The sequence below is a fragment of the Paramisgurnus dabryanus genome, chromosome 22 (assembly GCF_030506205.2).
Source record: "Paramisgurnus dabryanus chromosome 22, PD_genome_1.1, whole genome shotgun sequence".
Taxonomy (NCBI): domain Eukaryota; kingdom Metazoa; phylum Chordata; class Actinopteri; order Cypriniformes; family Cobitidae; genus Paramisgurnus; species Paramisgurnus dabryanus.
In genome coordinates, this window is record NC_133358.1 from 23316760 (window position 1) to 23460938 (window position 144179).

A 144179-nucleotide genomic window follows, 5' to 3' on the forward strand; every position below is an offset into this window, starting at 1 on the left:
TGGTACACTTGCAGAATGAGAGATCAGAATTTCCGCATGCTTTACACTGTAGTAAAACCAGGCACAATGAGTCACGTGGGCATCTTTGAGATAGTTGCATGAACTCGTATGAATGAGGAACTACTGCAAGCTTAAGTCAATGCAGTATTACGCCACTACACGGGAGCTGACCACCAAGAAACCACAGTTTAACACCTACACCATTTCAGATCGAAACCCAGTCGATGATGCCAGTAAGTTGACAAAGATGTCTGAAGAAATTGCTTGTTTGAATCTTTCATGGTGTCATTGTGACAACATATATGTCTGTGCATGCTATCTCTAACTTCATCATTTGTATCTGTAATGATCATGTTTCAAAAGTTAACAAAGAGGTCGTATATAAAACTTGCCTTTTAATTGTAATGTGGGTAAATAAACCTTAAAAAAAAAAAATATATATATATATATATATATATATATATATATATATATATATATATATATATTTTTTTTTTTTTTTTCATTTAAAACACACCCCAGATACACTGCAAAAAATGATTTTCAAGAAAAAAAATTCTTAGTATTTTTGTCTTGTTTTCAGTAAAAAATATCTAAAAATTCTTAAATTAAGATGCTTTTTCTTGATGAGCAAAACGAAAATAATTGGCTGATATTTTTGCTTGTTTTATGCACAAAATCACTTAAATTTGATATTTTTTGGTCTAAAAACTAGACTTATTTTCTTGGGTTGTTTTGCTCATCAAGAAAAAGCATCTTAATTTAAGAATTTTTAGATATTTTTACTGTAAACAAGACAAAAATACTAAGAAATTTTATTCTTGAAAATCATTTTTTGCAGTGTAGCACAGGTTCATCTGTAAGATGTCTGTTTTACATACATACTAAATCATAAACATGTTACAGACATATTCTAAATGACGTATAGCAGATAAGCACACACTAAAAACAATACATCATGCAGATTTAAATGCAGACATCAAATACACATCTCAGAGATTTATATGTGGTATTGTCAATAAGCATGATACTATGATATTGTTTTAATATTACCACACATATGATAATATCCTAAAATGTATTTAATATTTAAAAATATTTATTTAATAATCTAACGCCATCTCACTCCAGCAGTACCTTGTGTCAGTGCCTTTTTAACATTTTACCTTTAAAGCAACTTGTTACAGTCTTCAGAGTAAAAAAGGATATCAAATCAACATATATTTGTATGTTACTTTAACTTTTTTTACTTAAAAAAAGTTAAATTACTTTTACTTAAAAAAAATTCAAACTTTTTTATTTAAACAATTTTAAAGTTGTCAACTTATCACAGGTCAAAACTTTAAAAAGTAAGGTGAATTGACTTGCATAATTAAGTTGTTTAATTGTCATGCTGCAGTTGTTTACAATGTAGAGATTTTAAAGATGTTAAAAGCTTTTCACAATACTTGTGTATATCTATAATAATGGTTCATAATAATGATTGGATTCAGAAAATGTTTGCATAAAAATGTCTTATTTTCGACTTAAATCCAATCATGTCCCAGAGCCACTTAAATTTTTTTTCAATAATCTAAATATCTATTTGTGGTCTTTAAACAGGGGTGGGCATTCCTGGTCCTAAAGGGCCACTGTCCTGCATAGTTTTAGCTTCAACCCTAATTACACTTCCAAAAAAATGACTTTCTTACTTAATCTTTTTGTCTCGTTTTCAGTAAAATATCAAAAAATTCTTAAATCAAGATGCATTTGATGAGCAAAATTACCTAAGAAAATAAGTCTAGTTTTTAGACAAAAGATATAAAATTTAAGTAAATTTGTGCTTAAAACAGGCAAATAAATAAGTTAACTTTTTCTTAAACACTTAATTCATATATATAAATATATATATATATATATATTTTTTTTAAGCACAAACTGAATATTTTTGGTCTAAAGACTTGATTTATTTTCTTATGTCATTTTTCTCATCAAGAAAATACATCTTGATTTAAGAATTTTTAGATATTTATACAGAAAGCAAAACAAAAATACTAAGTAATAAAGTCATTTTTACCATGTCATTAAATGTCATTACCAAGTATTTGATTAGGTTTTTCAGGTGTGTTTGATTAGGGTTAAAGCTAAGCTTTGCAGGACAGTGGCCCTCCAGGACCAAAAAAATGCCCACCCCTGGCTAATATGTTAATTTTTCCCTTAGTTTAAACTTAAATTTTCCATTTCCCATATGTGACATCATTCAGCTCTTTTTAACAGTGTGATGCAGATGAAGGAAAGTGTTATGTCATATTTATTAATATTTAATAGGTGTAGTTTTTTCATTGAGGGTGTGGTGAATGAAATGTTCATGATTTGTGTATATTGTTACTTAAATCATGTTAGTGTCCAGGGCCCGGTTGCATAAAGCACCTTAAGTTTTTCCCTTAAGTATGAGACTTAAGGGGTAAATTCCCCTTAACTACTGTAAGCAGGGCCGCCTTAACCTAATGTGAGGCCCCGGGGCTAAGAGGTTTTGTAGGCCCCCCTTCCCCTAGATTTATAGTTACAATTTTTTTTTTAAAGTGTAATATCTAGGTAATCTACATCACAAAATGCATTAGTTTCTTTCGAGACATACAACTGTGAGTTTTCCCCCTTTGACCCAGAAAACACCATAATATCATTATTAACATATCATTGAGCCCACTTGAGCATAAACACAAGACACTTTATTTAACAACCACACACAGCAACATGTGGTGATAATAAAACCAAAATGTGTGAAAGTATATATGTTTATAAGCTTTATATTTATATAGTTTTTGGAATATACAAATTTGCAGAAAATTGCCACTCATTACTAAATGCTCACCACAGTTTTAAAAATATAAGAAGTTAAAGTTAGTTTTAAAGTGAAAATGCATTAATGTTAACAAAAGATAAGTCTTTATATACAGAATTTTGTTAAATGCATTAATGATAACAAAAGATAAGTCTTTATAGACAGAATCTTGTTTTTTAATCAGTTATTTATTTTGTAGGCTATTGAAGATATAGTATGCATTGTATTTAGTATTTATGCATACTACGCATGTAAAACGACCAAGTATGAATATGCACAAGACAGACTAGGGAACATACCTGTATATAAGATCTTTAGATAAGGAGATTATAATGGTGCTATCAGGGGATGATCATTTGAGATGGTATTGTCGCTCTTTACTTCCTTAGACTTGCACCTTTACCGTTGCGTCTCTTTATCGTCTTTCTAAACCAACAGATGTGTGTACTGTGAGCTAACGTCGCGTCAAACTACATCGCTCCAACTGATACGCGTCACTGATATAAACGCGAGTAGACTTAAATTTTATAACAACTAACAGCATTATGTGCGGGAACTCCTTTCTTAATTTAGCGGCACAGTTTCTTGTGCACGTTTGGAGAGCCTACTGCATGCCAGAGACTCAGACAGCTGCACGAGCACAGAGAGAGCGAACGAGCGAGCGCGCGCACGAAAGAGAGAGAGACCTGCACCTCACTAGTGCTTATTATGAAATTTCAGAAATTACTCTTTCATTTGTTGGTGGATTATTTCCTGTTTCTCTGTCATACTCAGTCTAACGTGCAGGAATGTCAAGTTGACAACGCGCACTTAATTACATTACGCGGGATAAAAAATATGTTGCGTCTAACATTTTATTTAACATTAAGTTACAACGGACCAATCAGCAGCCATGTAACGTGCAATTAGAGTGATTGACAGAAAACCTGACTAGTTACAAAACAATATGACCTTTTCAGCTCAACATGAACGCAAACTTGGGAGGCCCTTGAACTTGGGAGGCCCCTGGGCTTCAGCCCAGGTAAGCCCGTGCATTAAGGCGGCCTTGACTGTAAGAGAATAATTAAAGTGTTTTGCATATAATCCCTTAAATGGTTCTCTTAGGTAAAGGTAATCGTAAAGTGTTTCATGACAGCGACCCGGGTTTGTTGTTATAAAATACTATTGTTGCCATGGAGACGCAACAGAAAAAACTTAAGGGTTTTTCTGCAACACCCTTAATTTTAAGGGAAACATAAGGGTGAACTTAAGGGAAAATTACACTTAAGGTGCTTTATGCAACCGGGCCCAGGCATCATGTCAGATATGGCACCCGGGCCATAGCAAAAACAAAAGACAAAGGCAATTTAGATGGTAACTAAGAAAGAAAAAAGGGCACATGCTGGAAAAATGATGTGATTGATCAGTCAAACATACATTACTTTAACCCAGTGTTTCTCAACTTTTTTCTGCCATTCCCCACTTTGGAAGTAGGGAAGGGTTCAGAGCCCCACGTGTCCCCAATCGCCCTAACAAAATGGTAATCAAGTAGGCTTTAAGTTCAACTGTTGAAATTTATTTTATAACATCATATTTGAAAACATAACAGCATTAAACACTATAGAGAAAATAAATGTGCATGTATTATCACTTTTTTGCATAAAATAAGACTTTGTTCAAAAATAAATAATAATAATGTAACCGTGTTTGCATTTTTTCTCTGACAAAAGTCATCATTCTTTCTTTTCGGCTGGCTTTTTGGTTGATTGCACTGTCTGTCTTGTTTTTTTCTGCTATAGCCGAATCTCTAGTTTTCTTTCATTGTTAACTTTTATACCCACTACTGCCTATACCACCTCTCCACATGAAAGTTTTTGTCCTGCTTCAATTAACATTCCAACATCAATTTATTCTAGTACGCTATGGTTCCTGATGTTGTTTTAAGTTAGACTTATATTTAAATATGTTTTGAGTGTATGGTCAATAAATAAAGGAATTAATAGAGATAGGCACAAAAATAACCAAATTTTAACTTAAAGGGGACATTTCACAAGATTTTTTTAAGATGTCAAATAAACCTTTGGTGTCCCCAGAGTATGTATGTAAAGTTCTAGCAAAAAAATATCATATAAATAATGTATTACAACATGTTAAAATTGGCACTTTGTAGGTAGAGTAAAAATTTTCCTTTTTTGGGCGTGTCCTGTTAAATGCAAATGAGCTGATCTCTGAATCAAATGACAGTGCCGTGGTTGGATAGTGCAGATTAGGGGCCGGTATTATCCTCTTCTGACATCACAAGGGGAGCCAAATTTCAATGACCTATTTTTACACATACTTGCAGAGAATGTTTTACCAAAACTAAGTTACTGGGTTGATCTTTTTCACATTTTCTAGGTTGACCCAATTATAGCACATGGAACAAGTATTTTTTTTTTATAAGTTATAGCAACTTGATGACTTTCATAGCTAATTTGATTTCTTACAATTTGTTTGAACTCACTACAAACATCTGGTTTGTGAAAAACCCAGTAAAGTAAAATAAAATGCATTCTTACATTTTAAAATATTTTTTTTACATTTTGGTGTATTAAGACAAATTTATCTAAGTACACTTATCAGCTGCACTCACACCTGGATGAGGTACATCAGAGGCATCCATCTTGTAATTTGACCCGGATTATGGCATTGCACGCGAATATGACCCAAAAATCTCTGCACACGTGTATGTGTGGTACATTGTTTAACTTAGTTATCTTCCAAGGAAGTTAAAATTAAATGTTTTTTGCAGTAAAATGTTTGACGAGCCTGTCCTCCATGTAACTGTGTTTGCCAGGCGCCCATTCGCATCACGTTTATATTTAGACATTTACCTCAGATGATTTAATAGCGTCTGCCCAGTGCCCATGAAGCGACATGACGCAGAAAGCTGAAGAAAAGGCAGAACTCCCCTCAATTTGCACAATTTCTGAAACACACCGACACTTCTGTATACCCACGGTACAACGGAAGGACACGCGTTTGAGGAAATGATCGGATTGTGTAGTTTTCTGAGAGGGGAGAAGGAGGGGAATAACTTCCTCAAATAGGATTTTACGCGTTGCCTTGGCGAGAGGTCTCGCAGCGCTTCTTCAACGTAAAGTTTGTTGTTTGACTTTGTTTTCAGGGGGATTACGTGTCGTAAAATTGCATAACTGCATTCGCAAACGAGATAAAACTGGACTGGGACTCGTCGATTGGCATTGCTCTATTATAATATGCAGTGATGTGCGCTGCTTTAATGCATTGGAAGACGCTGGACGTCAGAGGCGCGCGTCTCTCCTCGCCACAGGTGCGCGCTAAACTTTGGTTATTCATTATTGATTAACTTCAGAAAGAAAAGAGGGGACGCGCACAGGGGAGGACAGTTACTCGCGCTATGGAGATCATGCACAACCAACCTACTGGAGAGGCCGGTGGAGATCACACTACCGCAGTTTCTATGTCTGCGGGAGTGGACAGAGCCGATGTGGCCAGCCCGAGTCCGGTGACCAAACAGAGGTCCCTGCGCGCAGTCTATGTGTTGAATGATGGACTGAAGGCGGTTGCTGCGAACAGCCCGGAGTCCGGCGCGCTGCAGTGTCTCCAGCGCGCCTGCGACGCGGAGAGCGCAATATTAACCACTGTTACTTTTGGACGATTAGACTTTGGAGAGACATCAGTTCTTGATACTTTTTATGACGCAGGTGAGTTAACACTGTGAGAGACGGATGCGCAAGTCTCTTTAATCCAAATTTTACCATGCTTGAGCCAAATATCTGCAGGATGCATCCATCCAGGGGTTTGGCGAAATGTATTAGACATGTTACGCTAAAATGCATGGTTGTTTCCACCCATATGGACAAGCATGTTGGATTAAATTAATTTTAAAAAGTAAATATTTGACCCATCCATTATATTCATGCATTTGGCCAACACTTATATATCCAAAGCGAATTATAGTGCATTACAAAATAATCTTTTTTTTAGTATGTGTGTTTCATGAGATTGAACCCACAACCATTTACACTGCTAACACATTTTTTTTATCATTGAGCTACACCATTCAAAGTGTAGATTTAAGGATGGATCATGGTCAATTTTACGTGATGATGGTTTAGAGATAGTGTTATACATTATTGTCCTTTTCAGATAATATTTCTTAAGTTAAGGGTGTGAAGTGTTACCAATACATTCCCATAGGATAGGATGGGTATGACTATCCTTTAAAGACGTTCAGTGCAGTTGGGATATTTGCCTCAAGCACATTCCCTTCTTGGAAATTGTAGGTTAGGTTTAGTATGAAGTGTATGGCCTGCAGGCGTGCCTGCACACCTACACATGTGAGTTACTTTGATTGGGGAGGGGTTCTGTACTTGTCCTGTACTTGTTTTTGTGTGTAGCCTATGCAGAATCTGAATTTGCATATTTGTGGAGTAAGTGTTAAAATATCTTTAAATTTAGCTTTAAATTTCCATGTTAAGCGATATTAAACGATACTATCTATCTGAAGAAAAGAGTTGACTTATAGACGTTTATTGTATATACGCCCACATGCATTTGCAGTAAGCCTCTGTGATCAGATTCTAGTCACATCACAAGTCTGGTCTTGTATTCTGCACTATTGCATGTTTGCACTTTAACTGTTTCAGCAGCTTGTGCAAACAGCTGTATAATACTGAATGTGAAAATTGTGTTTGAATAGATAAAAGCAAATATACCTATGCTAATAAATAGTATTCGAAACTGATAAAGGTTATATATGTAAAAAATATAGCGTGATGTCATGGCAAGTAATGCTAAACAAACAAAGCATGCTTTTCAATGAGCAGGCCCTGTGTTAGTTTTTCCTAAAATGCTTGGAATGCAAAACTAAGCCATCTGTCAACTGGTCTGTGTAGGGAATGGCGTTCGTGTAGCTCACTTGGTAGATCATTTTGATAGTAGTGCAAAAGGTTGTTCGATGACAGAGAACATGCATACTGCTAAAATGTACAGCTCGAATGCATTTTGATAGAGGTGTCTGGGTATAAAGACGTGATGACTTTTGTAAATGCAGCACTTTGCACGGCATTTGTGAGATATTGCAGTTTATTTTTTTTGAGCGTGCTCACTTTGTCCCTGACCGATTGCAGATATTGCAGTAGTGGACATGAGCGATGTGTTCAGACAGCCCTCCTTGTTTTATCACCTTGGTGTGCGTGAGAGCTTCGACATGGCCAACAATGTCATCCTCTACCATGACACAGACCCTGACACAGCACAGTCCCTTAAGGTAAGACTCCCAGTCTTAAAATCACACACAGAAACATAAGTGACCCTATCTGTTAGATCTCATGATTGAATTATGAATTAACGAATGTTCGAATGAATTATGAATGTTCTTTACATTATGTCAAATTATTTCATGTTTGAAAAAGTGACTTTAGCTAGGTTTTCATAGGCTGGATCACATAGATTTTCACAATCAATGCCCATATAGGCAACATACGTTAGACTTCTGTTGCTTTTAAAAGCTCAACCAATGGTTTGAGTTTCAGGGCAGGGACTATCTATTTGAAAGCAGTGATTTATTTTTCTTTAATTTTGTTAACTTGGAGAGAACACAAACAGATACTTCCGAATTGCATAGGTTCCTAACAGAGCTCCCGATTGGCTAATTTGCCTCATTCTAAGCTCCGCCCATGAACGCTAGTAGCAAAGGTTAGGTAAGGTTAGACTTTGTTGCCCGTAGGCTCTTTGATTTACATTTAGCCTCTTTGTCGTCTGAACAAGGGGTCGCCCACTATCAGGGTCGGCCTGCTATTCTTAGCCTAGGAAGCAGTTATCTTTTCTGGGTACTGAACGGTGGCTGCCAAGACAACATGCACTGTATTACAGCTCAGGCATGTGATCAGGACAGCTGTACATAGCTGTGTTGGCAAGGAGACATTGGAAGTCATGTATGCTTTGGTGCACTGAGATCATAGCTGTGTCCAAGTTTGAAAGCTGACTCCTTCGAAGGTCGCGTCCCGATTTATAGTCGTGCGTAAGTTCCCGTAGCCTGTGCGTAGCTCTGCGTAGCCTGACGTGCACCTCGCAAAATTTTGCGGACCGCAAGCGGTGTACCAGAACCCCGCCCGTCAGGTTAAAAAAAAACGCGTCATAGGTATTTCCGTTTGCGACGGTGAAAACAAAGATGAGCCAAGTTGAGGAGTGATTTAACTCAAACTGCAACAGAAGTCTTATTTACAGACAGTTATTTACATCAATCATTGCTGGTCTTCTCAAATCATACACAACAAGTTGCTGTTTCTTCTTCGTTTGTGGGTTAACTTGCCAAGCTTCTTCTTCTTTGACGGTCGCGCTGCTACTGTGGTTACACGCGTGGATACTGCCTACCAGCGGTCTGCGCATGTGCTTGCACGTCGACGCGGACGACGACGCAAAAGTATAAATGAAAAACGGCGCGGAACCTACACCGTCGCTGCTACGCCATAGCTACGCCGTTGACACTGTAAAAAGTGAAAAGTTGGAACAACTTTAAAAATTACTTAAATTGGTAACAACTTAAAAACATTTTTTCAACTTAAAGTTTCACTTTAGGTTAAAAATTTAAGTTGAATAAACTTACATTTTGTAGGTGTTACCAATTGAAGTATCTTTAAAGGCGCAAAAGAGGATGTTTTTCGCCGACTGAGAATCCAAAAACTGTTACTGAGTTTTTTAAATGAGCGCATGCGTAAGAACAGCCTCCCTCCTTCACAGCTCATTTCTAGGGAACGCCTTCCAAACCTCGTGCACGAATATTTGAACACGAGTGTTTGTTTACCGCCGGCATATGCTGTGTCGCGTGACTCGCGTCAGTGGATTCATTATGTTAAAAAGATGATAATAAACAAATAAGACGTTAAAACGTTAGATCAGTCGACGCTACTCCCATTTCAACTAGAATGTAGCAGACTGGTCACTGCCTTACAACTACAGTACAAGAACAACGTCAATATACCTGAATAACAGTACAACAATAATTATTCCCCAAAGAAAGAATAATCACTGTTACCTGTCGGGAAGAATTTTTGCGAATTTTGTTCCTTCATTGCTCTTCAGCGTTAAAATGTTTCTCCAATAACGACACTGTTTACATTACGTTCTTCTAAAAATTTTCTCCTATTCCCAGCGGCTTAAAAAAGTCTTTCTTTTGCGTCCTCCTTCGAGTTTCTTCTCTACCGTGGTACAAATTCGAGGAGGAAAGCAGGATCTACAATGAAAACAAAACGAAACTTAAGACGGAGTTTCATGCGCTATGCGCATGCATCGCCTTTGTTTAGTTACTGGAGCGCACACGTCTCTCACAAGAATCGTAATGGCAGTGATTTACAAGCCAGAGGGCCAATCGCTTATGCGATGACCGCATGAGCAATTGGCTGATGTTTTTAAAGCCCTATATTGTGCACAGATGACGTATATTAACTCTTTCCCCGCCATTAACGAGATATCTCGTCAATTAAGAGAAAACGCTTCCCTGCCAATGACGAGATTTTCCGTCTTTCCGCAATACCGCTATTATCCACCAGGTGGCGCCCTTCCGCAACTTTTTAAAACCGGAAGTATTGCCCTATGGCAAGCTGCTACATGTCCGTGTCTGTTTTAAAGATCGCTCTGAATGGGATCTCTATGAAAAGTCTGTCATAAAAATGGAATTATCATTGATTTTTGCTCAAAATATGGTGTTAGACATTTTGGGGACTAGAAAAGATTTTGATTTATGCCAATACACATCCACCTATCAACTACCCAGTGCTAACTATCTCTAAGGAAATCTTAAAAATAACACCATTTTAAAGGGACAATTTTCCAGCTCTCCTAGAGTTAAACATTTGATTCTTACTGTTTTGGAATCCATTTAGTTGATCTCCTGGTCTGGCGGTGCCACTTTTAGGATAGCTTAGCATAATCCATTGAATCTGATTAGACCATTAGCATCGCGCTAAAAAATATACTATACTCTCATTCTGGCGTAATAATCAAGGACTTTACTGCCGTAACATGGCTGCAGAAGGCGCAATGATATCACGTAGTGCCTGGGTATGGAAAGATATTAAGGGGACTATTTTCGGCTGCTGCTTAATATCATTGCGCCTCCTGCAGCCATGTTACGGCAGCAAAGTCCTGGTTATTACGCCAGAATGAGAGTATAGTTCCTAACCATATCGGCCTAATAAAATCACATCTTTTAATTTTCAGTCTGTCTTAGTACACGATGTAACTACAGAAGAGTCAAGTTTTAAATAGGAAAAATATCGAAACTCTTTGGTTATTTTTTAGAACAATGCTAATGGTCTAATCAGATTCAATGAATTATGGTAAGCTATGATAAAAGTTGTACCGCCAGACCCAGAGATCGGCTGAATGGATTCCAAAACGGTAAAAATCTAACGTTTAACTCTAGGGGAGCTGGAAAATGAGCATCTTTTTCAAAAAACGTGGAGTGTCCCTTTAAAGATTTTTAAGCACTTCAACTCAGCATCAAATTGTAAAATAATCCTTTCTTCTCTTTTTATCCAGGACATGGTGTCACAGAAAAACACAGTAAGTATTAAATCAATGTCTCTCTTTGAAAGATTGGTAATGTGATGAGGTTTTAGGACATTGCCTGCAGTGCAAGTAGGCTATGTGTCTTCTCTTGTGTGCCAGGAGCTTTGTGTATGAGACTATTTTTGCCGTTCTTATGACACATCGTGCTTTGGTTTACATGCTAACCCATGCCAGGGCCTTAAAATACATCTATCACATATTACATGGAGGGCAGATTGCTTCCTGAACTCTCCTTTATGCACATACCGTACACCAGTCTGTTATGTGTGGACACAAGGTTCTGAGATGTCAGCTGAAAGACCATTGATGATTCTGTTCAACCCATTTTGAGAGTCAGTAAGTGGTTTGTAATAAAAGAGTTGGCCGTTGGTATCTGCGTCCTGGACACTTGGTCTTTAAATAGATGCCTACGGAGGAGCTACATGATACATTGAAATAATTCTGAATCAGTTTTATCACAAATTTGTTATCAGTTTTGTTGAATTGTAATGGAGACAGTACTATGATATACTTTAGGATGTGAGTCTTGGATCATAAAGCCCGGAGTATAGTCTGTTTTTTAACATGTACGTACACAGTCGAATGCACAGCCTTGCACAGTATAGTTTATTTGACTTGTACATATATACAGACGTTCGACGCATGCGCATTTCGAATGCGATGCATCTCCTGGGCTACATACTACAGTCTCATGTTCACGCATGGGCGACCTATAATTAAAATGTTAAAAATCTGACGGTGTGCGTACAGAACGTGCACACTCTTCTGACGACGAAAATTTAGTCACACAGACCCTAGCATAAAAGTGGACCATACTTCGACCTTAATCCTCCATTGAACCATCTTCTGATAACTAAACTGAACTCTTCTTTGTGGTTTCTTAGCTTTACATCCATGAAATCAAAATCAACCCTATTTATTGCGTTTATTTGGGTGATTCTCCCGAAATCCAGATTTAGAAGGTGTCCAGCATCAGAATTTTTTAAAAGCTCTTGAAGACAATTTTTTTGCACAGACAAGATTAAGGTCTGAACTTACTATAACCATTATTTTTAGAGGATTTAAAAAATATTTCTTATAGAATTATTTAAATTTTTTAGATTATCATTATCAAAAATGATCATTACGCAACAAGATATTACATTAAATATATGCATTTACAAACTCATGAAAACTAAAAAGTTGTCTAGGTACTATGACAAACAAAATTTCAACTTTTATCTGGAGAGAAAAAATAAGAACTGCTTACCTGGTAGCCATCTCGAGTGTCACAGTCAATTATGTCCCTTCCAACAATTTTTTTTTTTGAAAATGTTAGTTCCTTGAGGGCTTAAACAATGATTGAAAATTGTTGCGGAGGATGAGAAAATTGGTCTTGGACACATTGATATTCCTTATTATTGTCTCTACATTTACCAATGATCACCAAATACCACGTTTCTTTACTGTAAATGTTTATAGTATAACATGCACTGAAGCTTTTTATTTTTTAATTTTTTAATTATAAATATTTCCATGTCAAAGAACCCAAATCCAGTCATGGACACTTTGCGGTAATGAAAAATTTCCCCTTGAATGTAGAAAAAACAACAAAATTGGTTTGTATGATGTCATTTGAAATCATTTGCAAAATAGTACATGAAGAGATGTTTGTAACAGTATGCTTCTTATTTTGATAGCATTTACTTTTGATCAAAATGTTTTATGAGACCTCATAAATATAATTTCGCGAATCACCCATATATGATACTACCCAGTCAGCATTTCAACGTTGAGTCACCGTTGAATCAACGTCAAGGAAAAGGTTGAATCCAAGTTGAATTTCCTTTTGATTTTGCAAATTGAATCAATGTTGAGCAATTATTTCAGCCTTATTTCAACATTGATTTTTAAGTATTTTATTAACCTTTTGCAATCATTAACTTCTATATCAACATTGTTTTAACATTGAAACAAGAACTGACGTTATTTCAACCATATTTCAACGTTGAAGGTCAGTCATATCCCTGCTGAGTAGTTTAAATGTTTGTGATTCATCAATGTGCAAGATTCACACAAAAAAATGTCTTAATATCTGAATAACTTTTGGTTGTAGTAACAGTAAGTATTGGTTAATGTTAAACAAGTGCCAAATAGCTTTATGGCTTTCATTTTGAGGCTATTGTTGTATGTAATCCAGCCCTTCCAGTGGTTAATGCATCAAACATTAATGTATGAAAGATTTCAGCAATAACAACGAATAAATCGTCTGCTTAGTGCCTAAAGGTAAATGTAAAATGTCATAAATACCAGCAGTGTTTCAGGAGAGGAGCAGTTCTCACCAATCTACAGTATTGGATTCTCGCATAATGTCTCTATTATGAAACACCCATGTAACTAATGACACCCATGATACAACGAAGTTTGGTATACCTATTATATTGTAGCAGTTAAATAGGTTTCTGTTTCATTTTGACATGCTGTAGTCCTGTTTCCTCGTAACTTTCTTCTCTCTTTCCATTTATAGTGGATACTTCTATATCTGTCACTTTCTTTTCTCTTCTTGTTTTTCTTTTCATTCTTTTGCTTTCATTTCTATCTCTTTCTCTGTTGTGTGTTATCTGGAGTAGGCTGCAAGGCCGGTTAAAATCGGCTTCCCATGGGTCCAGTTGCCTCCCCAATACAGAGGCTCCGGCCTAAGGAACAAAGTAGGTGCTGCGTGCTGGTGCATGCTGGGAAAATCCACTTGCATGTTTTTGGCAATCAGAGTGACTACTGACTCAGATCCTGTCATACTGACAGACATGTTGGTACGGTTACAGTCATTAGAATTTAATTAATTTTTCTCCCGTGATGGGTTTCCATACATATCAGACTTTGGTTGGAGACATAGGGCCCTATTTTAACGATCTGAAACGCAAGTGCGAAGCGCAACGCGCAAGTGAGTTTGAGGGCGGATCTTGGGCGCTGTTGCTATTTTCCCGGCGTGAGAAATAACTCTTGCGCCGGGCGCAAATCAATAAGGGGTTGGTCTGAAGTAGGTTCATTATTCATAGGTGTGGTTTGGGCGTAACGTCAAATAAACCAATCAGAACGCTAGCCAACATTCCCTTTAAACGCAAGGGCGCAAGTTCCATGGCGGGTTGCTATTATTATGACGGATTTACCAGGCGCACGCCAGGAGCGGTTCACAGCCGAGGAGACCGACGTCCTTGTACGGGGGAATCCCACGCTTGCCAGCATAAATCGGGCACGCCGTGTAACGGGAGGTGGATCTGCCTCAGGACTTGACGCCAGCAGAGGACATCGCTGCGTCCACCCTCACCGCTGAAAGGGTTTGGGGGCTTTGAAATCGGACCCAAGAAACGCAAGCAAGGTCCAACCCCAAAGTACTACAAATCAAGTTCATATACATTAAGGTTTCTTATGAAAACATTTTAATTATTATTTACATAAAATAAACGTAATACAGCCACACAACAAAGTTATGAAAATATTTTAATCGTTATTTGCATGAGAATAAATAAAAACTATTACCACAATGCTCACCACTATGATTCCCCTTATCTCGTGTATTAATATTTTTAAGTGTAACAATTTATGATTTGCAAAAATAACTGTTGCATCTGTGTAGATTAGATAAGCAAAGTGTATGCGCGTTGTGCACCCTATACATTAAAGCATGCGCCCTTAAAATAGCATAATGAACAACGCGCAACGCGCCACTGACTTTAAACTTTTTTTTTCTGGTCAGTGGCGCAATTGTTTTTTGAAACTGCAAAATAGCATCAGGGATGGTTTGCGCCGGAACACGGCTCTTTTTTTGCGCTGAACCACCCAGGGAGCGCAAGTTCATTCCCTAGTTTGCCGACGTGCTTCTGTGACGGGAAAAACCCGCTGTGCGCCGGGGCAAAATACGAATGATACATGCGTCACGGACAAAGTCAATTGCGCTGGGTGCAAGATAGAGCCCATAGAGTGCCACAACTAAAATTGCGCTTTGCATCTATGATTAGACCACAATAATTTTAATAGTCTAGCGGTGACTTGAGTTAAGGTGCAGGTGACCTTTTACATTTGAAGTGTTGATGTGGCGTTCCTGCCACTCTGGAATTCTGGGACAGCATATGTTCAAAGGTGTTAACACAATTTGTTTGGCTCGCAGAGTGTCAGCAAGTACAGTAATATTGTTGAAGTAATACACACAGTTTGTACAGTATATGCTTTTGTGTCAAAAAGTAGGCCAAATGAAGAATACACTTATTTAGATCTAATAAGCTTCTCCCTCTTCCTCAGGCCTCCAGCGGCAACTATTATTTCATCCCGTATCTGATGACTCCCAACAATGAGTACTTGTGCTGTGAAAACGTGGCCCAGCGTAGAGCGTCAGAGTACATGCAGCCCAACTGGGACAACCTTCTGGGTCCACTCTGTGTCCCGCTGGTGGATCGCTTCGTCAACCTGCTCAAAGACATCCATGTCACGTCATGGTACTATGATCATTCTTAACAGGATACAGAGTTATCATGGTTTTATAAACACACATTCAAGTCATTCGAAGAAGTGAACTGTAGCTTGTGTTTGTCATAGCATCAGATATCTGTACTAGGTGTCAAATGAAGGTTAAGAGTTGAGCGGTGAATCTCTTTTCTGTAAGGGTGTAATTGGATTTAGGATGGGCAGCATTGAAGATCAGAGGTCAGATTATGTCATCAAGACAGACACATACAAGTGCATGTGGGATTTATTGGGAACTTCTTTATCTGTAGTGTCAGAGTTTCACATAAAGCTCAGATTTCATGCTAGAAAAGTCACGAACCTATGCAGATTGTAGCGCAACGATTCACACACCCAGTAACCTAAACACAAGTCTCTAGAGATCTGAAATTCTTGCCGCCTTTCTCCAAGAATTGCACAGAAAACAGGCAGAAAATATGTAGAAACTTTAAGGACAATATATTAGGGTATCAAGCCACTGCCTTGTAAACACAACTTGGTTACCAGGTGGTGCACCAGGAGAAGCCTGCTAAACAAGCCACGAACATAAGTTTTCATAAACCCAATTCTTCCTCTTTTTCTTGTCCTGATAGTGCTTCATACAAGGACACACTTCTGAACGACATCCGAAAAGCTCGAGATAAATACCAGGGTGAGGAACTGGCCAAGGAGCTTTCCCGTATCAAACTTCGGATCGACAACACAGAGGTTTTGACTCAGGACATTGTGATGAATTTGCTTTTCTCCTACAGAGATATACAGGTAAAGTGGATCACACAAAGCATAGGAGATTCCCTAATCTTTTTTTTTTATTTACTAAGCTGTATTTTGGTCTAATGTATTAATGGTATGTTTTGCAGGACTACGATGCCATGGTTAAACTGGTACAGACGATTGAGATGTTGCCCACCTGTGACTTGGCCAACCAGCCCATGATTCAGTTCCACTACGCATTTGCACTTAATAGGTGACCACAAATCTGCATTGTGTGGTATATTCTCCTATTCACAAGCTTGGCAAACAAACATTAGGCTTGTTGCTATTTGTAGTGCAGCCTTTTGATCTGAAGAAAAAATGTATTTGTGTGTGTACAGGCGAAACAGTCCCGGGGACAGAGAGCAGGCTTTACGTGTGATGTTGCAGGTTCTTCAGTCTTGTGAACATCCCGCACCTGACATGTTCTGCCTGTGCGGCCGCATCTACAAAGACATCTTCCTCGACTCAGACTGCAAGGACACTAAGAACAGAGACAACGCCATCCAGTGGTAAGCGTGGTGATCTCATGGCTTTAAGATCATCTAAGGGCATGTTTACACGACAAAGATGCAAAGTTGCGGACAGACAACGTTGTCTCTGTTGACACAGATCTGTGAAAAGAAATAAGTAGGTGGCCAGTAGTTGGCAATGTCACATGATGACTGAACACGCAATATGCATACATAACATCACCTTTGTACAAATCCATGTTTTTTTAGTTTAAATGTAGAGGATAATGCTGTCATTTTCAAAAACTTGTACTTTGAAAGCTGTTTTAAAAAGTTGGCCTTTTCACGTCCCAAAAACGCCGTTGACAGGTAAATGAACGGCCAAAAATTTGTACATTTTTGTAGCTTATGATAACTGTATCGCAAACCTGTTTTCAAAAGCACAAAAAATTGATTTCAAGCAGTGATTTTGCACTTTTAGGCCACCAAAACGCTGCTATCTAAATTAACAGGCAAAACAAAAAAAAGTTATTTTCTAAATGTTGAGGGGTGTGTTCGAGTTCATACGGCACTGCGCTATTCGAAACTTGTGTAAGCTATCCCTAAATGTGCCGAGACATTAGTTGTGTTTCCATTAAAGATTTGCGCAAAACGTTAGCATCATTTTCTAAATGTTGAGGGGTGTGTTGGACTTGATACAGCACTGCGCTATTAAAAAATTGTGTTGTGTAAGCGCCCCCAAATGTGCAGAGACAGTAGCTGTGTTTCCATTAAAGATTTGCGCAAAACGTTAGCGCCATTTTCTAAATGTCGAGGGGTGTGTCTGACTTTATACAACACTGTGCTATCCAAAAACTGTGTTATGTAAGCGCCCCCAAATGTGCAGAGACAGTAGCTGTGTTTCCATTAAAGATTTGCGCAAAACGTTAGCGTCATTTTCTAAATGTTGAGGGGTGTGTTCGACTTGATATAGCACTGCGCTATTAGAAAACTGTTTTGTGTAAGCGCCCCCCAAATGTGTAGAGACATTGGCGATGGATGTGTTCGACTTCATACGGCGCCGCACAGAACGACATGTGGATGACATACAGAGCAGTCGCCTTATCCCCAATTTTAACATTTTTAAAGAATGATCATGTAACTTTTACGATGTCGGCTGACCTGTACATGGGAAAAAACTTTTTCACAGACAGTTTTTAATTCACTATTTTAATTTGCGCAATTTCAAGGATAATGGAAACACAGCTACTGTCATTTTAAAGTCATTTAAACGTTACAATTTTTACCTGGCATAAAAATCTATAATATTTGTGAGCAACCACATTACATACTGTACATAGTAGCAACACCCTGGCATCATCCATCTTGTGGAAACTTTTTCACTGTATATTTTTTATTAAATGTGTGTTGCAGGTACAGAAAGGGCTTCGAGCTCCAGGCCACTCTCTATTCAGGTATTAACTTGGCAGTTCTGCTTATAGTTTCCGGACAGCAGTTTGAGACCTCCATGGAACTCAGGAAGATCGGTGAGGGGAAACACCTTTCCTTTCTCCTGTTACTTTTTGTCCATTCACTTCATTAAAGAACCTCTTTCAATTTCTCATAGGTGTTAGGTTAAATAGTCTTCTGGGCCGTAAAGGCAGTTTGGAGAAGATGAATAACTATTGGGATGTGGGGCAGTTCTTTACCGTCAGCATGCTGGCAAATGACATTCCTAAAGCAGTACAGGCAGCAGAAAAACTCTTCAAACTCAAGCCACCTATATGGTAAATGTACAAAGAATGGCTATATAGAATTGCCTATATTCTTACTCACATGCATTGATTTTAACATTCAGGTACCTGCGATCGGTGGTCCAGAACCTTCAATTAATTCAGCATTTTAAGAAGCAAAACACTGAGCATTCACCCCAGAGAGAGAGACTCAACTTCTGGATGGACATCATTGTGGAGGCCACCCAGGGAACAACCAATGGCCTCCGGTTTCCGGTAATACTGTAAACCACCTTACATTTAGTGTATTATCCAAGCACCATTCATTCTAGAAATCTCATCACATAATTTTTCTTTGTTAGGTGTTGATCCTGGAGCCCACTAAAGTGTACCAGCCCTCATATGTTTCAATTAACAGCGAAGCTGATGAGAAAAATGTTTCTATATGGCACGTATCTCCTGCTGAAACGGTCAGTGATCTCAGTACCATAAAGTAATGATATATATTGTACTGGTAGTTACTGTAGTGTGTTTTTAATGAGCTTTTCCTAATCGGTTTGTGCACAGAAGGGTATACACGAGTGGAACTTCACCGCATCATCCATCAAAGGCATCAGGTGCGTCTCTCTCTCTTCTCTCTCTCTTTCTTACTTTCTCTTTCACTGCCTACTGAGATAAAAGGCTGTCCATTCTCAGATGGTTCAAAACACATTGATCTCTTACTGAATGTCAGCATTCATCTAACAGTGGGAAATCTAATGCTAACCCTGCAAGAAAAAAACTCCCAGCAAGTCAAGCTGGTGTTTAATTTCCCAAAACACCTTTAAAATCTTCAAATCAGACAAGCATGGGGAGAGCGGGAGAACATTTAAACCAGATTAACACATCAAAGACCAGAAACCCACCTTTAGTTGCTTAAAGGGACACTACACTTTTTTTTAATATGCTAATTTTCCAGCTCCCCTAGAGTTAAACATTTGATTTTTACCGTTTTGGAATCCATTCAGCTGATCTCCGGGGCCTGCGGTACCCCTTTTAGCATAGCTTAGCACAATCCTATTTAAAACTTGACTCTTCTGTAGTTACATCGTGTACTACGACCGACGGAAAATTTTAAGTTGCGATTTTCCTTTACTTCTATTACTTTGCTTCTGTAACATGGCTGCAGCAGGCGTAGTGATATTACGCATTGCCAGAAAATAGTCCCCTTGGTTACTTTTAATACCAGGGGACTATTTACAGGCAAGCGTAATATCACTACGCCTGCTGCAGTCATGTTACAGCAGCAAAGTCCTTGATTATTACGCCAGAATGAGAGTATAGTACCTAGCCATATCTGCCTAGAAAATCGCAACTTTTAATTTTCCATGGGTCTTTGTACACGATGTAACTACAGAAGAGTCAAGTTTTAAATAGGAAAAATATCGAAACTCTTTGGTTATTTTTTAGCGCAATGCTAATGGTGTAATCAGATTCAATGGATTATGCTAAGCTATGCCAAAAGTGGTAGCGCCAGACCTTGAAATCAGCTGAATGGATTCCAAAACTGTAAAAATCAAATGTTTAACTCTAGGGGAGCTGGAAAATGAGCATCTTTTAAAAAAAGTGGAGTGTCCCTTTAAAGTCGTATGTGTAGAGAAATCTGCTTTTACCTTTTGTCTTACCAAGTTCACAACTAAACATTTTATTTAAATGTAATTTGTTCATAAACAAATCCTCAAAATGTCCTTTCACACTACAGCATCTCAAAATTCGATGAACGCTGCTGCTTTCTGTATGTGCATGATAACTCGGACGATTTCCAGATCTACTTCTCCACGGAGGACCAATGTGGCAGGTTGGTGTTCCTAAAGTTTGCATCCTGCACTCTGTTTACTGATTTGTTCATGGTTAACCTAGATGATCTTCAAAGGTTTTGCTCGATGGTGAAGGAGTTAATCACAGACGGGTCTGGAAATGTAGTCGAGCTCGAGGGTGAGGGAGACGGAGACACCCTGGAGGTGAGAACTTCACAGTCCGTCCATGTTCAGTTCGTATATGGATTGTTGAAATTTAATCCTGGATTGTTCTGCAGTACGAATACGACTACAATGAGAATGGTGACAGGGTGGTTCTCGGAAGGGGTACTTATGGAGTTGTGTATGCAGGGCGAGACCTGAGCAACCAAGTACGCATTGCCATCAAAGAAATCCCAGAGAGGGACAGCAGGTAAGAACACTTAAAAAAATAAACCTCAGTCACTTTGGAAAGCCTTTGCATAACTGTAAATGATGCTTACAGATATTCTCAGCCTTTACACGAGGAGATCGCTCTCCACAAGTATCTGAAACACAGGAACATCGTTCAGTACCTGGGTTCGGTGTCAGAGGATGGATATATCAAAATCTTCATGGAACAGGTGCCTGGAGGTATGTGTATATTGCAGTGATTGTATTTACAGTGCTCAATATAACATGTGTTCATGTTTCACGTGTAAAAAAACGCAGTATATTTTACACAATTTACTTATCTGTATAGCGCCATTTTCAATGTCCTCAAAACGTCTGATGTCTTCCTTGTTCTATGAAGTCCCTTCTTTAGAAATACGTATCGAGTTCTGATTGTTTAGCTTGTTTAGTGCGTTTTGATTTGATAGCAGCCTAGCTTGCCGTTAGCTTAGCTGGCGACTGAAATATTCCTGAGGGCGGAGTTTAGTCAAAAACTGTCATTCAATCGGGAAGTAGAGGGCTGTAGTCCAAACCGGCCGTTCGCTGTAGGCTTTGAAAGACGAATTTTGTTAAAGAAAATATATCGCCTGGCAGTGAACTTTGAGCTTTATCATTTTACAGGTATTATTTATGCTATTATAGCAACATTACACACTAACTAGGGTTTAAAAAATGGCATCAGGAAGAACGTGACCTTTATAATCTTTTACTCTTTTAAAGGAAGTCTGTCAGCGTTGCTCCGTTCAAAGTGGGGTCCGCTCAAAGAAGCCACCATCATCTTCTACACGCGACAAATCTTGGAAGGACTCCGCTATTTGCATGAGAACCAAATCGTTCATCGGGACATCAAGGTAAGAATAACTGTTAAACCTTGACAAATCTTCTTGATGTTTATTTGGTGGCTGATCACTGACCACATGTCTGTCCACAGGGGGACAATGTGTTGGTCAACACCTACAGTGGTGTGTTGAAAATCTCCGATTTCGGAACATCTAAGAGGCTAGCCGGAGTCAATCCCTGCACAGAGACATTTACCGGTATTTCTTTTTTTTCTGTTGTCTTTCATCAGCTTTCCATTTGACCTGTGTCATGTGTCATACATCATGCATCCTGGTGGTCTTAACAGGTCACAGTTTTAGTTTGTTAATGTTCAGTCGCTCACCAAACAGGATCTGAGGGAGTTCTGTTTATCCTGTGTGTATGTCCGAGCACCCCCACCATCAAAACAATGTCTAGATACTTTAAAGCCGGCGCAAGGAATGATGTGCGTTTGGGGTGGGAAGATATCTGTATCTTTTTGTTTGACCAATGGAAGACGTGGAAAGTGTGTGGGACGTCAGTATTCATTAACTTGATTAACACAATTTAGTGATGCAAGTGGCACAGAAACATGTCAGGGCCTTTTGGATGTTTTTTCAACATTGATTTAATATTAAATGTGCAATACTATGTTTTGGACATGCTGGTGTTCCCACCGTATGCAACTTAGCAGCTATGTCTCAACTGCTGAATGAAGAATCTGTGTGTATATATCTATGGTGGTCTAAGGTGGTGCGAAAGAGTGGAGGAAGGGACTGATTCACATATTCATATTTTTGGTCCAAGCTGTGGGCAGGGACTAATTGACCTATTCATAGACTCATGTATACTAGATGAGGAGGACAGGGATGTAGAGTTATATTCAAGTTATTTTAAAGCATGAAGAAATCACTGTCACAGGAAAAAAAAACCTTTTACATATGCTATTATGATGTTAAAGGGATAGTTCACCTTAAAATGAAAATTCTGTCATCATTTAGTCATCCTCATGTTGTACTTAACCTGTATACATTACTTTTTTTGATGAATACAAAAGAAGATTTTTTGAGAAATGATGGTGAACACACAGCAGATAGTGTCCATAGTAGGAAAAATTATTTTTGAAGTATTGTGATAAATAATAAAGAAAATATTTTGATAAATGACTGTAAGCACACAGTTGATGGTACCCATTAAATTCCATATTTTTTTATTCCTACTATGGAAGTCAATGGTCACTTTCTGCTGTGTGTTTACCATCATTTCTCAAAATATCTTCTTTTGTTTTCATCACAAAAAAAAAGAAATTCATACAGGTTTAGAACAACATGAGGATGAGTAAATGATGACATAAGTTTCATTGTAAGGTGAACTATCCCTTTAAGTGATAAAATAGGGGCAGCACAGGGGCTAGGTGGGTAGCACTGTTCCCTCACAGCAAAAAGATTTGAGGTCAGGTGGCCTTTCTGTGTGGAGTTTGCATTTTTTTCCTGTCAGCGTGGGTACTCCGGTTTCCTCCCACAGACCAAAAACATGTAGATTAGGTGAATAGGAGATGCCAAATTCCCCCTTCCCCAACTTGTGTATGGATTAACACGTATGGATCAACTTGTAATGTGTATGGATTAACTAGTTCTCGCCATGAATATATCCATAGATGCTGGAAAGACGTTAATTATAAGTTTCTAAGTGATAAAATGATCAACTAAATCTTAAGGTAATATTGTTTAGATCCATGCCCTCTCAGCAAGAACATCACTATCTGTTTTGATCTGTAAACTGTAACATAGTCACAATCCTAAACAAATATACGGTCATGAGTTTTTATATTTACATTAATGGATAAAAGCGCCTGCCAAATGCACAAATGTGCGTTCCCTGGAAATCGAACATTTTACCTTTTGCACTGCGCTGCCAACTTTGCAAAAAACGAAAAAAACTGTTTTCGCCAACCAAACCAATGTTGTTTACCAGGTCACATTTCCAGGGCATTGACAACTTGTTTTACCCGTCTCAAAACAGCATACCTTGCACCGCGGTAAGTGAAAGTAATGAGTCCCGTCACTGGTAACGTGAGAATGTCTTCCTTGGAAGAGTAATTAGATTAGCATAGTGTCTGAGACGGGAGTTTGTTTGTGTTTCATTAGTGCCTGCTGAAGCATCAGAACAGGTGCAGTCATCCATTCACCGTCTCATCCTCCACCACCTTCATCATCATCACTTCATGGTTCTGTATGTCTCCTTTGTGTAACATCTTGCGACAGCACATTCTTATCTTATTAAGTTCTTCCCTGGTAAACCTCTGTTTAGGCACATTGCAGTACATGGCCCCCGAGATCATCGATAAAGGCCCCAGAGGTTACGGGGCTCCAGCTGATATCTGGTCTCTGGGATGCACCATCATAGAGATGGCCACTGGCAAACCTCCGTTCCATGAGCTGGGAGAGCCACAGGCTGCCATGTTTAAGGTAATATAATGATATAAAATTTAGTTTACACCACGTTTAATGTGATCTTTTAAAGGGACACTCCACTTTTTTTGAAAATATGCTAATTTTTCCAGCTCCCCTAGAGTTAAACATTTGATTTTTACAGTTTTGTAATCCATTCAGCTGATCTCTGGGTCTGGCACTTCCACTTTTAGCATAGCTTAGCATAATCCATTGAATCTGATTAGACCATTAGCATTGCGCAAAAAATAGTTTCAATATTTTTCCTATTTAACACTTGACTCTTCTGTAGTTACATCGTGTACTAAGACTGACGGACAATTAAAAGTTGCAATTTCCTAGGCTGATATGGTTAGGAACTATACTCTTATTCTGGCATAATAATCAAGGATTTTGCTGCCTTAACATGGCTGCAGGAGGCGCATTGATATTACGCAGTGCTCGAAAATAGTCCCCATTGAAAGTTACCAAGGGGACTATTTTCAGGTGCTGCGTAAAATCACTACGCCTGCTGCAGCCATGTTAAGGCAGCAAAGTCCTTGATTATTACACCAGAATGAGAGTATAGTTCATAGCCATATCAGCCTAGAAAATCGCAACTTTTTATTTTCAGTCGGTCTTAGTACACGATGTAACTACAGAAGAGTCAACTTTAAAACAGGAAAAATATCGAAACTCTTTGGTTATTTTGTAGCGCAATGCTAATGGTCTATTCAGATTCAATGGATTATGCTAAGCTATGCTAACTCTCCACTCATTTGTCCTCTCTTTGTACCAGGTGGGCATGTTTAAAATTCACCCCGAGATCCCGGAGTCTCTTTCGGGTGAGGCAAAATCTTTCATCCTCTCCTGCTTCGAGCCGGACCCCAATAAACGCGCGATGGCCGGAGACCTGCTCAAGGACCAGTTTTTGCGTCAAAACATCAAAGGCAAAAAGAACAAGATCGCATTCAAACCCTCAGGTAACATTTGTGACCGAGTCTAACGTGCTTTCCACAGCTGTGATAATATTGACCTGACGTGACCCTTCTGCTCATATCCATGGTGCGCATGGCAGTTTGGGTCTTGTGAATGCACACAGAGCGTTTTCACTCTGGCAAACACACAAGAGCTGCCAAAACCCCCCATAGCACAACATTCCTGCATCTCGCCGCTGTCTGGATTACTCGCAACAGGTCCAAACTGCTCTCAGCCGGTCGCCAAGATAGGACTTATACAACCAATGTTAGGAACATCAGGTGGTGAAGCAGAGGAGGGGCATGAGAAGAGTCAACAGCTAGCATGAGAAAAATCGGAAAAGGACAGCTTCACCTAACCACAGTTTAAATGTTGACTAAGTTGACTAAGTTTCTTGTTTAGTGTTCTCGAATCATTTTCTCCCGTCTGATCGCAAGAATGTTGTATTGCGACATAGCTGTGTGTCAAAAATATTGTTTTAACTTTGTACTTGTCAAAATTCCTTAATTTTTGCCCCGTTTTTTTTGCATGCTCAGATACTAACAATTCCACGTTTCCTTTTCCCTTCACGTCATCCCATTGGCTCATTTTGGATTGGATTCTCTGTTACAGTGTGGCAAGGTTTGTGTCACAAAGTTCGTCTCCTCGTGTATTTGGTGATTGTGATTTGGTCCATTTGTGTCTTTCATCTTTCCTCATACTCTGCATTTTCGATTTTTCATTTCCCAGTGAAAGCAGCAAGCAATTTTGCGTTTAAAAGACATCCAGTAGCCGTCCAAACATAGTCGAGATGTCTATCTTAAAACAAGGCAATGTTGGGGCTGTCAGTGAAAATTGAATAGACATCTAGCGGTGGGATTATCTAAAGCCAGGACTAGGCCTCAGTTTAATTAGGAAATATAACTAGATTTAATAAACATGCCTTACTAAAAACATTACTTGTGTGCATTTTGAGGCCAAACAAAGGGCACTGGTTTATTTTAAGATATGTCAATGCAAGTTGTTTTCAGTTTGGACAGCTCTTACATTTATTTTATTGTACTAGTCTAATCCCCTTCCGGTAAACCACCCCAATACCATAGACCTTTAACCATAAATAAAAGAAATAAATGAAACACCTTGTAATCACTGTTAACTTTACCTACACCACCGGTCAAGCGTTTTAAAATAGAGAAATGTTAACAATGTCAACAAAATGTTAAAATTTCATAGACAACACTATTTCTGTGCCAAACAGATTTATTTTAAAGTTAATAGAAAACTAAAATTTTATTCAAAAAATATTTTTAAAATAAATTACTTATTTTAAATAAATTACATAAAAAAGGAAATGTAACCAAAATATTCAGTCTACACTGCAAAAAATAATTTTCAAGAAAAAAAAATTCTTAGTATTTTTGTCTTGTTTTCAGTAAAAATATCAAAAAAAATTTTTATAACAAATTTAATCGATTTTGTGCATAAAACAAGCAAAAACATCTGCCAATGAGGTAAGCAAAAAAATCTTAAACATTTTCCTTAAACACTAAATTCATAAAAATTCTAGAAAAATTATCTTACTCCTTTGGCAGATTTTTTTGCTTGTTTTATGCACAAAATCACTTAAATTTGATATTTTTGGTTTCAAAACTTGACTTATTTTTTTGGGTCGTTTTGCTCATCAAGAAAAAGCATCTTAATTTAAGACTTTTTAGATATTTTTACTGAAAACAAGACAAAAATACTAAGATTTTTTTTCTTGAAAATCATTTTTTACAGTGCAAAAAAATATTTTTTTTTAATTCTTTTTTTAATATTTAATTTAATATTTTTCAATAACAGAAATTAATCTGTTTGGCACAGGTATATTTTTGTCTATAATTGCAATTTATAATTATATAAATACAGTTATATATAGTTTATTTAGATTTTATAATTTATTTATAAATTAAAAAAGTATTTAACCATACACCTTTAGATTAAACGATTTTTAAGATAATTGTTAACATTTCAGTCAAGTGTTTCAAAACTTTTGACAGGAGTGTACATGCTAAAATATCATACAGTACACCTCACAAGTTTATTTTGGAAAAAGCGACCAGATTCAGGTTTATTTTGGCTAGAAGTGGGTTACACATAGCCGGGTCTAAAATGACAGCTATTGCTTGTTTGGATGTGACCATGCGTGTTTGTGTTTTACTCTGTTCAGACTACATCCGCAGTGTTTCACTGCCAGTGCAGCTGCAAACCGAGGCCACGGGGAGCAGCAGCAGTGAACCCGGCTCCGTGTCTCCAGACTGCGACTCCAAGCAAGACATTTTCTTCGATAAGAAGAAACGGTCAAGCTCTGAAAACCTCATCAAACCAACCAGCTCAACCTTTCTGAGGTAAGCTTAACAAACGATGCAACTTCAGTTTCAATATGATAGAGTTCTCATAAATCCGATCTTTCGGTAGCTATAAAGTTTCCACATGATTGCTCTCAAACCAGTCTAGACAAGCTTGAGTCCCACATTGGTCCCATCTGCATTGATGGTCGTAGTCCCTGGCACGTGCGCTACTAAGTGTGTAATTGTGCGATTGTTGAATCGGAGTCTGGAATGTTAATGACGTGACCGTGTTTACGAAGACGAGCGTCCGCCGTCTGTACGGCACTCAGCCCACCTGTAAATCAACTCTCCGGGTATGAAGCTCTCCAGGGTCCGTCCTGCCGGCTGCTCGACTCCTTGGAAACGCTGTTTAATTAATACAGAGGAATGAAAGGACAGGTGCGCTGTGCAGGTGTATGTACGTGTGCGTAATGAGATAATGTCTTTTACAGCAGGTACTCTCTGACTGCTAATAAAATAATCCCACGAACACTTCACCGACCACTTCTTTCCTTCGTTTTAACACACACACACACACACACACACACCTGTCAAGGCTGAGAGAGCCTGTACATTCATAAACATCCACCTGTGTTTCTGTATAAATTATCTGGGCCTGTGATGTAAGATAAATGCATTAGGTTTGTTTCTCATTACTTAACGCATTAACATCAAATATTTAACAATATATAACTTTCATTTATTTAACAATTAACACAATTAAAATCATTAACCATAGCTGGGGGATTACAATTTGTCATTTAAATTTACATTTATGCATTTGGCAGACACTTGTATGAGCCACTTAAAGTACATTACAAGGTATACGTATAGGTATATTTTTATCAGTTCAGTATGTGTGTTTGCTTGGGTTCAAACACATGACCTTTTCGCTGCTAATGCAATGCTTTACCACTGAGCTATACAGGAGCACAAGTAAAATACTTTGTTTTAACTCTTTCCCTGCCATTGATGGAGATTTCTGCCTCTTTATGCTTTCACTGTTGTACAGAATAAATATAGCATCTCCACATCCAAAAGCAAGTAAATACAAATATTTTTGTCATTGTGAATCATATGTGCACAAAACCAGTCATAGGGGTCAATTTTCTATGTATAGGACAAAAGATGCTCAAATGTTTGTGAAAATTATCCACAATGATAGCACTGGCTGGCAACTTAACAAAGAGTTAATTCAATAAATTCAATGGCAAAACTGCATTTAGATTCATAGCTTTATGTTGAATCTGTCTGTGATGTTTATGTTGTCTCAGTGTTCCAGATGAGAGTCCTACAACAGAAGATCGCAGTTCTCCGGCCTCTTCTGAAAACAGCGACTCTGGACTCTTTCTCCTCAAGAAAGACAGTGAAAGACGAGCCATTCTTTATAAAGTCCTCAATGAGGACCAAGATAAAGTCACATCCAACCTAATGGAAAACCACATCCAGGTGTGTGTGACAAACTTGGTGTTAATGTTAACACAATATAGTGTAAAGTGAATTTAACATGGAGGCTTTTGTTTGTATTTTAGGGCCAGGAAGAGCTGAAGTTGTCAGTAGATCACATCAAACAGATTATCTGCATCCTGCGGGACTTCATACGATGCCCGGAGCGACGCGTCATGGCGACCACAATCTCAAAACTCAAACTGGACCTGGACTTCGACAGCACCTCCATCAATCAGATCCAGCTGGTTTTGTTTGGCTTTCAAGATTCTGTGAGTCAACAGTTTAACTTCTCTGTGTTTATTTTTCATACTATTGCTAGAAAACCGCAGTTCCTCTTACGGTGTGGTGCTAAGGATCTAATAATTATATTGCAGCTCTCTGTCTCCCCCTTGTGTTTAGTTTTTAGATGACAACATTAAAATTCTCATCTGTCATCACTGTTTGTATCTTAGGTAAATAAAGTGTTGAGAAATCATCACATTAAACCACACTGGATGTTTGCCATGGACAACATCATCAGACGGGCTGTGCAGGCTGCTGTCACGATCTTAATTCCAGGTCTGTGCCAACAAGGAAACAGAAACAAAGGGATCTAGACTTTGTTAAACAACAACAATTTTTGTGTGCTCTAATATAAAATATAAATATATTTAATGCAATGTTTAATTAATACAAACACTTTAATTAGCTATTAATTTATGTCAGTTGGCTACATCGCAAGATGGCACTTGTAGCGTCTGGGAGTTTAAGTGCAGACAAGTTTTGCTACAAGGAGATGGTAAAGCCCGGGTTTCAATGCACGTAACAATAAAAGAGAAAAACATGGGAAAATACATAGACTGTGACATTACATTCATCATTATACAAATAAACGTAACTAATAAACTGTGTCACGATTGTCGTCACGTCACAAATTCATATCGCTTCATCTCGCCTTGCATTCGTTTTAACATCAGGTTATTTCCTAACTTTGCTGGAATGATGTTTACCTTTTTTGTTTGTGCTTGTCAATTTCTATTGATATCTTTTATCCATCTCTGTATTTGACATACTTACAATTAAACAGGAAGTATTTATGCATACACCCGCTACACTGGAAATTCAAAATGGCACCCATGTGCAACTAGCCAATTTGTTTCTCCTTGCCTATGCTTTAGAGCTACAGACGCATTTTGGTCCAGCGTCCGAAAGCGAGGGTGCAGATAAAGACGCAGATGAAGTCGACGTAGAAGACGACAGTGATTTTGCTAACGTGGCACGTGCGACGCAGGAAGATCAAGCACTCACCTCTGGGGTCAGCACCCTCAGCTCGGTCGTATCCCAAGAGGTTCAGCGGCCACAGCACCCAATGGGAGCCCAGCTCGGACGCCTCAAACAAGAAACGAGCAGGTACATATGATTCTTATGATCTTATACACTCTACATTTTAAGCAATTAAAGGAAGTATTCACCAAAAAATGGAAATTGACATTTTAATGCCATATTAAAGGTCAGCGGATCCTCTTATGACATGGAACTGGTGTGCCGCCATTTTTTATCTAGATGTGTCAACAATGACACGCAATCTAAAAAGCACTAAATATAAAAGAGTAAAGTCATATACACATAGGATGACATTAAAGGGATAGTTTACCCAAAAATGAAAATTATGTCATTCCCTCAGACTGTAAACAATGCCCGGGAGCACAAAAAGCAACAACAACAAAAAAAAAACAGCTGGGGCCACCAGATAACACGTCAGCCGCGTTGTACATCATCAGTGTTCCCATGGGTCTTTGAAATCCTTGAAAGTTTGTGAATCTGGGTGGAAAAATTCAAGGCCCTGGGAAGTTTTTGAAAATATACATACATAGATACAGGTCATTGAAAGTTTTCTGGAAAAAAAATACCTGTGTAGTATAGGATAATATCATAAAAATTCTAGACTTTTTAAGCACACGTGCTGAACTGTTCTCTTTAAATGCTTATATCTTCGGTATGCGAATGTTTATTCATACCAAAATGTTTTTTTTGTATAGTTGTGTTTGACACATGAAAACGTCTCGGGTTACGTATGTAACTGTTGTTCCCTGAGAAGGGAACGAGACGCTGCGTCTCGCTTGCCATACTTCCTGCGTCCCTGTAACACCGTCTTTGGCAATATTTCAGATAGCGATATAGTTCCAGGCTCCCGCGTCACCCTGTCTTGTCGTTAAGCCTCACCATTGGTTAAATTTGATATACACATTGACGCACTTACCCTTGGAGGCGTCCCCAAAGTGTCACCGCAGTGACACAGCGCGAGTTCCCTCAAAAAAGAAACTGTAACAATGTATCTTTAAAGGTAACACGATGTAACCTTGTTGTCACCTGAAATGTGTCCCCACATTTAGTCCTTGAATTTGAGGGTATTGGACCTGGAAAGTCCTTGAAAGGTCCTTAAATTTGAAGTTAACTAAGGTGTGGGAACCCTGATCATCTGCGTCACTGCATTTGGGTATACTTTTGAGGTACCCATATCCACTTTTAAGGTACAAAGTACTGGGTGCCGCCCCAGTGACAACTTTTGTACCATTTTTTTCTGATAGTGTATATTTACTTTATTTTACCAGTCCGTCTGGCACCAACAAATCAAAACAAGTAAAAACCACAGAGTTCACAACAGTTCCTGTCCCTGATGTTTTTATTTCTGTGAAGTGCTTTGCTGCCACATGTTTGGCTGCATGAATATTTAGATAAGTGCACAAAGAGGTAGCTCTTTGAGTCTACAATGATGTTTCAACAAGATGTAAGGATAAAACAAAAGATGTAACCACACGTTTATTTTTGTTTTGATGGTGTGATATGTGGAAAAATGTACGTGATGCTGCTGTTAGAGCATTGCGTTCGCAACGCAAAAATTCATAGGATCGAACCCAGGAACCCACATACTGATAAAATCAGTGTATACCCTTTAATGCACTGCAAGTCACTTTGAATAAGTGCTTTTGCTCTGCAAAATAAATAACTGTGAGTGTAAATGTACCAGATTCAATTGTATGTATTTAATGGTACATTTTCCACCAAGAAATTTTTTTTAGGCAGGTTGTATTTATTTTGAACTTGAATAGATTTCTTTGTGCATGTCCTTATTTAGTAGGGGTTATTATTGATGATGCTTTAAATCATTTTAAAGGTGCATTGTGTAACTTTCAGAAGGATCTTTTGACAGAAATGCAATATAATATACATAACTATATTGTCAGTGGTGTATAAAGACCTTACATAATCAATTGTATTGAGCTGTTTTTATCTAAATACACCGCAGGTCGCATTACATGGAAGTCACGTCATGTTTCTACAGTAACCCTAAATGGACAAACTGTTTTATTGAGTGCTTTTTGTCACTACATTGTCTCAGACGATGACGTGTTTGTCCTGTGGCAGCTATGGTAGCTTCCCTATGCGTTTAGAAAGGGAAGGGTGAGCTGTGGACTGAGCCGTTCATTGCAATTCCCAATCACACCACTAGACGCCGCTAAAAATCTACACACAAAACCTTTAAGGGAGACGTGCATGTCAGCACAGCACCATTCTAAAAAAATCTTGTTTTTATGCCTATACGCACACCGGCGCGGAGAGGTGCTACCCAGCTACGACTCAGGAAGTTTCTAAAATCACAAAGTTTAGTATAAAATAACATCATATTTGTCCCAAATCATTAACGATAAATAGACGCTATCTGACAAAGCTCACGCTGTTTAATGTGCACTTTCGGTGTACGATTCCTCCGAATTGTCCTAGACTCGACGCTGAGCTGCGCGTCCAGTGTGCGACCCCCTTTACAGTGTTATGTTGCCCCCTGCAGGCTGCTTGAAGAACTGATCCAGAAAGAGAGAGAGTATCAGCAGGTTCTGAGACAAACTCTCCAACAGCGGGCGCATGACATCGAGCTTACCAGGATCAGACATCAGCCCACAGGTCAGTTGTATTAAATGAAAAAAGAACACTCAAATACATGCTATATTTAAAAAACTAAGTGAGCTGACTTGTATTAAGTGAGGAGTTCAAATGCAAAACCCAGTGAGCATTTTGTTTTTAATCAAACTCTTATGTTTAGATTCAGTAATTTCACTTTAATGGCAATTAAAAGGTTATTAGTCAGTAACTGAAATGTCTTATTTTCTTGTCATTTTCATTTTAGTCATTTCATTGGTGCTTAAAGGAATAGTCTACTCATTTTCAATATTAAAATATGTTATTACCTTAACTAAGAAGAGTTGATACATCCCTCTATCATCTTAGTGCGTGCACGTAAGCGCTGGGGCGCACTGCGAGACGAGTAGTTATACGAGCAAGTTTGGTGGTACAAAATAAAACGTAGCGCTTTTCTAAGCGGATTTAAAAGAGGAACTATATTGTATGGCGGAACAGCACTTTTGGGAGTACTTCAACTCGCCTGAAAAATCCACTCATCTTCTCCCTCTCATAATGGGAGAGGGAGGGTGTTACTGCGCCGAGTCGAAGTACTCCCAAAAGTGCTGTTCCGCCATACAATATAGTTCCTCTTTTAAATCCGCTTAGAAAAGCGCTACGTTTTATTTTGTACCACCAAACTTGCTCGTATAACTACTCGTCTTAAATAGGAAAAACGTTGATGTGTTTGGTCACTTCTAACTTTATCTCTGAGTGGTACCATTGAATGAATGGGGCTAAGCTAAATGCTATCGAAGTGTCGCAGTGCGCCCCAGCGCTTACGTGCACGCACTAAGATGATAGAGGGATGTATCAACTCTTCTTAGTTAAGGTAATAACATATTTTAATATTGAAAATGAGTAGACTATTCCTTTAACAAATTTTGCTGCAAAACCCTCTAAGTGCATGCAAGCTTTTTTGTTTAAAATCTCCACTTCTTTGGACAAGACATAGCAAAATCACCAAATATGCGACCAGAAACATTGAAAATAATGTAAAAATGAAGGAGCTGAAGCACACATGCGCTGTGATACATGTGGTTGTATTCAGGTAAAAGTACTCTCATAGGACCCAAGTTGAATGTGATCAAAGTGGTTTAATGGGTTCTGCCAAAAAAAGCAATATTTCTAAGTATTCTAGGGGCCGGGATTAAGCAGAGTTGAAGCGAAGGTATTTGATGAACGTATAATATGTGCCAAGTGCATTTGCGCAATATCATTATACATATTTTAATGGAGGTGGTGTTATGCAGCTTTTGCATCTGAGTTCTTCCAGTTTCAATTAGATATATTTAATTATACAATTTTGCTACACCGTGTTTACTCTATGACGGAAACATGTGATGCTGCTTCAGAATTTTGTTAAAACAAGCTGGACCTTGGGAACAGCCTTTGCGTCGCCACATGCTTTTATAATGCTGCTGTGTAGGTAGACAGCTCCAACGGTTGTGAAAAATGAGTTTTAACCCAATGTTTATCTTGTCATTTGAACATCCAGTTCTCGTGCCAGAGACGACCGCTCCTTCCATATTTCAGATTGTCACACAACCTGAGCCTGACAAGCAGCTCACCGATTGGCTAAAGGAACAGGGTGCTGACTCAGAGACTGTAGACAAGGTGAAACACATCATCTTTTCACAACATGTCATTCTCACATCATGCAAATTAACTAATTTCTTTGTATAATAAAAACTGGAGATTCATGCCAAGTTTTCGTGGTTTTTATCCCTGTTAGTTTGTTTTGGAAGACTACACACTTAACGACGTTCTTTGTGATATTACCAAGGAAGACCTTCGCTGCCTCAGGCTCAGGTGAGGGTTTAATGAGATCTTTAACAGTATCCTCTTTTTTCGCGTTTAGTAAACCTTTGCAAAACTTCCTTATCACACTGTATGAAAATCTTACAAATATCAGAAAATATTTTTTAGGAATGGAAAATATATATAAAAAAGGGGGGTTTTACACGATTGCATAATTTAAAACCATGCAGCTTTTTTAAAGAGCCATGCATGCCTTTAAGCAGTTTTCATGCAGAAGCCAAAAGATATTAATAATTTTGACCGAAAGTATTTTGACACTTTGACGGTCACATGACGGATTCATAGTCACATGATACCAATTGGCATTCCTTTCAGTTTTTTTTTACACATTTGTAACCTCTGTAAAGCAGGAGGACAAGTTTTGCCATTAACTGTGAAAGAATCAAGTTTGTGAATTGTGTATATTGAAAAGACTTAATAGTAATAATAGAGGATCAATTATGATAAATTATTACAATAAATCTACTATTTATTTCTTATCTGGGTATTGCGTATTTAAATCATATTCAGTCGTTAATATTTGTTGCGGTGTATAAAGTCATTTCCCATACTTAAAGGGACACTCCACTTTTGTAACTACAGTGTAACTACAGAGGAGTCAAGTTTTAAATAGGAAAAATATAGAAACTTTTTGGTTATTTTTTAGTGCGATGCTAATGGTCTAATCAGATTCAATGGATTGTGCTAAGCTATGCTAAAAGTGGTACCGCCAGTCCAGGAGATCGGCTAAATGGATTCAAAAACGGTAAAAATCAAAAGTTTAGCTCTAGGGGAGCTGAGAAATGAGCATATTTTCAAAAAAAAACTGGAGTGTCCCTTCAAAGCGATAATTCACTTAAAAATAAAAATTCTGTAATCAAAAATTCTCATCCTCATGTTGTTTTAAACCTGTATGAATTAATTTTTTCTGATTAACACAAAAGTAGATATTTTGATAAATGATGCACATAGCTGACTGACTTCCATAGTAGGAAAAACTATTTCTGTGGAATTCAATGGGTACCTTCAACTGTGTGCTTACCGCCATTAACTAAAATATCCTCTTTATCATTTATCACAACAATACTTTCATAATATTTGTTTTCCTACTAAGGAAGCCAATGGCAGCTGTATGCGTACCATTTATCAAAATATCTTCTTTCATCAAAATAAAAACACTCATACAGGTTATAAATAATTAAATCATTTGAATTTTGGGGTGAACTTTGCCTTTAAGCCACATCGTGAGCTCATATTTGAAAACCATAACTAAGTTTATGTTATCTATAGGGGACACTTCACACATCCACTAATATTGACCTATGGCTTTATTAGAAAAAAATGTTTTGTTAGCCGAATCCCCTTGACCTAAATTATTATTTACTTGAAGTACCCCCTGAAATATTTTATAAAAAAAAACATTTATGTTTTATCCATTTTTATCAGTAGTAATTTAGATCTGTTCATGTTGCATGAGTTATCAGTTTTCTGATATAGGCTAATGTAGTGTTGTGTTATGGTCACATGACATGCAGATTAAAAAATATATATCATATATTTTTTAGGAAGCGTTTTCAATTTTTCTGTTTCGATTTAATTATTTTAAGATTATTTATTAACACTTTATGATGTAATTATAAGTGATCTTTTTTTATCAACTTTTTTTCCTTTAGCTCAGCTGGTAGAGCATTGTGAACAGCAAGGGTTTATATTTTTTAACATGGGGGGGGGGTTTAAGTGTTGACTAAATATGTTTTTATTTTCAAAGACTTTTCAAAGATGTAAAAAAAAAATTTGGTGTCTCCACAATACATATGTGGAGTTTTAACTCAAAATATCATATAGATAGTGGTAGCACTTTATTTTACAGTACGTGTATTTACATTGTACATATATGGTAAATAAGTTGTACTTACCCGCAAATGTGTGGAACTTACTTTTAGGTATCTACATGGTAATTCATTGGTATCATTACTGTAATTACTCGTGGTACATACTTGGTAGTTATTATGTAACTTTAGATAAGTACTGGGTAATAACAGATACATACATAGTGTATGTATACTGTAACTAACCAGAAACACTACTGTACTTACAAATTGTATATACATGATAAGTGTGTGGTACCTGTAGGCCAGTGTAAGCTAATGACCGGCACATATGGTGTATGTATACTGTAACTAACAAGAAACACTACTGTACTTACAAATAAGTGTGTGGTAAGTTATACTTATACCATACTTATACCATACGTATATTATAACTAAGAACAAACATTACTGATATGCCATTTTGGTACTCAATATATTTGTCCTTTTAACCAACCATTAAATAACTGTATGCATTAACTACTGGTTACATTCAGTAGTATGTCCATGGTTACTTCATGGAAACAGGACTGTAAAATAAAGTGTTGCTTTTTACACAGTTATTACATAGGACCTACCACCTAAGATATAGCATCATATACATGTCACTGTGAGGCAAACCCAACTATTGACTATAATACGCATTAACTACTGGGTACATTCACTAGTACATCCATGGTACCTGCATGGATACAGGACTGTAAAATAAAGTGTTTCTTTTTAAACAGTTATTACATAGGACCTACCACCTAAGATATAGCATCATATACATGTCACTGTGAGGCAAACCCAACCATTGACTATAATACGCATTAACTACTGGGTACATTCACTAGTACATCCATGGTACCTGCATGGAAACAGGACTGTAAAATAAAGTGTTGCTTTTTAAACAGTTATTACATAGGGCCTACCACCTTAGATATAGCATCATATACATGTCACTGTGAGGCAAACCCAACTATTGACTATAATACGCATTAACTACTGGGTACATTCACTAGTACATCCATGGTACCTGCATGGATACAGGACTGTAAAATAAAGTGTTGCTTTTTACACAGTTATTACATAGGACCTACCACCTTAGATATAGCATCATATACATGTCACTGTGAGGCAAACCCAACTATTGACTATAATACACATTAACTACTGGGTACATTCACTAGTACATCCATGGTACCTGCATGGATACAGGACTGTAAAATAAAGTGTTGCTTTTTACACAGTTATTACATAGGACCTACCACCTTAGATATAGCATCATATACATGTCACTGTGAGGCAAACCCAACTATTGACTATAATACGCATTAACTACTGGGTACATTCACTAGTACATCCATGGTACCTGCATGGATACAGGACTGTAAAATAAAGTGTTGCTTTTTACACAGTTATTACATAGGACCTACCACCTAAGATATAGCATCATATACATGTCACTGTGAGGCAAACCCAACCATTGACTATAATACGCATTAACTACTGGGTACATTCACTAGTACATCCATGGTACCTGCATGGATACAGGACTGTAAAATAAAGTGTTGCTTTTTACACAGTTATTACATAGGACCTACCACCTAAGATATAGCATCATATACATGTCACTGTGAGGCAAACCCAACCATTGACTATAATACGCATTAACTACTGGGTACATTCACTAGTACATCCATGGTACCTGCATGGATACAGGACTGTAAAATAAAGTGTTGCTTTTTACACAGTTATTACATAGGACCTACCACCTTAGATATAGCATCATATACATGTCACTGTGAGGCAAACCCAACTATTGACTATCATATGCATTAACTACTGGGTACATTCACTACTACACACTTATTGTGTATATACAATTTTTAAGTACAGAAGTGTTTGATATTAGTTATCATATATGTACACTATAAATATCTGTCATTTACCCTAACTTGCCTGTAAATACTAAATACTTATATTGTACATTTATTTGTAAGTACAGTAATGTTCCCGTTAGTTACAGTATACCTACACTATAAGTATGTATCTGTTTTTACCCAGTACTTATCTAGATTTACATAATAACTACCAAGTATGCACCACTGGTAAGTACAGTAATGATACCAATTAATTACCATGTAGATACCTAAAAGTAAGTACCACACATTTGTCGGTAAGTACAACTTATTTACCATAAATGTACAAGGTAAGTACACGTACTGTAAAATAAAGTGCTACCGATAAGGTATAGTATGTTAAAATTGCCACTTTGTAGGTGTGAGCAAATATTTGCCATTTTTGGGTGTGTCCTTTAAAATGCAAATAAGTATTTTCCCCTTCTGACATTACAAGGGGAGCAAAATTTCAATGACCTATTTTTTCACATGCTTGCAGAGGACGCTTTACCAAAACTAAGTTACTGGGTTGATCTTTTTCACATTTTCTACTAGGTTGATAGACGCACTGGGGACCCAATTATAGCATTTAAACATGGAAAAAGTCAGATTTACAGGATATGTCCCCTTTAAGTCAATGTATACAGTTAATATTGGGCAGATTGTAATTGCAAGTTTTGATTACCTCCCCCATCCACCCCAAAACTTCCCCTGTTTAGCAGCTCAAAGGTTTGATCCCCAGGAAACATGCATACTATAAAAACTTAGGATAAAAGACACAAAAGCATATTTACATAAGTTTCCGATACCACTTTCAAAGGAAAACACCATTTTATGTTTTTACCTCAACTAAACAAATTAATTCATACCTATCTTTTTTCAATGCGTGCACTTTTAATCTTTGTACAGTGCCTCGTGAATATGTTTGCATTTAGCCTAGCCCCATTCATTCCTATGGCTCCAAACAGGGATGTATTTAGAAGCCACCAAACACTTCCATGTTTTCCCTATTTAAAGACTGTTACATGAGTAGTAGATATGTATTCATATTAAAATATTGAAAAATTGTGGTGTTTTCCTTTAATATTTTATGTGATGCTGTGAAATTAGTTTTGTGGCTTCGATGCCTAAAACGACTAGTGTACCCTGACACTGCATACTTATTCACAATCAGTGTCTAACATGTTATAATTTTGTGTCTATATCTGCACAACAGGGGTGGTGTGCTGTGCCGCATCTGGAGAGCCATTCAAAGACATCGCAACAGAGGACTGAAAAAACTTAAGAATGATGAGGGACATTCGGAAGGATGAAAGTATCCGAGATACTTACGGATACCCGAGCCAACATAAAACACACGGCCCTGTGACGAGAGGCTTAATATAAACGCCTGTAATGGTTTAAACCTTTACAATTCTGACGCACTCTGCCTAATTCTCTCATCTGTTGCTTTTGTGTCATTTTCAGTATGCCGTTTCAGATTTCCATCTCATTTCCATTTAACCACGTTTGAAAAACCTACAAGGATGTCAACAGCTCGATCCAGGAAAAGGCTTTACCGTACTTTCCCTCATAACTGACATAGAGCGATTTGGGAATAGGCCGCGCAGAACCGACCTGACTTATTGTCAGGACAAACTGTTTTAAATGATGGAGAATATGGAAATATGTTTTAAATGATTTATGTGACACTTCTGAAGAAGTCAGCACAGACCTCTTGGACCAGAGCCGTGGAGATTGTTTTAGATACGCCTTTTGAGGGGTTTGCTTTCGAGTACCACAATATCCGTGAATCTGCAAATTTGCTACTTACAGAAGTGGCTGCTTAACAGTAGTTTAACCGTCGCATACCAGTCACAGATCTTTGCAAGACCAGTCTTGAAGAAGACAAATAGCTGTGGTTTATACACCATAACTTATGTTCCTCAAACGTGTGTCATCCTCTTAAAAATGAAAGGGTTTATATTGTTTTTTGAAATTGGTATAATCGATACCGGCCCCAGGGGTATGAACTGAAGATCGATAATAGACCAAAGACTCGTGCCTAACCCACTTCTGCAGATTTACTTAATTCTTGTGTGTGATTTTTTTTGTGATGTTGTTTTTAAATGTCAAGAAATGTTTTTTTTTTTTTTTTTAAGAAAGATTGTACTCAGAGCACCAATGTTTCGTCAAAGCTATTTAAGTTATTTCTATAATTTGTATTGATGTCAGTGTGAAAGTGATGTTGACGATGATAGATATTTCTTATCTCTGATTTACTTGGAAAAAAACGATTTCATGAACAGGATATTCAGGCTGTGTCTAAAAAATGAAATGCCAACTCGATTCAATCAACTGCAAAACTTTTAGGGTGAATAAAGTTCAGACTTGCAACATCATGTTCACCTGATCTGATCTTAATAGATGAGAACCTGCCAATTTGCTTATCCATGAACTGTCTCACATGACAGACAAGTATTTTGACGCCATTCAGGTGTTTAAAATAGTTTGAGCTGTGAAACATTTCGCTGTCAAAACGGAAATATACATTTTTTAGGATCAGACTACAACAAATATGTCATTAAGTCAAGATCTACAGTAAAAATGCGGTAACATTTCATCTTAATGCACCTAGTTATGCAAGCATTTGGAAAGTTTTTTTCCTTTAAAGGTTTAGGATAGTTTGCGTGTTTAGGATGCATTGATTGATTAAGAGTCACACAAAACACGTTTTTCATAGAGTTTCTCAATATTTTGCAACTTCTTAATGGAAACTATCATGTTTTGGAAAACTGAATACATCTGAACAGTACATAACTGGTCTTTATTTAGGGCACGCTTACATTATCCTAACCAAACTGGTTTGTTTGACTAGTGTAATCGCTCTACGCTGTCCTACAAAGCCAAACCGTGGTAACTACGCATTTGGTCAAAATTGAGTTAAAGGAGTAGTCCACTTTATAGATGTGGCCGATTGACTTACCATAGTATTTTTTTTCCTACTATGAAAAGTCAATGGACCCCATCTTTAAAGTGGAATACTCATTTAAGAGTTTAAATGGGCTTTGTGAGATCTGTTGTGTCTTGTGACAAAGTCTCCTGGTTCAATTTTGTCCCATTTCAGAGAAAAACGTGTGTGCCAAAATTGCAGTAACACGTTTGACTGGCTGGTGTAAAAAACTTTAAGGGCATTTTTCTCAGTTTCGGTGTTTGCGTACTTACTTCACTTAGTTTTTGTAGGGCAGTATACTGTGCCCGGGTGCAGTTTGGGCAATCGCGCCCAGACCGGCTTGCAGAGGTGGGCTTGAGCGCGGCGCACTATCAGTGTGATCCTGTGTGTGATTCTAAAAGAGAGACCCCAGCAAACACAGAACGTTAGTTTTTGGTTCTCATAACGTTATTTTTTAAGGTTTGTCTTTGGTTAGCCAGGAAAGTTTTTACAGAAATAAAACGTTATTTTCAGGTTAGTTTAACGTTTTTCTAGCGTTATTCTAACGTTAGAATAATGTTAGGGGAATGTTTTTTAGGTTTGCCGTTCCCTTAAAGGAATAGTCTACTCATTTTCAATATTAAACTATGTTATTACCTTAACTAAGAATTGTTGATACATCCCTCTATCATCTTAGTGCCTGCACGTAAGCGCTGGAGTGCGCTGCGACACTTCAATAGCATTTAGCTTAGCCCCATTCATTCAATGGTATCAAACAGAGATAAAGTTAGAAGTGACCAAACACATCAACGTTTTTCCTATTTAAGACGAGTAGTTATACGAGCAAGTTTAGTGGTACAAAATAAAACGTAGCGCTTTTCTAAGTGGATTTAAAAGAGGAACTATATTTTATGGTGAAACAGCACTTTTGGGAGTACTTCGACTCTCCTGAAAAGTCCACTCCCCTTCTCCCTCTCATAATGGGAGAGGGAGAGTGTTACTGCGCCGAGTCGAAGTACTCCCATAAGTGCTATTACGCCATACAATATAGTTCCTCTTTTTAATCCGCTTTGAAACGCGCTACGTTTTATTTTGTGCCACCAAACTTGCTCGTATAACTACTTGTAAAAACGTTGATGTGTTTGGTCACTTCTAACTTTATCTCTGTTTGATACCATTGAATGAATGGGGCTAAGCTAAATGCTATCGAAGTGTCGCAGCGCGCTCCAGCCCTTACGTGCACGCACACAGATGATAGAGGGATGTATCAACTCTTCTTAGTTAAGGTAATAACATATTTTAATATTGAAAATGAGTAGACTATTCCTTTAACGTTAAACTAACCTAAAAATAACTTCCCCTAACGTTATTCTAACGTAAATGTAACTTTAGAAAACGTTAAACTAACCTAAAAATAGAATAACGTTAGAAAAACGTTAAACTAACCTAAAAGTAGAATAACGTGAGAAAAACGTTAAAATAGCCTAAAAATAACATTCTCATAACGTTAGAATAACGTTAGGGGAACGTTAAACTAACCTTAAAAACTTTCCTAGCTAACCAAAACCAAACCTTATTTAAAAATAACGTTATGGGAACCAAAAAAATGTTTGGGGAATGTTTTTAGAACCAAAAACTAACGTTAGGAATACGTTTTGGGAACCAAAAATTGTTAGCTGGGACGTCATCTGCGTGACAGATACTAAGCAAAATGATAGGCATGTGAGAAGGCACTGCGCACCATCTCATTAGTGACTTGGAATAAAAAAACACAAACTTAACATTAAAGGTGCAGTGTATAGATTTTAGCGTCATCTAGTGGTGAGTATGCAAAATTGCAACCAATGGCTTGGTCCACTGCTCACCCCTCGCTTTTGAAACACATAGAGAAGCTACAGAAGCCGCCACCAGACAAACATGTCATCTTCTGAGACAACTTGGTAAAAAAATTGTCCGTTAAAGGCTTCTGTAGAAAAATGCACAAAATGGCGACTTCCATGTAAGGGGACCCTCAGTGTATGTAGATAAAAAGGTCTCATTCTAAGGTAATAAACACATACTGGTTCATTATAAGGTCTTTATGCACCAATGATAATATAGTTTTGTATATTATTTTGCATTTCTGTCAAGAGATCCTTCTAAAAATTACACACTGCACCTTTACGATGCGTTCCAGTGCTAAAAAGTGCTTTACTTCCTGTTTTCTTCAAAACAATCGATCCTAACGACGAAACCGTGACCAGGCTCAGATCGGTCAATTGTGTGTGCATGCGTGCTTCTATAGAAGTAGGGAGGGGGATCATTCGCGCTCCAGCAAGGTTTAGTTGGTTATGATATGAGTGCAAGTGATGAGGTCTTAAGATAAAGAGATAAGATAAAGAGTCATTAACTCACGGATGCCAGGGATAATACGTGTTAGCCAATACACATCATAAAGCCTTATTCAGGAACTACAATGAGGATACGATTGTCATTAATATGTACAGTGGAAATGACGTGTTTACAGACACATGACGATCAGATACACGCCAATAATGGTTTTATTATTGTCATCGAGTCAAAAATGCAGAAAGCATGAATTTATGCCGTCTCACCCAGGGCAAAACTTTTAAAATACACATAACAGAAGGCGGCCTATAAACGCAACACTTTTGTTTTTGCCCCTATTTTTCAAGACTTTTTCCTTGTACACAAAAGGCCTATTTCTATCTGTATGTATCAGAAGTGTGGCATATCAAGATGCTGATTAGACGGCGTGATTATTGCATGATGTGTGCGCCTTAGATTAGCCACAATAAAACTCGTGCAGTTTTATCACATCAGGACAATGCCACAGATGCCGCAGTTTTAAGGGAGCGTGTTTTCACTGTACAGGGCAGATGACGACAGCATGGATGATGACGTCGTGTGGGTAAGCGGTATCCTGATGTCAACGTTGTGGATCGAATGGGCCATGGTGGTGGTGCGGGTTATGGTATGGGCAGGTGTATATGGACAACGAACACAGGTGCATTTTATTGAGTGCATTTTGAATTCACAGAGATACCATGAAGAAAATCTGAGACCTAATGTTGTGCCATTCATCCACGACCATCACCATCAACAAAGTTACAAATAAAGTATAACGGTAGTATTAAGACACAGAAAAAGAATCAAATGAATAATAACATTTCGTCTTCTTTCTATAAATTTAATATAATCAATATTTAAAAGGTACAGAAGTGATTTTCCAAATAAGCACAGATCCATATAAAAACAAACGCTCGAACTGATTTTGCCAGGTGAGAGATGTCCTCAGGGAATATTGTGTTGACCCAAGGACAACATTTTTCTAAATAAAACCTAAACCCCAACCATAACCAAACCCTAAAATCAGAGGGACATGATAAGTGAAAAACAATGGTCTAGAAACAGCTAATCTTAAGCTTAAACTTAAATTGTAAACTTATATTTCTGAAATCTGATTGGTTGATTGAAATGTTGTCCCAGGGTCAACATAATGTTAAATAGCACTAAAAGTGATTTACTGGCTTGAAATCATATGAACCATTTTTAGTGCCATATGTAGCACCTGTATAGAACCATAAGTTGTGCTATAGTGGTGTTATATCACAATATATGATTCTTCATAGGTGCTTTATAGCACTGAAAATATTTTTTCTATGATTATGAGCTTTTAGTGCCATTAAGCACCACTTTTTATAGTGTACATACTGGCACACACATCTGATTTCTTTCTGAACTGTTGGCGATCACTTTAAGACATAACTGACTGTTTTTATGAGAATACTTGCCAAGACTGATATTTAGAGATTTTTGTGTATGTGTCATGTCAATAGAGATTCTGTGCTTGCGTGCTTTTTGATAGCACGTCTCTGTGCGTGCGCTTATGTGTTTATTTTGTGTGTGTGTGTGTGTAAACTGTTTAAACTGGCTTGAATGTTAACATTTGCAAGGTTTAGAAACACATGCAAATGATAAACTTTCTATATTAATAGTTATTTATTTCTGAGTAATGTGGATTTGAGCGATTTTTATTAAAGAGATTATTAATTAAGGTGTGATGTCTTCTGTTTTTCCACAAACATATTTTGAAGAGTTCTGACTGGGTGGGCCAACATTAAGTCTGACTTGGCAAGTGCCATCCTGGCCCTATCTTGCCACTGATGCACATAGAAGAGCCTATGAAAGTATTAAAAAAATGCAAACATACCAGAGTTAACCAAAAATCATCTACAGTACAGATTGTACTATCAGTAAACAAGTATCTAAGGGATGTAAAAGTATCTCTGGTATTTTTGCAGTTGTTATGGATGTGATTCTGTGGAATTCAAGGTATTTCTACCTGGCCTGCAGATCTCAAAAAGTGTCTTTAGTTCCTGCTCTCTTAACCTAAAGTTTACTTTGTCAGATTCTTTCCGAATCGTTTGAGGTGTTATATTTCATTATAGGTTTAAAGTTACTTAAAAACACCCAGTCAGATATTGAATTCCCCCAACTTTGTATAAAACCTGATCTCATTTAATGCCAGGCTATACAAATGACTTTGGAATAGCTGTCTTAATCAAAAGTGGGCAAATTTTATAATTTTTTGTTCTCCTCTGAACTTTAATAGGCTACATAAAAAATGTCTCTGGTTATAATTGTAATAATTGTGTGGGTGGTCCTTAAACAAGATAAATTCACTTCCTACATTCTGAAAAATGCTGGGTTATTTCATTGGGTCAAAAAGGGACGAGCCCAGCAACTAAGTTGAAGTTAACCCAGAAAATGTTTACATTTGAACCAAAAATGGGTTAAAACAACGGTTAAATGACAACCCACCGGGCTGCTCTTCCCTTTTTGAGCCAAAGCTGGGATAAAAATAACCAAAACTGTATGTCAAAACTGCTCAAAATATTTTTTTTCTTTAATAATTTTTTGATGTCATTTTACATTTATTTAAAAATATAATAATTGTAAAATGATCTGAGAGCAGTTGTTTTTAAATTGTGCTATCATTCCCTTTGCAGATTTTTTTACTTGTTTTATGCACAAATTTCACAAAAAAATATTCTTTTTATTTTATTTATGGTTTTCAAACGTCACATGTAACAATAATTGCATGCTAACCCCAAACCCTATTAATGATTATTACTTAGCATATAAAAAAATTATACTTGCACTAACAGTGACACTATAAAAAATGTAAACCTATTTATTTATTTACTTCAGTTATGTTTTGTTTTTCTCATTTTTTTGAAAGCTGCTTAGAGTGTGGAATGCCGGGTAAAGGTCATTCAGGAAACATTCCCAGTGTTATATACTTTGTGCTATATTTAGTTCCTGACGGACTACACTAGTTTTAGCACACTGCTATTTTTAGAAAGAAATTCAAATTGCACTTTCTATTTTAAGCCTTGCATGGTCCAAAATTAGAGACCATGTGACATCATTTTTTTTCCAGAGCTTATAAAAACTATTTTAAACTATGCAGATTATTTTAAAGGTCAGATCTAAACACTGTAAAAAAATGCACATGACGTTAAACAACTTAATTATGCAAGTCAATTCAATGTTTTGACTTGTGATAAGTAGATATAACTTAGAAAAAACATTTTAAAAATTTTAACTTAATTTGTTAAGTTAAAGTAACAAAAACGTACAGTATGTTGGTATCTCATTTATTAGGTCAATTTTTATCATGCCATTCTCATTTTGTCATGACAATACTTTGCATTTACTATAAAAATTCATCCATAGTATTTAATTCATATGCCTTTTTCCAAAATTTTATTGTTAGTGCGTTAGGGTGCAAAATTAAGCATTAAGTGAAATCTAGCCACATAATGCTTTGAAATAATGAAAATATGCTGTGAAATTAGTTGATCAATATAAAAACTATTTGGAAAGTTTAGCAAGTGCAGCCAAGTACAATAGATGATTTATAAGGTTACAATGTACCTTGAGGGAGTGACTGACTCAGTACTATACAGCCAAATTGATGAGTATAAATGAGTCATATGGGGTCACTAGTTACCTTTAAGTAATAGAAACCGATTTTTATCAAAAGTTTTGAATTGCTATAGCAACTTTTAGAAACATTGTAATAAGTGTGGCCAGTTGTAAATACCAAAGTTATATTTTAAATATTGAATTTATTTTTACCTTTTCTATCGAAAATTTGTGTTGATATAATCATACAGATTGATTCACATATATCACATCCTTTATGTTGCCTGAAAATCTAATGTTCCTGTACATTCTCAGAAAAAAAGTTGTTATTCGGACGGTACCTTTTAAAAAGGTCCTATTATGTACCATTTGGGTACCTTTATGTACTGTTTAGGTACAAAAGTGTACTTTTTTATAAGTTACTTCCCCAGTGACAACTTTTGTACCTTCATGTAACTTTATTCTGAGAGTGTAGCTCAAAAGGTAATGGGTTGACCCCAGCTAAATGTATAAAATGTATAGCTGGAATGCATTGTAAGCCACTTTAGATAAAAGTGTCAGCCAAATGCATAAATATAAATGTGACTTTGAAATGCAGAACTAAGTTATAACATTTCTAAACTAAATAAAGACTTAGATAAATTGTGTATTATTTTGTACTACTGTAAAAAACTGTGCAAGGATGGATATAATGAACACAGTATACAATATATGTATTTTTCTTAGCTTTTTATTCAATTCCTTTTGCAGACCTGTTTAAAATTGTGTAGTTGAAATTGCTTTTTTAGGAAATAAAAGGGATTTGAGATTTTTTTTAAGAAATAAAATGTAAAAGTCATTAAACTTTTGTTTATATTAATGAAATCTCATACAGTATAAAAATATATAGAATTTACATATAAGAGTGCAGGTGTTCAGCATAACCTCAATTCAGACCAATGACCAGAGGAATGTGATGATGAAAGCAGGAAATAATTTACTGTTCACTACTTTCTCACACAAACACCTGTACTGTGTGTGACAGTGTCGCAGTCACCAACCTGCAGCTAAACTGAGGAATTTAAAGGGAGGGTGAAAATAACTTCTAACATGAGGGGGGGGGGCACCATGTGAAGAGTATAAATGAGAACACGCTTGTAAACTACTGCATTCAGGATTTTGAATCTGCTCTGATTGGATTTATTCACTTTTAACAGAACACTTCTCTCAAGCTCTTTTAAAGCCAACGATGATGACTGTCAAAATCTGCACATTGGGCTTCATCTTGTGTGGAGTCTTCATCATGGAAACAGAGGCAGGTGAGTGAAATACTAATGTGTTTAATTACATTTTTCTACTGAATGCATGAATTGTATGATATTATTAACACATGTTGAGAAAAAATGGCAGATTAATAGAGTGCATTCACTTTTTAAGTTTTTTTAAAAGACTAACTACATTACTCACCCAAGTGTTATGTTAACATATGCTTTGCTTGAGGGCAAAGTAGTAAAACAAAAGATGGCTGTCATTACCTCTTTGTTCGTGGGCCATTCCTATCTGAATATGAATCAGCAGCACCCTTCCTTGGAAGTCTAAACTATAGTAGTACCACCCTTATAATTCAAAATAAAAAATTAACACTAATGTCACTTCAATGGTTTGTTGCAAATCTGCACAAGTGTGCATCAGCACTCATGCAGACTGAAACTGATGTTATTGCTAAAACCTCATTCATCTGCATATTAAAGCTTTTGTAAATGATGCTAGTATTTATAAATCTTAACAATCCTTTCTCTACTTATAGCAAAGTGTTGTCTCACCTATAGCCAGCGAGAAATACCCTGTCGAAGACTGAAAGGCTACGATATCCAGGGTATCACTGGGAGATGTGACATGCCTGCAATTATGTATGTATTATTTTTATGCATACCATGCTTTTGCAATAATACCTTATGTGTCTTCGACACCTTTATATATACAGACGAGCCATGACATTATGACCACCTGCCTAATATTGAGTAGGCCCCCTTTTGCCTTTAAAGCAGCCCTGACCATTGTACATTTTTCCAGGAAAAATGGGCAAGTGTTAGAATCTGAATGACTTTGACAAAGGCTAAATTGTGATGGCTTGACGAGTTGGAGCATCTCCAAACCTACAGCTCTTGTGGGGTGTTCCCAATACGCAGTGGTCAGTACCAACTGTATCAAAAGTGGTCCAATGAAGAAAAAGCGGTAAACAAGCGACAGGGTCATAGGCGGCCAAGGCTTATTGATGCTCCTGGCGAAGTCTGGCTCGTGTGGTCCAATCCAACAGACAAGCTACTACAGCTGAAATTGCTAAAAAAGTGAATGTTGGTTCTGATAGAAAGGTCTAGTGGAGTCCATACCGCGACACGTCAGGGCTGTTTTGGTGGTATAAGGGGAACCTACACAATATAAGGCAGGGGGTCATAATGTTATGGCTGATCGATATATAATATAATATAATAATAATATTGGGGCTTGCAAGTTAGATTGTAAAAAGTGAAAGTTGGATCTACTAAAACAATTGCTTCAATTGGTCACACTTTAAAAAATTAAGTTTTTCCAACTTAGATTTTCTTACTTTAAATAAAAAATAAAATACAAAATACTTTAAATGGTAACACCTAAAATATTTAAGCTTTTCCAACTTTCCAGCTGTAAAGTGAGAAAATATAAGGCAGGGGGTCATAATGTTATGGCTGATCGATATATAATATCATATAATAATAATATTGGGGCTTGCAAGTTAGATTGTAAAAAGTGAAAGTTGGATCTACTAAAACAATTGCTTCAATTGGTCACACTTAAAAAATTAAGTTTTTCCAACTTAGATTTTCTTACTTTAAATAAAAAATAAAATACAAAATACTTTAAATGGTAACACCTAAAATATTTAAGCTTTTCCAACTTTCCAGCTGTAAAGTGAGAAAATGTAAGTAAAAAAAAAAATTTTTTGTAAAGTGAGAAAATGTAAGTTGAAAAAAATTCCTTTTTTAGGTGTTACCAATTGAAATTTATCCAACTTTCACTTTTTACAGTATAGGTGGATCCTGAGTGAAACATAGACAGAAAATGCTCGTTTTTTTTCAACCCAGTGTTGGGTCAAATGGGATTGATTATTGCTGGGTTGTTTTAACCAAAAAGGCTGGGTCATTTTAGCCCATTGTTTGGTCAAATATAAACATTTTCTGGGTTAATTTTACCCAACAGCTAAGTTTTTCCTTTTTAATCCAACACTTAAATTAAAACAAACTGGCATTTTTAGAGCAGCATTTCCCAACCGTGTTCCTGAAGTTCCATCAGTGCTCATTTTGGATGTTTCCCAAATCTGACTTCATAAGTTCCCATCTTCTAGTCTGGATTTAGGTGTGTTTGAATAGGGAGAGTCGTGTGTTGGAAATGTGCATGAAAAGTGTTGGGAAACACTGTTTTTAAGTGTACAGTATTTTATACAGTAAATTTTATTTCATTCAATCATGGGTTAGTGTTGGTCTAGACAGTAAAGAAAAAGCATGAGCATACAAAGAATAAGTGTGTTAAGGAAACTTGATATGCTAACTGTTTAGTTAAAATGTGACTACTGTGATTCAGCTTTACAATAGGATATGTTATAAGTTTTGTTATGACACATTACAGTGCTATTTGTGATTTAGTTCCCTGGTATTATAAAGATAAGGTTACTGATCATATTTTTTCTAGCTGAGAGGTTTAATAATTTTATGTCATTACAGCTTTCACAGACTGGGAGGAAAATTAATATGCGCAGACCCGGCAGAACATTGGACTCAAGAAAGAGTCAAATGCCTGAAGTAAGTGAAAGTAACTTATTAACCACTAACATGAAGAAATGTTGAAATACCACATTTTCTTTTTAACGTTATTGACTAAACAACTCCTCTTTCTTTTAGGTTGCGGGCAGCAGGAATGAAGACTGGCAAAACCTATTTGGTGTGAAAGTGCAAAAAGAGGCCAGAAGATGTTTTATGATATTATAAAGTCTTATATTTTTGTACTTTAGCCTAAAGAAAAATAATATTATATACCAGTTTTATTCGTACTTTCTTGTGCATTTCTGGGGGGGATATCGGAATATGTTACTTAACTTAAAAGATTAATTATCTCAAGCTTACCTCAATAATGATAAATATTGATAATAAATAAATGTGTTCTATGTTTTACAATGAATTGATTTTATAATCTAGATGTTTAGTATTCTGTAAGATGATTTTACAGGCCACGGTTTCTGTAAATTGAAGGTTGAGCTTATGTTCTTATGTAAAGTATGTTCTCTTTTGTGGAACGGCTTAGAGCTGCCCTCTACTGTTCATGCCAGCGGGACAAGCCAATTGTTTTTCCCCTTAGGATATAATTAAATATTTAATAAATTGCATAAATAATTTATAAAATAACCTTTTGCTGTTAAGCTTTGCTGTTGTATTTTCAAATAAACATCATTCATTCCAATTTCTGATTGTAATGAACACTGTACAGTGTTTTCTTATTTTCTGAAATTTGATCAAGATGTATTCACTTCAATGAACAAAAGACTATAATGCAAGAAACACAATCTTTAAGAGGCCTTGAAAACCATTAGAGCAACAAAGCCTTTGAAGAGACTACTAACAAAAATATGTAGTAAAAACACTGCTTTCATTTGATAACAAAGGTCAAAGTTACCCATACCCATTTAAAACATTTTAAAGTAGGCAATGCACATTTGAAAATCTAAAAAAAAAAAAAAACGTAATGATTGGAATATCATAAGATCCGAAACGTGTGAATATAAACTTTTATTGTTCCCATGAATTGTCATGTTCCCACATGTACCGAAGACATCTGCACTAGTTGCATAGCGTGACTAGAGGGGATTTTATTTTTCACTTCCTTCACATTGGTTTTGTCAGTTTTTTCTCTCTCACTTCGGATTTTACCTTCAACTCAAACAACAAGGTAAGTTCATGGTTAAGTATTTTGGCTACATAATAATTAGACATAGCTGTGCAAAAGTGAGTTATTTGTAAGACCACAGAATGTGTAAATGTGTGCATATTACAACCAGCCACTTTGTGATCTACGAAAGTATCTTCCACAACTAGCACATGGTGGCTTATAATAAGCAGATATGGCAACACTATCTGCATGCAAGAAATAGTCACTTTTAACATGTGTGTATATCAGAATAAACATGCAAAAATGTTGATAAAATGGCAGTTGACTTTGAGAAAAAATAAGGAAGTAAAAAAATACTCCCTAGTCCATGTGCTGGTACCCTTTCAAAAATACACTTTTGAGTACCTTATTTGGTACCAATTGTTTACATATATCTATAAATTATTGTACAAATTAGTGTCAGTGACATTTGGGGCTAATTGTTTCTGACAGTGTAGCCTGTTAAATAAGTTAGGTTAAATTAAGTTAAATAATTTAGATAAACTCATACAAATGGAAATACATGAAACGGTAAGCAATTATATTATAAAGTTATATACACAAAAAACCCTGTCAAAATATCATCAATTTAAATGAAATGTATTTAAATTTAAACCAATGGTTTACCCAACTATTGAAACTTCCCATTTTAGTGTATTGTATCTAGTAGGTTTACTATTTATTAAAACAGTAAATACTAAAATATTTTTTCATGTGGGAATAAAGGTGTTAGAAGAAATAAGGATTTGGATATGAGTTAAATAGAGGCTTAAAGAAATATACAGGATTCATATACAATACATATAAGGCTACGTGCAAGGATTTAGATATAATTTCAAAGAAATTACTGCATAACAGCCCACGTGTATATACTGTAGTATACTGTAATATTTACTATAGTATACAGTAAATACCTTAATTTTTTACGATCGTGAGGTTTAAAAACTATAGTATCTATGAATTGGATTGCATTTTGTAGTAAATACTGTAATACAGTATTGTTCATGTGGGAGCACAGTAGGGGGCGATGTGCCCACAGAATGCAACGGGCAAAAAAATGAAGAAGAAGAAGAGGTGTGTGCGTGCAGAACATTACCGCTGGTGTGGCTGATCGCGACCGCGTGTGGTTTAAGCAATTGCTAACTTCACTTTAATACTTGCTGAGAAATAAGAAATATTTATTGAAAGGATTTGTTTTCTTGTTTGAATGGTAAGTAAACGATTCCTCCCCAAAGTGTATTTGAATTTTTATAAATTAGTATTTGTAAATTGTAGGACGATGTTTAATCTGACAGATCTATGAATGAGGATGTCGAGCAGTGTAAACCGATGCCATGAAGCGAGCATTTAATACGGGTTGTTTAGTATTTGAATTTAGAAATAAGGCGAGATAACTGTTAAACATGCAAGTTTATAGTTTAAGATATGTCACCTTGTTGGTGGTTAATGGACGCGTCCATTGCATTTTTCTTCATACTGTTCAGTTGCTTTGATATCACAGCAGTCATGTTTAGGTCTTCTTTAAGTATTAGAAATGAATAGTATTTGTGACTTTTTGTTGCTGGTTTATGCTTTCCTTATCACAAAAAGTATAGATTGAACGTATTCTTGCAGCATCGTGCTTGCACGTGCACGCAAACAGGAAGTACTGATAATCTTTGACCTTTATGTGATGTCATCCGATAAACTGCATTATTGTATTTTTATATAATTGATTTTTTTTGTTAATAAATTAAATTCTGGACTATTATAACAATTCTTAACTTTTATAACTTTTAAAATAGTTTGTCATCGTAAGTGACAGCTGCATGTTTTGTAATGTCACTTCCGTTTGACCTTGTAAAATGTATTACATTTAAAATAAAATCTGCCATGTGTAACAGTGGATTTAGTACTATGCAAGTATTTATAATCAGATTTACAATAGAAATCATTATGCAGCAACATTCCTGAATGCTGAATTGAATGTCTCATTGTGAATCACATGTCTTAAGTATATACTCCTGTCATCACACCACACTGTTATCTTCAGTGTGATACTTTGGCTATGCTTTGTGGGCTAAGATGTCCATGCAGTCAAGTCTAATTGGGAAAATCTGGAACGTGTCACGGTCCAGTGTATAAAATCATAATTATAATTCATTCGTATTTAATTTCCTACAGCACATTCTTGATCGTTTTTTAATAATGCTGCTTTTGGTGTTATTTCACTTAATACTATGGCAGATAAAATTAGGCTAACATAAAGCTTGGGTGTACAATTATGCATTTAGTAAATGCTTTTAGCTAAAGTCTTATCAGTAAGGGTTGGGCTCTGTTCCGCAGTAATGTCTTTATTTATAATTGTGCCTAACTCGTATAAATGTAGAAATGTCTTGACTCGTTCATGTTTTGTATTCTCCAGCAAGTCTTAACTTATTTTCTTTATCCCCTCTGTCCTTAAATTGGATGCTGTTTAGGATTGAAAAACTGGTTGTAAAAAGGGCGCCAATTGTGGTTTCCGGAAAGCTTACTCTAACCAAATGCAGCCACTTCCTTTTAAGCATGTGGTATCTATGCATTTGGGGCGGTTTCCCGGACAGGAATTAGAATAGTCCTAGACAAAAATAATGTAAGAGCGGTCCAAACTAAAAACAGCTTGCACTGACATATCTTAAAAGACATCAGTGCCCTTTGTGTTGCACACAAGTAATGTTTTCAGTAAGGCATGTATGTTAAAACTAGTTATATTTCTTTAGGCCTTGTCCTGACTTAAGCTAATCTCTGTCTGGGAAACAGTTTTTTGCACTAAGCCATGATTCAAACTCGCATAATTAAAAGTTGCTGTGGTATTTTATTTTACAATTTTCTCCGAGAGGATAAAATATAAATTTCTGCTCAAAGCCTTCCTGAAAGTATTAACTCTTTTAGTACATTCGCTGCTTTTTTAACGTTCAATTGTATTGACATTTTCAATAAACCTCTGAAAACACGCACATGCGTTTCCCAAAAAATCTTTTTGGGTTCATTTACATGCAGTCTTACTTCAATTCTGCTTAAAAAACTGATAATGTGTAAGGTCATGTAAACGTGTGAAACAGTTTTCTTTAACTGGGGAAAATCAGATTGACAAGGATACATTTCTGCCCATTCCCCGATTTTGTATTACATGTAAGCGCTTTAACATGCTTTCTTGTGAGTTTTTTATGTGTGCATGTCTCCACATATAAAACACGAACATTAAAAACGGAAGTGAGGGTGAAGTAACACATAAAAGTTTGCTCTCGACAAAACTTGTTACATTTACAGGTTCTGCAGACATGTGAGGACACATAACAATATAGCTTTTCTAGGGCTGGAAAGCTCAGAAAATATTTCAAATTGGAAACTTAAGGAATTAAATAAAATAATTTGTACATTTTTGGGTAATTTAAACAAACTGTATCACATACAAACATATTAGCTACCCTGACACCTGACTTACCTTTATCCGCGAACCACAGTTGGAATATATTCATGTCTAAATTCCATGGAAATTTCCGGAATTTTGCAACACAACTTCTGAAAGATTTCTCACCGACTTTTTTTTTAATGACTAGGACTATAGGTAGTGACGTTCCTGCCTGTGAGAAACCTCCAAAATTATCTGTGATCCATAATTCCAGTATATTCCCATGTAGATTCCATGGAAGGTTTCTAAAATTCCCCAAATTTTGCAATACTACTTCTAAAAGATTTCCCACTGACCTTTTGAATAGGGCTGTCACTTTTGTGAAAAAATCATTTTCGATTTTTAATATATAAGTGTTCATTGAATCGATTGTAAAATCGATTTTCCATGTCTAAAAGACGTTTCCATTTTCAAAGCCAAATAACAGACAAATGTAAAGAGATCGCCTGAAATGCACAAGTCAGCAATATTTCTTATTCATTGTCATTAAGTTTCGTGCAGAATAAAAAACAGCAACAGTAGTGCAACATTCTCTAAAAAAATATGCAGAGTGGACTGCTGCCATAAATGAAAAACATTACTGCAGGCTTCAACCGGCTGCTTTTATGATTTAGGCAATTCAAAAATTATTTTAAATAATGATTCGATCCATTTCAAACAACTGTTCAAAAATGAAACTTTAAATAGACTTACTTGAAGTTGAGAACATGATGTGTATTTTTTTATTAAACGTAACCGACACTTAGGCGGCACTAGGCAGGCTTAATGAAATGCGCAAAAAGACTAGGGCCATTACAAATTATTGGTCAGGAAAACCAGTCGATCAACATTTTAGGGGTCAAGAGCAGAGCGCTTTTCATTCACTATATGTCCATCTGTTGAGAAGACGCACTCCGACCGCACTGATGCCCCAGGGAAACTCGGGTACTTCATTGCCAGCTGCGCAAGGTGGGGGTATTTCGTACTGCCAATCTTCCATCACAAAAGCGGGTCACTATCAGCTCGCAAGGGTGGCTCCTTGTCATAACTCATCATCTCCCGTATGGTCACAATTTCGACGCTCTCTCGTGTTGCACAGGTTTATTGACGTTGTCCTCCATTTTCTTTGCAAAACACTAGATGCAGCGATTGAAAGCGTGAAACTATAGGTGCGTAAAATTGCTGGGTATTTTCTGTCTAGCTTTCGCACACCTACTGCACTTTCGGAATTCTTTATTTTCTTTTTCTGCTTGTTTGTGAGTTTTGTTACATCTATATTTTTAACTGTTTAATTCTTGTAAAATTAATAGTGTACATATTTGGTTAAAATCGATTGCCTATTTTCGTTTTCCAAACTTTTTTTGGTTGGTCCGATCGATTGTGCAATCGATTTTCGAACGAAAAGTGACAGCCCTACTTTTGAATGACAAAAATGACTATAGGTGGTGATATTACTGTCAGTGAGAAACCTCCAAAATCATCTGTGAACGTAATTCCAATATATTCCCATGTAGATTCCATGGAAGGTTTCTAAAATTCCCAGAATTTTGCAGTGCTGCTTCGGATAGATTTCCCACAGACTTTTTGAATGACTATAGGTGGTGACGTCACTGCCTGCAAGAAACCACCAAAATCTCCAAATCTGATGTAAATGCACTTTTCTGCAATGCCAGTTTATTGTCATCTCATTTTTGACAGATATCCAATTATTTTGTGTATGTAAAGACCCTTATTTACGGTTTTACCACTGTGACGTTTACCCATCATTGCTTGTGAGAATTTGGCACATCATGATAACCTGATAGAGATTGCATGCATTTTGGTGACTGTTTGTCATCTATACAAACACTTGGAACCGTCCTCCAGTCTGACTCATGTCAAACTCTCAACATTATGTAATCTCTGTATTGATTATTATCATTTTTGATCAGCCTTTAACTAGCCGTGGAGCCACAGTAGGGGGTGGCTCTGGTTTTTGGATGTAGTTCAACGAATCAAAGACTGGCCTTTTTATATTGAATCAAAACACACTTAGACTTTGAACATTATGGGCCGTGTCTATGATTTCACAGAGACTTCAAAAAGGGCTCTTTGTCTGGGGGAGTCTAATGAAAACCTCAGGTGCTAAAGACCAATCTCTTGCATTTCAGATTCAATGGCTGGGGCAGTCGATCAAGCAAAAATGAAGTTTTCTAAAATCGTAAGTTCTTAAGTGTATATGTTCATCTGAAATCTAAATCCTGCTAGTTACAGTAATAAAGGTATGTAATGGTATTTGTTTTGTTTTTACAGGTAAACAGTCGCTCATACACCCGCTTTAATCAAAATCCTGATGGAGAGAGCAGCCGTGTGGAGGTGAACCTGTCTGTGGACACTGAAGAAGAGGAGATGGATGGTGCTGAGCAGGGTCACGTACAGCCCGAGACGTACATGAGACCTACCATTCATCCGGGGTCATGGAACAAATGGAGAATTTTTGTTTTAGTCGCTGTTTTACTGGTCATCTTCTGTTTGGGTGATTTGCTTTCCCCAATATACCTTATTTAGGGAATAGGGAATGGATTTTATTGTAAGATAAACACAGAATGATTTCTGTGGGGTCTTGTATGGCCCTTAAAATGTTTGTTACATTTTTATTACAGAATGTATTTCAGTATGTAAATTATATGTGAATAAACATTGGTTAAAATGTTGATTTAAAATAATTGTATGACAAAGACAAATCATCTAATCTAATTTGAAATCAAAATCAACAGCTGTGTAATAATTTATTTATTGCCCAATACACTTGATAGAAACAGTACTTATAATATTTCTTGTACTCTTATCAGGTTCACTCATTGGCTACTCTGTCCAACGTAAGCCTAAGATGGCCCCCTGCACCCCAATTGTAACTAAGGAACAGACTTCAGCTCCACGGGTTTATGAGGCTCCTGAGTCTACTATGGATTGGAGTGATGTTGTTAAACTTCTGAATGATCAGCTGAGCCCTAAAAAACTTGAGGACATAATAAGGTACTATATCTCTAAATGATATATGATTCTTTTTAGTTATATCCTGAATGTATTTGAACCCTTTCCCCGCCAGTGTTTTTAGAAAAGTTGCCTGCTAGCATATTTTAGTGATATTTACAAAATGCCTTCCAGAAAACTTTCTTCTATAAATATATTAACATACGATATATCAAATGATAGGACAGACCCTCTGCTTTTAACTCTTTCACTGCCAGCGTTTTAAAAAAAAGTTGCCAGCCAGCGCCAGCGTTTTTCATGATTTTCACCAAAGTTTAATGCCCTCCAGAAAATGTTCTTCTTTAAATATATAAACATACAATATACCAAATGAAAGAACAGACCCTCTGCTTTCAAAAAAAAAAAAAAAAAAAACGTTTCATCCTACCTTTAGTGGTTCTTTTGCAATCAGCTTTTGAATATGGGTAGGTTTTTGCAAAAACACCATATTTTGAGCAAAAAGCAGAGATAATTCCATTTTTTGTGACGGACTTTTCATAGAGATCCCATTCAGAGCGATCTTTAATGCAGCAGCTTGCCATAGGGCAATACTTCCGGGTTTAAAAAGTTGCGGAAGGGGACCACCTGGTGGATAATAGCGGTATTGCGGAAAGACGGAAAATCTCGTCATTGGCGGGGAAGCGTTTTCTCTTAATTGACGAGATCTCGTCAATGGCGGGGAAAGAGTTAAACAAATAAACAAAAATAATGGACGAAAATGACTCTTCAAAAAGATTCAGAACGATGAACAAAACATACACCGAGTTTTCTATGTTTTTTATTTTTTATTTCGTTTTAATAAGTTGGGTAAGAGCCCCACCTAGTGAATAATAGCGAAATTACAGATTCGTAAAAACGTCAGAGAAGCATCATTGGCAGGGAAACAGTTTCTTTTAATTGACAAAATAACTCTCCAATTGTGGGGAAAGAGTTAATATATTTAAAGGGATAGTTCACAAAAAAGTTTTATTTTTTTACTCACCCTCAAATAGTTTCAAAGCTTTATAAAGTAACCAGGCTTGGTTACAAACATTTTTCAAAATATTTTTATTGTTGAGCAGAACAAAGACATTTAAACCAGTTGGAAACAGCTTGAGGGTAATAATAAATAATATCTTTTGGGGGTGTACTATCCCTTTAAGACATTAGTTTCTAATCTTTGATTGATACAAATAAAGAACCTTAAATGTGTGATTGTGTTAAAATCTGTGATCTCAATTCTGGGCAAAATAATTGTGGTGATTTTTTTTCCCCATAATCAAGCAGCAATAGTACTATCTTACTGTAATTCTTCTAATGTTGAATGTTGTTTCATTAAGTGAGTATTCAGGTGCGGGTATGGCAGGATCATCTGAAGATAACAATTTAGGTGACAAAATCCATGACTTTTTCGAGAAGTTGAATATGAGCCCATGGACTGATGAACACTTTGTAAAGCTACAGTATCCTGTCAAGTGAGTGATCTTTCCTGAAACGCCACACAACATATGTGACCCTGTCTGTAAAAACCCAGCTAAAGTCATTTTTTGTGATTTTCTGTTTTCTACAGAAAAATGAGAAAGTCTTCCTACATAAAGAATATTCTGTAAAAATACAAACTTGAAATATCCTTGAATATTGATTGACTGAGTAAGGCCGTGTCAAAAAGTGAAATGTATGTGTAGTCAATAAGTAAAATCATATTCCTAATCTCATAATAAAATTGAGACTTGGATTTCAAAGAAAGGGTCACATGTTATATGTCTTAAAGCCCACTGGCTTATAAGTAATGACCGGAGCCATGACCAGAAATGTCACATAAGCTGTGTCCCAATTTGAAGGCTAGATCCATCAACGATCGCGTCCTTACACTGTGACGAACAATGAATCTCGGGATAGCCTAGGCTGTGAAGGATCCATTCGTTTTATTTTTTGGGTTTATTTTAAGCAAATTGTGACGGCCTTACTACCCTTAATGTCAATGCAGTCACATTTGAAATGTAGTCTACGGAGGTCGGAGCCTTCGAATTAGGACTCCGCTATAGACTTGGAAGCTCTAAATTTGCATGCACTATTTAAAATTCATCTTTTCATTCATACAGCAAAACAAACAAAGTATCCTATGATTCAGAGGAGATTGGGAGTCCAAAAGGGTTCTTGGCCTACAGTAAAACAGGAAGTCAACAGGTAAGCTGTATGCCTTCCTGCATGCTTGACATAAGTTGCATGAATCCTGCTGTTTTATTGTTAATACTGTTTATTATTATTATTATTATTATTATTATTATTATTATTATTATTATTATTAAAATATATATTTTTTAATCATTTGATGCAGTTTAATTTACATTTATCAATGCATCATCAACCAAAATCTGCATATTTATGCGGGGGCCGCATTTTAATGCTGCACTTTCGCCGCATAAATTGCAGATTTCTGCTTGCAAAATCTGCGGGGCTTTCATGCTTTCATAATCTCTGCTTTTTCGTAGCAATAAGGCATATACAGCTTAGCAGAAAGTTGAAAAATGTTGCATTTACTTCACACATGCATAGTCACATCTCCTATTGTCATGGGAATGTTAGGAAGTGACGTTATTACGCGACGTGAACATCAATGAAAAGCTGCAAACAGTTTTTGGAAGTTCACACAGTTACTTGCAAGTTCACGCAATTTTGACAAGTTCCCACAATTTTTATTGCAGAAAATTGCATAAATGTCCCACATATTCCATATTACATTTTTAAGAAAACATGCTGCAAGATCAAGGTTTTTTGCCCACAACAATCACAAAATAACTGCGTTTAATGCTTTAAGATGTTTAAGGGTTTTTGTTTATAACAGAGTCAATTGGTTATTAAATGCTGATTTTAAATGGGTTTTTGATTTTCCCTTTACATTTTTTTGAAGCTTGATTTTACTGTACTCTAAATTTATATGAAGCCAGAACAGCCAATAAAACAAACAAACATATGCCTTCCTCTTACAGGGCAGAGTCGTGTATGCTAACTATGGTGAGCTGCAGGACCTGGTGATTGTGAACGAGAATAAAGTCAATCTAAATGGCTCTGTTGTACTGATGCGAGCTGGGAAAATCAGTATGGCACAGAAGGTAATTCATGTAGAGAAAACAAAATGCACGTTTTGCAATGTTTTATGTTTACCACTGATTTATATTTTATAGTTTTTAAAAGAGAACGTCTATAAAAAATGTTTGCAAATTTGTCCTCAATATAGTTAGGAAGGAAAGCACTGCACGCACCGATTGGCGTCTATGACGACTTAGTACCATCACTCTCGCTATACTGTTGAATCGCTCTTGTGACATATCATAACTGATCTATCTGTGCAGCGTCACATGCAAAGTAGTATGGTAGCATCTAGCATATTATTTTAAAACAAAGGTAAAATTATTTCATTACATTATCCTTAAACATGATTCAATTGAGTCTTTACTTGATTTAAAGACTGCAACTACCATGCTTCTTCATAGCTTCAAAGATTTTATTTTGTATGCGACCTCTAGCAGCGAAAATGACACATTGTGCCTTGGAGTACTTAATAAAGAGGTAAAACTTGAATTAAAAGTACAATTTGTAAGATATTTGCAGTAAAATACCCCAAAACCACTAGTCCAGTGTTATTTATTTTGTCCAGCTGATGACTATGAATATCTCTAATGTTTTCAACTACTTGTAAATTATGAAAAATTGCCATTCTAAACAGTGACACGGGGTCAATGACGTTAATATTCACGTTACCCTTTCTTCACGCCTTTACTGACGTAAAAACCACATGACAACAGTGTTGTGGACAAATGCGGAAGTATGCGATATACATTGTATCTTTTACGTTTTTTTTTTCTTTCTTTGAAGAATTAAATTAATTTTTAAGAATTTTGCATCTCAAGAAAATGTATTTGGATTTAAAAATGTTTACAAGACACAAGTACTAACAAGTTAGTTTTTTCGCAATGTTACATACAGTATTATTTGCACACTACCAAGCTCAGTAATTAGAATAAAAACATTATTCTAGCCTTTAATGTATTTGTCATCTCTGTAGGTTGCAAATGTTGCAAGTAAAGGTGCTGTAGCAGCTCTGATCTACCCAGACCCAGCTGACTATGACATAACTCCAGATACTGAACTTTATGGTCACGTAAGTTATGGCATTCATGTGTTTAAGTGGCTTTATATTTTGGTCATGCTTGCTTTTGAATTTCTTTCACTGCTTTTTGTTTGTTTACTTTTCTTTTATTTGGTTGTTTATTGTAGGTCCACTTGGGATCTGGTGATCCTTATACCCCAGGATTCCCATCCTTTTCTCACGGCCAGTTTTCTCCTGTGAAGTCCTCCGGTCTTCCTGACATTCTTGCACAGACGATCACTGCTAACATGGCAAAAAAAATCTTTGAGTATGTTCTAAGTTTATATTTAACATTAAGTTTGAATTGTGTTATTTGTCTTTTAGTAGGGTACTGTATCCTGTCCCAGGTTAATATGCAGTTTAGTTTGAAACTGTGGCACTATCGTAACATTGCTTTATTTGTTTGAGCAACTCAAACAAACCCAGCACCACAAAGAAACCAGTTAAATATAACATTTTTGCGACATTTATTAGTGCGATAAATCATACACTAAACCTTAAATATATAATTCCCTCTTTTGAAACATCATGTTTAATCATTAGCCTGACATTTCTTGCAGTAAAATGGGTGGGAGAACTCCCCCCACTTCTTTTCTGGGTCGCTTCTCCAATTACAAGTTTGGAAGTGAGACTGACCGTCCAATCACCGTAGAAGTCAACAATGTACTTGTTGATACCAGGATCATTAACGTATTTGGAGTCATCAAAGGGTTCGTGGACGCTGGTAAGTTACAGCCTTACGTTGTGCTTTGCTTGAATGAACATTTGTATCTAAACATCTGATGGCCTTAAACGCATTCTTAATCCCGCAGATCGATATGTTGTGATTGGAGCACAGAGAGATTCGATGAGCTCCGGATTTGCCAAGTCTTCAGTTGGCACTGGTCTTTTGCTGGAGCTTGCGCGAGTTTTTTCGGAGATGAAGAAAGGTAAACTCCCACCAACTTGTTCTTTACTGTTGTGGCAGTGCATGTTGGGGTGCGCACTCACTTTTTGACCTTTTCGCTATAGGTGGTTTCAGACCCAAGAGAAGCATAGTGTTTGCCAGCTGGACCGCAGGGGACTACGGCAACGTCGGACTTACTGAGTGGCTTGAGGTTTGTATGTTGATTGTGATTATTTGGGGGGGGGGTTAATTACTTTTTCACACAGGGCCAAGTTGGTTTGGATGGCTTTTTTTCTTTTATTAAGAAAAAAACTGCAATTTGTATTTACTTGGGATATTTCTGTGTAATATATATTAAAATCTGTTTGATGTTCTAACTCATTTAATTGCCAAATGTGTAAAAACAAATCAGGAAGGGGTCAAATACTTTTTCCCTTATCCACCCTATTTTTGACGTAAATGCGGGCGCTGCCATCTTATAGCTCATATGGGTAAAACTTCTGGTGAGCCACTACAGCTAATGGTCTGCACCGGAAGTTGCGCCCATAATTTGCGCAAAGCGTCATGGGGCGTAGGAATGGTGTGGATATAATCACAGACCCTTTGGGGTGAAGAAATGATGACATTGTTTGGAATGCATTTAAAACTTTCAATGCTATGTTCTGTGTTACGCAGGGCTACGTGACATCACTGGACAAAAAAGCCTTCACCTACATCAGCTTGGATGGAGTTGTTACTGGTGAGTTAACTGTAACTTAGTGAAATGTGGATGTGACCAAAGTTTACATTAGTAAATGTATGTTTAACAGCATTTATAGACCGTACTATAAAATCTCAATTTGTTTACATTGCAGGTGGGAGCTCTTTCAAAGCATCTGCTAGTCCTTTGTTGCACACTCTTCTGCAGAAAACCTTGGAGAAGGTAGAGCACCAAGGAATTTTTGCGCGATTCACTTTATTTATTAGTTTAGGAGATATTCAAAGGGAGTTACAAATAAGCGTTTAATATTATTTTGATTCTGTTTTAAGTAGTCTTTACACGGAAAATGGAGATAGAGATGGAATTTGAGTTTTTCTGGGGTGTTTTTGTGTATCTTGTACAAGCAGGCACACATCAATGTGAAGCCTTGCTTTCTGGTTTATCAATAAGTAATCCCTTTTCTCCCTTTGAAAGGTAAACGATCCAGTTTATTCGTATCAAGGTAATTCTCGGAGTCTTTTCCAGAAACTTGGCAGCGAATTTGCATCTGTGTGAGTGAATCTGCATAGATTCTTTTGATATGTCGTTGGTGTGTGCAAGCTCTTTAATCTCATCTGTTGTCATTTTGTGCTCAGTCTGAAGCCCATGGAGATGGAAAATGGTGCATATCCTTTTCTGGCTTTCTCTGGAATCCCCTCTGTATCGTTTAGTTTTACATCAACTGGGGTAAGTGTTGAAGAACGTTACATCACTTTATAACATCTAAGCCTTTCTTAAGGCATTGTGGGACGGTTTCCACAGACTATAATGCATGTTTGAACTGCTTAAATTTCAAAACACCTTGCACTGACATATTTAAGCAATATCGCTTGAGTAGGAGTGTGATATTTGTTTATATCGTCACGGCCGTGATTAGGGCGGAGGCAATCACAGCCGTGACGATATAAACAAATATCACATGACTCTGAGAGCGATATTGCTTTTATACAACAGTTCGACGGCACACGTTTAAAAAAACTAAAACTAGAAAACAAAAACAGAGTTATTGTAAAAGCCTCTTTGTTTGGGAACTACTTTCTTCCGCCACAGATTTGAAGGCCAGAATGACAGGTAACACTTTCGGCTGTTTTGAATCTCCTAATAAGTCAATGGACGGAATAGCCGTTTCTTAATATTACAGTTTCTTGGTCACAAGGTGTAGTTTTAAGATTAGTTCAGTCAAGAATATATATGAATAATATTCAAATCTACAGTCGATTAGTAAAGATAGCGCCTGTTTGAACGTTTGCTTAGTAACCCCTCGTTCAGACAGCCAGCGACGTTATCGCTGTGTGTCGCCCGTCTCTTTCAATGAGGCGTTTCTAAATCTGCTTGTCATAAACAAATGAGTACCATCCACGCCAGTAACTGACGAGAGAAGGATGACGTGAACTCCACTGCTTTGTTCTCATTGGTAGTCTCTCCCGAAAGTCGTTCGGCATTTGCATAAAGTTAAACTTTTCTTAACTTTCTCGCGTCGCTGGACGTGCCCATATGGTCGCCAACGGTCACTTTCGCTCGTGTCGCCGGAAGTCGCCAGGTTTCCATTGAAATGAATGAGATCGCGTCGCTCTGCTACTGCTTGTCGTTGGCTGTCTAAGATTCGGTGCGTGATAAAACCAGAGCATGAGCTGACGTCAGTGTTCATTCGCCCCGCTGACCACCGCCCTCTCTGGGCTACATCTCTGACAGGGATTCCCTGGCTCTGATGTTGGCCCTGTCTGTGTTTGATGGTCAAAAATAAGATCAAATCAGCAGTATTTGGTGTCATGATGAAACTATTACTTGTTTTCTTATTCATATTTAGTGTCTTTTGTGTTGTTATTGTTTTGGCGCGAGGTAAAAGTTAATAAAACTATACTTGTATATAATGTTACTATTGCTTTCCCATTTAATCTTAACGTGATACGATCACTCGCTTATTTATAGACTTTGTTCTTGTCAGTACTATATAAAACAGTTTTTTTATAAGTGTCAGAGAGATGTTTTTCTTTTCTCATAACATGTTTTAATAGTCATGTCATGATAAAATAAATGATCCATATCCACATTTAAAAGCTGCAGTGCCATACCTGCGGTTCCACTGTGTTTTCGCGTTCTGAGGAGAGAGATCGCTCCAGAGAAAATTATTGTTTCCATTCCTCATTCCAAGTTTTAATTGTCCACACGATGTGACATTACTCCACTAGTTTAACGTTACATCTTAGAGCGCTGATCTTTGACGGGATAATCACTTCTGATTAGGATTCACAAGCTAGTGAACTAATGAGACGCACTGAGAGGGTTTTAAAACAGCGTATCTGTGTGTGTGTGTGCGTGCAGTTTTTCCATTCAGAGATGAGCCTGTTTAAAGAACCTCTATTCACTAATACTAAAATAACCAGTAGGTGGCGGAATAATACAAACGGTGAAGAGGTTACTGTTATCAGGACAATATCGCACGCCTCTTGGTCAATCAGATTTGAGAACCAGAAAGAATAGTTTTTTGTAAAAACTACTTAAATGTCCTTAAATAACTAAGACCTAGTCCTGGATTCATCTTAACCCTGTCTGGGAAACCGCCCCTGTATGTTTGTCATGGGTTGATGTTATTTGACACATTTTTATGCGCTTTTTAGCATTCAGGAACTGCAACGTTTTTGTTTTTTGGGCATCTCATTTTAGCCGTATGCTTAACTCTTTCTCCGCCAGCGTTTTTAAAAAAAGTTGCCAGCCAGCGCCAGCGTTTTTCATGATTTTCACCAAAGTTTAATGCCTTCCAGAAAATGTTCTTCTTTAAATAAATAAACATACAATATACCAAATGAAAGAACAGACCCTCTGCTTTCAAACAAAAAAAACCGTTTTTTCCTACCTTTAGTGGTTCTTTTGTAATCAGCTTTTGAATATGGGTAGGTTTTTGCAAAAACACCATATTTTGAGCAAAAAGCAAAAATAATTCAATTTTTGTGACGGACTTTTCATAGAGATCCATTCAGATCGATTTTTAAAACAAACACGGACATGCAGCAGCTTGCCATAGGGCAATACTTCCGGTTTTAAAAAGTTGCGGAAGTTCCACCTGGTGGATAATAGCGGTATTGCGGAAAGACGGAAAATCTCGTCATTGGCGGGGAAGCGTTTTCTCTTAATTGACGAGATATCTCGTCAATGGCGGGGAAAGAGTTAAAGGACATTTATAATTTAAACGTTTTTATTTTTTAAGCTATAGCGTGTACAAAGTTTAGAGATGACAGCCTACCATTCTGCATTCTGATTTTTTTCTGACTTTTTCATTCATCAGGCAAGCCCAGTTGACTACAAGTATTTTGGAACTGCTCTGGATGATGAGGATCATCTAAAAACTACGACTGGTCAGAAATTGGGTGAGGTGTCTATGGCTGCTGCCCAGGTGGCTGGGCAGATAGCACTTCGCCTTGTTCACGACCACATTCTTAAACTGGATGTAACCAAGTATGGCGAGGAGATTGGAAAACGTGTCAACGCCATTGTTGATTGCACTAATGACCTGAAGCGTAAAAAGGTGATGCCTTTCATTTTTAAGTCAAAGTCCTTTATTATAAGTACTGTGTGCAAGTCACTTGCCTATAGACACAATACAATAGACATTTAGTGCTGTGTGCACAAAAAATATACATACGTACAGAAATAACAAGATATATACTAGAATATAAAAATATATCTTTACTACTATATGTATCTTTACAAGTGTCTGCAAAATAACTTTTTTGTTTCTTAATTGTCTTTAAAACTATTACAGCTTGGTAAAAGTGAGACTTTGTCAACGCAGTGGCTGATATCCGCAAAGGGCTCTTATAGTCGTGCCGCATTCTCCCTACAAAACTACATCAGAAACAGTGACCGGGAAGACCTGGAGATGTCTCGTATCATTAATAACCGTATAATGAAGGTAACGTCATTTATGTTGTAATACATTTGTTTGGCTTACATCTTTCTTGTGTTTCATATCTTAATAGAGCAGGTGGCACTGATATATTAAAGTCGTGTTTTCATATTCCCGTCTATCTCTTTACAGGTGGAGCATAATTTGATCTCTCCTTACGTCTCTCCAAGAGATGTCCCATTCCGCCATGTCTTCTTCGGTAACGGTTGGCAAACGGCCTCAGACCTGGAAACCTACTTGAAAGATGTAAGCAAAGGCGAGGCTACCCTGGACATGGACAAGGTTTTAAACCAGTTTGCTCTGCTCACCTGGACCATCCAGGGCTGTGCAAATGACCTGGCTGGAGACATCTGGTCCTTAGACAATGAGATATAATGTATTTCACTATCACAACAACAAACCTGGCTTTTAGTGTCTCGATAAACTGACAACAAACATAAACCCACTGCTACCAAATAGCCTTGATTTGAGTTCAGTACAGCACTAAGCACTAGTTACATTTGAACAAGCATATCTACTGTACAAAATGAATTATTTGACAGCTAAATATAAAGAGTTATGAATTTGACTTTGAAATACACAAATTTGCATAGATATGGTTAATGAATTCAAATTCTTTAATCATATGAAGTTGTGTAACTCTCTCTATATATAAAGATACATTTCATATATTGTATCATTTATTTCATCACGGTGATAATGGAGTCTACTATCATTTATTGAAGCTCCTTCGCCAAATTTTAAGGTTTAAACTGCCAACCCCAAGTTAATGGTTTCCTGATTGACCCGCATTATCAAGTTTGATGCATAAGTGCATATTGAGAAATTTGACATTTGCTGCTATGTGAAAATTGAATGGCAGTGGCACCTTAACCCCAAACTGTTGCACGGGATGTTTTTGCACCCGTTTAGCAGTGCTTGAGAACCTTATTTATTTATTTATCAGTGACAGTGTTCACTATAAAGTTTTTTTTATTATCGGAAGCAGTGCCTTCCATAATTGTGACGGTTATACTGTCAATTCTTTAAAAGCAGCATCTGCTTCAGAAATAAAATGCATGTTACCAACAGCTGTCACCAGAAATGTCTATTGTTACGCATGGAAATACACCCCAAAAATATAATTTTAATGCAGTTCCTCTTTTCTAAATATGTAGGAAACAAAATAATGCCGTTTAATAAACCATTCAAGAGTTATGGTGGCAGTTTACTATAAAAAAGCTTATTTTTGTTGTTATGGAACCAAAATAAATTGGTAAAAATAATTTCCATTTTGAGCGAATCAATATTGAATTGAGCATTTCTGTGACGAAGCATTTCTTTGTAACATTTATATTTCTATTGTAAAATCATTATCGGGAGCAGTGTCTTCCATAATGTGAAGTGTTTGATGGTAGTTTTTGCCTACCAGCGTGTATATATCGAGGGCAGTGACCCTCATATTTCACTACAGCGTGGATCAAATTATCGGGAACAGTGTTTCCCATAGTTTATTTATGTATTTTTTGTTCTTGTGTGTTTTTTCTGCTTTGTTACTATTCAAGACTAAGTAGGCCTACTCCGGACAATCAGTTATGGTTTCATTTAGTCATGCTTTTGTGTTTTATATTTGGTGTTCGGGTTACTTTCAAAATGTCCTTTTTGAGTGTTGTTTGAGTTTGCACTTTTTTGTATTCCAAAGCAGGTGTTGGGAAAAGGATATGGTCTTTTTGTAGTAATGACTTGAATTTGTTTTTTTCTGTTAATTTTAGTAGTGGATCAATGTATTAAGGCACTTCTGATCAAGCTTAGTGGACATCAGTCACTTTTTGTCTTTTTATGTGGCACTTAAAAGAAAGTTACAAAGCTTTTTTGATCTTTCATAGCATGTTAGTATGTGCATGAAATTAAACTGAGTCTTTCAGAGTGTTTTAAAAACACACTTTAGCACACTTGAGCTGATAAAAATAACTAGGCATTTAAACTGTTACTTATTGCCAGGTAGGGTTTGATTTACCAGCTTTAAGATGATCAAGGATATTGAGTTTTGGGTGTAGGGGTTTCAAACGGTTATTGGTTGTTACACTGTAAAATATGTTGGTTTAACTTATAGTAACCTGGTTGCCTTAATTTTGAGTTAATTCAACTTGATTTTTATTAACGTTAATTAATAACTAATAAAGTCAACTCAACTCCATTTTAAGGCAACCTGGCCACTTGAGTTAAACCAACTATATTTTTTTTTACACTGCTGATCTTTGTGTTCAAAAGCTGTCAACTTTACTCTAATAAACTTGAGCTTTATGCCTAAATTTTTGATTTTGTATGACTGGCTCTTTGTAGAAACATGATCACCAAATGGCTTAATAACTTGCACACAAATAATTGAATGTTAATGTATTTAGCTTCATTTCTGAAGATCATACTTTTGAAGGTGTCCTCAATTTAATAAAAAACACAAGCAATGATCCTTCCCAGCAACGTTATGATTTCCATAAAAACTTTTATTTAAATGTCATTTATGTATAAAAGTCCCAATGTAAGGTTTGGTTGTCGTGGTTACATTTACAATATGTACCATTTTATGAATGAACAAATATTCTGAAACATCAAAAACTTTGAGACACAACATGATAAATACTGCAGTGTACGTTTGTGTAAACTATCAAATTTCTGAATTATTTATTTTAATCTGTACTACTTCAATATACAGTTTACTATTAAATACTAAATGTACTACAGTATTTTTTCATATGGGTCATGTTTTTGAAATGTTTTAATTTCATCATAACCTTTATTTAACTAGGAAAGTCACATTGAGGTTAAAACATCTTTTACAAGTGAGCCAGATAGCAGAATAAAACAAATAATAAAAAAAATGTATTATGTTATTTTTAACAAAATATTTGTGTGAGGATTAGGTTTATTTAAACTAGCTTGCGATGTTTCCTCCCTGATACAGTGACCCCGCCCCCTCTATGTGGCTGTAAGTGTGGGTGCACTGTCCCTTTAAGAAAAACATCAACCCTTATTGAAGAAGCTGGAGGATTACGGACGCTGAGCAGCTAATTATCTTTCCTTCAACATTACAATCTCTGTCAGAGTAAATAATCTGAAAGCGCTGTCTGTTTTAAAATATCATTTACTCAAAACTACATGAGCGTGACAGGACCGCGGCGGTATCAGATGGTCGGAAATCGACGCAGGTAACCTCATCCTTCATCACTACAGAGCCAGCCAGACAGTGAATATGGCTAACACATGAATCTTTAATTTGCTTAAATGTAGCTGCCTGTGTTTAAAAGCATTTTAAGCTAGTTGAAACGCACATTTGTGATTTTATATTGGAATTTTAGGTGGACAGTGGTCGTGTCTAAATCTAAAACGCGGTCTGGTTAGAACGCATAGGGACACGCGCTGACTTGACGCGCAATAGTGTCCAGAAATGTTGTTTATTGGGCTGTATGCTACGATTTGAGACACGGCTAGGTTGATATTCATGGACTTCCAATAATGTTTCAGGTATATCTAAAATAATAATTTCAAAATGATATAAAATTAAATAAATAATCCAGGAGCGGCCTTTAGTTATAGTGATATAGGGTGAGACGAGACAACAGGTAACGTTATGTCCAATGTGTACTGTATGTGTGTAATGGTTGTAGTGATATTTGTATTGTTTTTACAGCAGGACATGAACATAAGAAAATTTTTGATATGATGGACATTATGTCATCAAGACTTATATGTAAATATATTTGCAGTTGAATGTGTACACAAGTGAGCCTTAAATTCCTATGTGCCTGTCATGGAGACAAACACTGGATGCTGGAGGATTGTCCATGATGTCTGTCTGAATTCAGTGGACATTTTCTGAGGACGTTGACTGACACAAAGCCTGGTAAGACCACATCTGGGCATCATTTCATTTGTTACTAAATACAATCTGCTTTCCCTAACTGTATATTGTTGAATGTCTTGGTACATGTTAGGAGTGGAATACAAAATAAGCTGTATTTAATTCTCTGGGATTTTTTGTTTTCATTTCTGTAATTTGTGACCCTCTCTCAAAGAACGTAGCTAAAGTCATTTTTATGATTTACTGTTTTCTACATAAAATCCCAGAAGGAGTAAAATCTTTGTTACCCGTCACACTTTTATGCGCCTGACTCTGTACCCGTCACACTATATCCTAAAATCATCCTACATAATGTAAATAACATATAACTTTTAAAAATATAACCTTGATATCTTTAATATTTATTGAGTAAGGTCATGCAAAAATTAAAAACAATGATTGAAATAAAACAATGAATGAAATCAAACGATTGATGGTTTCAGCAGTAACAACATAAACAAACGGCTTTCGTGGAATGCATGTAACTTCTGGTAAACTCCGCAAAGAATCAAAAACAACAACAGAGTCCTTTTAGAGTAGTTTATTACTAAAGCAAATTAAATAACAAGTAGATTACCGTCGTTCAGATCATAGCTAAAGTGTATCAAAAATAGGGCTGCACAATGTGAGGAAAAGTTGCGATGTGCAGTGACATTGTTTAATGTTGCGATGACGATGTGAGTTGCAATAAATATTTTATATGTTTTCCTGTTTTAGGGGCCACTCACATGTCGCGCCTAAAAACGCGTGGAAACCGCTAGACATGTAGGTTATTGTCACATGATATGCACGCTGCGGTTGTGTCATTATGAAAAGTTAAAATGTTTTTGAAAAGCCTGGAAAAACGAGCGCGTCGCACCGCGTGCGAGTCGCGACCGCGTGCGAGTCGCAACTGCGACGCTTCCAGAGCGCACATTCTGCACGCCTACATTTGAAATAATGAACTTGAGCGCGCAATAGACGCAATATGTGAATCACCGCTTCCACAGTACCTGTGTTTGCGGCGTCATCTCTCCTAAATCCAAAGTAATTCCATGATATATTCCCTTCATTCATTGCGTCAAGGCTGTCTGTTGCGATGTGATCATCGCGTGAGTTCATATCACGATGACGATGAAAATACGATGTATCGTTCAGCCTTAATCAAAAACTACACTGAGCTAGAATGTGTACTATATAATGTATGCAATGTTAACTACAGATCGGCTGCCAAACCTCCCTTCCCATAACGGTGATTCATAATCGGCGACTCTCCTCGTTTTTAGGAAACCAAATTTTTTTATATTTTCAATTATGTATTTGATCCAGAGTTCAGTTTAGCCACTAGTCAGCCCATTAAACAAACAGAGACTGGAAGTTAAGTTCCGCCCAGACGCATAACCGCACGTGTGTCCGATGAAACCATCTATACTTTTGCTTCACAAACAAAAAGCAATTATTAGCAGTTACTTTATTTTGCTCTCAGTTTAATCTTAGAGGATTCATGGGAATTGCAAAACTTGTCGACAGTATCAAAAACCCTTAATTTTTTAAAGTTTGTATGTTTTATGTTCTTCTTGTATTGGCAGTCCTTGTGTGTATATGGGGCATCTAGGTGGGTTAGAGACACCATCTGTCCTCTCCTCTTATTCATGCTCCAGTTACTAAGGGTTGTTGCGTCATTGTCATGGTTACGATGTCATCGTTCTCCGGATTTGTGTATTTAGAGGGAGAGTGTGAATATGTTTATTTGTGTCTGTAGGCACACTGCTTTCATTCAGGGTGTTCGGAAACTTACATAAGAACATACACCTCTCTGTCTCTCTCTCTCTCGCTCGCTCGCTCGCTGGCATATGCTGCCTTGCATAATTCATCAATAATGAATCGGTCAACAGGTCATGATTTACAGTTCTGTGTGTGTATATACTATGTAAATGTAAATAGATATTTAAATTGTTTTGACATATCTAAAGTAAAAGTTCTTGGTTGTTCCATGTTTGGCTCAAATATGGACAAACCCAACTGTTGGGTTATAAATAGCCCTATTCTGGGTTGTTGTTTTGGTTTAAACAACCCAGCATTTGTTAGGTGTATCCATATTTGACCAAATTAAAAAATACTGTAAAAAATATGGACGTAGTGTGCGTGACGTCTAAGACCTGGAGAGTCACCAACACCCTAACCAATGTCACCCATAGGTTTGTGAAGAGCGTTTTTGAGGCCAATAGTAGGCGGTGCCTGCCGTCCCTCATCTAGGCCGCGCATCACCATGAATCACTTGCGGACAACCGAAAATGGGTAAAGAGGCTGGACATGGGTAAAGCTAAGGTGGCTGGTTGCTGAAACTGCAGTGGCAGTTCACCTGTCACTCAAGTGGCCACGCCATAAATTATGCAGAACTTTAAGGAGGCGTGCACACCAAAACTTTTAAATGCATCTGAAAACGCCTGGAGGACGCTGAATGCCAGCTGTTTTCCAGCTGAATGCCAGCTTTCTTCAGCTGAGCACTTCAGCTGTGAGCTCCTCCACTGTGATTGGACGGCCGTGTAAGAAACTGACATTGACGTGCGGAGATTTTCACCCAAACTTGAATATTTTTCAACTCCTGGCGCTGAGCGCAGAAAAACCGCAGAGTGCCGGTTTTCAGTGTGGAAGAAAACCGCTAGCTGCTGGCTTTTTTGAAAAATGCAGAGCTTCCATTGGAAACAATTGAAAACATGCGCCGACCGCGGGCGTAAAAGCTTTGGTGTGCATGGCCCCTAAGGCTTAATATAATTTAAACGGATGAGTTACAAAAAAATTCACCCCCTCACAGTTGGCATGAAGGGCAAAACTAGCTATTTAAACCAAAAACACTTCTGATACCAGGCTGTAAACATATTTTTCCTGCTGTAACGTTGGACATTTTAACATGGGGGTCTATGGGAATTGACTTCCTTTTGGAGCCAGCCTCTAGTGGCCCGTTGATGAATTGCAGTTTAAAACAACAGTATGTAAGAAATTTATATCAATTAATCATAAAATGGCCCTGATATGTCACTAGACATTAAGAAATCATTTTTATTTCAAATACTTATATCACTGACAACCGTAGTCTGGCCAGGATATTGTCTTTTAAAAAGTGGAGTTGCAGCCCTCAACTGATGTTTATGTTGTCATGTTGTGTATTGGCCACCAGTTGGGTGATTGCAGTACCAGTTTTAGCCACAAGTTTTGTTATTGCAATACCAGTTTTGGCCACAATCCTACATACTGTTCCTTTAAGTCACTTCCTTATTGGCTTCATCAGAGAGATCGGAAGGTTGCCCCTCGGTTAAAACAACCCAACATTTTTTTTGTGTGTATATTAAAATCTCTTAAGCGTCACCGTCCCGTATACGGGACACCTAACTTTACGTCAATATTGTTCAGGTAAATGTTAATCTATCACTAGGCATGGGCCGGTATAAGATTCTGGCGGTATGATAACCTTTAGCAAAAATACCACGGTTTCACGGTGTTGCGGTATTGCCATTGCAACACTAAAATGTGTTATTTTCAAATGCCAGGTACAATAAAGCCTTTAAATTATAATATGCTTTCAAAACATATATAATATTTTCGTAATATATATTAAATGTAAACATCAAATCAATCACATGACTTCATGATTTAATGAATTTTGTATAAACACAGCTCATACCTTGGAGACGGTATCACAGAACATTTTAGTGGTTTTGAAACCTTGACTGTTTTAAACCTCGGTATACCTTGAAACCGGTAATCGGCCCATGCCTATCTATCACTACAAACTATATATTGTTGGAAAGGTCTAAGCCTCTAGAACAGACATTTTAACAGTGTTTTATAAAATAAATTATGTAGGGAGAGTAATTGATTCATTTATGAAGAGAGTGCGCCTCAAAACATTTTTATCCTGCTAAATGTCACTGTTTCGCCAGTGGGGCGCCTACGTTTACTTCAGTGTTTTCCATGTGAATTCTTATCCAATCTTGACAAACTATATATCATTTGAAAGCTCTAAGGGTGTAGTTTCGATTTATCATCAGAATTTTGGGAAAGAAATGACATAGTGAGAGCCATTTTCTAAAATGCCACAGGTCCACAGGTGGGCCCATGTTGTTATTATATATTGGTAACACGAATACCCTATCTAAACCTAAAATTTCTTGACAAACTATATATCATTGGAAAGCTCTGAGAGTGTAGTTTTCATATTTCATCACCATTTTGGAGAAATTATGAGAGAGTGAGAGTCAGTTTCTAAAATGTCATCGGGCCACAGGTGAACCCAGTTTGTTTTTACATATGTATAGCACTAATACCCTATTCCAAACCTAAACAATTTTGACAAACTATATATCATTGGAAAGCTCTAAGAGTGTAGTTATCATATATCTTCACCATTTTGAGAAAAAAATGATGTAGTGAGAGTCAGTTTCAAAAAGGTCACGGGCCCACATGTAGGCCCAATATGTTTTTACATTTTTCTAACACTAAACCCCCCACCCTAAACCCCAAAAATCTTGATAAACTATATATCACTTGAAAGCTCTCAGAATGTAGTTTTCATATGTCAAAGTCATCTGATGATAGAAATAATTTAGTGACAGTTTTTTGTTACATGCCACCCCCCCCATAGGAATGCATATTAATTTTCTATATTCATAACACTATATACTAGTATAAATCTACAAAAATGTTGACAAACTATATATCATTGGAAAGCTCTTAGAATGTAGTTTTCATATTTCAAAATGTTTTAGCAGTAATAATAATGCAGTGACAGCAATTGATTCATTTATGACAAGAGTATGCAGCCAACCGTTGACACCTACTGGCCGTTGTTGGTAAAACCACTAAAACTGTAATACAAACCTCATTTTTTGTGATTTTAACTTGAAATTTGGATCACAACTGCTTGAGACATATGGCTTCATGTTTACATTATTACTTTTTTGAAAAATTTACCTTTTTATAATTTTTTGAATAAAATTAATATTTTATTGGATTATTTGTATTTATTAAAATAAATGTAAACTGCTATAACAAATTTTCTGTTAAATATTTTCACCTGCTTACACTTCAGTCAAAAACCTTGAATTGTCTTCTTTAAAACAAGATAAAGATTAGGCTTCTAGACCAAAAAATGCCAGAGTTATATTCATTTGAACATGCACTTCAATTTTTCACCCCCCCACTCTAAAGGATAGGACGACGCTTAAGAGGTTAAACACTAAAATGTATGTATGCTTCTTGTGCATAGTTGATTGCATCATTCTGCAGTCAAGCATTTCTATATAAGTGTGCCATAACTGTTGTCCCAGATACTGGATTTGCCTAATAGCTGTGCTATTTTAATCTCTTTTATATCACCCTGTGGTTTCTTTTATCTCACATTTATCCTTTTTATTATACAATAGGAAACATTTAAACATTTATTCTCAAAACTCTACTTCAATTTCATCCTGTTCCCTGCACCATAAATAACTTAAGGCCAAAAATAAAATGAATAGCTCAGTCTGATTTGTTCAATACCAAAGTCGAGCATTTATAGCAGATTGTCGATTCCCGTTAATGCACACATTAGTAAAACAGGTGGATGCTGAACAAGAGAGAGAGAGTTTTGCAGTCTGACTCACTTTTACTGCAGCTCACTGTGACTCAGCAAGCAAAACACCAGTTTCGGGATGAGAGACTGCTAACTGATGTAAATATCTTGGGACAGGCTAATAACAAGCATGTTAATTTTCCAGACTGAGAGAGGAGACTAAAGTCGATAGAGACAGATGATGGATGTTGACGTATTTTGTATGGAAAACCGGAAGATGCTGCAGTTGGATTTAAGGCACAATCAGTCAGTGATTTTTAAAGGATGGGATTAATCTTTCACACACTTTCACAAAAAGCCGGGCAGAGGTTTTGCAACAGAAGACCCACGAGACCATAACTGTTGTGTGTGGCTGCAGAATCAAATTACGCACGTTTTATTCCCTCCGTAACTATATCTTAGGAAGGAGAGTTTCGTGTAGCGGTTGGGAGCAAGAATTAAACCGAAATATCTCACATATCAGAGGCGATGCTCGACAGTTTACTATGAAAACAGGACACACCCGGAGGGAGTGTGATTCACTTACACACACTCCCTGAAAGATTTGCTTTGTATACAGAAATGGCGACTGCCTCAGACTACCAGAGGCAATACGATATGAAGGATGAGGTATTAGGCAACATTTACTGTTTTATTCAGCCATGCTGTGTTTCGTGGTTGCATGAGAAATGTTTTGCTGTAATGATGAGTGTTATGCGTTTGCGCAGGCAGACGGTGTGGAGATGCAGTCGGATGAGGGGACCGAGTGGCTTATGGAGCTGCTGACTGACGTGCAGCTTCAGCAGTACTTCCTGCGTATCCGTGACGACCTCAATGTTACGCGCCTATCACATTTTGACTATGTCAAAAACGAGGACCTTGAAAAGATTGGCATGGGCCGCCCAGGTGAGTAAGGATGGGCAGGGTGGGTCTTGTCAAATGGTCACATCATCATCTGTCTATTCAATTAGTAAGGTCTGCTATTTTATATAAATTAAATATAATAAGTAAAAAATATAAGTTTATATTTTTGTCACACCACCGTTTTTTTATATTTTTTAAGCGGATAAAATGAGAACTATATTGTATGGCGGAAGAGCACTTAGTTTGCAGCACTTCAACCTCAGCGCAGTAACATCATCACTCCTGACTACTCTTCCTCTCGCTCAAACTTCCGTCAATATTACTGCACCCAAGGTGGAAGTGCTGCAAAATAAGTGCTCTTCCGCCATACAATACAGTTTTTTATCCGTCACGTTTTATTTTGTGCCACCATACTTACTCGTGTAACTACTCAGGGAACAGTCTTTAAATAGGGAAAAGATGGAAGTGTTTGGTGGCTTCTTAATTGATCCCTGTTTGGATCCTAAGGAATGAATGGGGCTATGCTAAATGCTAACACATTCATGATGCGCTATACAAAGATTAAGTGCACGCATTGAAAAAACATAGGGATGTATTAATTCGTCCAAGTTAAGGTAAGAACATAGTAAAATATTGAAAAACTGTGGTGTTTTCCTTTAAATTATATACTTTACATTAAAAATGCATCCTCTTCAAAGTTTTAATGTTCATACAGTGTGCAAATATTTTATATAAAAATGTCTTTTAATAACATATATGACATTATATTTACAAATGATTAAACCAAATAGAGTGTTTGTGACATTTAAACGTTTTATATTAAACCTAAAATAAACAGGTTTTCCTTGTGCAAGGTCTGCATTCATTAAAAATGAGCTAAAAAATATTTTAAATCAATATTTAATGTTCCTTACCTTACTTAAGAGGTAAAGCCATGTAATAAACGGGATAATGTACTAGCAGCTGGTTATTACCATGAAATAAGACTCTTTAGTGTCATACTGATCACACTGTCAGGGCTTATTTCTGCGATAACAACCGGTTGCCTGTACATTGTCCCTTACTTTTATTGTATATAGCGAACCTCTGACTTTATTGTTGTTGCTGTCTGTTTGTGGTCCTGCAGGACAGAGGCGTCTGTGGGATGCAGTCAAAAGGAGAAGGGCTTTGTGTAAACGCAAGTCATGGATGAGCAAGGTATGGTGTGAACCCTTCAGCCATTTCTTTTTTTTAAATTGTGCTGTCAGAAATGTCTGTCATCATTGCTTGGTAATAATTAAGACAGTAAATTTTAAAAAGGTCGTAATATATATCATTTTGGTACAGATATGTACTTTTGAGGAACCTCTAAGGCAGGGGCTTTTAAACTGGAGTCCCCCCAGGGGTCCCTCAGAAGGTTCCAAGGTGTCCCCAGAACATTTTAAGAGAAAAAAGACAAAGCAAAAATTGTGTAGCTTAATGTTTAAATTTGTAAACAATTTGCTGTTTTTATAATATTACAATTACTATTTAAAGAACAGATTTTAAATGTTTCTTTATAAAAATATGGATATTTTAGAGAAGGGGTCCCTCGCTAAAGGTTCATCATATGTGGGGGTCATTAAAAAGTTACCAGTGTGTACCTTTGACGTACCAACATGCATCTTACAACGTGTACTTGTTGAAAAGGTAACGCCCCAGTGACAACTTTTGTACTTTCTTGTACCTTTTTTCTGAGAGTGTATATCACAATTGTCTGCAAGATATATGAATGACATATGTATGTCCCATGTGTATCAGTAAGGCAGAGGCAGGTAGAATCACCCTCAGCCGTAGTCTTTGTGCTTGGGCCAACAGGTATTCACAGGGAAACGTCCCGACTCTGATTCCCAAACCCCAGGTTCGTTACGAAGTTCATCGCCCTTATCAACTAATCCAGACGCACAGCTGGCCGACCTCACGTGCCTCATCAGTGACAGAGACCTCACCCTGTATGAGAAACTGGGTGATGGATCGTTTGGAGTGGTAAACCGTGGAGAATGGCAAGCCCCCTCAGGAAGAGTGGTAAGAAACCAAGTAACAGAGAAAGCAAACTAGCAATGAAGAGTTTTACATATTCTCCAAAAAGCACAATTGTTAAAGCATTGCACTAGTAGTGCAAAGTTTGGGGGGTTGATTCATAGGAACACACATTCAAAACCTTAATTGCACTTTGTATAAAAGTAAAAAAATGTACCTAATAAATATAAAATGTAACTGTAAGCAACATTTCCCCCTGTGCTACAGCTGAATGTGGCAGTGAAGTGCCTGAAGACTGATCTGTTGGACCAGGGTGACGGTCTAGATGACTTCATAAGGGAAGTGAATGCCATGCACTCCCTAGATCACCAAAATCTTATTCGCCTGTATGGGGTTGTCCTTACACATCCCATGAAGATGGTAAGGAAGAGGAAACAATCTCAAAATCTCAAGTTATACTCACCCCTTCTTCCTAAATGTTTCCTTATTTAATATTTTTTAATGTGTATAGTACCCTAATCTTCAACACAATTTGTTACGGTTTTTCCTTTGAAAATAGCACAGGGGTGATTCTCGTGAAATTAGACTTATGAGGTGTCATTAAACATTTTGATAAAAAAAGTAAATGCAAAGTAAGAGTATCAAAATAAGAAGCATACAGTTCCAAACATCTCTTCATGTACTATTTTGCACATGGTTTCAAATGACATCATATAAACCAATTTTGTTGTTTTTCCACATTTAAGGGGAACATTTTCATTACCGCAATGTGTCCATGACTAGATTTTGGTTCTTTAGACATGGAATAATTATAATTAAAAAATCTAAAAAATAAAAAGCTTCAGTGCATGTTATACTATAAACATTTACAGTAAAGAAACATGTGGTATTTGATGATCATTGGTAAATGTAGAGACAATAATAAGGAATATAAAAGTGTCCAAGACCAATTTTCAATCATTGTTTAAGCCCTCAATGAACTTACATTTTCAAAAAATAAATTTGTTGAAAGGGACATAATTGACTGTGACACTCAAGATGGCTGCCAGGTAAGCAGTTCTTATTTTTTCTCTCCAGATAAAAGTTGAAATTTTGTTTGTCATAGTACCTAGACAACTTTTTAGTTCTCATTACCGAAACATGAGTTTGTAAATGCATATATTTAATGTAATATCATGTTGCGGTAATGGTAATTTTTAATAATGATAATCAAAAAAATAATAATAATTCTATAGGAAATATTTTTAAATCCTCTAAAAATAATGGTTAATATAAGTTCAGACCTTAATCTTATATATATGTGCAAAAAAAAAATGGCTTCAAGGTTTTTTTAAAAATTATGATGCTGGACACCTTCTAAATCTGGATTTCGTGAGAATCACCCAAAGATGAACATACACAATTTGCATTCACCATATGGGCCTTATCAAAACAATGTACCCATTTTGCCATTTTTAAGCCAAAAAATCTAAATAGGCAACTTTTAAAGAAAAAAAAACTTTAAAAGTGTAATAACTTAAATCTCTTTCCAATTATGTTTCAGGTTACAGAGCTCGCCCCATTAGGTTCTTTGTTGGACCGCCTGAGAAAACGACAAGGCCATATATTAATATCAGTGCTGTGCCATTACACCGTTCAGATTGCCTGTGGCATGGCGTACCTGGAGTCCCGACGGTTTATACACAGAGACCTGGCAGCACGCAATATCCTCTTAGCAACCAATGACCTGGTAAAGATCGGGGATTTTGGCCTCATGAGAGCTTTGCCTAAAAACGATGATCATTACGTCATGCAAGAGCACCACAAAGTCCCGTTTGCCTGGTGAGAGGAGAAGCTGAATCCCCCTTCTCCCTTCTGCTAATTTTTTCTAGGTCACATTAAAAAATGTTGTGTTTTGCAGGTGTGCTCCAGAAAGCCTAAAGACACGTACTTTCTCCCATGCCAGTGATACTTGGATGTTTGGAGTAACGTTATGGGAAATGTTCACTCATGGGCAAGAGCCCTGGGTTGGGCTCAATGGAAGCCAGGTATACACTTACAGTACCTGACCCCAAGTGTGTTGAGCTATATACAGTAAGTGGGTTGACTTTTTGTGTCCTTCTGTATATAGATTCTTCATAAGATCGATAGGGAGTCAGAGAGGCTTATCAAACCAGAAGACTGTCCACAGGACATTTATAATGTTATGCTACAATGCTGGTCACCCAAACCTGAGGACAGGCCAACATTTGTGTCTCTCAGGGACTTTCTTGTGGAGGTGAGATGTCAGATAATAACAGTACAGGAGCTGTTACATCATTACATTACAGTGCATGTTATACATTCACACCATAACAAATCAAACATAATGGTGGGTCGTTGTAATTGAAGTTGTTTGCGTCTTATTTGTAGACAATGCCCACAGATATGAGGGCACTGCAGGACTTTGATGAGCCAGACAAACTTAAAATTAATGCTAATGATGTCATCACCATCATCGAGGGCAGGTGAGCACGTACACAATTTTTGTAATGCCTTCTTATTAAACGCTCGCATTTACACAGGATCTGATTCAGTTTGTTAAAAAACATAATCTTGTAAAGGTTGTGGGTTTGATCCCAGGGAACCTACATACTAAAACATATGTCTTAAATGCATAAATGCTAATTTAATCCAGTCAAAATAAATGTATCATGCATGTTTACACCTGTTCAAGCTTATTTTCTGTGCTACAGAGCCGAGAACTACTGGTGGAGGGGTCAGAACAGGCAGACTTTAAAAGTGGGACAGTTCCCCAGGAACGTGGTGACATCTGTGGCTGGCCTGTCTGCTCATGACATCAGCCGACCTCTCAAACATAGTTTCATCCACACAGGCCACGGAGACACAGACCCACACCGCTGCTGGGGCGCCCCGGACAAGATCGATGAGTAAGACACTATGACCGCGCGTGGATGGTCTATAGATTTTTTTCGAATCAATCTTTCCAGACTTAAAACGCTTTATGTGCTTTTGCCACTAGAGAGCAGCAATGCGTTATTTTATTTTAAAATACTGTATGTGTGAGGTGAGTTTGCTTATTCATCACATTCTTTGTGTTTTGTGTTCAGCCTGTACCTTGGTAATCCTATGGATCCTCCGGATGTTCTTGGGTTGATTTCAGATACAGCCAAGCCTACAAAACTACCAAACCGGTCCAAAAGTAAACAACTACTTGTTACCCACAATCCTCTGTTCTCCTTTAAATTCTTAATGTATTCTCACTTATACTCTCTGTTCGTCTTCTTCTGTTTCTGATCTTTACTCTTCTTACTGTTGCATCAGAACAACCTCCTCCTAGGCCTCCTAAGCCAGCAGTTCTTATTAAGAGTAAGATCCATTTCTTTTCTTCGAAGAATCCCAGCAATTTTCTTCCATTCATGATTGCTTATTATTTTTGTTCCCAGAACCATTCTATGACTCTGTGCTAGATGATGATGATGATGATCTGATAGTGACAGGTGTGAAGAAGCTCTCCTATAAGACCCCAACATACTTGGGTTTGCGTCTCCGCCCTTGGGAAAGTACCAGCCCAAGGGACCGTCTCAGCGAAGTGTCCCTTATAGACTTCGGGGATGACAGTTTCAGCTCAGCCTCGCCTTCCCCCATTACAGAAACTCCCAACCCCAGCACCCCAAAACCAACCATGTCCTCCGCTGCTTCCATTCTGGACATGGCACCACCGCAGAGCCCCAACCGTTCTCTGCCCAACCCCTTGCACCCCACACCGGTGGTGGATTGGGACATGCGCCCCTTGCCTTGTCTCCCAGCATATGACGAGGTGGCTGTGGAGTGTGAGGAGCAGGAGGATATTGAGGTGCGTTCCATAAATGCATCTGCAGTGCTTGAAGACACTACATCTAAAGAGATACGATCAGAAGATGATGCTAAACTCAACGTGGAGGACAATCTCTTTTTACCATCCAAGAGCGTTGAGGAAAGCCATTCCTTTTCACAATCAGCAGACATCTTCAAGGAACTCCAGAGGGAGGCCATGGTGAAACTTCGCGTCCCTCCGACAGGACGTTCCCTACCTTCTTCACCCATTCCTCTTGTACCACACCGCCAGATCATCCTACCCTCATCCTACGAGGACAAACCTCAGATCCCCCCTAGAATCCCAATCCCACCCATGCGTCCCTCTAGGCGGGCAGGAATATACGGCAGCAGACTGTCAATCTCTCTCGGAGACCACGAAGATGGGAGCCGTTCTCCACCTCAGATACCCCCAAGGGATCACGCATTATCCCAGCCCAACTCTCGGGCAGCGAGCCCCATGGCACCACAGGGAGGCTCCCCCCAACAAAGATCCAGCCTTTGCTGTGTCGGATCACTGGGATCCTGCCTCTCCCCATCATCTTATTCCTCAGCGCCATCCAGCTCCTCCGCCACCTCTTACACATCCACGACCACCACCAGTTCTCAGTATGGCTCAACTGACGTGAGGCAAACCCAGAGCCCCTGCTCCCTGCCTAGCTTGTATGGAGGTGTAAAGGCGACCACTACTCATTATTATCTTCTACCAGAGAAACCAACATATCTGGACAAGTTTGATCGGTTCCTAAAGGAACCGGAGGGGAGTGATGAGAAAAGAACCACAAATATGGCAACTGTCAGGCCTATGGTTCAACAGCAAGTCAATAAACCCAACCTTTCCCCTGTGCACACCACTAACAGTGGGAGCTCCCAAAATCTGGCTTGGCCGGGAGGACCAGCCACACCGTCTACTACCTACAATCGTGTCCCAGTACAACAAGTGAGTAAATGGGGATAAGTTGACCAATATGGTAACCATTGTAAATGCTTACTATCTGTTTGTGTCTGTATCTGTAGGTTCAGGAGGCGGTACATGGCGTTACCGTAGAGGAATGTCAATCGGCTCTTCAGACTCATAGCTGGAACATTCAGGAGGCTGTGAAATACCTAAAGGTACTGCCACAAAAGATGATGGTCCTAAAAACATTTTAGCCACATTTGCATAGTGATTACTGTTTTGTGATTTAGGTGGAGCAGCTGTTTAGGCTCGGTCTGAAAGCTCGTTCTGAATGTGTGGAGGTTTTGGAAAGATGTGACTGGAATCTGGAGCAGGCCAGCACCCAAATGCTTGATTCCTATGGTCCATCTAGACATAGGTAGTGGGATATTATTTGCATGGTGATTAGCATATCCTACGTTGTGGCTGATTATACTGATATCTCTCTTTTTGTGTCAGGTTGTAACAGCAAGGATGGAGGATGGAGAACTGAACTTTTCTCCTTTCCAATAAAGAAAATGAGAATCAAGCCTCGCAGAAGATATCTGCAGGTCATTTACATTTCATTGCTTTGCTGGTTATAATAAATGCAAACTTGAAGTACAGTAGTGTGTAAAACATAGAAAAGGAACAATGTATAAGATTTTGTTGTATGCTACGCTTGCTAAGTAAGTTTTAAGATTCTGAATAATGATACAAGGTTTGCTTTGATTGACTGCTTGATCTTATGCTGTGATTTTGTGAGACAGCATCTAATGCTTGTAGTTTATTAAAAATATTTTATGTAAAGTGATCACGACAGTGTATTGTACTGCCACAAGAAACTTAGGTGTTGTCATGTACTGTATTAAGAAGAAAAATCATTTTGATGCCTATTTTAACTTATATAAGCAGTGTGGCACTGCTAAGCAGAAGTATATACGTATATAAGCAAAGCCTATTTTTTGTTTTAATGTATGCTGTTGAAAATAATTGTTTGAAAAAAGTACACAGTGACAGGTTCACAAACAGCATTTTGTTTACCCGGCTTCCATTTGAATTTAAATATAATCTAAAGATTGCCTTTTATGACATTCATGATCATTATTCTCTGTAGGCCACTTTCTATCATTTTTGATCATTACCAAATTAAAATACATGCTGACACAGAAATGTTTTTCATTTATATATAGTTCTCTAAAGCAGCAAATTGGCTTTCAGCATGAAAGCATGTGTTTGCTGCTTTTACACTGATGTGTAAAACAGCCCTAACCAATTCTACTCATTATTTAACCCTTGTGCATTGTTCAAATTCACTACTCTTTTGTTATGTTTGGGATGAAAATATCCACTAAATTAAACTGCTGTAAAAATGTGTCAGATAAATTTTTTTTATTTATATTAAATTAAATAAATCTGTAAATCAACCTCAGTCCTGATCAAAACTACTAAATGTTCCTTAAAGGAATATTCCATTTTCTTAAAAGAAAAATCCAGATAATTTACTCACCACCATGTCATCCAAAATGTTGATGTCTTTCTTTATTCAGTCGAGAAGAAATTATGTTTTTTGAGGAAAACATTTCAGGATTTTTCTCATTTTAATGGACTTTAATAGACACCAACAATTAACACTTAACTCAACACGTAACAGTTTTTTATTCAATGGAGTTTCAAAGGACTATAAACGATCCCAAACGAGGCAAAAGGGTCTTCTCGTCTAGATCCGGTCCAGCCCGACCTAATGTAAATGCGTAGTGACGTAGGGAGGTCGGGTGTTACATATATAAAACGCAAATTTGCGGACCATTGTAAACAATAAACTGACACAAAGACATGAATTAGTATCATTCGACATACAACAACGTAGGAACGGTCCTCTTTCTCAACACTTGTAAACAGTGGGGCGGAGTTTCGCGTTCGTCCTCTGTGACCTCTTGACGTCATGACGTATTCTGTGGGGTCACGCTGGCGCATCACGACTGGATCTGGACGAGAAGTTGTGCTTTAAAAGTGTATATTTGTTATTTTTATTGTCAAAAATGACAATCGTTTTGCTAGATAAGACCCTTATGCCTCGTTTGGGATCATTAAGAGTCCTTTTGAAACTCCGTTGAAAAAACTGTTACGTGTTGATTTAAGTGTTAATTGTTGGTGTCTATTAAAGTCCATTAAAATGAGAAAAATCCTGCAATGTTTTCCTCAAAAAACATAATTTCTTCTCGACTGAACAAAGAAAGACATCAACATTTTGGATGACATGGTGGTGAGTAAATTATCTGGATTTTTCTTTTAAGAAAATGGAATATTCCTTTAAATGCCAAGTTCATAAATTATGTCACTGATTTGGGGGAAAAACACACAAAATAACTTCTTTTCAATATAAAAAGTGATTGTGATTTACCTTTTATTACAGTCTTGGACAAGTCAAAGATTAGTAACAACATTGGCTTTAATGCATTGTTAGTTTTCGTGCAGCATCAGATTTTATTTTTTACATTTACCAGAAACTAAGCTTTGTTTTTGCACAGGCCTATCTAAAAAATTACAAATTCTACCTCTTCCCAACACGAAAAACCATCAACAATCAAGAATGCATGATAATAAGGTGTCATGGCTTTGCAATCAAAAAATTTATTATAATGGAAGTCAATGGGACAAAAACAGCCACGAACAGTAAATGAGGGAGAAAAAAATAAAAGCTGCAAAAACTAACACTGCATCAAAGCAAATGTTTTTAATAATCTTTCACATGCCCAAGACTGTGATAAAAGGTTAAAAAAATCCAGTCCACAATCATTTTTATATTGAAAATAAGTAATTTTGTGTTTTTTCCTCAAATCAGTGACATCATTTACGAATGTGGCAATTAAATATCTAAAGTCCTGTAATTTTTGTAAATATTTAATAGTTTTGATCAGTACTGATGTTGATTAGTAGATACATTTTTTTAAATAAGATTTATCTTATACATTTTTACAGCAGTTTAATTTAGTGGATGTGTTCATTCTGAATATTACAAAAGGGTTGTGAATTTGCTCAAGGTGTATTGTTAAGTAAAAAAAAATTCATAGCATTTTTTCAAAATATGTGTCAATATAATATTTGTCACCAAAATCATCCCATTTGCTAAAACACAGAGAAAGTTGTGGCCAAATTAAGATTTAAAAGCATCCCATAGTGGATAAAAACGTCCCCAACATAAAGGGTTAATTCATAAAGTTGCATGCAGATCACAGACCTTATGCTAATTTGAGCTTTTACTAGATTATGAATATTTTTCTGTGTTTTTAATGTGCCATGATAATAGTATAGTTATTGTCATTTGTATTTAATCACCAGACCACCAAAGACATGTGTCATCTTCTTTCATTTGTTTCCATTTTGAATGAAGAACATGCTTTATAGTTTCGAATAAGGCATTATGCGCTTTGCAATTTTACTCAGGATCATTTCACAGAAACTGCAGTTAGTCTCTTAACTGTGTGAAGAATAGATCGCTTGTAATAATAAAATGTTGATGGGTCACATTTATGTGTCACACACTTTGAATGAATCACATACAGACATCTGATTGCAAATTAAGGCTTCTGCTTTGCATCTTCTGCTTTAGTTTGTAATGTTTATCTGCCACTTTGTCCAGATGTTCAGTATTGTATTTATTTTTTACTTGCACTGGTTTTGTGTATACGTTTATGCAATTGTTGCAATGCAGTTTTTAAAATATAGCCCGGTCAGTGCTCACCTCATCATGTAGGACATACGCCACTTTTTATAAAGTGGTTGGCAGAATGCTGGGCTTATTATAAAAGCTTTATAAGTATAAATTGTATAATTATTTATCTGTATTTTTGTAATAAATTCTGTAAATCTGGTCTAATAGGGATGTCATTCTGTTATATGTTTTTATGGTATATGTATTTGGTTTTCATAGTAAGAAATACTTAAAGGTAAACACCACTGTTTTTCAATATTTTACTATGTTCTTACCTCAGCTTAGACGAATGAATACATACATATTTTTTTCAATGCGTGCCCCACATCTTTGTACAGCATATCGTGAATGTGTTAGCATTTAGCCTAGCCCCATTCATTCCTTAGGATCCAAACAGGGATGAATTTAGAAGCCACCAAACACTTCCATGTTTTCCCTATTTAAAGACTGTTACAAGAGTAGTTACACAAGTAAGTATGGTGGCCCAAAGAAAAACGTGGTGATTTTTTAAGCAGATAAAAAATTTGAACTATATTGTATGTTAGAAGAGCACTTATTGGAATATTGGTATCAGTTTGTGCTTACTTAGAATGCAATCTACCAATAACGATAGTTTTGCTTTTTACTTCATGTTTCAAAGTGTTATGTTGTGAAATCCATAAACGGATTCTGATCTGATCTGATCTGTCCTGAATCTGATCATCGGCTGTTTTTAAACAATCAGCCAATGTTTAGTGATATTTGCCCATGCAAAATGTTTCTAAAAAAACCTCTGTGGTGCATATTGGACTTCAGTGCCGTCCCCAATAAATGAATTACTCCTATTTGGTAATCAATATTCAGTCAATACTGAGACCCCCAAGGTGGGTCTTCAGTTTAATCAGTAATTGACTGGGGTGGCAGGGTCGTAAAATCCCAAAGCCATTGATACGCATTACTTTTCAGTGGCTGATCAATTATTGAATTTGAGTTGGCTCAATACATTGTCAGATACACCTTAAAGCACAAAATCTAAATTGGTTTTACTAATCGTGTCTTGTTTTGTTCTATATCCAAATCAATAAAGGTTTGTTGCTAAATTAACAATACAATGGATTAATTAAAATTGTTAAAGTACATAGAAGTGTCTAAATAACACAAAAGGCATGTCTTAAGTTGTGTAAAAAAGAGCGAGAGAATCTCTACCACGTGTCTCAGCTCGCCTTGGGAATCGTCTTTTAATTAGAAGTACAACTGACTCGTGTTTCACAGCTCTGGAAGTGACTGTGTTTAATGAAGGTATTGGGATAGATCTCTGTCCCCCCGCCCAGACACCTCCCTCCAGCTAATACTAATATGAAACATGTTACTGTATAGGAAGGAACTGAAAGACATTGGATCAAAGGTTCTGCTAAGATAAGACATTCAAACAGATGCCACAAGTCAAATCGGTTTACTTCAGCCACATGCAGACCACTATCACAGAAACGTCTCTGAGATTTCCCCCGATCGATAACACTTGTGTTGGAAAAAAGCTGTGTTTCTCATGGCCCATGAGTTGCTCTGGCATCTCAAAGCAGCTGGTGCTAAGACATAATATACAGGCTTTTCATCCTCTGCTTCATCTCAGGAGAAAGACGACACAAAGATGGCCTAAAATGTTTGAAAATGGTGTGCTGTTTGTTATTACCAAGAGAAAAGAAAGTGCTGTCTGCCATCGTACTGTATTCCCAGTCCTTTTGTCTCCTTTTTGCTGGAGATCCTAAAGTTTTGTGACTCATTCCCTAACCTGACAGTATTGATCCCATCACACTTAGATGATGTCTCGATCTTTCCCTAGCCCCAGAAAGGTTCGTTCAAAAGTGTTAATCCCATGTGACACAGTTTGTGCCCTAGAAGAATATCCTGGGTGAAATACTGTTATCTCTGTGGCATGACCCATAAGATCACAGATGAGATCTCTTGAATATCGTTATTATTTCGATTAGACGCCAATAAGATTAAATTGATAGCAAATGGATCTTTACGTCTCCTGCACCTACTGAGAAAATGAAACTCACAAATGACTCCATTAGTGTTTCAAAAGAGATGTCAATGTCACAAACTGAGCTCAGATTTGCCAAGAAATGCAAAAAATGTTAAAGCGAATGATAAATTAATCGTAACTTAAAAATAGCATTAAAGGTAGTCTGTATTTTTCAGTTAATACACACAGTGAGTCTGAAAATTATGAAATAACCATTTAATGTTATTATGAAATAAACTTCAAAAAGCGATTTGGTAAACATCTTTTCTGTGTTTTAAAGGTCTAAAGGGGCAAACGCATAATAAAAAGCCCTGGTTGACATTTTCTTTTATGTTTGCTGTTGCACAGGGGGTTGGCGGTTGCGGGGATGAAGCTTGGTGCACAGGTGGCTCGTCTTAAGATAAGACCGTGGCTGTAGTTCAAACAGCTTTCCACCTATCAATTCAATAACTTTCATTTTCACAGTGATAGATAACTGTACTGTAGGTCACCAAATACACACCCCACTGTCACAACACCTATACGTGTCTCGATAAAGAAAAGCAGACAGGAAATTAATTTTAACACCTTGATGACAAAAATACATCCATTAAAGTTATCTTTTTATATAGCAAGACATAAGAAAAACGTGACTATCCGTTTATTCTTCTGTCTCTCTTTTCCGCTCTCATTAAGCAGACATGGTTGGCCTGAGTTTGTTTTCGCTGTGGTGTGAAATTTTAAGTACTTCCCTCTACACCTCTGCTCATAGTCTGCATACTGCTTTTACAAAATTCATGTCATAATAATTATACTCTGTTCCTTTAGGTGTGATTCACAAGTGTGAAAAGGTTTTTATGCTGTCCTCCTGAGCCAAGAGTTCGGAAAAACAACTTTGATGAAACATTAGTCATTAAACAAGGCAGTCACTGCACGTCTGACTGCACTTTTACTGTTTCACATAGGGGCAGTTTCCAGACAGGGTTTAGATTAAATCAGGATTAGGCCTAGTTATATTATGAAATTTAATTATACATAATATTTACACCAATTACAAACTCATTTATTATGCAAAAAATTACTTTTATTTTGTATGAGATTAATCTAGATTAATCTATGCCCAGCCCTACTTTTAATACTGACCAAGTACAATACAGATTTTTTTTACTGCATTTATTGCATTTTGGAACCAAACTCTTCATATATATAATGTATTTATACTCAAAGAAAAAAAGTTTAATTTTGATTTCATTGGACTTTAAGGCCGTATAAAGCATGGTTATTAGTCGGTTAATGACCAGAAACTACACACAACTCATCATGAAATATATTTGATATTATATTTTATTATATTATATTATATTATATTATATTATATTATATTATATTTAAAATGAAGTAAGGGATAATGTAGATGGAGCCAGTGGTTATCGCAGAAATAATAAGCCCCGACAGTGTGATCAGGAATGCGAATCGGGGGTCTTGTATCACACTGAAGGGGCTTATTTTGGGATAACAACCGGCTGTTACCTGCAATTATCTCATAAGGAAAGTACGGACCATTAAATATTGATTTAAAATGAGCTAATGCTCATTTTTAAGGAATGTAGACCTTCCATGGGGAAAAACCTGTTTACTTTTGGTTTTAAGATAAGACAAGACAATCAAATGTCACAAACACAGGTTTAATTATTTGTAAATATAAAATACATATTTATATTTAATATTATTATTTTAGATCGGTTGTTATCTGGGAATAATGGCGTTGCAATGGTTAACATGTTCTTGTTTACATCTAATAAGTCATTCACTTCCAAAATTTTGCTGTATAAATGTATTTGTTATTATATTGTAAAAGTTAAAATATAAATATTAACAGGGTTTATTTAATTAATACAAACTGTATTGAAAAGTGCCGGAAACTTGTTGTGTCCCCGTTTGCTTACTTGAAATATGCCCTTTATGTACTTGTTGTGGGTAAGTACAGTATACATTTTGTGGGTAAAGAAAGGTTTTGCACTTGAGCACACTAATTTTATTACTATTACAGTTTGTACAGACAGCATGCAAATGGGAATGCTGCTAAGTATTCAGCATTTGTGTACACAAGTTTGCCTTCGTGCTGTTCTATCTGTAGGGATTGTCTCTCATACGGGTCTTTAATGGAGACAGATGCCTGTAATGGCCTTTGGAAATGGACATGGATGCATCACTAAACAAAGTTGCACATCAGCGACTGAGTTTGTAATGGAAAAGCACAGAGGGGCTTTTAAAAGATGAAAATGACTGCTGAGCACCACCCTCCCCTCATCTCCCTTTCACGCTCTTTCTTTCTGACCTCCTCTTTCTTTGTTTCCATTGAGGATAGTATTAATACAATAAGTCCACCTTGTCCCTGCATGCCTCCCTACTTGGTCATTATTATGCATTTGTGTTTTTGAAGGGGTGACTGACTATGATGCAGTCGTGCGCGGGGGCTGTACTGTATGTTCAATTTGGCTAAATACAGAATTTGAAACTTACAGTTTTTTGATTTTGCTAATTGTGAAGCACAATCTGATAAAATGTCAGTTGGCGAAGACAGATTTTTGACTTAAACACAACTTGCATGTTTTGTGTCTCATACTTTGGTAATACTGTGTCCCTTCACCTTGAATGCCTCTGCACCCCTACTCATAATGATGATTTATGTATGTACTTTTTCTCTTCTTCTACAGTAATTGACAATGTAATTAATGGCTTTTTAAGGCAAGGCGTTCCAGCAGAACAGTATTTTGTTCTTTCTGCCTCTTTCTGGTTTCCTTTAAAAAGTGAGATTTGCATGAATTTAAAGGTACCTAACCCTAACCAAAGTCAAATTTCAGAAGTAAGACTTTTACTTCAAATAAATGTTTGGTGTCCCCAGAGTACGTATTTGAAGTTCTAGCTCAAAGTACCATATAAATAAATGATTATAGCATGTTAAAATTGCCATTTGGTAGGTGTGAGCCAAAATGTGCCATTTTTGGGTATGTCCTTCTAAATACGAATGAATTGATATCTGCACTAAATGGCAGTGCCGTGTTTAGATAGTGCAGATTAAGGGGCAATGTTATCCCCTTCTGACATCACAAAGGGAACCTAATTTCAATGACATATTTTTCCACATGCTTGCAGAGAAGGGTTTACTGAAACTATGTTACTGAGTTATTCACATTTTCTAGGTTGATAGAAGCACTGGGACCCAATTATAGCACTTAAATATGGAAAAGTCATGATATGTCCCCTTTAATCTGATGCTAGAAGTTCTGTTGGAGTATGCATTACATACACTAATTATGTCAAATATTAAGTCTAATTTTATGTAAAGGATAGTTCGTTGAGATTGAGAAAAAAAAACCAATACATAAATACAGTTGTAAATAAGTCATTTGCAAACATTTATGCCATTATTCTGGTATTTAATGTATGTTTGGGTTGCATTATGAATTGTCCCTTTTTCAAAATGCATAGAGAAGCTACAGCCGTCACAGGACAAACATGTCATCGTCTAAAACAATGTAGTTTACAAAATGTGCTCTATAGATCAGTTTGTCCGTTTTAGGGCTATTGTAGAAACATGGTGGGGTAAAATGGCATGTAAGGGGACCCACGGTGTATGTAAATAAAACGACTCATTTTACGGTAATAAAAACAATACAGTTAATTTTGTACAGTCTTTATACACAGACTGATCTCACGGAAAATTGTGTTATAGTCACAAAAATTTGATTAATTTATTTGTGTCCATGGCATGAAATTCAGCTTTATTTTGTGCCTTGAGGCTTGAGTCTTTTTCTATATTTATACTTATAATTTTTATAAATAGTTTTTCGTGTCTGTTGCATGAGTTCCTTTTTCGTTTTATTTTATATATTGTTTTCTCATAGGGTTTTTCCTATTTTCTTACCATTGTCGCTTGAGGTTGCGGTTAGAATCACTTTCTGTTACATTTTTAGACATCCTAACCTAAACCTTAACTGTAACCCATCTGCAGGGCGAGAATAGTTTTAAAAGTGGAAGAAAAATATGTAGAAACCAAAATATAAAAGTACATCTTCCAAACCCCAAATCTAACCTCAACCCCAAGCGACAATGATTTGAATATAGGCGGAAAAATGAGAAAACAATACATAAAATGACACGAAAAACAAAATTGTGCCATGGACATGAAAAACTATAGAAATTTTTGTAAGTGACACGAAAAAGACATTCGTGCTCAAGGCATGAAAAAAAACCTGAATTTTGTGCCATGTACACGAATACATTAATAAAAATGTTGGCCATGACTTTTCTTGAGATTATGTTTATACATCACTGATAATTTAGTTATGTATATTGCATTTTTTTTTCAAAAGATCCTTTTTAAGGAAATTTTTTAAGGAAAAATTTGTTACACAATGCACCTTTAATATCTTTGCACATTATAGTCCAAAGTTTTCATGCATATTTCATATTTATTAGTAGTCATTATCCTAAAAATATATCACTCACAGACAGTCCGATGCATATTAATTAATCTGTTATAACAATACAAATGGAGTCTTCTTAACATTAACACTATTCACTACGAACGGATGAATGAAATTAGCAACACACTTTTGTTTAGTTAACCTGAATGTATAATCTTTCGTAAAGCCTTTGTTTTGAAATCAGTATCCTTCATCCTGTTTTCCAAGCTGTTTCTGCCATAATCTGTCTTTATATTTTGTCTCTTTGTATTCCACACTTTGTTTGTCATGCAGTGCTTTGTGGTGCAGGATAAATTGGATTTGGCGTTTACTTTTACCGTAGCTCTAAACTGTCAAAACCTCTCAAAGTGCTTGCTGGTGGTGAAAAAGCTCCGTTTTTTTTTGACGGACGAAAGTTTTAGAGGCAGTGTGTAAACGTGATTGACACAATGTATGGTCATATTTAATTAGATCTTTAATCATCGACTCGCTAAAACAAACTTCAGCTGTTGACTAAGTGGTGGTTTGACGCAGTAAGGTTTAGTCTGGTACTCTAGTAGTGATTGTTTTTGTAGTGTCCTTTTTTTTTTTTCAGAAAAAATTGATGCTCTTGATGGTAGCTTTGGTGTGACTATTGAACCACATATGTGAAGTATAGTTCAGTGGCCGTCACATTTAAGCATTATTGAATTTTCTCCAAGGCTGAGACTGACACATAATTGGAAAATGTTTTTAGTATATCATGTAATGTCTGGAGAGAAAGAAAAATCACTTTGGATAAAAGCATTCACCAAATGACAAGTATTAGAAAGTAAGCAGAGATGTCTTCTCAAGACACCTTCAGGGCCCCTTTCTCCTCCTGTCACATAAAGTACAGTTTATCGTTGCATACACAAGGTTTGTTTCACTATATCAGTGAGGGCTTCTCATAGACACTTCATGCCAGGCTAATGTTATTTTCTATTCCCCTTCTCTATGTTTATTGTAGGACAGAATAAATGTTTTTAGTAATGTTGTCAGCATGTTAATGTCATGGGGAGTTTCTTTCTCTCATCATTTCAATGACCTGCATCGGCTAGACGTTTTAGTCAGTAGTAGCTTTTCATCTGCACAAGAATCATTTTATTCAGACTTATATACTGTATATTATTTGTAAGAAACATATTAATAAAGAATGACATTGTCTGTCACACATTGACACCCCAGCAAGCAATTTTGTGTTTAAAAGATGTCTAATAACAGCCCAGACGTCTAGGCTAAAACAAGGCAACATTTGGGCTGTCAGTGAAAATGTAATGGATGTCTAACCATTGCCCAAAAATAAAATGAAATAAAATAAATGAAACCAAACACCCTGTTATCACTGTTGACTTTTCTTATGATGGAAAATCATACATGTCATTTTTTTCTGTTCCAAAAGTAAATCATAAAAGTTTGAAAGAACAAATGATGACATTTCTTTTATTTTTGGGTGAATTCTCCCGTGAAGCTCACACTGAATAAATCTGCAGCAGTTTCACTTTATAAAGAAAGGCAGGATGTATAACAGGAGCTAAAGTTGTGCTGTCAGCCATGGTGCTGTGATCGGTTCCCTATGGCTTTTGGAATAGAGTGGTGCCACCGCCTTATATGCTGTATTGCATGATTTATGGTAGAAAATACATCATTATTACCTCTCAAGCTCCTCTTTACCGTCCTTCCCTCAATCAAATCTCCTCCTGTCAGGACTTATATCCCAGGGGAACGCCAGGCAAAGTTGGAGCTGACAACGCCCTAATTCCTCTCCATGTGGTGTGTAGGTTTGGAGCTGAAAGTGATTTCCTGTGTCTGAATGAAAAAGATAGGTTGGTTTTTTATCTTGATTTCAATGTGTGGCTCACAAAAATCATAGTTTGTCTTTGAACAATGCAATGGTAGGGGAGAACCAGGACAAAAGTAACACGGGACGAAAGTAACAAATCGATTTTCTCCGAGCCCTGATAACATTTAACATCCCAGACTATGACAGCATCTTCAGCACACAACCCTTGACAGAGCTGACAAATATTGCGTTATTAACTCACCGCTTTCCACGTGTAGATCCAGAAAGGTGTTTTAAACCATGAAAGTAAATTCCTAAAGCGGTAATTTTTTTCTTATAACGCGTTGTGTTTCTTATTCATGTGTTACAATACTGATCAATCTACAGGTTATTTAGTGCTCTAACACGGCCATTCCCAAACTGTGGTCCGTGAGGGTACTGTACTGTAGGTAGTCCGTGTAAAGGCAAAATAAAATATAAAATAATATATTTTTTTAAGAATATGTTTTAAGAATCTTTTGTACTTTTGTGATGACCAGCTATAGTTTTAGTGCTAGTAAGCCTATTTAGAGGTGCAGATAAATTCAGGACTTTGTGTAGACATATTTTATTATGAGTATTATGAGGTGGTACGCGAAAATTCTTGATTACATATAGTGGTCCACACACACAAAAAGTTTGAAAACCCCTGCTCTAACACATCCTGAAGTTTCACTTCTCTGAGTTTTTCAAAATAAAAGTATATGTTGAAAATTTATATTATTCTAATTTCATTTTCATAGTGTTCAACTGTTGAATTTTTTTAATTCTCAACAATTTAAGTTTGTACTGTTGGTTGCTTTTAAAGCATTTGATAAAACTGAAATTTAAAATGAAAATGTAATTTCATTATTTTTTACAAAGATAAATTACAAAATATGTTTGCAGTTACATATTCATGAGTTCAGAGTCATGTTTATTTAATAAAAACATGTGTAACACAAAAATCTATCTTGTTTTGTTGTGTTACTTTTGACTCACCTGTGTGTTACTTTCGTCCCTGCAGATAGGGTCGAAATTAACAATTCACTACTTATGTTTAAAGTGAAATTATACTGAAGTCGTTTTACATTTTTACAAAGTTTCACCTTGTATTGAAAGACCACCCTTGTGAGTTATTGACCACAGCAAAAATATATCTCTGTCTATAACATTATCATTTAAAAATAAGTTTTTCTGAAAAATGGTACTTTCTCCCCTACTGTGAAAAGTATCCTAAAAAAACAGTAATGGGATTTTAATAGGAGATGATGATTGTGATAATGAATACTGTATAGTAGTGATGCAGTGATTAAATAAGTAAGGCGAATAGTTTTCCTGAAGCATAACCATGAGTTAAATTTCAGGATTTGTAAATTAAATTAATAGCTACTAGATTAATACTGATGTCCACCTTGGCCATGTGCAACCATATAACATCAAACAACATTTAAAAGAAAGTGTGATATATTATTCTATATGTACAGAAAAAATGCAATGAAATACGTAGTGATACCACCAGCTTGACACTTTCCTACCACAAATTTGGCATGGTGGGGCGGTGAACAACAAGAGGAGCCATGACAAAGAGAGACATTATCAAAATTTGTGAAGGATTTTCGACATGTAACTCTCATGGTGCACCTCATATAAATTGTCAGTCTTTGTAAGACTATGCAAATTTAATGAGACACTATTACAGTTTGCAAATGATTTAAGACACATTTCTCCATGTTTTTAGCAGTGCACATCAGTCACACAGTCAGTTTCTGTATAACTTTGCAAATTTAATATAACGCAGCTGTGACTACCTGAATTTATCAAAGGAGAATTATTGTTATATCCAAAAAAAAAAAAAAAAAAAAAATGCTGGGTCGTCTATGGCTGGGTTAATAGACAGAATTCGATGTTTGGATATACTGAGTTGATAACAGCATGTTCTGTCCAATATTAACCCAGCATATTTTTTTTGTGTTTAGAACTAGATTAAACACTTCCTGACAACTTAACTGTATTTAGTTCTTAGCTCTTAAAATTTTAAATTGTTGTATCCAGTTGTGTTTTTACTTATGTTGGGTTTCTGTAGCTCAGCTGGTGGGACATGATGCTAGCAACACCAAGATTAACAATCCAGTGAATCTGAAATATAACATTTGGATGTTTTTGGATGTGTGGTTATTGAGAGAGAGGGAAATAATCCAGACTATATATAAACCAAATCCTTTTCTGATCCTGAGGGCACTTCACTTTACTTATATGATCTAATCTGACTTCATTATTATGACCTTGGGCAGCACACTTTACTCTCAGGAAACTCAATAATATACTGCAGACTCCCTGATAGCACACTCGAGGGATGAATTTCATATCACTTTAGACAAAACAGTCCCTTTGTGATAAAAATCACAGAACGCGAGGAACGTGGGAAAATCAGGTGGTACATCTGAATGTTCCTTTCTTTTCATTTTTTATTTGACTTCAATTAAACCGCATAGCCTTCAGCTATCAATGAGCCTTATTGATATGCAGTTCTGTTTTGTGCATTAGGTGATATAAAATCTAATTAAACTTATAATAAAAAGGATGTGACGTACAATTTTACTTTCAAAATGTAACATTTTCAAGTAAACATGATTTTACCCACCGGAAATTGATAAGATCTTGTATATGGCTGTTTTGTGTCAAATCCTTTCTAGAGGCCATTGCAAATAATCAGTCTGTCCATTTTCTCCTTATCTTGATAAATATTAGCATACTGTTTAATTAGTTTGTTTTACAAAGCTGTGCATGCCATTTATAGAAGGAATTGTAGATTGGAGATATCAAAAAACTCTGCTGCTATAAACGGTTGTGTAATCATGTTTAGGAAAACTCAGGTGGTGAATGTCCAACATTGTTTCTTTGTTGAATTCGTTTTATTTAAGTCTGTGTAAGGCCATTTCAGAGAATTTCCACAGAGCCTGGCCCCGCCCCTAACAAAACTAGGTTTACATCTGAAAATTTGTAGATTGACATTATAACAGTCATCAATTTTACTTTTACATGCGAATCAAACAAAATAATAAGTTCCTTTGCATAATAGTAGATGTAAAACATCTTAACCTTGCAATGTAAAAACATGACATTTTTTCTTTTGAGTAGCAAAATTAGTTTTAATATTCAAGTACATGAAGTGCAGAAGAAGCAGAATGGCATTTTTCGTCTTTTAAATTGACTTAGAGTACATTTAAAAACTAATTAATCTGAGCAATTCATGTGTTCAAATCTATGACCTTGTCATTGCTAGTCAGTAATCAGCCAAGCTGCAATAACACGTTTGAATGTTCATTATGTTTTCATGTAGTCGTGTCCAATTTTCTGTCTTGATTTCTGGAAGAAACTACATTAGATGGTGAATACAATCAGGTGGAAGCTGTGAAGGTAAGGATGCTTGTGTCATGTTTGTATGTGATTATCTGTGTGGCTAATGAGGGAGAGGAAGTTAATCAAGACATCATTTCACCCATGTCCACCCATATGGACTAATCAGACACCATAATGACGACCTTCAGAAGCACACAAACTATATTTCACACTGGGTTTCTTGTCATAGTGTCCTTATGCCAACATGATTTCTGCTTAGAACATGCAGGCAGTCACATGAATTTATTATGATAAAACACACACTAAACGTCTAGTTTAGTCATGAAGCTGTTCTACGCAGCTGATTTTTTTCTAGCCCTTCTCCTCCCCTGCACCACCTGCCTAGATTTGGTTTCTGCCTATATTTCATCGCAGCAGGTTGTATTTTATTCCAGCAGCAGCGTAGCAGATCTTATCTGCCAAGACCAAACCTATTTACATTTCATTCTTCTAATTAAAATTAAAATTTGAAACAGCTGAGTACTTTTATACTGCTTGGGAGAAATTAAACACCACCCACATGTAAAAGTGTGTTTACATCTTGACCCACTTACTATGTCATTGTGCTGGGCAATGTCAATTGAAATGTGTCAGCATTTGAGAATCAATGGCAACAAGACATATCAAAATATACGCAAACAAAAATGAGATTTGAGAGATGCAGAAGGAAAGCTACAGTATCAGTGCTGATTATCAGTAATAAATTCATTTTCTCTCACCTGTTTCTCATCTCCACCATGTCAATGACCGCGTCAAATTGACTTTGGTAAGCCTTATCAAGCTTAGATCTATATCAGAGGTACACCTGCATGTATTGGGAAGTACAACATGCAGAAAAGTTGGAACTGTGACCTAGTTTTAGTTTCCTTGGTTTGTTTTAGCTCACACCAGTGACCTGTCTACAGTAGCTAAACCCAGACATGCTGGTGAGAAGGGTGACATCATTATTGAGAACATTCTTTCTTTCTTTTTCAACTTCAATGTTCACCTTACCCTGAGAAGTGAATTTTGGGCTGATAAAGTGAATATATGGGTACTGCATATTTATACAATGTAATTTCCACAGTTATTGTTATTCAAACAACAAATGTCAAAAATGAATTCTTCAGAAATCGGAAATTATTTTTCTCATGATTATGTTTTTATTTAACGGCTTGTTTGATTTCAACCAGTTTATATACTAGTAAAAATATCTCAATTTTTTATAGAAAGAAGTCACCATTAGAATGTCACAATGATAATAATAAATTTTTTTAATTCAATAATGAAAATTAAATTTTGCTCATCATCACTTTGTAATGTGACCCTGTCTGTGAATTTCATGCAGGCTAAAGTCTCATAATATAATTGAGATTAAGGTCATAAAAGTTTAATTTCAATCACTGGCTTTACATTGATTTAAATCTTTGCCGTGAACTTAGTCAATATTAAACATCCCATGGGAATATTTTCACAGAATGATTTTAACATTCTGTAGAATGATTTTTATATAAACGTAAATCACAAAAAAAAAGATTTTAGCTGCATTTTCACAGACTGGGACACAAATGTTGTATGGCCTAAATTATCCTTCCTTCGGGATATTGCTGAAAGTATGCAGCAGAAAGAGTTACAGTAGCACCTTCTCTCAGCAGGCAGTTTTTTTCTTCCACCAAATGAGCTATACAGATCTTATATTGTGACATAAGAAAGCCACCAGAAAAAGAATGTACCTCTTTTGTGTGACACAGTCCGCTTAGATGGTCTTTCTGCCACTTCCTGGAAACATCCCATATGAATCTGGACCTTATATGCCACTACATGTCACAAAGAAATCCCACATCAATAGAATTGATTGCAGAGCAATTCTGTGATGCCCCTTGTGGATAAAAAGGGCAAATAGAGAGAGAAGATTGCATTCCCTGACCCCTCACCTTCCAAAGATAAGTACTAAGACACAACGAAAAGCAGATGAACAATCTGAAGTCACTTTGTAATAAACTCTCCAAAGTGTATTTATAAACTCCTTAAAAGTCAAATCGTGAAATGTCGAGAGGATGATAACATAAAAATGTATACTTTTTGGAAAGTTTGATATTGATCCAAAATCTATTTCTTAATTGAGCAAATGTTGTGGTCTCATTTTTGGTGTTCAGTATTTGTGTTCAGTGGTGTTCAGTCTATTCAGTATAGACTTGGGTATGGAATTGTAAATGAATCTAATAAAATATTGCAACAAATCAGCAGTGGCCGCTGGTGATTTGTCTTCCGAGGGGAGCGAGTTCAAAATATGTATTTGGAGTGTCATGTCTGTTGCTCGTCATTTCAAAATATTTGTTCGTTGCATCATGTGAACCATGTGCATCATGCATTTTGTCAAAATATTAATAAAAGAGATGCTCACGTCCACAAAATACTTGCAAGACACTGACTTAACAGTAAACTCTGAATGAAAATAAAAAACGCAAGTGTCACTTATCATAAACTGTAAGACGCGTGTGCAGCAGGCACTTATTTTAAAAAAACGCATAATGCACATGGTTCACAGACAAGACGAACAGATATTTTGACATGACGAGCCACACACATGACGGGCTAAATATTGTGGCGAGCTTTGCATCATGCGCCCTCGAAAAAGAATTCACCGGGCACCACTGCAAATCACATTGCTAAAATATAATTTAATGCAGACAATAATGTAAGGCTATATCTCCATAAAATGTAGACACTTTAATGGACCACTGAAGATGAGTGCTGAAAAAAACAACTTTGAGATATACTGTACAAGCACTAAATACATTTTAATAGTGTCTAAATGTTTTCCCTCTGGGTGATAAAAAACGCAGTAGCCTAATTGAGTTTTAGGGAATTATAAAAATGAGTTTCATTTACCAGAGCCCTTTAGAGTTTCCCTTCTGACTTGTATAATTATGTAACAATTAATATAATTATACTACAATAATGAATAATAATGCAACATTGCAAAAAAGAAAAACAGCAGGTGCTGTTAGGTTCAGCGTGTAAAATTTAAAAGGTAAAGTTTATTGATATTTTGAAAATATTAAGAAATTATAATAAATAACTTCAATTTTAAAGATGTTTTCAATAATGTGAAAACATCTTTAACTATCAGCATTCAATAGCTACATTTATTAAGAGCTCATATATCATAAGTAAGGGAGGTACAGCTACTGCCACCATGGGACAGAAATAATGTGGAGACTAATGATATTAGGAACATAAAAAAAGCAAATTCCTGCTCACTGCTGGATGTCTGCTTTTCCAGACACCTGAAAAATTACACTAATAACATTTACATGTTTGAGTACAATGGTAAAAATAGAAACAATAATTCGTCCACTATTTCTAAAGCATTTTTTGTTTGTTTTGCAACCTCAATTAACATTTTTACAGCATATACAAAAAAATTTAAGAAAAGTATGACCTTAATGGTCTTTTCACAGTTTAAATAAAGATCCATTTATAATGCACCCAAAATTTGCAAACTATAAATCTAATTTTCATTGTGCTCAGTTATAAAACTTATTGTAAGAGCAGTCATGCACTCTGACCTTACATTATTTGATCATTAATCACCCGACTTTTATTATTATGTAAAATAAGCTAATTTATTTCCCTATTGTGCTGTAGTACAGATATCCAAAGCTAATAACAAATTTAACCTTTATCATAACCATAATTAGTTAGTATGACAACAAATACATTCATGCTCATAATATGGAAATACTGAAGGTATACGAGCTATATGAAGATCTTCCCTCCTGGTTTGAGACGTAGACTTCAGTTAGGCGGGGGGTAATAAAAACTCCCATTCTTCCTGAGGAGGGGCATAATTGGCCTCACCACCACATCTTGAAATCCCTATCTAGGGTATAGAGCAATAAACTTCTTTTACCATTTGGTGATCTTCATGCGCAGTAAACAATGGGTTTGAAAACTCTCCAAACTTGGATAAGATCATTTACAAAGCACACAGTTTTGTTCAAAATCACAAAAAGTGATCAACTCTACATAAGCAATAATTGATGGTGCAATGATTGAATCCAATGCGAGTCGGAGTTGCGCATGGTGCGCTTTGGGAAGGGACGGGACCAACGAGCGCTTGGATGAGACTCATTCAGAGCAAAGTCTGAGTCCGACCGGACATTTGGTGGTCGCGGTGTGCCTCGGATTCATCGGAACTTTCGGGTTTCTCAATAACACGCTCGTTCTTGTCGTTTTTTGTCGTTATAAAGTGCTCCGCTCGCCCATGAACTGTTTTCTGGTGAGCATTTCGGTGAGCGATTTGCTGGTGTCCGTCCTAGGTACTCCGTTCAGCTTTGCCGCCAGTACGCAGGGACGGTGGCTCATCGGGGAAGCAGGATGCGTGTGGTACGGCTTCGCCAATACATTCCTGGGTGAGTCTGGATGTTAATAAACCATTTACATAGGTTTCGGATGCACCTGCCGTAGTTTGAATCATTCATTTTATTCACGCGTGCACCAGTTGACCGGGAATCTTTCATTGCACTGATTTAGGTGTGAACGCTTTCTTAAATTGACTCTCAGTTTCTATCATGTAAAACAATTCAGAATATTTAATCCTATGTTATACCAAGTCGTCAGTTTGGAGTAAATATCATGTTGTTTATTCTGCTAAACTAAACACAGAAGAAGACATTTTGATGAATGATGGTAATCACACAGTTGACGGTACCCATTGACTTCCGCATAAACACATACAATTGAAGTCAATGGGTACCGTTGACTGTGTTAAGTACACTGTTTATTTATATTTATGCATACGCTTTTATCCAAAGCGATTTGCACTGCATGTATAAGCATGGTTTTATTAATTTGTATTAGTATGTTATCAAACCCCGGTACTAACACAATGTTACAGAAAGACACTTTGATCGTTTTAATGAAAACAACACATTTTTACTTCTAATAGCCTATATTCGTGAAAGAATTTAAGCAGGAATGTAAACACTGTCACACTTGCAGTACTCTGAGCACCTTCAACACATTTCTAGTTCAAGTCTTTCTAATTAACTCTTCTTGGACCTTACCCAAATATTCCTGTAGGGCTCTTCTATTATGCAGGACATTGTTTGGCCTTATCATAATTATTCTGCATATGCTCTTTTGTGCCTTGTCAAATACAAAACTTGCAGTCAGACTTAGCTTGAGCCACCTGCACTTCAGTACAAGTCATTCTGTTATACAGTATAGGGACATACAAAAGGACCAAGATGTTGTGCCTCAGTCACATGTCCACACACAGTGCCACACATTTAACATACAGTACCCTATATAAACGTACACATAGCTAACCGAATGAAATAAGGTTACAGCTGCAGTTTTTGAGCTGAGATATTTTGAGTTTATCTGGATTTTGCAATGTACAATGGCAGCAAACATTGTTGTGCTCATATCAGATATCACAGGAGACTCCTGTCTGGAATTGAATTCACTGATGTTTGTAAGGACATTTTTGGCTTTTTTTAGGACTTCATATCGCCACTGTTCAGCTGCCTGTAACAAAAGCAGATTTGCTAACGGAGGTTGGATCCGATATTTTACATTTTGACATCCTGCATTTTACACATTTTTGCTCTGTGCCAAAAGCTGGAAAGCTGCCTGCATAGGCAAAATTTTGAGTCACCATGGGCATGTTTTCAATGCAAAGGCTTTTCCAAATTGTAGAGCAATATTTAACATGATCTTATGAGAATATGTGTGTATTTTTATATAAAGTGTGGCTGTACATTTACAGTACTTACATTTTAATACACACTGAAAAACATTGTCACATTGACAGGATGTTTAATACATAAATTATTTACATACATGTATTAACAGATGTACATATTTGTATGTATTCATATTCATAATTATTCAAATTGGGGGCATTTGTGTTTCTTACTTATATTAATTACATGTTTGAGTCGTATTTTCTGACTTATATTTTTTTAAGTAACATTTCTGCAATCATTTACAATTTTGTAATATTTCGTTTGTTTGCCATGACACACAAAAGGCATTTTCTCCTATGCAATAATAATTACACCAAAACACAACAAAAAAGATGTTCATTTTATTCAGTCGCTGTAATCCAACTCTTTAAAATTAATCCGATTGTGAGGAACAGATCCAAATGTATCCCTTTATCCAACGATCTTGATCTCAGTTCTCAGCAGTGACCATAAACGTCAAATCTCGCATTTGTTATGAATTTGAATTTAAATATTGTGCATCTAGAAGCTTTATTATGAAACATTTTACGGCTGTGATAGCTCATTGGCTCTTGTGTGTTATGTCACAGATTTGCGACATTGCCAGCCTTCAGTCAATGCACTCAGTATTTGAATTATGTCAAAAATGGTGGGGGTCCTCTAAAAGAGTTTTTCTCTACTTGAGCAGTTTAAAAAATTAATTGACAGATCACTAGGTCGAATACTCTAGCTAAGTAATAAGTCGTCACCTTCTGAAAGGAACTGGAGCAGCCGTTTAAAGTTAATTTACATCACAGTTTTAAGGTTGATTTCCAACAGACATGTCATTTGGTAGAAATACGGGTAAGACACAAAAATCCATTGCATAAATGAATAGCAGATGGTGGTACATTTACAAAAAAGGTCATCCATTCTTAAAAAGCTCTTACAGACTCTTAAAGGGACATTTCAGGTTTTTTTTGAAAATCTGCGCATTTTTTCTGTTTTTTGGTCCAGATTTTGTTTCCCAGAATGTTTTGCTTGATGCTGTTTTTTAGTTTTACTCTGTAAAGATAAAGACTTGTAAATCTTTAATTTTAATTTAACTTTAACTTTGAACAAAATGTTGCCAGTAAAAAACATAAATGTAAATCTACGGTAAATTACCGGCAACCCAGCTGCAATTTCTACAGATTTTTTTTACAGTGTGGCGCTAGCACTTTTAGCATAGCTTAGCATAATCCATTGAATCTGATTTAGGGTGGCCATTTGTGCCAGTTCCGCCGGACACATCCCGAACATGTTTGTTTCGGGTGCGTTCTCCGGAAGTCACGTTGGTCGACCGCATACGTCATCAAGGTTTAATATTTCGGGTTCAATTTCAGAAAAACAACCGTTACATTTCAAGATAAGAATGAAACAACAATGATTGTATGTCTTAAAAGAAATACATCTTAATTTTTTAATGTATTTTAACTGAAATGTGAGAACCTCGATGACGTATGCGGTCAAGCAACGCGACTTGAACCGAAAACATGTCCGGCGGAACTGGCACGAATGGCCACCCTTATCTGATTAGACCAAAGATTTTCGATATTTTTCCTATTTAAAACTTGACTCTTCTGTAGTTATATTGTGTACTAAGAGTGATGGAAAATTAAAAGTTCAGATTTTCTAGGCAGATATGGCTAGGAGCTATTCTCTCATTCTGGCGTAATAATCAAGATTGAATAGGAAAAATATAAAAACTCTTTGGTTATTTTTAGCGCGATGCTAATGGTCTAATCAGATTCAATGTATTGTGCTAAGCTAAGTGCTAGCACCAGAACCAGAGATCGGCTGAATGGATTCCAAAACGGTAAGAATCAAATGTTTAACTCTTGGGGAGCTGGAAAATTAGCATATTTTTTTTTTAAAAAGTGGAATGTCCCTTTAAAATAAAGGTTCAAGAAAAGTTTCTTCACAGGGATGTTATCACTACAAGTGCAACATGGATGTTAAAGGTTCTTTATAGAACCATACAGCCAAAAATGGTTATTTTCTGACAACATGTAGCTCCTTTATTTTTAAACGTGTGAACATGGCAAATGAGGTTATAACTTAACCAAGAGTTAAAAAATATTGTGTCTTCTGTTTCTTTGTACTCTGTCTGCACAGGAGTTGTATCTCTAATTTCTCTGGCAGTGCTGTCTTACGAACGCTACTGCACTATGATGGGAACCACGCAGGCCGACTCAACCAATTACAGAAATGTGGCCATGGGTATTGCATTTTCCTGGATATATTCCATGGTCTGGACTCTTCCTCCGCTGTTTGGATGGAGTCAGTACGGTCCGGAGGGTCCCGGCACCACTTGCAGCGTCAATTGGACCGCCAAGACAACGAACAACGTGTCTTACATTGTCTGTCTGTTTTTCTTCTGCCTCATTCTTCCTTTCATCGTCATTGTGTACAGCTACGGCCGACTCTTTCAGGCTATCACACAGGTAGGAATCTTTATGGTCCTCATATGATTAGTTATTGATTTTGGCCTATTATTATAGACTATTATGTCTGGTTCACAACAATGATTTTTTTTTAATTAGGTTTTGGCATTACCATTAATCACCACTTGTTAAAACCCAGCTAAAGGCTGATAAAGACACTGTGCTAGCAGTGGCGGGCAGTAACTTCTTTTTTCGAGGGCACTCCATGTGAAGTTCATCGGAATATTTATGCAGCCCGTCATGTGTGTGGTTCCTTTTTTTTTTAAATATGTGTTCTGCGCATCGAGAGATCCTTATGCATCACGTGTCTTGTCAAAATAAGTGCCTGCTGCAGACGCATCTAAAGGGTTAATGATAAAAGAGACGCTCGCGTTTGCCAGATCCTTGGATAATCTCATGCGTAATCAGAGTTTACCGTTAAGGGGGTGTCTTGCATGTATTTTGTGAATGTGAGCGTCTCTTTATTTTGATGCATGTGCAGCAGGCACTTATTTTGACAAAACACGTGATGCACATGGTTTACACATATTTTGAAAACGCAAGCAATACACATGACACTCCAATCACTTATTTTGAATTAGCACCCCTCGGATGAGCAGTCACGAGCCACCACTGTGTTCTAGTAATTTTTGGATATTTTAATCTTACAAACTGTGCCTTTAAATAGTAAACAGCAGTAATTTTTGTTCTTTATGTTTCTTTTGTTTAATTGACTAGTGGTATAAATTAAAAACAGTCTGAGTAATTTGTCTCACAGCAGTTTGCCGTCTGCATTCCTTTATCATTTCCACTTAACCAGAGGATGCAACATTCATCCCTTTACATCCGCTCACCAGGAGATGTCTTGTGTTGCCCAACGTTCAATGTCTCAAGATTATTCTGAATGTTTCGCGTTAGACGTCTTTAATGCAAATTACAGTATGCAGAAATTGTGTCAGAATTTGCATGGAGATGGGAAGAAAACAAAATTTCAATTGAGTTCAATTGAGTCTTGATGTTCCCCAAGTGGCCCAATTTACCAAAGTAAACAAGACACAGTCTGAAATCTCCCATAATTCTCTGCCCCCAAACCCAAGTGGGTTAGCTAACACAAGGCTTGACATAACAAAGCGCTTTGATTTGCAACTGAATTACTTTGGAAAGCGACCATAAATGAATCTCCTTGCAAACTCCCATCTTTTCAGCTTCTTAACAATGGATGTAGATGTCTCAGCACTTTTAATAGACTGTGCCATTCAAAAGAGTCCAGAAATTAAAGCGGCCCTGTTTATCTCAATTGCACCTTTATGTGGAACTGAATTCAACCATCTAAAAAGTGGGACGGTGATGCATTTCAAAGGGTGAATGAACAGACAACCGCTCCTAACCAAGCACAAACCCTCATCCCTCATCCCTTAGCATGAGCAGTTTATCTATAAATGTTTTGAAATGTTGTTTCTCGGTATGCATAAGAAAGCCTCGACTGAATCTCATTTTGGTCTGAAGGTCGTCTGTAGACTCATGCACAATGCTTGTGGTGGGTGTTTTTTGGTCACGTGATCAACAGCATACGCCTTTTTTCCGATATTAGATTCTGCAGTGTGACTATATTGAATGTTTGAATGCTTGTGTGTGGATGTACAATAACATGCAAAGCTACACTATGAGGTTCCTACCGTGGCCTTCCTGGCATGTTTAAAAGGCTGAATGGTTGAAATGAAAGGACTTTGATTCAGATTCAACTAGGTGAGAATGTTACAGTGTAGAAGTGTTTAATTAAAAAGTATGTGATGGAGGGTTTATATAATAAAGATCAAGACCTAATATCTTAAGCAAATTTATTAGCAAATTTATTAATAGTCTTTAATTTATTATTAAAGACTATTGAGCATGATAAACTGTTTTAATACAAACTCTTTCCTTTTCAGAGTGTTCTCAACATTTCACCATTTTGAACAGGAGCAAGGAACATCAAAATTAAAAAAATTTTCACTTTTATATGCCCAAATTTGAGCCGACACATTGAACTTATCTCAGAAGTCTTAAAAATAAATTGAGCAAGCCTAACATTCAACCAATTATTTTCTATTAATGGCACAATATGTAGTATTTTCACCACTAGAGGTCACTATTTCACATTAACACGGGTAAAGGTTAAAGGAAAACACCACCGTTTTTCAATTTTTTACTATGTTCTTACCTCAACTTAGACAAATTAATACATCACAATCTTTTTTCAATGCGTGCACTTAATCTTTGTACAGCGCCTCGTGAATGTGTTAGCATTTAGCTTAGCCCCATTCATTCCTAAGGATCCAAACAGGGATGAATTTAGGAGCCACCAAACACTTCCATGTTTTCCCTATTTAAAGAAAACAAGTAAGTAAGTATGGTGGCGCAAAATCTAACTTTTGTTTGGAGCCATAGGAATGAATGGGGCAGGCTAAATGCTGACACATTCTTGAAGCGCTGTACAAGGATTAAAAGTGCACGCATTAAAAAAAGGTATGTATTATTTCATCTAAGTTGAGGTAAGAACATAGTAAAATATTGAAAAACTTCTAGCACTGAAATCACGATCCCACCCTCCATTCAAATCACCATCCAGAGCCATGTCTTCTCCAAAACACATGAACATGCACAGGAATGTGCCAGAAGCCCACTCATGTCTCATTCACCAGTGGGAAATGTTGCAGTACAAGGTGAATAACATTTCCAAAATAACTAACATAAACAACTTTTTTAAAGTGGAATTAGTTACAGAACGTTTTCGATTGTGTAGACATAGTAGTTTGCTTGTAATTTAAAAACATAAATATCTTAATTCGTCAAACCGTTTACCTACCTTTTCAAAAGAAACACTCACAACCCTTTCAAACCCTTTGCCTACAGCAGCTGTTTACATCTTGTGGAAAAGCAGTAAAGTTACCGGTGTTAATTCAGGTTTTTGCTGATCTAGATGGTTTTCGTCGTCAAAAATGTCTTTTATTTTTTGGCTCCTGTGCAGGAAAGTTTGTTTGCCTGCCATTTACAGAGCGCACGTGAATGCACTGATGGCGTATGATGTCTGCGTGAACAGGGTGCACAGTGGCATGCAAAACACATTTACACATTATTGTCATTTAAGAGAGAACTTTTCCCTGCCAATGATGATTTTTTTTAGGTATTCTGAAATTCCGCTCTCACCAATTAAAAAAACTGAAGCAAAAACTAATTTAAAACATTTTAAACTCTGTGTATGTTTTGATCAGCGTTCAGAATCTTGTCTCTAACAAAATTCCTTTACAAAAATGCAATTATTTTAGCTTTTACCAAAGTTGGTATTTTTATACCTACCCATATTTAACAGGTTATAAAAAGGGAACAAATGAAGACAGGATGAAAAGTTTTTTTCCCAGTTTGTTTGTTTGTTTGTTTGAAAGCAGAGGGTCTGTTCTAACATTTGATATATTTGTATGTTTATATATTCATAGAAGAAAATTTTCCTGGAAGGTATTTTGTGAAACTTTAGTAAAAATCACAAAAAATGCTGGCGGGCAACTTTTCAAAAAAATGGCTGGCGGGGAATGAGTTAGTATGACATGAAGGAGAGTGGAACGATGGGAGATATTGTTTTCACTATCCAGAAACACATGGATTTTGAAAATCATGGATGAGGTAATGAATTAATGCACAATCCATAAAATCTGATTAGTCTATTAGCATCACGTAGTGATATTACGCACTGCCAGAAAATAGTCCCCTGCTATTGAAAGTAACCAAGGGGACTATTTTTGGGCAGTGCGCAATATCACTACGCCTGTTGCAGCCATGTCACAGCAGCAAAGTCCTTGATTATTACGCCAGAATTAGAGTATAGTTCCTAGTCATATCTGTCTAGAAAATAACAACTTGTTATTCGTCGTTCTTAGTACACGATGTAACTACAGAAGAGTCAAGTTTTTAAAAGGAAAAATATCGAAACTCTTTGGTTATTTTTTAGCCCGATGCTAATGGTCAAATCAGATTCAATGAATTGTGCTAAGCTATGCTAAAAGTGCTACGCCAGACCCGGAGATCAGCTGAATGGATTACAAAACAGTAAAAATCAAAAGTTTAACTCTTGGGGAGCTGGAAAATGAGCATATTTAAAAAAAGTGGAATGTCCCTTTAAGTAATTAAAAGGGGGACACTTACAAGAGAGACAAGGGATGAGCCATTATTTAAGATAGAAATTTTTATGAATTTACAAATCCAAAGAAAATTTCGGGATAAAGTACACAACTGCATGAAATATATCACATTGTGCAAGTGTTTTATTACAAAAATCTTACAAATTGTGGTTATAAGGGCTGTAAATAAAAAAGTCAAACTGTAAATTCATGGATAACAACAATTATTATATTTTAGCATTAGAAATACGTGGCTAAAGGGCTTATGCATACTTGTGGATGGACCATTACAAAAAGATACAAATTGGTTTTAAAATTGGGTGGTGGTCTAATAAAAAAGCACCGTACTTGCATGCTGAAAACCTAGATGTGAAACTTCTGATAGTAAGCGAGGATCAAAGCGAGGTCAGCATGAGCCATACATGAATCGTTTCCAGTAAATGAGTAGCAATACCTCACAAGGGCATACAGAATCCTGTTCAATAGAAACCGATTTATGTATTGCACCTCACACAAACCATCTGAAAAAAAAAATTACTCTCAAGGTAATAAAACCTTTGAATTTGATCAAAGGCATTTTCCTTATCCACTGCTTTCCATTTATGTGGATGGCATATAATGCAAATCGATTAGAGGTAATTGCAGCGTGCATGTAGCAGATAACTAAAAAGCTGTCAGTGTATAAGAGTCATTTTAGCTCCCCTGCATTAGTATTGAGCCATCTGGGTGTCCAGATGAATGCTGATAAGCTTTTAGTCTTTAAAATAATTATCAGCCGCATATCTCTATATAAAATTTGATTCTTTGACTGTTTAATAGTGTAAAGTCATGGAGAATGGATGTCAGACATGATATTCATCCTCTGCTCTGCTAAATCCCAGAAGGACACAAATCCTTTAATGTTGAAGTTAGCTGCATTCATGAACCTTCACTCAAGTTGATAATGTTATGCATGGCAATGTGATCAAAAGACACAAACCACCGCTCGATTTTTGCAATGCACGCTGCGCTTTTGGAAAACCGTGACAGTTGAATGTCACATATAGTAGATGGACTTGGCGCCTTTGTCACTGCATATCCCAAAGGGTGTCACACGTTATATAAGTTTGAATGAAGACGTGACAAAGTTCCATATTCACAGCACACAGACCTAAAGTCCCCGTCCCACCTCCTGCCGCTCCGCTTAGCCATTTACAAACCCATCCAAAATGTCACCCTGTAGGGGGTCGACCGCCTTCCCAAAGTACAGCCTCATTTCCTCGGACACGGCTTGTCTCTTTCTGTAAACTCACGCTGTGGGTTGAACAGAGCACACTATGGAAACAAAGTGAGAGGGAGAAAACGAAAAAACGTCTGGAAAGCCCAGAGGTTTGCAGCAGATTTTCTACGCTCGTTTTCGTCCATCCTTCTTGACAGAGCTGTCTGTTAGTACAGGCATTGGCTGGGTAGAAGAGATTGCAGAAAGACCAAACTTCACATCTACTTTGGGTAACTTTCTTTTTTGCCAGCTCTGAGAATTTTTCACTCCAAGTCAGTTGCGGTGACTTCTTTGTCAAGGGCGCGCGATGCGAAGCTCGTCAAAATGTATGTGGCCCGTTGTGTGTGGCTTGTCATGTCAAAATATGTGTTCCTATGTGCATTACGTGTCTTGTCAAAATCAGTGCCTGGTGCAGACATGTCTAAAGGGTTTATGATAAAAGATAAAAGTATCTGGCATTTGCCAGATACTCGCATAATCTCATGCGTAATCAGAGTTTACTGTTAAGGGAGTATCTTGCGTGTATTTTGTGAACGTGAGCGTCTCTTTTATCACAAACGCTTTTGACGCGTGTGAAGCAGGCACTTATTTTGACAAAACACGTGATGCACGTGGTTCACATGACTCAACAAATACATATTTTGAAAACACAAGCAACACACATGACACTCCGAACACTTATTTTAAATTTGCGCCCCTCGGATGAGCAGTCACCAGCCGCCACTGTTATAACCCATGGTTGCATAACAACAATACAACATTGGTCATTTTGAACCCAGAATAATTCATTTTTAACCCAGCATGAGTTTTGTCCACTATATACTCAACATGGGTGCATACAGTACATTTTGTCATTGCCATTGTTTTTAATATACTTTAACAGTCTTTATTTTGGGGGTAGACAACTGCAACTGTACATTAAACATCAGATATCTTCTAATGTAACTGGCTGTGATAGTGTCACGTTGTGCCGCAGTTTCCTATTCAGTGTGCCCGACAAATTGCTAGTCACTGTGAGTTTGTCACATCATGGGCCCTATTTTAATGATCTAAGCACATTGTCTAAAGTGCACAGCGCACAGTCTAAATGGGCGTGACTACATCCACTTTTGCTAATTTAACGACAGGGAAAATGGTTTGTGCGCCGAGCGCCAATCGATAAGGGTTGTTCATATTTTCCTAATAAGTAATGGGTGTGTTTTGGACATAATCTCATCTCATCCAGACTTTGTAAACTGAAAAACTAAGTGGAGGTAGGACTCCCAGTTTAAGAATAATGTAAAAAAATGTGTTGTTTTCATATTTATTGAATTTTTAATTTTTGGAATTAAAACCTTTAAAAGACGTTTTCTTTCAGTCATAGAAGTACAAATAGCAGGCTTTTAATTGCTGTAAATGTATTGATATCCTACATAATCATTGTAATCTCATAAAATAATTTGCAAATATGCAGGAAAAGGTTTGTACTCTAAAAATACAAACAAGAGATAAAGAATTTACAAATGCACGTAGAGCCGAAGCGTTTCAGCACTAGCGCGCCATGGGATTTTTACAAAGCATTACTTAAAATGTTTTTCATCTCACCATATCCACAGGTACAGTGCCATCATGTACAATAAATCTGTAAGGTAGCATTTAAAAACATTTAAAAATAGATGCATTTGTTTAAAGCAAAGCATTTATTTACTTACCAGGTGAAGCAGCTCTTTGCGCCTTCTAACGTCTCATAATCGGTCCTCATTTATGTCCAAGAGACTCAATAATAATCTTTTACATTCAGTCCTTTAATCTTTCATATTTAAAAGCGTTTTTGTGCTGCTGCGCATTCATGTATGTGATAAGCAAACCCGCGTTGTCATCCCGCATATTACTAATGTGCTCTTTAAATAACAAAAAACATATTGCGCCATTGACTTTAGACTTTAGAGCAGGTTTTTGTTGCTCAATGGCGTAGTCTATTTTAGTTGCCTCAAAATAGCAACGCGCCAACAATCCGCCTGAACACACCTCGTTTTCAGACCAGAACGCCCATGGGCGCAAAAGGGGGCGCAAATGCATTTGCTATTTAAACAACGTAGCGCTAAACGTGAAAATGATAATTGCGCAGGGTTGAAACTAGCAAAAGACACTTGCGTCGCGCATTGCGCCGGGTGTATGATAGAGCCCCATGTCTTTTTAGGATCTGGGGTGGTTAAAGCAGTATGGCTATGCTTCTTCAACATTTTCTTTCTTAAATTACATAAGTGGCCTTATGGGTAATTTATCATGCTACAGTAGCTCCACTATATAATATATTTAGTTTTATTTGTTTTAAACTTGAACCTGACTATTTACATCTTCATTGCTTTCTGATTCCTCTAAATTAGCAGTCTTTAAAAAATAATAATATTTGATAGCTTATGTGAGACATTGCCAATAAGTTTAAGTCAGTTTGGGGAATAAGTTCTCCAGGCTAAGTGGGCAGATGTTATAAAAGTGACTAGCTCTGAATGAGCAAACTATCAAACTGTCATACTGTGTCATATTGTAAACATTTATTGCCATCCAAATTGCCGGTTAGAGTTGTGGTTGAGGTGTATTGAACTGCTGAGTGGCCATATGGAGCATTTTTCTCGTTCATAATAATATGCTGCGTTCACAAGGCAAAATCTCAGGAGTGACAACTGCATTTACTTACACGTATGAAATAACCGTAACCATAGTAACAGACGTAAATATCAAAGATTGTGCCTTCCTTGTAAATAGAAAGATTATTTTGCATTGGACTTACAACTTAGCACTGTACAATAACAAGTTGCAATTCAATCTGCATGTTGTACAAAGTACCAAACATTTGGATTTGTATAATTTGGTTAATGCCTAGGTTTTTATTGAATTTATCCATTCAATATCCATTCAAGTATCCCAGGAGGACTTGCTGGTTCCAGTGGCTCACACATTGTAGTAAAGAACACCTCATCCCTCACACAGCCCATGTTAAAATAAATCAATTGTTGAAAATCAACAGATATGTGATGTTTGCTCAAGAATGCACACGGTGGAGTAGTGTGATCAGCCATAAACCACTGTGTGTGAGATGAATAAGGGTGTGCTTGAGTAATTAACTGGGTCCCTCTGGACCGATTGCACACAACTCATCATCCAATTGAGTACAAGCTTGCTCTCAAAAACAAATCCATTCAAGATTAAAAGGACCTAGAGGTTAGTGTTTGGTGTACTCTTCAGTTAAACGAGTCTGGTCTTTAATGAGCTTTTATGCTTTACAAATCAGCTCGATTCATTAGCATTTCCTTCCTTGTAATTATTTATAATGCATTCATACTTTTTTTATTAGCCGTCTGCATGATCTATAAAACTGCCCAATTGACTTTCCTTGTGAAATATGCCAGGGATTTTAGAATGGGCCTCACTACTGTAATAAATAATGGACATTGAATTTCATTAAGATGAAATTGCGAGGAATAATACCGTATATAATTAAACATAGTAAATGAGATACATGGTAGAAAGAGCATTTGTATTACTAAAAACCAAAAATAGCACTGGAGCATTTCCTTAAAGACATTGATTTATGATGTACTGTAGCCACCGAAAGAACATAGTCACAGACAAAGAATGATAAAGAAAGTAAGTAATAGAAAAACACACTGACTCCTGAGAGTTATCTCTGCACTCACAACTGTTCTGCCCGCCTGTCAGACAGAAGATTTAATGATCCAGTTCACTGCAATTGTTTAGTGTGGGTAAAGACATATCAGATTATACCATTAATCTATCAGGAGATCACCAAAGCCTATAGGACGAAAATATGTTAAGGAAAGAGCTTAATTCTTTCTTTGCTTTTTATAAACATATATTTTATCTTTTCCCCTTTTCCATCTCTCAGTATTTAATCAAGACTTATCAGAACAATGAAATTAAGGTTGTACATTACCATAGTATAACAATATTGGGACAGTAACACTTTACAATAAGGTTGCTCATGAAATAATGTTAACAGTCACAACTTTAGTCATTTCATTGGTATTTAATAAATTTGACTGTCTTTCGCTGCAAAACCCTCTAAGTACATGCAAAAATCTCCACTTCTAAAAATGGCTTCACTTTTCACTGTCCTTTCTCATAAAAGGTAAAAGGCTCAAAAATGTTGTCAATATCCTACACAGTGTTGGGGGTAACGCATTACAAGTAATGTGCATTACTTAATAATATTACTTTTCTGAAGTAACGACTCAATAAAGTCACGCATTACTTTTTAAATGTACATATTAATATTTGAGTTACTTTTTCAAAAAAGTAATGCAAGTTACTTTTTTAGTTTGATTAATTCAATTTTAAAAAATTATATACTGAATTAAGTCACATTATGCACTCCATGCGTACACGCCTGTGTGGGAACCGTTTGAGTCAGAAACCGAGATGGCAGGCCAGAGCTCAACATTTTTGTGATGAAATATGCAATTTCTGAATGCAGAACTTTTCTGTCATAAAAAACACATGCAAGGTCTGAAAGAGATCAAATCTCAGCCAAGAAAAAGTTTTGCAAAAGTAACCAAAAAGTAATGTAATGTAAGCATTACCTTTCATGAAAAGTAACTAAGTAACACAATTAGTTACTTTTTGGAGTAACTTAATATTGTAATGCATTACTTTTAAAAGTAACTTTCCCCAACACTGATCCTACAGTAGTATTTGGTTAACCTCTTTGAACCTGGTCTTTGCTGAAATATTGTTGTGACATTTAATGGATTCTGAGGTTTTTTCAAATGGCCTGAGGTTGGGTTAAAGAGCACCTATTTTGTTGCTAAAAAAAACAGTGTTATTTTGTGTAATACATTGTGTTTGCGTGGTTTATGGTTCAAAAACCACACTTTTTCCCACATACCTTACATTTTTGTTGCTCCGGATATACCTGCCTTCCTCAAACTCTCAGATTTTTCACAAAGCTTATCAATCTGAAAAACGTTGTGTCCCCAATTGGCCAGCTTAACAGTACGTTGTGATTGGCCTAAATACCTATGACGTCAGCTGGAAATGTGACGCTCCTTACCATGTTTTGAAGATTAGCTCACAATGCAATGCTGACAGGAGTTAATATCGTCTTTACTACCTTTACAACAATACCTTGACAATAGTTAAAAGGCTGTACTGAGGCTTTTGTCATAGCTGGATCAAAGTTAAACAGCTAAATTTTTAATACTGGGTTTTGCTTTGTGCTCGTACTGTATGTACAGTACAGAAATTCCCTGAAGGCCCTTGACCTGCTGTATGACCAAACTCTCTCTTATAGCCACACTAACTGCCACACGCATTAGCATCTTCTTCATAGGGATCCATCCCGCTGGCTTTGCCGTCTTTTGACTGCAGGGCTCATATACACCCTGAGGGGAAAGTCTCATTACCACATTTCCACAACATTAAGGTTACTGTATGTGTGTAACATACCTCTTGAATTACATGTACAGTACTCGCCCTCTATAATGATGCAATTTTTGTTGACTGTTGCAGTGTGCATTCTTGATTCTTAAACCTTTAGTGCAACAGAAAGGTTCTGTGGATTTTAAAGGATCTTTATTGACCCATATGGCCCGACAAAGAACCTTTAAGGAACCTTTAGTTTCAAGTGTGCACAACAGCTTATGGCATGTCTCGAGATTTTGGTTCAGATTTATAGTTTTTAATCCATTTTTATCAGCTCTGGTGTTGGAGAGAGAATGCTAAAATTATTTTTTTATGTTAATAAGGTTTCCAGCCCTGATTGAGCTTTTGGTTTCTCACTTAATGTGATTGCGGAGTTATTTGCAAATGATTATTGTAATGTTACCAAAGCTTTTTCTGCCCTACTTTTACTAATTTTCCATATTTTTACAGTTTATTTGTATAATCCATTTAGCTTCTCAGTACTTTTAAATCGCTTCTCTTAATTACAATTTCTCTGCAATGATGTCTCATTATGAAAGCATTGCTGAAATTCATCTGAGGATTACGAAAAGCAGTCGAAAACTTAGACTTATTTAAACAAAATAGGACAATCTGTTATCTGTTTGTGGTTTAATCAGCTTGACATTCTGCATTTAATGTGACCATGGACTTTCCATCTGACAATTAAAATGAATTTGGTTGCAATTGTGGGATCTCAGTGCTCAAATTAAGGGGGGCTGGGGGATCCTGGACCCCCCATAAGAAGTCAAAATTATACTTGGGGGGGTCCCCTCAGATATTTTTATTTTAGTAAAGATAATGCTGCCAAACTTATTTTTTGTTGTTTGTTATGAAGGTAAATTGTGATCTAGTTTAAGTATGTCAATTTTGGATTGCTTTTCCTTACTACATTTGTGTTTAAAGGTACTGTAGTAATGTGTTGCCATTTTGGGTTTGCTTTTATGTCATGGTGGAGACCCCCCATAAGACTTGATTCAATTCGAGCACTGATCTTGGTTTTAACTGGTGGTCTTGCCACCTATTAAAAAGCAGTAAGTATGGCATATAGTAACGTGTGCTGTGAACTTGCACCCTGTAGGTACATTAGCCTACATTATGTTTATGGATTTGGCAGAAGCTTTATCCAAATTCATCTACAGTGCAATTAATCTGTGCATTTCTTTTTATTAGTATCTGTGTTTCCTAGGATTAAAACCTTGACCTCTGCATTGTTAAAGGACAAGTTCGGTATTTTACACTTAAAGCCCTGTTTTCAGATTGTTTATGGTGAAATAGAATGGTTTTGACTGAAATGTCGACATATGCGGCTGCCCTGAGAATTTTCGCGTGTTTGTGTTTCACCTCACACCTCTACAATGGGTTTAATGGTGCACTGGAACAATCCTTCCTAAAATGCATTAAACTTTCGTTTACAAAGACGTGAAACTCACCGAGTGGTCAGGGGTGTTCACTGATATGCTCACACAAAAATCGCTGCAAAAGATGCTTTCCAACAGCCGGTTTAGCATTCGTTGTTAACTTGTGGACCTATTTTTCCAAACGTCTCACACCCGTGTATTCTTCCGCTTAGAGCTTGAATAATAAACACTCCAGCCCGGGTGGTGGCGCTAATCCGCCTTTGCCAATTGCAAGAATAGAAACAAAGTTCCCGGCGGCGAAGTAATACCGTACCTCACAGCACATCTAATACCAGTCAATGGAGTTGGCAAAAACTACGATAAAACCTGTTGGAATGCGTATTTTGCAGCGATTTTTGTGTGAGCATATCAGTGAACACCCCTGACCACTCGGTGAGTTTCACGTCTTTGTAAACGAAAGTTTAATGCATTTTAGGAAGGATTGTTCCAGTGCACCATTAAACCCATTTTAAAGGTGGGAGGTGAAACAAGACCACCACAAAATTCTCGGGGCAGAATTATGTTCAAATTTCAGTCAAAACCGTTCTATTTCATCATAAACAATCTGAAAACAGGGCTTTAAGTGTAAAATACCGAACTTGTCCTTTAATTGAGCCACAAGATCTGATAGAGTCCAGAATTTGTGCTGAGCATTAGAAATGGGTTTGGTGCGTTAAGAAAACAAAGTTGAAATTTTCCGGTGTCTTTGTTACACATGTTATGTAAGGAATAATTGATGACGGGCCATTAATGCATGCATACCCAAGGTGGTTTTGTTACACCGCGGGTGTGCATTATTTTCAAATAATTCAAAGGACCGGAGTCAATTATTCCTCTTATACCACGGTTACCACAAACATTGCTCTGGTGCCTATTTTTAAGACATTTGACAGGTTAGGTGTGCAGTTATCAGAAATTAATGCATACCCACGGAACATTTCTCAGCCAATCAGAACACAGCATTCAACAGACTTGTGGTATAAATGTAATTATTATAGTAACAGTTAATTATGCATGATTACATACAATTTATCCTAAACCAAACCCTAATCCTAACCCCAATCCTATAGTAAGTACATGTTGTTGAAGATTATTACTTAGTACTTAAATATATAATTACACAGTGACGCCTTAAAATAAAGTTTAACCAAATTTTCTATTGGTGCAATATTTACTGTCTGGAGTTTATCTTGAATGCCTAAAGTTGTTTAATTTCCATTTGTATGTGTATTACAAAACCATAAGGGTCATTTGTTTGAAATTGAGATTTATATGTCATCTCAAAGCTGGAAAAAATTAGCTTGACGTATGGTTTGTTAGAATAGAAATATTTGGGTGAGATACTGTAACTATTTGAAAATCTGCAATCCGAGGGTGCAGAAGATCAAAATATTGAGAAAATCACATTTAAATTTGTCAAAATGAAGTCCTTAGCAACTGCGTCCACACACAAAAATAAAAAGTTTTTTAAGAAAAAATTTCAAACTTTTTCAGTGTGTGTTGCAGAACAGTGCATTCCTTCACTGCTCCCCAAAGAAAATGTATGACAAAACATTTCTAAAATGTAACATTTTAATTATTATTTAGTTTAAACAAAACATATTAAATTATATAAAAAAGTGTTGTTGGTTAGTAGGCTTATTTTTTGTTTAATTACACAGAATTCATGATAAATTAATGTATTTTATAAAATGTCATAAAACTGCCCCCCCTGGCACATCTCGCGGCCCCCAGTTTGAGAACCACTGCTTTACATAATATCCTGATTTTTGGCATAAAAAAATCTATTATTTTGACGTAATATGCAAAAAAATGACATTAATTTGTAATTATGCTTTTTGTACTTTAAACAGTGTACAAAGATACGTATAATACATAACTATGGCTGCTAGATTCTCTTAATTCATCCATTGTACTGTAAGTGAAGTTAATTTTGAACCCTCCCTGCAGCCCTTCACACCTTGTCAGCTGTGTTATTCACACTCTGCTCCCACATGTGGTCCTTCTGTGCCCAGACGCAGGATTCATTTTGAATGTGACCACAAAAAAAACACAAAAACTGTGGCGCAGCTCAACAGGGAGCCTGTTAGCAGCTTGTCATTCGACTGACATTCTGCTAAATCTGAATTTGTCAAATAACAGGAATTTTCAAGGTGGACTGTGAAACTCAAGGTGTCTTTGTGTGAACGTAATACATCAGCAGTGGAAAACTATTAAGGACGCATTTGAAAAAAATGCATGGCGCAGATGTTTCAGTCTATTGCTGTTAATAAGCACTAGATAAATCCAAAATATGCTTCAGCCATAACAGTCCAAAAGTAGAGACTGATCAAAAGACAAATTTTTTCATTGTAATTAAAATTATAATATAAAATGCAAATGGTTGCTGTGGTTATTAAATTATGGATCAGTAACAGGTTATTTATGATCCAACTCCAAATGATCCAATAAACCAAGACTCTTAGTTGTTCACATCATGCAAAATGCATGCCATTGCTTTCACATTGCATATCATATCATATTTTTTAATTATTTAGTCAAGCTCCTACATTAAAAAAAATAAATTCTGTTAAGCCTTTTGCATATGGGCTTTTAAAATGTACAAAAGCCCATGTGAATAGCAAAGTACTCTTTTAGCGCAATGGTTGATTGACAGGTGAGAAGGCGGTCCCAAGACAAATTGGTACTGCAGTACAAAAGTGCTGTGTGGTTTCGACCAGGCTGGTCTTTCTTAAAAAGTTTCCATACGTCTTTCCTCAAGAGCTTTACTTCCCTTAGAGAGAAAGAAAGAGAGAGGGACACTTAAGCTGACCCGGGAGATTCGATTGTGTGACAGGAATAAAGTCTTTAGGTTTAGGTAAGCTGGGTTTAACCTGAAAGTATAGCTGCCCTTTGTTCGCAGTTCAAGTGCTGCGCAGGCTTGTCTTTGACACTTAAAGTTGGTAACCGCTGGTTTGCAGTCCTCTGTGTGGAGTATGAATGAATTGAGTATGAATTGTGCACGCTGATGCAGCATCTTTATGTGCACATGCTGTCTATGTAGTTTTGGGCCAGATTTACTAAAGGAATTATGCAAATAACATAACAGCACAAATGCTCCCACTAAATAAATCTTGGAAGCAATTTACACGCTGTAGTTTTCCGTCTTGCATGCCAGTATTAAATGCCAGGTTATGGAGGATTCAGCAGAGTCTTTACAGGGTCTATACAGCATCACCCAACTGCAATACAGTTAATTTTAAAATGCTAAAACTGCTTATTCAGTGGATCGAAAACTGGGATACGCATATCTTGGAGTTCAGGTTTCTTACAAGAAAACAAAATGTGTGCACCCTCTTATGTACAAACCATAGACATATATACAGTAGAGATGCCACATTAAATGCTTCAATTAACCAGTAAAATGTGACAAAACCAGTCACACTGGTATATTTGTAGCAATATCAATTGATCAATTTCTATGCCAAAATCATTAGGATATTAGGTCAAGATCGTGTTTCATTAAGATATTTTGTACATTTCCAACCGTAAAAATATCAAAAAAAATATTTATCATTAATGATGATAAGGACTTCATTTAGGCAACTTTCTCAATATTTTGATTTGCACCCTCAGATTCCAGATTTTCAGATAGTTGTATCTCGGGGGAAATATTGTCCTAACTTTAAGCTTTTAGAGGATCTATAAATCAAAATTTTTAAAATTTGACCCTTAAATTCTGTCATCATTTTCTCATCCTCATGTTATTCTACATCTGTATGAATTTCTTTTTTCTGATGAACACAAAGGAAGATATTTGATAGTTAATTGGGAAAATTAACAATTGTCAGGTACTGAACTGGAAATTGCTTATTTCTTAAATTGGACATTTCACAAGACTTTTTTAAGATGTCAAATAAATCTTTGGTGTCCCCAGAGTACATATTTGAAGTTCCAACTAGATAATAATATATTATAGCATGTTAACTCTTTCACCGCCAGCGGTTTTTTTTAAAGTTGCCAGCCTGCGCCAGCGTTTTTCATGATTTTCACCAAAGTTTAATGCCTTCCAGAAAATGTTTTCTTTAAATATATAAACATACAATATACCAAATGAAAGAACAGACCCTCTGCTTTCAAAAAAAAAAAAAAACGTTTCATCCTACCTTCAGTGGTTCTTTGGTAATCAGCTTTTGAATATGAGTAGGTTTCTGCAAAAACACCACATTTTGAGCAAAAAGCAGACATAATTCCATTTTTGTGACGGACTTTTCATAGAGATCCCATTCAGAGCGATCATTAAAACACACACGGACATGCAGCCGCTTGCCATAGGGCAATTCTTCCGGGTTTAAAAAGTTGCGGTATTGTGGAAAGACGGAAAATCTCGTCATTGGCGGGGAAGCGTTTTCTCTTAATTGACGAGATATCTCGTCAATGACGGTGTAAGAGTTAAAATTGCCACTTTATAAGTGTAAGCAAAAATGTGCAGTTTTTGGGTGTGTCCTTTAAAATGCAACTGAGCTGATGAAATGAAAACATTGATCGTAATAATGGTGGTATGTGAAATTTAAATAGCGCTGTCAATTTTTTTTTCTTTTTCTGCACTAAATGGCAATGCCATGTTGGATATACAGATTAAGGGGCAGTATTATTATAATAAAATCCCCTTCTGACATCACAAGGGGAGCCAAATTTCAATTACCTGGTTTTTCACATGCTTGCAGAGATGGTTTACCAAAACTAAGTTACTGGGTTGATCTGTTTTACGTTTTCTAGGTTGATAAAACAATGGGGACCCAATTATAGCACTTAAACATGAAAAGTCAGATTTTCATCATATGTCCTCTTTAAAATTTTACAGCATATTGCCATTTCAACCCAGTATGTTTTTGGGTAAACTGAACTACAGGGTTCTTTTTTTGTGAATAAGCCACTGTAAAAATAGCACAGTGTTATTTTGTGCCACAACTTTTTGGTTATCTGGACCATCTCATGGCGATGTAAGCGCGTACGTTAGCATTTTAAAGAAACGTAAGACGCAACAGTACTAAAGTATACAATTCTCAGCTCTTGCCTGAACACGTAAGAGCACTTAGCAGCTGTATGGCAAAGTGCTACAACACTGAGAAAATGGACCATCGTGCTCAGTAGGCGACTCTAAAATGTGTAATGGGCCTTTTACTTGCCCGTTGTAGCTTTCTTAAGGGATTGTTTTACACAAGAGTAATCGATTCACTGCTGTATCAATTTCTACCAAGCTGGCCTGAAGCAAATGCTAACTAGTCTTAGACAAACAATATCTAGCAAGAAAGACAGATGATCGTAAATGATTATTACATATAGGGTTGAAACGGCTGCCTAATGTAATGTCTTTTGTTCTTTCCCCCATTTACCTCCTTTTTTCATCCCTCATTGCAAGGTGAGCCGGATCAATACGGTGGTGAGTCGTAAGAGGGAGCAGCGAGTACTCTTCATGGTGGTCACCATGGTAGTGTGCTATCTGCTGTGCTGGATGCCCTATGGGGTTATGGCCCTGATGGCAACATTTGGACGTCCTGGCCTGATCACACCCGCAGCCAGCATTGTTCCTTCTCTCTTAGCCAAAACCAGCACCGTCATAAACCCCATCATCTACATCTTCATGAACAAACAGGTGGGTGTGCCAACAACTCATGTGCGCAAATACATCAGAGATATGAATATTCCATTGGTTTGGTGGTTGAACATTAGCTTTCATGTTTGGAATTTACAGTAGTGTCCACATGGATGTGTTTGTCTTTTTGGGGGGGTGGGGGTGAATTCTGTCAGGGCTGCATAGTTTCTTGTCTTAGAAATTATGACTGTATTGTACTCCACAATTCATTGTGGTTCATGGCTGGCCAAAATATTCAACATGCAAGTTATGCATGCAATTTCATTCAATTCTTTGAAAGAAGGCACAAGCTAGTCGAGTGGATATAAAAACAGTTTTTGTTCAAGGATTAAAACTTTTAGAAATGTTTATTTGAACATTTTGAAAAGAAAGTTTTACTTCCACTTTTACTACTTTTATGATCCAACCGATATCAACAGCAGTGTGATGTTATTTCTGAACTTGTGTACATGTGAACAGTAGTTATGTGTTTGTAATATCTGCACATATGGAGAAGTGTGCTTAAGCTTTATCTCCAAAACCACATTTTTTGATAAGACCATGAAGACTTGGAGAAACCAGACTTGCTCATCAGATGTGACACCGGTTACCTGTATGTCATTTTCAGTCTTCAATTCCTCCCAGCCCGTAACCATGGAAACTGTGAGTTGAGGCGAGTTGAAGACTTAAAGTGCTGTACAGATTCAAGTATCTACCAGCATGTGTCAATATGACCGACGAGGATGGAATGATGGAAGAGTGCCAGATAAAAACGTGTGAGTTCGGTCCTTTTTGTACCCAATTTTGCGATGAAGTTCCTCAGCCTGTGTGTTAAAAACAATAATCTGATACCGTCCCTGTTTGAGAGCTGTCATGATGTGTAGTAATTGCATTTTCTCATTCCTACATCTCTTTCCTGGGACTCGAGGAACATTCTGGCATAGTCACAGTTTCGCTTAGGTGCAGAATGTCTGTGTCTCTATGGGATCAAGGGTAAAAAAAAACATTAAAAATGTGATTTAACAAACCCCACGGCAGATACAATGACTTAAAAGTTAGAGCTTTGTGAAGAGACAGGGCAGTTCATCCCAGCCATGGGATCAATCGTTCTGGACCACCTGTGTACAGGTGTAACATAATGATAAAGGTGGTTCTGTCCATCTTTCCCAAACTTCTCAGCACCCCGCCGAGAGCTAATCATCTCTATTCCAGGTCATCATCTGCACACCAGCGCTCCTCTCAGATCTGGTCTGTTCCCATCTACCATTAACTTTCTCAGCATGGGAATTATTGCTTATACCCCGGCAGCTTAAGTAAAAAGTCAGATTTTAGATTGATTGAGAAGATTTTAGTTTGTTCTCTGACGTTCCCAGCATTCTCATTTTGTGCTGTCAATGCACTGTTTTGTGTCCCTGTTAATCAGTATTGGTATCAGACATGATCAATATAAATGTACACTAAGGAGTAAAACACTGTAAGATAACAAACCTGTATTTGTATTAAGTTTATCCAAAGCACTTACAAATGAGAGAGCATTTAACATTTTGTCTAAAGAGCCAACAGTATGTATAGTCTATAGCAGTGGTCTCCTTGCCCGCACGGAGTCTGTGATTTGCCCGCCAAAGAACACTCTACTAAAAGCCACAATTTTAATATTTTTTAAATACATATATTTTACATTAGCTTAGCTTCTTTTGGGTGTGTTAACATTTTAAACAATGCTAAACCATATCGACAAGTAAAATAAAATAAAATTAACAAGTAAAACAAAAAGGTTTTGAGTAGACAATATCAAAAAAGTAGCCCTCCAGGGGTGCGTTTCCCAAAAGCATCGTTAGCCAACTACTGTCGTAAGTTTCGTCATTACTGACAAAGTTCAACGATTTGTTGTTTCCAGTGGCGTGTTTACCATTTTGGGGGCCCTAAGCAAAGTCCAAGGACCTGGGGCCCCCCATGCCCCAACATTAAGAAAAAAATTCTTGGTTTAAAAATACAAATAGTGCCCATTGTCTTATTCAAAATAAAAAAGAATCATTATCTGTCAAAAACATAAAGGTCTTGGTTTTACCGCAGTGGTTTCCAAACTTTTTCCAAAAGGCCTCGCTTTTGTACAGAAAAATATTTTTAAGCCTATCTCAGATATATCCTTTGCTGGCAAATTCCTTATAGGATGTATTTAAAAATGATGTAATTAATACAGTACTGCAACTTCAGTGTGTGATCTTAAAAAAAAAAAAAAGAACTAAAAAGCGGAATGCTTACCACGCAGACTTGTTATAACTCTGCAATCATTAAATAAGTTAACCGCTTGTGGACAGTAGGGGGCCCCCCAAGCCCGTGGGGCCCCAAGCATTTGCGTGGTTTGCGTGGTGGGTAAACACGCCACTGGTTGTTTCCCGAAACCATAGTTCAAACGAACATTTGCAAGCTGCATTGCAAACTTGTGTGGTTTGAACGACAGCTCTTCACCTGTCGTTAGAAGCATTGTTCCTTGTTATTATAATATGTAGACTTATGTTGATCATGCTTTTGAACAAGATAAGCTAAAACATGTAGTCCATTCTATATCCATCATTTTAAATATATAAAAAATGTATTTTACGTCTTGAAGTTTGAACAGAATTAAAGCGCTGCATTTGAAAACTGCGCATGTGCGTAGTCCTACGAGCTTTAAGACCTTGGGGAATCCCTGGGAGAAGTGATGAAAGAGGGAACTTGCACATGAATTAAATGCAATTTATGTTATTTACAGCAATAATCTGACATTAAATCGATTTGCAGAGATTAATTAGTACTTACCTCCCTTGTGACATCATCAACTATGTTGTTAAACCAACATGGTTCAAACGACGAATGTGCGACAAGGTTACTATGCTTTCGGGAAACAGTCGTGACAAGGTAGTTAGTTTCTCCAACTATGCATCGTACTATGTTGGTTCAGCAGCGAGTTACATCATTGTTCGGGAAACGCACCCCTGATTGTTTTATCCACTGTGGTAGCCCTTGCTCACAAAAAGGTTGGGGACCCCTGGTCTATAGACTGTAAAAAAAGATGGATGATGTGTTTCCGTAGACTTAAATTGTAAAAAATAAATAAAAATAAATATCTCATAAATGGCAGCTGACATTTTGTACCAATGACATCATTTGGAGCCAGAGTCTGCGCGGTACAATTTTTTTATAAAATTACACAAAATTTTTTACTTTTTATAATTTTATTTATTTTTTGAGCCAATTACACAGACTGACCAAGAAAACTAATATAATCAAGTTTTGGTAATATAGTTTACCCAAAAATGAAGTTGATTGCACCCATTGACTTCCATAGTATTTATAGAATCAACTATTGTTGATTCTATAAGTTTGGGGATGGCCAGTTTGGGGATGGCCCTTTTCTGTTCCAACATGACTGTGCACAAAGCAAGGTCCATAAAGACATGGATGAGCGAGTTTGGTGTGGAGGAAGTTGACTGGCCTGCACAGAGTCCTGACATTTTTGGGATGAATTAGAGCGGAGAATATGAGCGAGACCTGCACATCTAGCATCAGTGTCTGACCTCACAAATGTGCTTTTAGTAGAATGGTCAAAATTTCCCATAAACACACTCCTAAACCTTGTAGAAAGTCTTCCAAGAAGAGTTGAAGCTGTTTTAGCTGCAAAGGGTGGGCCAACTCTATATGGATTTAAAATGGGATTCATGTGCATATACAGGCAGGTGTCACAAAACTTTCTGCAATATAATGTAGCTGTAATCTTGCAGCAACTCTCCTACAGCATGTCCAAATGATCAGCAACTTTCTGTGCCACCTTTGTCATCTCTGTGGGGTTCACGGGACCACCAGCTGCTATCTGTAATGAGCCTGTGGATTTGAATCCATTTATAGACTCATTCCTTACACCTCAGTCAGAAAGCATCCCAGTCTTCTGCCTGCTGCCCAAAAAGCACCAGTGCACCACAGTGTGCTGCAAACTTTAATTCATTACGTTATAATTAACATTAACATGCATATCTTGAGCGGGCAAGAGAGCTTTTAAAAGCGCTGCAAGAGCACTGTAGTCATGCATGATTGCATCCTATCATCTCTAACAGAACACTGAATGGCCATTAACAGGCTGACTGGAGTCAATTGTCTCGGGAAAAATGTGTATTTGCAGGCTATCTTTAACCTAGACCTTCTGACCTCCATCTAAACGGCAATGATTTCTACTGTATCTTTCTCACCGTCTTTTTCACATCATTTTAAGGTTTTCATTGGGACATATCATAATACAGTGATTTATTTAGCTGTACAGTATACAAAAAGTCCTTCCCTTAATTTATCTGACACACCTTGGTGGATCTGCTGTGTTGGACATCTTTTGAGGAAATGTAGTAGACTTTAAGTATACATTAAATTTGGAGGTATACTAAGTACACTACGTTTTCTCAAGGGGTGAAATCTCACACTGGGATCTTATACTACCATGAATTCTGCACCGATACATCATAGGCAATAAATAAATTATGGAATAAATTATTGGCATAACAATTTACAATTAACTGCCTCAAAGTGTATGTAGTGTAATATATATATATAGAGTGAATTTCTGCAAGGGTTTTGCTAACATTGTCAAAATGATATGTTGAGTGCAACTTTTTTAGGCTGTGGTAAATTTTCTCTGAAGATGTAATTTATTCCTACAAGGTGTTTGTAGACAGTTGTGATTAATTATTATAGATCTAAATCTATAATGAAAAATGCACTGCGAGAACACAGAGCTAGCACTGAACAATGATGCAGTTACCTCTGGGGTAAAAACTCTGCTTTACATAAATCAAATAGGATTTTTCTTTGTTCAATGTGAATCAGCTAACATATATTCTCCACACATATAACAAGCTAATAGTGTCAGTGTTTGCTGTTTGTTTTGTGTGTGATCTGAATGCAGATGATTGAATTCAAACAGTCTCTCAGCAACAGTTTGGCATCAGCAGTCATCTTCATCATTCTGAGATAGTTACTTTCTTACTGAGAGGTCCTGCATCAGTTAATGAATTTTATCTTCAATTTGCCGACAAGCCTGTTAATATTAAGACACACAGAGCGTCAACTGTTGTTCCACAGACTATTATTCCCCCATGTAGCTGCTGTTTTATTAATCCTGATCTCTAGACAGTTACAAATCCATTATAATACCAACAATATGAGAGCCATGTTGTGCACTAGCTGATCTAATTATGATGCACTTCTCAAAATAAAAGTTCTGTCTTTATGTCATTCTGCGAGTTTTTAAGTGAAAAAAGACATGTGACAGCAAAAAATGACTCCTTTTGTAGTTTTTTTAGGCATTTTGGAGCTAAATAGAGAGGTTTGTAGGCCTATTTAATGTTTATGAGCTGTGTATCATACAGAATTTTAAATTAGCTTACATTTCATAGTATTTGTTGTCTTACACTGTACCCTTTTAAGAAATACACGTACACCTTTCCACTTAAATAGATCATATTAGTATCTCAGAGGTACATGTTGGTACCAAAAAGTTCATATAAGTACTTAAAAGGGACATATTAGTACTACAAAGGTACATATTGGTACCAACAGGGAAAATAAGCATTTTTATCAGTAAGGGGATTTCTAAGTGGGCTATTGACAAAATTTCCACCATATAGCCATCAAGCCAAATATTTAATTCATACAAAGAAATCAGAACATTTAAGTATACAAGTTGAGTCATAATAAATACTTAAATGCTCTGATTTTTTTGAATTCAATATTTGGCTTGATGGCTACATCTGGTGGAAATTTTGTGTCAATTTCCACCAGATGTAGCCACCAAGCCAAATATTGAATATATACAAAGAAATCAGAACATTAAAGTATACAAGTTGAGTCTTAATAAATAAAGTTGCGCTCTGCCACCGAGCGATGGCTTGTGGTACCATCTCAAAAAAGGAAGAAAACACTAACGCGTACCTTCTCAGGAACTGTTCTACAACTGTGGAATGATCTGCCAGTCGTGACACGATCTGCTGACACTGTAGCTGTCTTTAAGACTCGGCTAAAAACCCATCTCTTCCGCCATTACCTCACTTCCTAATTACAGATTTACTATCTTTCTTTAGTTACCCTTCCCTTTATCTCTTTCTCTATTTACCTTCCTCTTTATCTATATATATAAAAAATATATATATTACTAACATACCCTTGGCTATGTATATTGTGTTGGACTTGATGAGACTATTTCCAGTGCACTTATGTATTGCTGTTCTTGTGTTGCCATAATTGCTTCTATTGTTTACCTCACTTGTAAGTCGCTTTGGACAAAAGCGTCTGCTAAATGACAAAATGTAAATGTAAAGTGAAACGACTCAACTAATATACTTAAATGTTCTGATTTCTTTGTATGAATTCAATATTTGGCTTGATGGCTACATCTGGTGGAAATTTTGTGTCAATTTCCACCAGATGTAGCCATCAAGCCAAATATTGAATTCATACAAAGAAATCAGAACATTTAAGTATACAAGTTGAGTCATAATAAATAAAGTGAAATGACTCAACTCATGTACTTGAATGTTCTGATTTCTTGTATGAACTCAATATTTGGCTTGATGGCTACATTTGGAGAAAATTTTGTATCAATAGCCCACTTTGAAATCCCCTTACTGATATAAATGCTGATTTTCAAATACTTCTTTTCCCCGCTGTATCTGTACCTAAATGGTGCACACAAGGAGACTTTTACATGGTACTGCCCCAGCTTGGGACCATTTTTTATCTGACAGTGTGCAGTATTCTTAATTCAAGGCCTACAGGTTTGAAATGAACAAATGAAGCTTTTCCTTTAACGGTGAAGTTAACAAATGAACTGTTTTGCTTTCTCTACCTCAATCCGTGTGTTTGTGTCAGTTTTGCAGATGTTTCTATGCTCTTCTAATGTGCACCATCCCGGTGAGAGGTTCCAGCTTAAAAAATTCCTCCAAAGTCACCAAAACTCTCAGGACAGTGCGACGTGCCAACGGCCAGAACGTAACATTTGCTGTAGCCTCCGCCTGCCACCATACTAACTGTGCTCCAAACAGTGGAGGGCAGAAAAGTTCCTCTGAGGGTGGGAAGCCCTCTCCCGCTGCTGCCCATGTAACCAACAGACCAGTTGTGTCTCTTGTGACCTATTACAATGGCTAAACTTGTACACCCAAACTATAATACCTTGAATAATGCAAGAATACAGGAAACTGGAATCAGGAATATCTGGGACAGACAGATAAACAATTCAAACAAACCAAGGAGAACAACTGGGAGCGTGTACAGTAGAATTGAGGGAGGAGACATGGGTGTGTCTGCAGAGACACACACCCCTTTTTATAAACTGTATTCATGTCCTTGATTATTCTATGAACAGAACGATGACATTATGGCTCATGGATAATTATGGCTCAAATTGTGAAGTTTATTGTTGTTTGTTAAGTGTCCAGAATGTGATTTCCGTGGGGTCGGTCTCTCTGTGAAACTAAACATGAGTTTATTTTAATGCAGAAAGTACTGTGGAAATGCATTTTGAATACGTGAATACACTTTATTGCTGTGAAATTATGTAATAGCTTTCTCTATTTTAACATGTACAATTGCTTAGCGTTGAATTGAAACAATAAAGAATATTTCTCAGTAACCTTGCCAATAATATCTTAAGGTTTGAATTGCAAATCATTCGTTTTGTAATATGTAGTTTATTTTGTGTTTAATTGGCTGTGGACATCCATCCAAATAAATGTGACTCAAAGAGAATAAAACCTTTTAAATGCCAAGAATGCTTTAATAAACTATAGCACAAAGTTACAACAGAAAGATTGAAATGTAATATAAACACTCAAGGCACAAAACCTTTAAGGTAAAACTGGCCAGTTGGGGTGGTAGCTACCCTAAGGGTACTGTTTTGTAGTTAGTACCTTTACGTGACTTGTTTTTTTGGATACTTGTACCATAATGACCTATTCTGTACCTTAAAGGTGATTGACTGCTGACTTTTACAAAGTTAAATAATTGCACAACATTCACAAACAGGAACAAAAGTATTTGAATTCTCTAGAAAGTAAGTCATACATATTTGAGACATACAGGAAAATTAGATGTGTCAGGAGATAGTAGAAGAAAGTGGATTTTTTTATGGTTTATGTAAAGATGTACTGTTTGTGGATGTGAAGGAACAATATTAACATTTCAGCGTATTCATTAATTTTGTATCGTAATGTACATTAATATTTGTCGATCTTCATACAGACATGCACATTACCCACTGTTTCATTCAGTCCATTAAGTTTACATATTTTTGTGGCCCTATTTTGTGCCAGCACTACATTAGAATTACTGTATGCAACAAGGATTAATCTTCGATGGTTTAAACAAGGGGGGAGGGCGGTGAAGTGTCAACTGTACATACTGTATATGTTCTAATTAATTATTTTGAGAGGGTTTACCTCTCAAACCCACCCCTTCACTCCTGTTAACAATCATGTTATCACCATGTCCCATTTAGCAACTTAATAAACCCATATGACAGGGCAGAACATTCATAAACCCAATCATTTTGTGAAAATATGTGAAAATTATCTGATTTCAATTATAACACAGATTGTCGTGCCGGGTTATATTGCGAAAAGAAGGCGTGAAATAACATTAGTATGAGTATTTGTATAAGGTTTAATTTTACACATGAAGGGATTTTATGTGACCTATTTTTATGATTGTAATATAGATTTGTTTTAATTTAAAGCTGACAACTTGCAAAACTGTATGTGAATTCTGTAAATGAAAGAATAATGTGTGCTGGCAATGCTGTAAATATCATTCAGAATATGTATGGAAATGCAAGAGATCAACACACCGAAGACTGGAATACATAAAAATGCAAATGAACAGCAAATTTAATGCAATTTTTGGAAGTGAAAAGCTATATTTGTTTACGCCCAACTGTAAGATTTGATCTGTTCTGTTCTGTGCATTTTTCATAGGTAGCTTGATACATTTTAAATAAGACTAAATGAGACTTCTGATTACTTCAGCTTTCCATATTTTTTACCTTTACTGTATATTATTTGGTCCAAAATGAAGCTGAGATATTGATCTCTCAATTGTTCTCAGTCAGAAACTCTGTATTGTGATTGCGTTGTTAGATGACTGGATCATTTGACAGTTACTCATTTGTCTTTGTTTGTGTACGTGCGTGTGTGTGTGTGTGTGTGTGTGTGTGTGTGTGTGTGTGTGTGTGTGTGTGTGTGTGTGTGTGTGTGTGTGTGTGTGTGTGTGTGTGTACCTGGTAATTATCACGTTGTGGGGACCAATTGTCCCCGCAAAGATAGGAATACCAGTGTTTTTGTGACCTTGTGGGGACATTTTGATGTCCCCATGAGGAAACAAGCTTATAAATCAAACAAGATGATGTTTATTGGAAATCTGAGGTACAAGAAAGGTTTTTGTGATGGTTGGGGTTAGGGAATGGGGCAGGTAAGAGGAATAGAATATACAGTTTGTATGGTATAAAATGCATTATGTCTATGGAATGTCCCCACAAAACATGGAAACCAGAATGCGTGTGTGTGTGTGTGTGTGTGTGTGTGTGTGTGTGTGTGTGTGTGTGTGTGTGTGTGTGTGTGTGTGTGTGTGTGTGTGTGTGTGTGTGTGTGTGTGTGTGTGTGTGTGTGTGTGTGTGTGTGTGTGTGTGTGTTTATACAGTATGTGTGGAGAGATATAGTCAGTATTATGTTGCCAAAGCAATTTTTAAATGTTGATGCTAATAAACTTGTCTGCAAATGAAATGTAAATTTTTGTTGTTAAAATGCGTTTGTGTGTAGCTATTGGTGACTTAATTCAACTTCGGGCATTTTTATTATCCAAGGGTTGATATTTTTTATAATTTCCCCATTAATGGCCTTATTTTTGCTGTTCAAAATGTGCATGAAAAATAAAAATAGACTTCTTAAAATGTTTGCTATTTTATTTAAGAAATTTGTAATAGAAAGTATTACTTGTGAGAATTCACTTATGTGACACAGAACGTGCTGTCCACACACTACTATATGATTGTATAATTTATGTTTTTAATTTATTACGTTCACAATTCTCAATTACGAGTCTATACAAAAATTGTGTTGCTGTTGGTTTGGTTGTCACTGAGAAAGCTTTATGTGCTGAAATGGGAGCTTGTGCTGGAATTGGGTATAAAATATACAGTATGCAAATTTAAAACAGTTTTCTCTCCCAGACCATTGTTTGGGTTTTTCACAAATGTTTTCTGGGCCACGAATGCCTGGTTGAAAAAGCATCCACATAAATGTATGTTTATTAGATTCGATGGTTTAATTTGAGAAGATGAAGCACATCTTAGAGTTTAAGAAACTTAGCATAAATCAGGCATTGTGTGTAAGAAATCTCGAGAAATCCAAGTGATTCAATTTTACTTTAGTGTTTGTTCTGTTACCTCGGTTCTGCAAAATGAGTTTTTTTCTGCTCTTTCATACCAAAGGGTAAAACTTCTGCAACATCAATCTTTGTGTCAGACGTCGTCTTTCTCTGTGTCTGTTGTAGCAGTGTGATGTACAGAGATCTGAGCTGAGACTCTAAAATGGAAATGCCACACTGTAGTGTGATAAATCCCTTTCTGAGAGCCATGAATCAATAGTTGGAGTGATGGAGACACAATATAAAGAAGAAAAACTGAAAAAAACAGGTGCCATACAGTTTGAATGGGGTTGGTTGTAAAAAAAGTTATTCTTGATGGCCATTAGAAAGAGCAGGTGTAGGCTATTGAAAAGAGGAAAAGTGTGGCATTACTCTCTCTTTCTCTCACACACACAATATCAAGTGTTAAAGTGAATGATTCAATTCCAGTGTGAATATCTTTTCTATAAATATTTGCAATAAGAAGTATACAATGCAATCCCGTTCAGCACCCATCTGGCTCACTTAAATCATCTTTTGACCCTTGAGTCCATTTTCATGGTGCATACCGCCAGATTTTAATAGACAAAGCAAAACTTGTTAACCTAACTTGTGTAGTCGCATAAAATTAAACCCATGACTGTTGATATATCATGCATGCTTATACAGTTGAGCTAAAGTAGCACTCACTGCTTGTGTCCAGATGCTGAAGATGAATAAATAGTCATGCAAAACACCACTGCATGACTGAAAATAGCATTTAAATGGCAGAAATGATTTCACATTATGCATTCATGTCACATAGGTGATACCTCGAGAGTGAAGATTTAAGGTGTTTACAGAAAAAGTTATTATATTTGTGTATATGTGGGTTGCTGATGGGATGATGTCAGTCAGAGACAGCAGTTGTCAGAGGGCTGTAAGGCTTCGCTGGGGCTTCATTCTTTACACTTCATGATTGAGATGCTGACACTCTAATCTACTATTTTAAACCTGCATCCATATGGACCATTCACGCATTTCACTCTTATTTGTTTGTAAAAGTATGTGCAGGTATGTGTGTGTGGGGGGTTGAAACAATATGGAGATGGATTTTTAAAAATGTTAAATTGAGTGTTTTTATGGAGGTCTTAAAGAAGCAGCAGAAATGATATAAAAATGATATAGATATAAATGTGTGATACTCGCGAAATTAGACTTATGAGGTGTCATGAAACATTTTGATAAAAAAAGTAAATGCAAAGTAAGAGTATCAGTTACATCTGTTCATGTACTATTTTGCACATGATTTCAAATGACATCATACAAACCAATTGTGTTGTTTTTTCCACATTTAAGTGGAAAATTTTCATTACCGCAAAAATATCCATGATAATTAAAAAATTAAAAAAATAAAAAGCTTCAGTGCATGTTATACTATAAACATTTACATTAAAGAAACATCTGGTATTTGGTGATCATTGGTAAATGTAGAGACAATAATAAGGAATATAAATGTGTCCAAACCCAATTTTCTCATCCTCCGCAACAATTTTCAATCATTGTTTAAGCCCTCAAGGAACTAAATTTTAAAAAAATAGTTGTAAGGGACATAATTGACTGTGACACTCAAGATGGCTATCAGGTAAGCAGTTCTTATTTTTCTCTCCAGATAAAAGTTGAAATTTGTTTGTCATAGTACCTAGACAACTTTTTAGTTCTCATTACGGAAACATGAGTTTGTAAATGCATATATTTAATGTATATCATGTTGTAATAAGAATCTAAAAAATGTAAATAATTCTATAAGAAATATTTATTTAAATCCTCTAAAAATAATGGTTATAGTAAGTTCAGACCTTAATCTTATATGTTCAAAAAAAAATGGCTTCAAGAGCTTTTTAAAAATTCTGATGCTGGACACCTTCTAAATCTGGATTTTTTGAGAATCACCCAAATGTTTTTTTAAGAGTCAAAACAAAGAAAGGGAAGCTATCATGAAAAACTATATGATGGTTGTTTTTGGTGAAAATAACCTTGGGAAAATCATTAGAGAATATATTGTATATATTGATGTTATCATTAATAATTCATAATTCACCCCAAAATTAAAAAAGGCCCATATATTTCCTATAGGTGTATATTACTTTCTTTCAACCAATCACAGAGCTATTCTTCTAGATCATCCTTCAGCCTGACCTCAACTCTCTCATGAACACGTGTACGGCCATAGTTTATGAAGTTTGAAATATGAATGTTTCCTTACAAAAACCCATTGCTTCCCCTGGGGAGACATTTAATAACTATATGGATTAGTTTTTGATGGATTGATGTTTTTGGGCACTATCCAATGTCATTATAAAACTGAAAAGCGACAAGATTTTGGCTAAAAGAAGAAAGTCATATAGGATGGCTTTCATTTTTTGGTGAACTATTTCTTTAACTTTGTAGGTTTAGGGTTTAGGGTCTGTGGTGATGTACCTTAGTAGACGTATGCATTGATTGTTTTGTGCACCAACAAAACTGAGCAACATTTATCTACAAAAGGAAAAAAAAACATAAACATCACCTTGTAGTCCATCATAATAAATCACATACAAAGCATTAATGTTCAGCTGTCCACATTTATACATTCTGCACATTAAAGGACTTACTATCTCCCTTAGGCCTGACTATAATCATTTTACTGTCATCATTTTGGCAGAGCTTTAGAGTCACAGTGATGTCTGTGATGAATTTGCTTGTTTATTGTGAGAAAAGCATGTCAATTATTCAAGCTTCAAATGAATATGAGGATCTCTCTCTCTCTCTCTCTCTCTCTCTCTCTCTCTCTCTCTCTCTCTCTCTCTCTCTCTCTCTCTCTCTCTCTCTCTCTCTCTCTCTCTCTCTCTCTCACACTCACACACACACACACACACACAAACTTGACTGTCAACACTGTTACTCTACCTTAGAAACAGACTAATTTGCACAGGAAATCAAGATTTTTAGCTATATAAGACATTTAAAAAAAATAGTATTATTATTATGGCCTGCAACATCTTGTGTTCCATGACAATGAGTACCTAATTATAAAATAATTATGGTGGGTGGGGGGTGCAGAGTGGGCCTGGCCCACCCAATCAGAGGCTTGGCCCACCCTGGCCCACACAACAGCCAATATTTTGGCCAAAAATCAGTAATGTTATACACTGTCATAAAAAAGGTACAAAGTTGTTCATTTTCTGTCGCTGGTGTGGTACCCTAAAAGGTACCTTTTTGTACCTTTATGGGTATACAACACATTAAAATGTTGTACCTTATGGGGTACAATATTAAACCCTAAGGACCAATTGTGTACCTTAAGGAACAATTTTGTACCAGTTAAATTTTAGGGATACAAAACAGTTAACTGTACCTTTAAAGGTACAAAATAGATCCTTAAGGAATGTACCTGAAAAGGTACAACATTGTATTATTTTTATATACCTGTAAAGTTACAAAAGGGTACCTTGGGGTACCGCCACAGCGACAATAAAGGTACAGTTTTGTACCTTTTTTCTACTATATTAACAGACATGGGAATAATTCTTAAGAAAAACTGCATTTCAGATCAAATTAAAAATTTTAGTTTGTAACAAGTTTGTTTTAGTTGATGTTAAAAGTTATTTTAAAAGAACTGCCCCTTTTTATCAAATCTAAAGTTACTTAATTGATATAAAATCTGTTAGGGGGTCAAAAAAATATTACAAATGCAAAAAGAGAGAATGTAAAAATAAACTGTTAACCATTTTTATATATATAAAGTTACTAAATAGTTCCAAAATATGTACAAAAATATGTGAAATATGTAAAATGAAGAAAATACAAACACAACCCTAACAATTGTCTTAAATGTATGATATTAAAACATGTGAAATTAAGCATTAAAGACCCCCTCCCCCCATAATCCGACCGGCCCACCTAAAATATCACTTGCCCACCTTTCATCTCATATCTGGAGCCGGGCCTGATGAAAGCAGAAAAATAATGACTTTGACATCTAATGTTCCTGTAATTATATAAACACCCCCATATAAAATAAGCTGGATATCTGATGGTCCACTGGGATTTGAGCATTTACGTATTTGTCTCCGGTAGCCTTTGGTGACCTTTTCCAGACCATTTCCAAAGCAATCTCGAAATTTTCTGTCTTCGCTGTGCATTTACAGCACAACCTCTTCCAATGAACATTTTAAACTGGCCTTTTATGTCTGAACTCAGTTTGTAAAGGTTTGAATAGTTTGAGTCAAACTGGTTCACTGCACCAGCTGTTCTTTTATAGTGTGTAAATGTCATGAGTGTGATTGTGGGTTAGGCAAGCTCTAAGATATGAAAATTTCAATTACAATAATCTCACAAGCAGTTAATAAATACATCTGTCAATTCAGGGGGTAGGAATAGAAAACTGATTAAAAGATCATTGTGATGCTAATTCATTTTTGAGAGACATTTCTCTGGTTAATTATATTTGTGAAATGTAGCAAAACTATAAAGCATAAATGATCAGTCACTGAGAGCTTTATGTGAAGTAGTTTGTAAAAATAAAATTTTTACTTACATTGATTGAAGTGCAAGTTCATTTTCACATTTAGGAAAGGTGGTGATTCGTGAAAATATTTTGAACAAAATATCTGAAGCATCTTTATTTCTTTCTTCAGCTGGAATTATGTTTTAAATATTTATAAACATTCAGGGAACTAATTTGCTTTGGATAGGTACATCATTGTTTTTTTTTATTATAGATGCACGAAATATCAGAAACTCTCATTTCCTGTTCTGACAGGCTGTAGAACTGAAATAAATAATAGAAAAATGTAAAAACAATACTTTAATAAACAAAGTTTAAAAGTTTAAGCAAACTGTTAATTTTACTCACCCTCATGTTGTTTTAAACCTGTATGAGTTTCTTTAACACGTTGAACACAAAAGAAGATTGTTTGATAAACGATGATAAGCACACATTTGACCGTACCCTTTGACTTCCATAGTAAGAAAAACAAATACTAAGTCAATAAGTGTGCTATATCATTTCTTAAAATAACTTATTTTGTCTTAAACTGAATAAATAAATTCATACAGTCTTAGGATAACATGAGGGTGAGTAAACTGTGACATCATTTTCATTTATTGGGTGAGCTATCCCTTTAAGGGCCGGTAGGGCCAAATGCAATGGCAGTTCTTAATTTTCCTGGTTTTTTCAACTAACATTGAATCATTTCATATTGCCAACCTTGGAAATGTATATGGAACTATATTTTGGACTGAATATATATATTTTATGTAACCCAAGTAACCAAAGATGTTAACCACAGTCAAATTTTACTTATATATCATAAACAGTTAATTCGTAAACCATAAGAAATTATTGCAGGAGCAAATGTCAGATTATAAACTGATATCAGATTATCAAAGTCTCAATGTCAGATTATAAATTGAGACTATAAATTGATATCAAAAGGACTAACCGTTCTAAATAAGCAAATAAGATGCAATCTACAAATATAAGATTTGAAAATCTCAATTTCAGTGTATTAAGCACTTCATCTGGTGAATATGATGCAACTATTTTGTAAATTCGCCCCTCTCTTAAAAGTCATGCTATTAAAAAAGCAAGATCTCATCTAATCAACGTTCAGAGAGAAGAAATTGAAGCAGTGAAGATGAAGGTGCACGCCAGACACTGTGCATCGGTCTGATAATTTAAAATCTGTGAATTGCGGTCCAAACCCATGAATTATTCATACGGGCGGCAATCAGGCAACAGGAAATACCAATGACTGTTGAGAAGGTCTCAAGGACGCAGTTGTCAGCTGCAGATTCAGAAACGGCGCTCGCTCACGAGCCCTCATTAATTCATACACGACTCGGACTTCTTGCTCTACGTTCACACTACAAATGACCGTCTGGCCCTCAGGAACCTCGGCAGAAACACTGTGACTTTTCAAGAGTCCTTTGGTCCACTTTGGGTCCTCAAACGTGAGGAAGATTAAACAGACGTCTGAAAGCAAAATGGGGCATCTCCCTGTCAATCCATGTGAATTGCTGTCTGTCAAACAGGCTTCATTGTCAAAATCCATGTCAGAATATAATACATGGCATACTTGCAACACAGTTTAAATATTGGCTAATGGATATTTGAGGATTTTGTAGACTTACTGGAAAACATTACTGTTCCTAAAATAATTTTTCCTTACAGCCAAGGATGAACCCTTATAGTTTAAAAAAAATGCCCATGGGGAATTCCTTATGTAAAAATCAAATGCTTGAAAACTGAACTCCTCAATTAAAACTAATGCTCTTAAGTGATGGAGAATCTGTATACTTATAGACATATTATCTAAGATGACCTTTGGTTTGTGTAGAGGATCATCTGTGAAATCAGCCCTCAGGTTGATCATTAAAAAGCATCTGAGGCTGAGACATCAACAGCTGTGTCCCAATATCCAAACATCAGGGGTCTAAAATAATTAAGAAATTAACACAAATTCAGATTTCAGAGGTATAAATGAAGCAAGGAAGCTATTTCTGTCTTACACTATTGTGTTTATGTTATGTAAATAAAAAGTTTTTGAGGAGGTCTCTTTGTGACATTTGGGGAGATGGAAGTGAATTCAAAATATAAATAATTTCCATAGATGATATAATGATAGCTCATCATGCATAACTTACTGTATATCTGAATACTGTGTGCAAACTATAATCTCTAAAGACATCATTATCGTGGTGTGAGAGGTCATCATCATATTATACGCTTGGCCTTCATACATATACAAACTCACATTCTGAGATACCCATGACTCTGAGTTAGCTGCTGTTGTTTTTCATTTAATGAACCTGAGCAGAAACCAATCACTTCTTCTTATTAAATATCATATGTCCGAAATGCATTTGCATTTTTGCATTATTCAGAAAGTCCACAAAATTACCTGCTTGGAATTTGAGCATGCCCTGAG

At 36.6% G+C, this 144179-nt stretch overlaps 5 protein-coding genes across 11 annotated transcripts; all 5 read left to right on the plus strand.

The window, feature by feature from the left end:
* Positions 1-5758: 5758 nt before the first annotated feature.
* map3k15 (mitogen-activated protein kinase kinase kinase 15) lies at positions 5759-40862 on the plus strand. Of its 4 annotated transcripts, none has more exons than XM_065258371.2 (30): positions 5759-6525; positions 7954-8093; positions 11366-11389; positions 14005-14082; positions 15671-15864; positions 16465-16633; positions 16732-16838; positions 16966-17136; positions 18490-18602; positions 18683-18842; positions 18914-19064; positions 19151-19258; positions 19359-19405; positions 20530-20625; positions 20701-20788; positions 20863-20996; positions 21069-21196; positions 21716-21846; positions 21927-22032; positions 24104-24261; positions 25022-25205; positions 27389-27566; positions 28823-28997; positions 29081-29266; positions 29450-29555; positions 30155-30386; positions 32824-32936; positions 34429-34547; positions 34666-34742; positions 39698-40862. In XM_065258371.2, the coding sequence occupies exons 1-30, from the start codon at positions 6219-6221 to the stop codon at positions 39792-39794; spliced, it is 4077 nt and encodes a 1358-aa protein (XP_065114443.1). In that variant the 5' UTR covers positions 5759-6218; the 3' UTR covers positions 39795-40862. The 4 variants fall into 4 exon arrangements, with proteins under 4 accessions (XP_065114443.1, XP_065114442.1, XP_065114444.1 ...); XM_065258370.2 differs by having other exon boundaries at positions 5760-6525; positions 19356-19405; XM_065258372.2 differs by lacking the exon at positions 14005-14082 and having other exon boundaries at positions 5761-6525; positions 19356-19405.
* Positions 40863-48440: 7578 nt separating this feature from the next.
* Positions 48441-51513, plus strand: ccl20b (chemokine (C-C motif) ligand 20b). The gene is made up of 4 exons (XM_065258406.2): positions 48441-48624; positions 49113-49215; positions 51064-51141; positions 51241-51513. The coding sequence occupies exons 1-4, from the start codon at positions 48555-48557 to the stop codon at positions 51284-51286; spliced, it is 297 nt and encodes a 98-aa protein (XP_065114478.1). The 5' UTR covers positions 48441-48554; the 3' UTR covers positions 51287-51513.
* A 658-nt stretch (positions 51514-52171) lies between these two features.
* tfr1b (transferrin receptor 1b) lies at positions 52172-70636 on the plus strand. 2 transcript variants are annotated; one of them, XM_065258387.2, is made up of 19 exons: positions 52172-52282; positions 57821-57870; positions 57963-58185; positions 58502-58685; positions 60002-60136; positions 60764-60848; positions 61652-61774; positions 62728-62823; positions 62940-63079; positions 63372-63535; positions 63624-63740; positions 63823-63908; positions 64373-64436; positions 64552-64619; positions 64872-64948; positions 65033-65123; positions 67720-67959; positions 68197-68346; positions 68473-70636. In XM_065258387.2, exons 2-19 carry the CDS (start codon positions 57826-57828, stop codon positions 68713-68715), a joined length of 2331 nt encoding a protein of 776 aa, XP_065114459.1. In that variant the 5' UTR covers positions 52172-52282; positions 57821-57825; the 3' UTR covers positions 68716-70636. The 2 variants fall into 2 exon arrangements, with proteins under 2 accessions (XP_065114459.1, XP_065114458.1); XM_065258386.1 differs by lacking the exon at positions 52172-52282 and adding an exon at positions 53331-53471.
* Positions 70637-71328: 692 nt separating this feature from the next.
* Positions 71329-86773, plus strand: tnk2a (tyrosine kinase, non-receptor, 2a). 2 transcript variants are annotated; one of them, XM_065258374.1, is made up of 18 exons: positions 71329-71525; positions 72084-72220; positions 78367-78416; positions 78515-78692; positions 79777-79847; positions 80466-80693; positions 80916-81068; positions 82192-82469; positions 82549-82675; positions 82759-82905; positions 83040-83134; positions 83363-83557; positions 83738-83829; positions 83952-83996; positions 84074-85422; positions 85500-85595; positions 85671-85798; positions 85879-86773. In XM_065258374.1, the coding sequence occupies exons 3-18, from the start codon at positions 78369-78371 to the stop codon at positions 85883-85885; spliced, it is 3237 nt and encodes a 1078-aa protein (XP_065114446.1). In that variant the 5' UTR covers positions 71329-71525; positions 72084-72220; positions 78367-78368; the 3' UTR covers positions 85886-86773. The 2 variants fall into 2 exon arrangements, with proteins under 2 accessions (XP_065114446.1, XP_065114447.1); XM_065258375.1 differs by having other exon boundaries at positions 80487-80693.
* A 17862-nt stretch (positions 86774-104635) lies between these two features.
* Positions 104636-134461, plus strand: tmtopsb (teleost multiple tissue opsin b). 2 transcript variants are annotated; one of them, XM_065258399.1, is made up of 4 exons: positions 104636-105184; positions 108641-108969; positions 126598-126831; positions 133702-134461. In XM_065258399.1, exons 1-4 carry the CDS (start codon positions 104821-104823, stop codon positions 133975-133977), a joined length of 1203 nt encoding a protein of 400 aa, XP_065114471.1. In that variant the 5' UTR covers positions 104636-104820; the 3' UTR covers positions 133978-134461. The 2 variants fall into 2 exon arrangements, with proteins under 2 accessions (XP_065114471.1, XP_065114472.1); XM_065258400.1 differs by having other exon boundaries at positions 133710-134461.
* Positions 134462-144179: the final 9718 nt, after the last annotated feature.

Excerpts from the sequence above, each read along its gene's own strand:
- ccl20b (XM_065258406.2), top strand. The coding sequence starts at position 48,555 with ATGATGACTGTCAAAATCTGCACATTGGGCTTCATCTTGTGTGGAGTC. Across the intron at positions 48,625-49,112 it reads CATCATGGAAACAGAGGCAG|CAAAGTGTTGTCTCACCTAT; the intron begins GTGAGTGAAATA and ends CTCTACTTATAG. Across the intron at positions 51,142-51,240 it reads GAAAGAGTCAAATGCCTGAA|GTTGCGGGCAGCAGGAATGA; the intron begins GTAAGTGAAAGT and ends TCTTTCTTTTAG.
- tfr1b (XM_065258387.2), top strand. The coding sequence starts at position 57,826 with ATGGCTGGGGCAGTCGATCAAGCAAAAATGAAGTTTTCTAAAATC. Across the intron at positions 62,824-62,939 it reads ATACTGAACTTTATGGTCAC|GTCCACTTGGGATCTGGTGA; the intron begins GTAAGTTATGGC and ends TGTTTATTGTAG. Across the intron at positions 63,909-64,372 it reads GACTTACTGAGTGGCTTGAG|GGCTACGTGACATCACTGGA; the intron begins GTTTGTATGTTG and ends TGTGTTACGCAG.
- map3k15 (XM_065258370.2), top strand. The coding sequence starts at position 6,219 with ATGGAGATCATGCACAACCAACCTACTGGAGAGGCCGGTGGAGATCAC. Across the intron at positions 14,083-15,670 it reads GCTCCGGCCTAAGGAACAAA|GCCTCCAGCGGCAACTATTA; the intron begins GTAGGTGCTGCG and ends CCTCTTCCTCAG. Across the intron at positions 21,847-21,926 it reads TCGTTCATCGGGACATCAAG|GGGGACAATGTGTTGGTCAA; the intron begins GTAAGAATAACT and ends GTCTGTCCACAG.
- tnk2a (XM_065258374.1), top strand. The coding sequence starts at position 78,369 with ATGGCGACTGCCTCAGACTACCAGAGGCAATACGATATGAAGGATGAG. Across the intron at positions 80,694-80,915 it reads AAGCCCCCTCAGGAAGAGTG|CTGAATGTGGCAGTGAAGTG; the intron begins GTAAGAAACCAA and ends CCTGTGCTACAG. Across the intron at positions 83,830-83,951 it reads ACTACCAAACCGGTCCAAAA|AACAACCTCCTCCTAGGCCT; the intron begins GTAAACAACTAC and ends CTGTTGCATCAG.
- tmtopsb (XM_065258399.1), top strand. The coding sequence starts at position 104,821 with ATGATTGAATCCAATGCGAGTCGGAGTTGCGCATGGTGCGCTTTGGGA. Across the intron at positions 105,185-108,640 it reads CTTCGCCAATACATTCCTGG|GAGTTGTATCTCTAATTTCT; the intron begins GTGAGTCTGGAT and ends CTGTCTGCACAG. Across the intron at positions 108,970-126,597 it reads TCTTTCAGGCTATCACACAG|GTGAGCCGGATCAATACGGT; the intron begins GTAGGAATCTTT and ends CCTCATTGCAAG.